Source organism: Alosa sapidissima, chromosome 2, assembly GCF_018492685.1.
Source record: "Alosa sapidissima isolate fAloSap1 chromosome 2, fAloSap1.pri, whole genome shotgun sequence".
NCBI classification, from domain to species: domain Eukaryota; kingdom Metazoa; phylum Chordata; class Actinopteri; order Clupeiformes; family Clupeidae; genus Alosa; species Alosa sapidissima.
In genome coordinates, this window is record NC_055958.1 from 33022463 (window position 1) to 33145617 (window position 123155).

The 123155-nt window shown below is 41.5% G+C and overlaps 1 protein-coding gene and 1 long non-coding RNA gene across 8 annotated transcripts; both read left to right on the forward strand.

Moving 5' to 3' along the window:
* The first annotated feature begins 5718 nt into the window (after positions 1 to 5718).
* LOC121687509 (inter-alpha-trypsin inhibitor heavy chain H3-like) lies at positions 5719 to 93758 on the forward strand. Of its 7 annotated transcripts, XM_042066924.1 has the most exons (27): positions 5720 to 6296; positions 8954 to 9120; positions 9291 to 9395; positions 9673 to 9835; positions 9984 to 10094; positions 10869 to 10997; positions 11290 to 11406; positions 11602 to 11770; positions 11885 to 11995; positions 12158 to 12339; positions 13271 to 13444; positions 13610 to 13743; positions 25675 to 25847; positions 26128 to 26160; positions 27213 to 27245; positions 27439 to 27468; positions 27640 to 27684; positions 29662 to 29688; positions 30066 to 30098; positions 30409 to 30510; positions 30628 to 30646; positions 31030 to 31055; positions 31142 to 31179; positions 38962 to 38998; positions 39489 to 39566; positions 52749 to 52844; positions 93603 to 93758. In XM_042066924.1, exons 1-27 carry the CDS (start codon positions 6234 to 6236, stop codon positions 93623 to 93625), a joined length of 2418 nt encoding a protein of 805 aa, XP_041922858.1. In that variant the 5' UTR covers positions 5720 to 6233; the 3' UTR covers positions 93626 to 93758. The 7 variants fall into 7 exon arrangements, 6 of the variants coding, with proteins under 6 accessions (XP_041922860.1, XP_041922863.1, XP_041922858.1 ...); XM_042066926.1 differs by lacking the exons at positions 52749 to 52844; positions 93603 to 93758 and adding an exon at positions 39801 to 40022 and having other exon boundaries at positions 5719 to 6296; positions 39492 to 39566; XM_042066929.1 differs by lacking the exons at positions 52749 to 52844; positions 93603 to 93758 and adding an exon at positions 39801 to 40022 and having other exon boundaries at positions 5719 to 6296; positions 39492 to 39554.
* A 17050-nt stretch (positions 93759 to 110808) lies between these two features.
* On the forward strand, positions 110809 to 111765 carry LOC121687958. Its single transcript, XR_006024461.1, has 3 exons — positions 110809 to 110938; positions 111025 to 111140; positions 111218 to 111765. It is a non-coding gene; the product is annotated as an uncharacterized LOC121687958 (long non-coding RNA).
* The last annotated feature ends 11390 nt before the right edge of the window (positions 111766 to 123155 follow it).

The following is a 123155-nucleotide window of genomic DNA, read 5'->3' on the forward strand; positions in this document are numbered from 1 at the left end:
CTTTGATCACAACACGTGATTGGCACGATGTCTTCACAACACACCATATGATTGGCTCAATGTATTCACATCACACCACATGATTGGCTCAATGTATTCACATGTCGACGTTTTGCCGAGGAAGGGGTGGGATATGTGTAGACAACAGCCATATTGGCGTGACAAACTAGCCCCATGCATTTCTATGGAGTATTTTTTGAGCGCTGTGTCTCCTCATTAGAAAGTCTCTGCTTACAACTAACTCCAGAGCAATCTGTTGAGCATCAAACCTACTACGGTTTTTCTGCAGTAAAGCGTTTCTGTTGCCTACTATAAGAGTTCGTCAAGTCCGAAGTAGCACCTCACAATCTGGAGGTAGACCTGGCATACGAGGCCTAGCACACCTCTTGATAATAATGCTAGCCGCCTGCCTCGTTTTGCTGAGCCTACCTTATGACCGACTGACAAACTCCCTTAAAACTTTGACCGCATTTGTTACAAACTTGAAACAAAATGTCTTCAAAAGTATGTTGAGTGTTGTTATTTATTTCCATCCACACACTACATTTCCGTTAGCACTTGTATGCTGCTTAAACTGACAGACTGATTGAGTGGGATTTGGCTAACTAGCGGTAGCTTGCTATATATAATAGTTATTTGTCTGTTGCCCACATTAGTTGCCATTGATTGATCTCACCTCGTTGCCCCATATATCAGGTACACTGGCTGTATTAACAAGGAATAGTGGACATAGAACATGTCTGTGTGGTGTAGGCTACCAACATACTTCAAGGAATACAGGAAAATAGCGTGCTCCAAGCATAGACTCCAGGTTTGGTTGCACCCATAGACATAATATACATAGACGCCGCATTGGCTGCTGGAAACAAGAAATGCGGCCGCCATCTTGGACCGGTCATACTCCTCGTTGCGTTGCAGCAGAAGACACAAGATGACAGCACTGTACAGCACTGTGCAGCATGTTCCTTCTCAAATCGGCGGACCATACTCGGGGGATTTACTTTTCACAAGTAAGATTTAACATAACCGTACTATTGGTTGTATTTTGTGAATAGAATATTACCAGAGAGCTGAGAAGGAGCAATCTTTGATATTACTGTATGAAAATCGTAGCCATCTAGCTAGGCTATGTTTACTCGGTGTTCACCCGGCTATGAACTGAGACTTGATAAGACATATTCCATAACACTGACTTAGATTACAACTGACACAAGAAGGCTATTGTAGAAATAAATCATACTAGATTTGGCCGGCAAATTTTACACAAGTGGCACAGACTAGCCTATTGGGCAATCGCTAGCTGCTACTTGTAGCATAAGTGTGTTGGTGGTAGCCTCACTATTTCCTGAATAAAGTAACTTTTCAATAGCTCAACTTCTTTATTTATCAAGTAGCTTAGCCAGACAAGCTACACTTTTCTTGTCATGTGAAATTAGCACAATTTAAAGTAGCTTCCTATGTAGTGAACTAGCCTACTGCTGTGTTTGTGTTAGGCTACTAATACATTTGACTGGGTGGTAGTTTTATGTAGTGTTTTATTCATGGCAGAGTAACTGATAGTTTAGCTCACTAAAATTTCGAAGTAGCTTGCCCAACACTGTATTATTCACATGTCATTTACCCTGACAAGAATAAGATGCCTCTCAAATTCCTTTTCATTCATTTATTTATTATTTTGAATCTCTCCAGAACAACTGCCTTGTTCAAGAAGACTGTGAATGAACTGAACGGTCTCCTCACACCCCTGGAACTGAGGAAGGTGCAGCTCTTCATTGCAGTACTGCAGGGCATCTGCTACACTGTGACTGAATGTTTGATTTATGAGCTCCACCTTCATCACCTGCATTCGCCACTCTGTGTCCCATTTTCCCATCGTCTGGTTGACTCAGTCCTCTTTTATGGAGTACCCAGTTTACTATGCCATCTTATTTGCCCACCTGCTGTCTGAAGCACTTTTGTTCTCAGCCAAAGTGTACCCAAGCAATTTTAGCAAGGTGGGAACATACAAAATGACATGTACCAGTTGTCGAAATCATAGAACCAACTGCATGACGGTAACTCTGTCTCACTGAGCCTGTGAAGACACTCCCTGATTCTTTACTGATTGCAATGAACGGGTTGATCTTAGCAGTTTCTAAAATGTTTCTTAATTCCTTTTTATTTAATCTCTTCATTGGGGCTGGAACCTTTCTGTGAACTGTAAATAACAGATGCTGTTGATGAACCCATTGACACTGTTCAAGTGACAAGTCACCTTTTTGTCTTGAATTGATGAACTGTTACACTTACTATGCCAAACCAATGTCTGTTTTTTAAGGATCAGAAACAAACCTACAAACTTGCACTTTACAATATTTATGGAACTTGTCTAACAAATGCTGTTGATTTTGAACCCAGTTACTCCATTTCCTTTATGCCACACCAATGTCTGTTCATCACTTTATTTTTGATGGCACTGAACTGAAAATGTTAATGGAATGAAATTTTTTTCTGTAAATTTAACTCATTAAAACTTGTATCAAACCAGTTTTTTTCTATGCTGTCAAACGTGGATTAGTTATGTTCCCAGTTTTTATATTGGATGTCATCACTTTATAATATATCATATATCAGAATATTCTATTGCTGTTAAGCCCACTATGAATATTAAAATATACACAACCATGTTTCCTGTATCATACAGCTTTTCTACTGGGAGGTTTACAACTTATTCTGAGTCAATTTACCCAAGTTTGTCACTAAACCACATAGGCCTACTTGGAATACCCCTCAGATGTCTGAATGGCACTGATCTCACTTAAATGTTTATGGAACCTTTCTGTGGACTGTGAATAATGCTGTTGATGGAACTTTTCTGTCAACTGTGAACTATTTAACTCATTAAACTTGTATCAAACTAGTTTTGTCTATGCTGTCAAACATGGATTATGTTCCCAGTTTTGATATCGGACGTCAGGTCACTTTATATCATATATCAGAATATTATATTACTGTTAAACCCACTATGAATATTAAAATACGCTAAATCATGTGTCCTGTATCATAGCTACATGTATGACCTTTGCAGCAAAAAAAAAACGCGTGAGAATCTGTTCGGTATTCAGTGAGATATGATTAATTAAGTGTGCTGACAGCTCATCTCACCGGCCAAACAGATTACACTGAGTGGAGTGGATGACCAGTCCAAGATGGCGGCTCCAAATCTCGTCAGCGCTAGTAAGGAGTAGCGGTCGATGCGGCGTCTATGTATATTATGTCTATGGTTGCACCCATAGACATAATATACATAGACGCCGCATTGGCTGCTGGAAACAAGAAATGCGGCCGCCATCTTGGACCTGTCATACTCCTCATTGCGTTGCAGCAGAAAACACAAGATGACAGCACTGTGCAGCATGTTCCTGCTCAAATCGGCGGACCATACTCGTGGGGATTTACTTTTCACAAGTAAGATTTAACATTACCGTACTATTGGTTGTATTTTCTATTTTCGAACAATGTGGCCTGTATCATAGCTACATGTATGACCTTTGCAGCAAAAAAAAACGCGTGAAAATCTGTTCGGTATTCAGTGAGATATGATTAATTAAGTGTGCTGACAGCTCATTGCACCGGCCAAACAGATTACACTGAGTGGAGTGGATGACCGGTCCAAGATGGCGGCTCCAAATCTCGTCAGCGCTAGTAGGGAGCAGCGGTCGATGCGGCGTCTATGTATATTATGTCTATGGTTGCACCCACAGACAACGACGGCGCTGCTCCTGTTCTGTGATTGGTTAGTGAACTGAGACTCATGGTTGGTAGCCAAACCTGAGGATCACCATTGGCTATTCAACAGGAAGCGCCAGAACAGTCTCAAAATGATTTGTATACTTGTAGAAAATACTTGTGCGAGCAGCAGAGATTTGTAATGGCAGAATAGTTTCGTAATTGAAAGACAGCAACTGTGGAATATTTCATACCTGTGGAATATATTTGTAAGTGAACGACATATGAGTAATACTTAAAATTGTTCGTGTTATTTTTTTGTTAAATCACAAATAGTTTTTACAGTTACAAATCCTGTTACACACACACACAATACATATGAGACACTTTTCATCCCTAAGGTGGTGCACAAGTCTGTACACCTGTAGAAAAGATTTGTAACTGTAGAGCAGCTTTTTGTGCGTAGAATGGTATTTGTGATATTGACAATTACTTGTACAGATCATTTTTACAGTTACAAATAATTTCTACAGTTTCAAAACGTGATACACACGTACAAAACTTTTGAGTCAAATATTCTTCCATAAGGGGGAAGGGTTATCTCACATGCACACTACAGTAGGCCTACACGCACGGAGAGTGACAAAGCACAGGCTACTGCGGGTGTGTCAACGACAACGGTAGGGCTGTCTGCCAATAGCCTATCCCAAAAAAGGCCAGAGTAAAACATTTTTGATATTCCCTTTGCCCTTCAGCATGTACATGTTTGCCCCTTTTTGTGATTTGTAGATAAGCTATGCCACCCACAAAAACGAAGCTTTTTCATTGCAGTCTAGGCAAAATAATTAGCCATACAATTTGGCAACCAGGCTTTCAAATGCGGACTTTACTGTGTAAAATAGCATTAGCTGTTAGGATATTACCCAGGATATTGTCACAGGTAACCTAGCTTCTGTAATCTTTCAACCAAAGTTAGGAGTCATGTTGAACAAGGGTGTGCTGCACGGACAGTCAGGCTATAAGTCACCATCACTGACTGTTAGGGCAGTCGCAATAAAAATGGATCCGAGACATTTTCCTGTTCCTATATTCTGTTTATGTAGGCTAATGTATTTGTGAATGTAGAAATAGAAATGAACATTGCGAGACACTTATCTATCTCATCCCAGAATCATCCCACACAAACCAAATCAATTTTTAAAAAATCGCAATACAGTAGTATCGAAATCGAGATTCTTCACTTGCTATTGGCATTGAAACAGGAGTTGTGGATGTGTCCCCACCAAAGCTGAGACCAAACCTACGCCCTTGGTTGAAAGGCTTCATAATCTGAAGGGAAATATCTACTGATTTATTTCATAAAAGACATAAGACATAATTCACCAAAGGATTCGACAATGGAGTCACCACAAGAAAATATAGAGAGACTATATTAAAGGGACACCAGGCAACGTTTTCGTGTTAATTACTCATCTTCGTAAGTCGGTATATCGTTAAATGACTCATTACAGGGCGAATGAAGACTCTCTCGCCCGCCCCTACTGCCTGTAGGAAGAATATCCCGCTTGCAAGTTCAGTGTATCGTACCCGGCGACCGAAGCAGTTTCAGTTTCCATCCTGCATCCACAGCACAGAGGGAGGCTAACGAAACGCTAGCGATTGTTGCAAACGTGTGTATAATGGCAGAGCCGGCGAAGAAGCAGCGAAAACCCTTGACGGAAGATGCAAAGAAAATAAAAGAGCTTCAGACCGAGCGAGGGGGGAGTTTCGTAGAGAAAAAGCTTCAGGCTTGCCTGGTGTCCCTTTAACTATAACTTATATAGTTATAAATCTGTGAAGAGTGACCGTTCATCTGCTGCTGCTTGGCTGGTGAATGCATGTCATCTCGGAAATGCGATCAACACTGCCCCCTGGCGGTAGAAAATTGCAACATTTAAGGTGGAATCGAAACTTAACATGACATTTGTATTCGGGTTCCAACTCCTGAAGTAAGAACACTATCGTTAAGAAAAGACCACACTGTTAATTAAACGCACGGGCAGATAGTAACTTGCTGCCGACACCGATGGTTCACGTAGGCTAGCTTTGTTCACACGCCACGACACACTTGTGCGTCGAAGCCAACTGGGACGTCAGTTTCGAGCGTCACATACAACTTCAGCCTCATCCCGTGAAGCAGAACCGACTGATAAAGCTAGACAATCTTTGGTTGAAGCGTTAGTTAGTTAGTTACTTAATCAAGGATCTTTGCTAGTTCGTCGGTTGATCTATATATCACCCGCGTTAAGACGAACCAGTCCCTATTCCCCTCGAAAATCCAGGCACCCCATGCAACTTTCGCACGACGTGGGAAAAGCATAAGCGCCTATCAGGAAGAGCCACCTCGCTCATAGTTGCGTTATCATGTGGAAACCTACATGATGAAATGTGTTGATGTCTTGTCATCACTACAGTAAAGGCATCAAGGCTATATATAAGATTTAGAAAAGAAGGGCACATTGTCTGTGCCATCTCAAAGGATCACCATGGGTAGACAAGCAACCGTTCTACTCATTTTTCTGCAAATCGCGACTATTCAACCGCAGACGGTAATGTGGTCCAATATTTTTACCGATTGATCGATAGTAAATTGGGGAGACTAATAAGTTATGTTATAGGCCTACTAAAAATTCTCGTTTTGGTTGATAAGTGATTAGCTTGTTCGATAGGGCTATGGGTTCAAGTTGGTTGAAACTACTCCCTTATGATTAAGTTTGATTTAGTAGCCTACTTTAAAAACTAGACGATGCTCCCTTGCTTTAGCCTACAATATACTTATTACAACAACAGATAGCTGCATAAAAACCTCAAGAAACAAATTTAGGTTATCAACATTTCTACATCAAAGAGGAAGAGATTTTGCGATTCTGAAATGTGAGATTATTGTGTTTACCATGAAAATATAATTTTGTCTGAAATTGCTAAAAAAATTCTGTTATTATTATTATTCTGTTCTGTTGTTCTGTTATAGAATTACCATTTTGATGTCTGAAAGTGCCAGAATTGAATTTAGCGTCCTCTAAAACCTCTTACACCAGGAGGAAATTAGAAACTGAATCACACAGTGCAAAATCTACACTGTAAGAAATGTCCCGTTAAAAACAGGAAACTGGCAGCAGAGCTTCCAGGAATTTCTGGTTATTTAAAGGTGCCCTGTTTTAACACTAATGTATGATGTTAGTATGACTATGTAAAATAATAACATTAACTTCCAGTGAACTAACAGAAAACAACTGGCAGGATTTCCAGGATCTTCCCGTTATTTAACAGTGGACTACAATATTCATTCCCTGTTAAAGGAATATCCCAGCATTTGGGGAAATACACTCATTTTCCACCTCCCATCGAGTTAAACAATTGAGTTTTACCTTTCCCCAGTTCATCCAGCCATTCTGAGTCTGACAGTAACACTTTTAGCTCCAGCTCATTGAATCAGATTAGACCGTTAGCTTATAGCAGAGATGCTGTAAGACAATGTTGTCAGGAACGAATATTTGCCATTTTTTTGGCCTTGTGCTAACTTTTTTGACTGATTTAGGTCTGGACTCTGGCTGGGCCACTCTAAAATGTTGACATTGTTCTCTGTTAACCCTTTCTTGCCTTATTTAGCTGTATGTTTTGGATCATTGTATGGTTTAATGGTCCAATGATGCCTATTGGGGCTCTCTTGGCACACTGACTGATCTTTTCCTCCAGAATCTCAGTGTAGCCTCTTGCTTTAGTGTTACCGTTTAATTTGAGAAGGTCACCGGGTCCCCCTGGTTGAAAAACATCTTTGTCCAGGTGTGCCCATATAAAGGTTAAGCTGAGTTGTGTACGTTTGGAGAAGAGTGATCCATGAACAGCATCCAAGATGACCAAGTGATCCATTTTGAGATGGAGTCAAAATTTCAACCCCAAAACACCATCCACAATGTGGAGAATAGCTATAGAAATGTATTAGTTTTGGGTGTTTTTTAGACAATGGAACCTGGTGAACCTAAACGGTTACACTAAAACAAGGGGCTACATTGAGATTTTTGGTGGAAAAGATCAGGCTGTCTGCCGAGATACCTGCCCCAATGGGCATCATTGGACCACTAAACCACACAATGATAAAACATGCAGCCAAACAAGGCACAAAATGGTTAACTAAGAACAATATCAACATTTTAGAGTGGCAGAGCCAGAGTCCAGACCTCAATCCGTCAAAGAAAAATGAGCACAAGGCCAGAGTGATGGCAAATAATCGTTCCTGACTGAAAACCCGGATTTCTGATAAAAAGGTGTGGTCTAGAATCATTGTGGAGACATAGAGAGGCTTCGTAGATATTATAAGAACAATTTTGAGAGTTGTTAATGCAAATAAAGATGTTTCCATTGATTATTTAAAAAGGGTATGAATAATTTTGGACTTGCCATTTTTCATAAAAATGCTAAAAAAAAAGATAAAAACGATTATTTTTTTGATTCCATGTTTCTACCACATTATCTTACAACCTTTTGGCATGTGGCAGTGTCATTTTCAGTCAGAACAAACATATTGGTCAAGTGAAAATCAACATTACATCAATATGTACAGTTCTTAACTGTATATTATAAAACATATTTTTTATTTTATATCACATAAAGCCTTACTTAAATTTGATTTTGAAATAAATAAAATACAACTAAGTGACAGTGGCACTAAAGGCTATACTGTTGTTGTCATGTTGTAATGTAATTGTTTATTGGTGTCACAAACCATCAAGTCGATGACCATCCACAACACAACATCTGCATCAGTAGATGATCATCCACAACATCTTAATCCTGTGCATAGAGCTTAACCCTTTTGTAGATCACATGCTCTAATGTCAGCACTCTGGTACTGATGATGTGTAGTCTGCACTGAATTAGTGTTGTTGGTAAAGGTCATTGTGAATGTAAACTTCCTTATTACAATTACTAGTCCAGTTACTACTGCTTTAAAATGGGGGGGTTAGTACTAAAGGCCCAACATTGACAGGGGGCTGCAGTTGAAGTTACACACTTGCCACAGGGTAGAAAACCTGTCCACAATTTCAGAGAATATAAATGGCATATGCTTATTTTTTACGATTATGAGGGGGTCCTTGGAATATTTTCTCCACAACAGGGGGTCAATGGAACCAAAATATTTGGTTCAATGCACTCCAGCCACTGATTATTTAATTTAAAACGGATTATTGCTGTTTCTGATACTCAGCAGAGGGGTGATTGGGATATCCAACGTTTCCACGTCAACACAACTGTTACCTGTCGCTATGCCATCACAGTCATCACCAGCCATGTGTTCAATCGCCATGACGACTCAACCGAGATCGACTTCCATGTCAAGATCCCGAAAAATGCCTTCATCAGCAAATTCAGAATGTGGGTGTGGTATAATACATTGCCAAGTAAATGGGTGGATGTATTATGATAAAGCAGTTGTTTGCATGGTCAGTATTGTAATATACTGTACACTAATTATAGGCCTGTACATTTTTTGTCTATTTTGTCATTTTGTCATTTTGTCATGTTTTCCCTTTGCCCTTCATTAGGACTATTGATGGGAAGATTTATGACGGAGTGGTCAAGCCAAAGGAAGAGGCCAGGCAGCAGTACATTACTGCTGTATCACGAGGCCAAAGTGGGGGACTGGTCAGGTATGCCCTTAAAACCAACACACCAACAATTATCTACGTATATCTGACATCTTAACACTTTTGTGGTGATGCTAAAATCACCATTTAAAACAAAAGGGGAGAAGATTGTGTGTGTGTGTGTGTGTGTGTGGAAAGAATAAACAGAGATCTATGTGAAAAATCACCAGAGTTTTCCATTAAAGCTATTCTTATATAGACTTTATTTCTTTAATTATCTTTGGTATTACAAGACATGTGGCTGTGATTATAAGGTTGTCACTGTCCCACTCACCCCCAGCGCTGTAGGCAGGACTTTAGAAGACTTCAAAACATCAGTGTCTGTCGCTGCTTACAGCAAGGTGACCTTTGAGCTCACCTATGAGGAACTGCTGCAGCGTCGTCTTGGCAAATATGAGCTTCTGATCAATGCCCAACCTGGCCAACCTGTAAAAGACTTTAAGGTGCGTGCGTGTGTGTGTGTGTGTGTGTGTGTGTGACCACTTGAAGTAGGTATTGTTCACAGACACACACACACTTGCATTTGTTAACTTTAGGTTTGTATATACTGTAAAATACACTGTTTTTTTCCTCTTTATGCCGTTTCACCAGATTGATGTCAGTTTGTACGAGAAGCCTGGAATAAGCTTTCTAAAGGTAGAGGGTTCTTTGGCTTCTAATGACCTGGCCAGTGCTATCACAAAATCACATGCAGATGAAAAGGTAATGCCATTTCCCATTCAAGCCTTCTCATGGCTTCACCACACATGCAACTGAACCGGAGAATTGCTCCTTCTTATTGTTGATTTGCTAAATTAGTGTTGAGATTTTCTAAGTATAGACCTACAGTTAGGGACAAAATTATTTATACCCCTGTCCAATATTAGTTAATGTTGCTTTTCTCTTGACCAATATGTTTGTTCTGACTGAAAATGACACTGCCACATGCCAACAGCATCACATTTTATTTTATGTTGTCAAAAGTTATGGGGTTAATATGGCAAAACCCTCAGCTATGCATGTCAAAGCTTTTGAAAATCATGCAGTCGTTCCCATATGTTAGGCTACTCCTCATGCCCAGTGTTGCACGTCACGCTTCATTTTGCTATTTGGTCCCGCCTCCTGGCTCTTCAATATGCTGACTTGTATGTAAACACTCGTGGTACAAAGTACCAGGCCGGCAATGTTTCGCCTCGTTTTTAGACACACGATGGGGCATAAAGACGTCTCCTCTTCCCGTAAATGTTGCGCGATCTCAATCAAAAAACAGCTAGTTGTCTTACCACCTTTTGGCATGTGGCAGATCCATTTTCAGTTTGAACAAACATATTGACCAAGAAAAAACCAACATTAAATTATTTGCCAGTTTATGAATAATGTTGTCCCTAACTGTATGAAGTCTTACGACCTTATTATTTATAAATATACATTTTCTGTAACAAAGTCACATGTGGATGAGAAGCTATACTGTATCAACAATTGTTTTTTTTTATGTAGGCATGGGTGAACTTCTACCCCACACACAACCAGCAGATCACATGTGATGGCTGTGCAGAGAATGGGCTTAGTGGTGACCTTAAAATTATCTTTGATGTTGAGAGGCCACATTCTAAGGGAGATATAAGAGTATGACAATCAACACATTTTATAATGCATGAAATCTGCTCTACTGTATATGCTATCATAGAATATACAGCACAGGTGTGGGCAAACTGCGGCCACGGTGTTGTTGTGCGGCCCGCCGGCCAATTTTCAAAACCCAATGTGGCCCTTGAGCCAAAAAGTTTGCCCACCCCTGATATAGCAGCATGGGCAGCAGTTACATCATAATCTTCATATTATAATGGTTTGAAGAATGGTAATACACTGCATTCTCATTGTTTGTTTGTTGATTGTTTGTTGTTTATCTCTCCTTAAGGAGTATGGTGGGTTTTTTGTCCATTATTTTGCCCCTACTGGTCTTCCACGCATTCCCAAAAATGTGGTCTTCATTATTGACCAAAGTGGATCTATGGCTGGCAAGAAAATAGAGCAGGTATATGAACTCAATGGCTGTGGCCGTTAATGTATGTGTGTGAAGGAGTTCCATCTGAAATTGTGAAAGTGCAATGCTACAGGCTTTTGAAGAGCAGACACACTCCTACAATAATATTATTTCCTCATGTTACTGCACATGCACATTGCCGTAAATTCTTTACTGTTGTACTTACGGATTTGGATATTATTATAGACTCGAACAGCTTTACTGAAGATTTTGGGAGATCTGGATGGAGATGACCATTTTGGCCTGATATGTTTTGATGATCAAATATCACCATGGAAACGAGAACTCCTCAGGGCAACCCAACAGAACCTGGACAACGCAAAAGAATTTGTCAGAACAATAACAGACCGAGGAGGTATGATGGGCTCCAACATGCAACAAAACATGGCAGAATAAATTAGTAAAACATTAGTATTTTCAGAGCGCAATTTCACATATCTAAAAGAGAGATATGTTCCATCCTCTTCAGGTACAGATATAAATGCTGCCGTGTTGGAAGGTGTGAATATGATCAAAAATTCTCACAAAGAAGGTTCAGCGTCCATCCTCATATTGCTAACAGATGGCGATCCCACTTCAGGTCTTGACACACAAACACCTCCTGAGGCCAATAAGTCAATGTATCATTAAATTGTGTTTAAAGCCATTATTTAAAGCTTAAAAAAACTACATAGTGTTGCTTTAAGGTCAACAACTGAAAATTGGAGCACCTTATGTTGATGGTGTATCTTTGTTATGACAGGTGAGACAAGACCAGAAAGAATCCAGTCCAATGTGAGGGAGGCCATTGGGAAGAGGTTTCCTCTGTACTGCCTGGGTTTTGGGTTTGATGTGAACTTTGAGTTCCTGCAGAAGATGGCCCAAGAGAACAGTGGAGTGGCACGTAGGATCTACCAAGACTCGGACGCGGCTCTTCAGCTGAAGGTACAAACAAGTCACACTGTAAATGTTAGACCAACGGACAAATAAAGGTAGATGATGTGCGGTGTATTCATATTCAAGGAGAATTCCGGCCATTTTTAACAGCTGAAGGCAGGCTTGGAATTTCACCATTTTAGGGGCAAGGCCACATGGCCTTCAGATGGGCATATATGGTGCGGGGCACAAAGGCCAAAGTTAACTATACAGTAGTAGGCTATAAAAATGATCAAAGTTGATACAATTCACAGCAGTAGACCTCATTTGGGAATGCGTGGATGACCCACATTCTACTATCCCCCATTTATGCAGTGATCGGGCTCCCTTTTTAACATTGAGGTCTATGGCAGAATCCAAGAATTTCCCAGAATTTGACAAAGCCTTATTTTTCTGAGCAATGGATGCACATTCTGGACACGGTATCATGATCTCCAAACCCTCCGTGCCAGTATGACCCTCCAGTCGGGAGAAAATCAACATTAATGAAGGTGTACACTCCGGCTTCTGTCTGGCGTGGAACCGAGGCGTTCAAACGTCAGTCATACGTCAGTGACTCGCCCCTGTGCAGGCGGAAACTGAACCAGAGCCGTCTCTGACTGAACTCTACTTTGCCCTCATAGACATGAACTAGAACGACCCATCTTGCTACGCATTAATTATCTTTGATTAAGGCGCTTCACAACTCTTAGTCAACTGTCCTCTGATTTTAATATATACCGATATCTAGGCGATATTTGTAACATTTATTTTGTATTTTGCCTCAAAGAGGCATCACGGTCAACGCAAGGGGCAATGCTGCCGTGAAATTCCTACCCTGGCTGAAGGTGTAGTGTATTATAGCATTAATATGAATTTGCACCATTCTATGCAATCACAGGCTGTATATGTTGATGCCTTAAGGACACATCCTCATACCACTAACCTGTTTCCTGAACAGGGTTTCTATGAAGAAGTCGCCGTTCCTCTGTTGACTAGTGTGCAGATGAATTACAGTGGTGCCGCAAACCTGACCCAAACCAGCTTTAGCTACTACTACAATGGCTCTGAGATCGTGGTGGCTGGACAGATCACTGACATCAACAACTTTAGTACAGAAGTCATAGGGAAATCGGTAAGCTTTCCAGCCTGCTTGATTTAGTCTCATGAAACTGATAGTTTTTCATCCATACTTTCCTTCTGAATTTTATCAAGTGACATGAGCTTTAAGCACCTAAAGAAGCATTCTCCGTTTACTGTCAGTGTTTCTAAATATAATCCCTAAATGTCTCAACGGCAGACCGACAGCAAGGTGACGTACAGTGACGTCAAGCCCATTGACGATGACAAACTGTCTGCAGAGATGAGTGGCTTTGAGAACTTCCTCCAGAGATTATGGGCCTGCCTCAAAGTCAAACAGCTTCTGGAGAAAGAGTGAGTGGATGGTGAACATGTGTCATTGTATCTGTGTGTACGCCGGGCCAACTTTTTCTGTATCAATTACGATACCAGACAAATCAAGTCAGCTTATTTAAGTATATATACTCTTTTGATCCCGTGAGGAAAATTTGGTCTCTGCATTTATCCCAATCCGCAAATTAGTGAAACATACACTGCACACAGTGTACACACAGTGAGGTGAAGCACACACTAATCCAGGCACAGTGAGCTGCCTGCATCAACAGCGGCGTTTGGGGAGCAGTGAGGGGTTAGGTGCCTTACTCAAGGGCACTTCAGCCGTGCCTACTGGTCGGGGTTCGAACCGGCAACCCTCCGGTTACAGGTCCGAAGTGCTAACCAGTAGGCCACGGCTGCCCCCTTTATAAAGCACTTTAAAAACAACATCAGTTGTTAAGCCACATATAAAGTGCCAATAAATATATTGCTGCCTATTTCTTTTTCAAGCCTATAGGCTACATGTTGCATAGGATTTAAACAACCTTGACGGGTTGACCTTGACCTTTTAATTTTTTTCCTAGAATTGCTTTAAAAAGCCTAAAATGTTTACCATGTTGTAAGTCGCTTTGGTTAAAAAGCATCAGCCAAATGTAATGTAAAAAGCAACATGTTGCGTTGCGTAGCCTTAAGCCACGTAAATTGCCAATAAATATGTTGCCGCAGAGATTAAATATCTAGTTTAAAGTTGAATGTAATATTTTTCATTAAAGTAATTTATTGAGGGATGTACACCGTGTGCACAATTATTAGGCAAGTGAGTATTTTTACCTTATCATAATTTTTATGCATATTTCCAACTCCAACCTATATAAACCTGACTGCTAATTGGATTTATGCATCATCAGTTGATGTGTATTTGTGTAATGAGGGAGGGTGTGGCCTAAAGTAATCAACACCCTACAATCAAGGTGTGCATAATTATTAGGCAGCTTCTTTACCTCAGACAAAATGGGCCAAAAAAGAGATTTAACAGACTCTGAAAAGCAAAAAAAACTAGACTGCATTTCCGGCGGGAACTGCGAAAGTGTGCTTGCCCTGGTCCGGTCAGCAACGTGAGCAGACAGTGGCATACACTATGCTGAACCTGGCTTGATCCAGGCATTGTAACGGTGCCTTTCAGTGTTGGAGCAGTGGCAATATCCCAAAAGCTCTAGGAGAGGGCTATTCAACTATTGGCTTGCGGGTTGAATGTGATTAGTTGGATTTTACCTTTGGCCTGCCTTCGAATTTAGCTTCTATGACTGAGATCAAATCAATAAAATAAAATGACAGCAGTGATTGGCTGCAAAAATAAATAATGTCACGTGTCTTGCGCCTCTCAAACTGGGCTATCAGGTAACCTACAGAGGAATTGAAATTATGAAATATGACCAAGGCATTAAAAAGCTACTTGTTTGTCAGGATACTTTTTCACTGATTTATTTAAAAAAAATATGAGCTATGAGTGTGAATGTTATATATTCCATCCCACAAATTATGTTTTACTGGTTTATTTGACAAATAATCTATATGGATTTGCTCTATAAAGACCGTATGTCTGTTTGGGATTGTTTTGTGAGCCTGGGGTTGTTTTGAGAGCCTATTGATGTAGCCTATCTCAGAATAAAGGAATACTTCATATTACTCTAAACCACCGTCTGTAAATCAACTGTATACTACTGTCTACATTGCACTATATTTCTTGACCTGTCTCTGTATGTTTCATCACCTTTCTATACTTTGCCTCACATTGCAACACAGCTCAGATCTTTGGTTGCTATGAAGGCCAGTCGTTCTAAATGGATGGTTGCTATGGCCAAAGGCCAGTTCTATCTCTGCCGTTGTCAAGCGGGCATATAGTAGAATTCTGATTAACCTTATCTTATTTAAAACATCTCTATTTTACTTATCCCACTTCCATACAGTGGGTCCCATTAAGAAGTGGCCACTTCATTCGCGCTTACCGTGATTCACACAGCAGCATTAATAAATTAATCTGTCACCATATGCCTATGCTTACGTTTGCAAAGAAAACATTTTAATTTGATCCACATGAAACGTTACATTTCATGTACATGTTGACAATGAGTAGGCTAGTTTTGGTTGTTGGTGGTGTTATTGCATGCCTACAATGCAAGTTCCCTCGCGATTGGAAGCTCCTGTAGACAATAGTAGACGCATTTCAAAACATCGCGTTAGGAGTCCTTGCCACTTCTTTTAAGCCGTCACAGACGTAGGTGCTACTTTTAGGGCTAAAGTGCTTCGTGAATTACTGTTAGTAAAAAAAAAATAGCAGTCCTAAAGTTACACGTGACGAAGTTACGAGTGCAAGCATCTCATATCAAATGACCATGGCATTACGCTAAACAACATAAATCCCAATTAGCAACATAGCACTATCTCCTCCTCCCTATAGCTAGCCACACAAGAAATTAATGATACTAAATCTCTGCTTAGCATGCTTCTCCGCTTAGCATTCTAATAACAGAAGGGGCACATTTATGTTGACCACTACAACATGACTCATTATGTCTGTAACGTTAACTGTATAAAACACTTACTTTCATAAAGGACGCACACCATCCAGCACATGGAAACCGATATTTTAGGTTCTTGGCCACAAACTCAAAACGTGTCTCTCTGACGCCCTGTTCTAGAATCTTTGCTCTGAAGGCTGTGTTGCTAAGGCAACATCAAATAAACGAAATGATAGTCTTTCAGTATTAAATGTGTACGTGTGATTCCGAATGGATGTGTGTGGTTTGCAATTAGAATAAACAAGAAATAACATTTCCAATAATTTCCCATGATAAATTACATAATATTTGCACCTTCCTTACTTGGGAATCTCACACCGTATTTCAAGTAGGCTACACTAGTGAAATGTAATACAACGTTGCCACCTAGCGTTCAGATAGTTCTAGGCTATTTAACATTAACGTGACATTGATTGTTTATTCTTTCATCAACTCCATGCTTTTAGGAAAACAATCTTTTTATCATAGTACCCTCTTCAATGAGCGATTACCAGCTCGTTTTTGTAACAGAGATAGCTGTTTATTATCCCTAGATTTACAGAAACACCTATTCATATTAATACGTAGCCTATGGAGTGCTGCCGACCACTGTTCATTACGGCCCAGAATGCCTTGCATGTCTTTACAACAAAACAACACAGTAAAACCTAAATGCCCGTAAACATATGCATTTGCATACTTGTAACATTTTTAATAATACTCTCCCATCATGATATTTAACAATAATGAAAAATTTAATTTGAATACCGTCAATGTGAAAACAACTCTATTATGTAAGCTATATACAGTGGGCAGTGCTTCGACTTGGCCAGCTTCACACGCGGTCAGCGCGTGGGATCACGCGGTATCACGCGACTTTAATTTGTATTTTTCCAGTGAGACGCTGCAACAACCCAAACAACCGGTAGATGGCTCAAGTGAGCAGGGTGTCTCATAAAAAGAAATGGAGCCTGGAAAACCCTACACAGACTTCACTACAGACTTTAGCAGACTGGTTTAGAAATAATGTAATAGCCAGAAATATGCCTGCCCTGCCCTAATAAAGAAATATTTGGTTAACTGCGAGTGAATCCCGTTTGCAGCCATAGAGACGCAGGACAAATTAAACATTCTGGTTTTCTCTGAGTGCAACGATGATAGACAGACATCATTTGGACAAAATATAGAGTATTAACCTCCGTTGCTCAGCCAAATGCCTTCCTGTTACGTCCTGTTATCACGGAGTTACAGGCGATAAACGATTTTTGATGGTCACAAGTTTACTTCATTAGGGACTGTTCGTTATTTATTTAAGGGGCTACCGGGGGAGTTTTGGGAGCATTAGTCCAAAAAGACGTGACCCTCCCTCGCCAGCAATACATTTTTCTATGACCCTCCAAAGTGATTATGAAAAAATCACTGTCAACTTTTTCCGGGTTTATCGCCTAATGTATTTTAACGTTTTCACATATTTGGCCATAAGCCGTTTATCATAGGCTATCACGAAACCAAACTACAAAGGCGAACACTTTAACAGGGGGAATTAATTGGGCATGAATCATGCTGAACGCTATTTCGCTACCTTAGAATAATAAGGTTCTATCTGCGTTTTGAGTAGGTACAACCGGGACGATTGAAACGGGGACGAATGAAACATTCCGGTTTTCTCCGAGTGCAACGATGATAGACAGTCATCATTTGGACAAAACATGGAGCATATTAACCTCCGTTGCTCAGCCAAATGCCTTCCTGTTACGTCCTGGTATCACTGAGTTACAAGCGATAAACGATTTTTGATGGTCACAAGTTTAGGCCCTACTTCATTAGCGGTTTATTTTTTTGGATTATTAAAGAGTGTTTTTCATTTAAAGGTTTGACTTTGTGCTTATTCAGTAGAGCATTTAGTGCTCTCCCCAATCCCAGACGTTCACATTGCATGTTTGTTTGTAATGGATGCAACCGCGAGATATGCGTTTGACAATGAGTTGTTAACAGAACCAAGACATATAGCCCAGCAGCAATCTAAATCTAGGGACTGATCGTTATTTATTGAAGGGGCCACCGGAGGAATGTTGAGTGCTTCAGTTGGAAGTTGCATGACCCTCTCTTGCCTGCTAGAAATTGTTCAATGACCCTCCGACAGAATTGTTAAAAAAGACATGACCCTCCCCTGCCAATTGTCTTCCGCCCGCGCCACAGCCACACACTTTGTGATAACGTTCTTAAATCAATCTTTCCCGTGAGCTTGCATGCTACCAGTCCTTCCTTTTCAAATGTGTTGCGCCTGTTTGCACAATTTCACAAATAATCATATGTGATCAATAGTATGACAAATAATCCCTGTGCACGGGGACCGAAACAATGCATGCCAACTTTTTCCGTGTTTATCACGTATTTTAACTTTCCCCGCTGTCTTGCCGTTTTAATGTTTTCCCGTAGAATATCCCATATTTTAATACTCTCATAACAGCCCTGCCATCGGGCCTGTCTCTGTGTTGCCCTGTTGCTACCCCTTGCCCTTCCAACGAAACAGATGTCTTCAAATCATCGTTTTCCTTGCTTGAAGGCGAACTTGTGATGTTAACCTATTTAAGTTTAACGGCGCGATTGTCGTGAAAGCACGATTCATTGGCGCTTGCATGTTCGGCCTTATGTCTACGTGCGCACCTGAGGCTACTCAGCTGCAAGATAAATAATTTCCCCTGTTTGTATGTTCACTGCAAGTTGGCCTACCATAACTTACCAACTCTGCACTGTAGACTGGCTATTTATATTTTTCTGTGAAATAAGCAAATGTATTTGTTCAACTTTATGAAGCAGAATTACGCATAGGGTACTTGGAACATAATACATTTGACAAAGGACAGATGTATGTTGCTAGTGACAAAATATTAACTTTCAGTGTTTTACGATGTCTTTGTCATGGGGAAGTGTTTTTCCCCATGCATTTATTCTAGGTTACTGTCAGTGACTGCCGTGAGAGAAGCGGGTTCTGTGTTTCGTTCATGTCAGTGACTGACGCGAGAGAAGCGGGGTCTGTGTTGGGTTGTGTTGCGTTGCGTTAATTTATTTTCATTGGGCATACCGTGCCGTGCCGTTCACAGCTCTTCAGTTCTGACAAAGCCAAAATTACTCCTTTTGAAACAATGAGTGCAGGAAGCGCGTTTGTATGGTTATATTGCTTGACGGGGGGGTGTCCCAAGCAGCTTTCAGCCATAAGGCTACTTTGAGAACATTTCAATTCACCCAACACTAATATTCAAAATGTTGAAAACTATTTTGGCATAGCCTATAAAGCAGTTTAATTAAATGGAATGTTAGTTGTAAACAAACGAGCTACTTGGTGAGGCTTGGCCTCACAGATGCGCTCGTGCCTTAGATGGCAGGAAAAATCTTCACGATAGGCCTATTAACTAACCACCCGATTCACGTTGGCTGGGGGGAAGGGGGGCCATCAGACAATTGTGCCCAGTTAATCCGGCCCTGCCCCCCAAAAATCCCACCTTCCCACCTCTGACAGCTTAAAAGAAGTCAAGAGGACTCCTTACTCACAGACCTATTCACAAACCTGCGATTTTGAAATCCTATGCAGCTACAGGAGCTTCCAATCGCGAGGAAGCAATTTTGCATTGTAGGCATAACTAACATGCAATAACGCCGCCAACAACAACCAAAACTAGGCTAATCATTGTTAACATAACATGTAAATTAAATGTAACATTATTGTGAATCAAATTAAAATGTTCTCTTTTGCAAACGTAGGGCATAGTAACAGAATAATTTAATAATGTTACAGTATAAGTATATATACTTTTTTGATCCCGTGAGGGAAATCTGGTCTCTGCATTTAACCCAATCGGTGAATTAGTGAAACACAAAGAGCACACACTAATCAAGGGCACTTCAGCCGCAGCCCACTGGTCGGGGCTCGAACCGGCAACCCTCCGGTTACAAGTCCAGAGTGCTAACCAGTGGGCCACGGCTGCCCCTGTTACAAAGATACTACATCAATCCGTATGTTTCATTAGGCTACTAGGCTATTTGTTTTGCCTTGATTCATTTAGGCTAGGCATTTTTATTCAGGGGCTGTATTCACAAAGAATTTTAAGGCTAAAAGTAGCTCTTAACTGGCGAATTTAGGAGCAACTCCTAAAAATAATGGGCGTGTCACTCCTAACTTTAGGACTCCTAATTTTTTCACAAAAAGTAATTCACAAAGCATTTTAGACCTAAAAGTAGCACCTAAGTCTGGGACAGCTTAAGTCGAGAGGACTCCTAACTCACTAAGACCTATTCATAAACAGCTTTTTTGTGGCATTTTACGTTGTGATGTTTTGAAATAGCCTATGCGCAACAGGAGCTTCCAATCGCGAGGGAACAATTTTGCATTCATAAAAGGGATGCAATAACGCTACCAACAACAACCAAAACTACTCATTGTTAACATGTAAATGAAATGTAACGTTTCATTGTGAATCAAATTAAAATGTTCTCCTCTTTGCAAACGTAGCCTAGGGATATGGTGACAGATTCATTTAATAATGTTGCAAAGGTAGGCTACTGCATCAATCCATAGGCCTATGTTTTATTAGGCTACTAAGCTATTTGTTTTGCCTTACTCTTTATTCATTTAGGCTAGGCCTTTTTATTCAGTTATTGATCATCTTCCGTCCTTCGCACTACTTGTGTAGCACACGCATTCTCCGACCTGTCACCTGTCAGTCATCATCGGAAGAGAGGTGTTTGGAATTCCCGCATTACAATCGTCAGAAAACTGTCATAGCCACGAAGACTCACTCCTAGTTTAGGAGTTGTCTGAAAGGCTTTGTGAATAACTTTTAAGAGAAAACTCCAATCTAAAATCTTTAAGTGCGATTTAGGAGTAGCCTACTCCTAGTAGTAAGATAAAAGCCTTTGTGAATAGCCTACGGCCCCAGTTATTCATCATCTTCCGTCCTTGTGTAGCGCACGCATTCTGAGACCTGTCACCTGTCACTCATCATCGTAAGGGAGGTGTTTGGAATCATGCCCGCGTTACAATCATCAGCCAATCAGCCAATCAAGGTGGTCACGCTTGCCCATTTACCCAAATTAATGGTCGAATATTACTGATGATCATTGTTATTTAAGAACATGCAGTGTGCGTAGGGTACCAAAAACATCTTGCTCGTAAAAAAGCATCATAACATTCTGTCGGGTCTGTTATTTACTGTAGGCTGCGCAAACCACATGCCTTTATTTTGGGCAAGCCTGCATTCATTCATTCATTCAACCTTTATTTATTCTCGGAGGGTCATTGAGGGAAGCCCTCATTTTCAATGAAGCCGAAATTACAGAAGCGAAGCAAAGCGCTCCACAAAGAAGACCACATTCGAGGCCTTCTGTTGAAGAATTTTATATAAAGCCTGCGCTGACAGTAATCCTCCTGCCCCTGATAGGCCTACCACAGCTGTGGATAGTGTGGAATGTTCAAGTAATAACACAATCCAATGTGTGTCTCAATTGTCCCCCGCTGACCACCTCACACATTTCTCTAGATTTTGCAACGAACTTACATGACACAATGCCATAACATATGCCAGTTTTAGGACACAGAATAATGTTTGTAATGATACCAGGTAGGCCAGGTATTGTCGAAGGTGCATGGTGAAGTGAAATTCTTACTTTGGAAAACAAACATTTGCCGATATCATCGCCGATCATCAGAATATTGCAACAGATTCTATGTTCTGGACTGTAGGTAACTTGTTAAGCCAGTGGTTCTCAAACTTTTATTTCATTCCCCACTTTGATCAAGGGGCATGACTGATGATAGTGGAGATAACGTGTTATCCCGACCCCAAGTTTTCGATGTCCCAAACGTAGAGCCATACTTTATTGTTTTAACGATCTCTATGCTACTCACAAAAATGTAGGCATGGGGACATGATGAAGTAGGTTATCCAACTGTCGTGTGTTAAATTATTGTGATTACGAGCCAGTGGTTTTCAAACATTATGCGTGACTCGGACATCTAACTAAATGCAACAGGCTCATATCGTACTCGCATTCGCAAAATGAGGACCAGTGTTTTGTCAAATTGCAAATAGCTATTCGTTTTAACTATTTTTTTATGATAGTAGCCTATACAAAAAGCACTTCATACTATCTTAATCTTGGAATATGGGGAGGGAAGTGGCGCGTCTGCAGACAGCCAAATATGAATGTAATTCTGCGGCATAAAGCAGATGTAATTGTTTATTGTACAGAAAAATAAAAATGACATGTCAAGCAGTCAATTGACTACATTGCAGTCAAGAAGTAGGGCAAATTAATTTACGAAACCAAAACGTGGGTCATAGTTGTCTAAGCCTCTATTGCGTAGCCTGTTAAAAACGTCGCCAGATAGTATTAAATCGGCAACAACATTGTTTTCTGCAGAAGCCTACCCAAGGCTACAGATTAATTCTGAACAGTTATTTCTCTACTGGCTCAATTATCACACCACTGTTTTGATTTGCGTAGTTGCGTTAACCCCAACACTGACAATAATGTAGACAGCAAATTTCGATTTTGATTTTCGTTACCACCGTGTAGTCAAGCCTTAAGCCATACCCAAGTAGCCTAAATCGAGGTAATGTTTAATTATGCATGATTTATTTTGTTATTGAATTCTTAGGCTGGGATTACTCTCGGCAACAATTATGTAAGGGACGGCAGGCAGAGCGATGTACAGTGGCAGAGCGACGCACAGTGGCTGAAAGTGGTACTAAAGCTTCACGCAGCTTCACGCCGCGTAATGCGCGAATGAAGTGGTCATTTGAAAGCGATGCCCACTGTATAGCTACTGTTCTCCTTGCTATTTCAGTTCGTAAGTCCATACTATTCCATGGCAGAGCAAGGATTTCATGATTGGGCAAGGTTGCCTGGAGACATTGTGTCTGCTCTGAGACATTGTGCATACATGGAAGGCATTGTGATAGAAGGTGAATGGTGAAAAGGTGAATGGTGTGAGTTACCAAATACCCGTGGGTGGTTTGCCAAATGATGGAAACTTTTGGAATATTTCTTTTTTTTTTTTTTTGCCTATGCACCCTCACACTGGAGTCCCCAGTTCATATACAAAATTTGGTATCGATATGTGACAGTGTTCCTGAGATATGGACGACTTCCTGTTTCGGGGCTTCGCCGCCGATTTCGTTTGGCTGTGACGGGCAAACGCTTTCGAAAATCAAAAATCCTTCCGCTAACATTTGTGAGGCTTGGTCCAAGGATAATGTACGTCAAGTTTCGTGGCGTTCGGACCAAATTTGTGACCTGTGAAAATTTAGTTTCGCTTTCTGTTCAATCCAATATGGCGGACGAACGGCACGCCCACCTGACGTCATCTTCGCGACCAACTTACACCGGTACTGACCGGACGTTTTAAAGTTGGAACGGTGTCTCTGTCTCAAAGGGCCTAGGCGCTAGGGCTGACAAAAAATTAGGGAGACGGGAAAAATAATAATAAAACTTAAGAAGAACAATAAGTGTGCTGCTTTGCAAGCACACTTAATTAAAATGCCTTTCACAGGGATGCAGCACTCTTGAAGAAGCAAAGATATTGAGGCGTGATCACCGAATAATCAAACGTTTTGTTGCAAATAGTCAAAAAGGTTGCAAGAAACATGTGGAGAAAAAAAGGCGCAGAATAACTGCTAGAGACGTGAGAATAATTAAACATGAAGTTACCAGGAACCCATTGACATCCAGTGCGGCCTTATTCCAGAAATGCAACCTACCTGGAGTGTCCAGAAGTACGTGTTGTTCAGTGCTCAGAGACATGGCCCAGGGTAAGGAAGGCTGAAACACGACCACCACTTAAGACTCATAAGTTTAACGTCAAGACTGGGCCAAGAAATATCTGAAGACAGATTTTTCAACGGTTTTATAGACAGATGAGATAAGAGTGATTCTTGACGGACAAGACGGATGGACCCGTGGCTGGATCACTAATGGGTACAGAGCTCCACTTAGTCAGACGCCAGCAACGTGGAGGTGGGGTACTGGTATGGGCTGCTATTGTTAAGGATGAGCTAGTTGGACCTTTTCGGGTTAAAGATGGACTTTAAATCAACTCCCAAAGCTACTGCCAGTTTTTAGAAGATACTTTCTTCAAGCAGTGGTACAGAAAAATCTACATCCTTCAAGAAGGCCATGATTTTTATGCAGGACAATGCTCCATCACATGCATCCAAGTACTCCACTGCATGGCTAGCCAGCAAAGGCTTTAAAGATGACAGAATAATGACATGGCCCCCTTCTTCACCTGACCTAAACCCATTGAGAACTTGTGGACCCTTCTTAAATGTGAGATTTACAGTGAGGGAAGACAATACACCCCTTTGAACAGCATTTGGGAGAAATTAACAAGAAATTAACAGACTCCATGGATGGAAGGCTCATGACAGTTATTGAAAAGAAGGGTGGCTATATTGGTCACTGAATATTTCATGAAGTGTTTATTTGTACATTTTGAGTTGTTTATTTTTTATTCTTACTCTAGGAAATGAAAATAAACAAGTGGAGTGGGAAAATTTTTGTTTTTTATTTAGTTGCATAATAATTCTGCACACCAGTAGTTGCCTAATAATTCTGCACACATAGATTTTCTCCTGAGAAAGCCAAAACTCACTTTCCCTTTCTTAAATATTCAGGTTTGAGGTTTATTAACATTTTTGATTGACTGAGATCATTGTATTTGTTCAAAAATACAATTAATTCTCAGATATACAACTTGCCTAATAATTTTGCACACAGTGTAATAGGGTTGCTCTGTGTATGTCATCATAATGCGTGTGGTGATGGGGGGCAGGCGGGTGATATCCGGGTTAAACGAATCATCGATTATTGTTCATTAAAGTTAGCGAAAGTCGACTAAGAAAAATGTGCAATATTTTGTAAATTTGCAACCCTAGTAGCAAGCGTGAAATCCCCAAACTGTGCTAAATGTATAGGTCTATTGGCACACTGCTGAGGCCTAATGTAGTACATGCACACATAGATGTAAACATGGAATTACATAGAAATGCATTGAATAGATTGGCTCACCACATTGTCATCCAATACCCAATCCAGTTATTTGAGCAATACCTGTGTCCATCTGGTGTTTGTAAGTAGCCTGGCAAAAAGCAAGACTCATTCATGAAGTGAATCACTGGTCACTCATGATTGGGTTTCGTTTGGCAAATTAGCATGGTAACTGGTGTAGATATACCGTTAACTTTGAAATCACTGGCCCAGATTAACCAATCACATTGATCAGAGATTCCTAACCTTATTGTCTGAGTGAAACACTAGTGAACTATCCTGTTCCAGACCAGTATCTCCCTGAATGAAGATCTAGGATGGGCGGGGCCAGGCTGAATTCACAATTTAGGTTGTATGTTTTTAGGTTGGTGCTGACCAGTGACGAGAAGGAGGCAGTGAAGAAGGAGGCCCTTGATCTCTCTCTCAAGTACAGTTTTGTGACCCCACTCACCTCGATGGTGGTCACCAGACCTGAGGGCGAGGACTCTCATGTGGCCAACAAACCCAAAGAGGGAGACACGTCTGGTGATGATGCTGGTGCTTGACTATTCATTGAAAGATTGTAGAGATCAGAGCTTTAGATTAATTGTATAATTACTGATGGATGCTTTGGTGTTTGTAGGCTATGCATAATTTATGGCATTTTTTAATTCTTGTTTTGTTTTGCTCTGGGACAAACACACACATACACACACACTGAACCCTATATCCAAATCCATTTGTAAGAATGTGGATTACATGCACTTTAACTTCTCACTTTCCTTGACCATTATTTAACCCCTGCCCCTCCTCTCACACCGTCTTCCTTTTTCTACAGGACATTCTCACGATTCAGGACACGTTTCTGATGGTAAATATGTTTTCCATCTGTTCAAATATATTCTGGGTTTATGATAATTAAAGTTTCACTGTCTTATATGACATGCAGGACAAGTATTTTTTATAGCAGTTTGGTGTGCCGTGATGTTGTGATACCTATTCATGATACATACAAGTTTTATGTACCTAGAATTACAGAGGAATTATGGTTTTGTCCAAAACAAGTGAGTTAAAAGGTACACAATACAAGATTTTCACCTTAATATAACCTTTATGAATCCATTTTGATGGTAAATTAACTTGCAATAGGGGAATCGTTCACCTAGCATTGCCATACAGCACAGCTGTAGAGAGTTGCTAACGAGAAAACCAGCCATGCAACTTGAAGTATAGAGGCCCGAAGACATCTGGCGAGAATCATGAAACATTATCTACTAGTGCACAGTCCTGTTGGAACAGGAAAGGGCCATCCCCAAACTGTTCCCACAAAGTTGGGAGCATGGAATGGACCAAAATCTCTTGGTCAATGCTGAAACATTCAGAGTTCCTTTCACTGGAACTAAGGGACCAAGCCTAGCTCGAGGATGGCCCCTTCCTGTTCCAACATGACTGTACACCAGTGCACAAAGCAAGGTCCATAAAGACATGGATGACAGAGTTTGGTGTGGATGAACTTGACTGGCCTGCACAGAGTCCTGACCTCAACCCAATAGAACACCTTTGGGATGAATTAGACCGGAGGCTGAGAGCCAGTCTCCTCGTCTAACATCAGCGTGTGACCTCACAAATGTGCTTCTGGAAGAATGGTCAAAAATTCCCATAAACGCACTCCTAAACCTTGTGGAAAGCTTTCGCAGAAGAGTTGAAGCTGCTATAGCTGCAAAGGGTGGACCGACGTCATATTAAACCCTATGGATTAAGAATGGCATGTCACTTAGGTTTATATGTGAGTCAAGGCAGGTGAACAAATACTTTTGGCAATATAGTGTGCGCATTGTCACAGTGTGAACATGTACTTTAAACTTTCTCTTTCCATGTGTTAATCCCACTGCCTCCTCTCAGATGTTCCCCTTTTTTTTCTAGATTGGGGCTTTTTAGAGCAGTTCGAAGATGATGGTAAAAAAACATTTTGTGCTTTCCATGTGTGGAGGTTTTTTCCAGGTCTATGTATGATTTTAATTGCCGGACTTTACAACACACAGGGAACCAGTGAAAGTCCTGGTAGCATTATTTGTTAAATTGTCATGATCTATGCATTGGTACTATCAGCTTTTTGTATATCTAAAGTTTGTCTATATTTTCCATACAGTATATGCAGTCGAAGCCTTTCAGAAACCAGGTCACGTCAACTACAGTGTCAAATGCACACAATAATTAATTAATGATTAATATATAATGGAAAAAAGGATGAGGTGTTATTATGCCAAATGAAAGTATTACCAATGAAAGGTTTTCATTTGGCATAATAATGGTATATCTAAAGTTTGTCTATATTTTCCTTTTTCTCCAGATGAGGCGGACATGGATGTGGAGGAAGAGGACGAAGAAGGTTATGGTAAAAAAGTGGGCCAGGCAGGAAAACTACTAGGTTTTCGTGGGTCACCCAAAATATGGTGTTGCTAAAATGACACTATTGTGGCTATAAGAAACATGCGTTCATGAATATCCAGCTACATTTAATAAGTTCAGTTAAATATACTCTTAAACACTGGATGTGGTGGACATTATTCTGAGATGCATCAATAGGCTTTCAAAACAATTCCAAACAGACATAAGGTGCTTATAGAGCAGGTCCAAATTATTTGTCAAATGAACCAGTAAAACAGTGTCATGGGACGGAATAACATTCATACCCAACTTCTGTCATAGATCATATTTTTAAAGGACACCAGTGAAACTGTATCCTGACAAATTAGCAGAATTTTAATGCCCAAATCAACTATCATTAACATCCAACTTGTATCATATTTAATATTTGTAAAACAAACCAAAGGAAAACGTACTGACAAACAATAAGCAGCATTGTAATGCCTCAATCAGGTGATAAAGGTGAAAAGAGCCTCTGTAAAAGGTCTCTTGCGTCGGGAGAGGGGCAGGCCAATGTCCAGGCTACGAAGGGATGTTATCATAGCTCTCTCTTGTTCCGTACAAAAGTGACCGAGGGCTAGGCTACTTTACTCCTTTGACTAGTAGTGCCATTTAACAGTAAATTCCTTCATTACCGAAATGCATTCATTGCACAGTTAATACTTCGGTTTATTACTTGATGTTGACAGCAATGCCTAAACAATAGGCTACTTGTCAGTCCACTCCGACTGGAACTGCTGGTTTTTATCATCAATTTTGTGTTTCAGAGACCGAGACATTTTTAACATTAGGCTTAACATTGGGATTACTGGTGCAGGAACTCCTGTGCAGGTTATTGGTGCGTTCATAAATGTCCACTCCGAGCACTCCGAGTAGCTTATATTGAAACTTTTTAACCGTGTGTTATTCTATTTTCAGAGTGTCAGGTTGAATTTACAAACGCACCCTGACAGGCGTGAGCCACGCAACATTTTTTACTTTTCGTAAGAGATAACTTATAACCATGATGGCGACTTGCTCTTCTAAGTTGAGTTTACTAAAAATCCTTTGGCAGCTGGTTGGCTTACATTTTTAAGTTGTTTTGACAAAAAAAATAAAAAATACAGGGCGGGTAAAGGGCATAAGCTCTCCGTACCGACATCTCCAGCTGAAGCCTCGTTGGCACTGCTGACATATTTTGGGTCGGTTCATTGGATAAAGGCATTCCCCATTCCCAGGAGGCTTTGCCCCATTCTACTTTAATTTAAGAACAAACAAATTAAATCATTGTTTTTTTATTTGTGACCTTGAAAGCTCTGTAACGCCTGAATAAGAAGAATTAAATTAAGATTGGCTACACAAAATCAGTAGATTGATGGGAGAGACGAGTGTGCAGGGTAACCATAACTGAGATATACAGTAGAGAGTGAGCGAGTGGTATAAATATTGGTTGGACTTATATTTAACCAATAATTAAATGTCAGTAATTTGCGATAAACCCAAAGGCTGGTCATAGCCTATGTCTCACAGCCACTCTGACTAATCTAGAGAGTCGTCGGCCGGCTGATGGGAAAACTGTAGCCATAACGTACTGTATGTTCTTGTCCATTGAGGTATATGATCTCATATAATTGTGTGAGATCAATATTTAATATAAGTATTAAATTCCATATATGGGAATATATTGCTTAATATATCACATGATATTTTCCAATATAAGGCAATATATTTTTGTTCCGTAAGGGATGGAAGACGTGTTTGAAGGTTATGGTAAAAAAAAACAATTTGTGCTTTCCATGTGTGGAGGTTTTTTCCAGGTCTATGTATGAATTTAATTGTCGGACTTTACAACACACAGGGAACCAGGAAAAGTCCTGGTAGCATTATTTGTAAACTTGTTATGATCTATGCATTGGTAATATTATCAGTTTTTTGTATATCTAAAGTTTGTCTATATTTTCCATAGATCCAGTCATATCCTTTCTGAAATCAAGTACGTCAACTACAGTGTCAAATGCACACAATAATTAATGAATGATTAATATATAATGGAAATAAGGATGAGGTATTATATTATGCCAAATGAAAACCATAACTATTCATTGAAGGATTGTAGAGATTAGTGCTTTAGATTAATTGTTGTAATTACTGATGGATGCTTTGATGTTTGCAGGCTATGTATGGCATTTTTGAATTATCTTTTTGTTTTGAGACAAACACACACTCACAAACACACACACACACAGACACTGAACCCTATATTCAAATCCATTTGTAAGAATGTGGATTACATGCACTTTAACTTCTCACTTTCCTTGACCATTATTTAACCCCTGCCCCTCCTCTCACACCGTCTTCCTTTTTCTACAGGACATTCTCACGATTCAGTACACGTTACGACAAGTAAAGGCCCATTCTGATTTTTTTGTGGTCCTTAGGGATGCTCAATCAATCAAATCTTTTGTGGACTGTGTGTGAAGTTTTCTATGTGTTATAAGTCTTCTTTAAGTCATGGCTCAGTAGATGTTTCTATGTCAAGTTTGCCATTTATAACATTTTAATGGCTTTGCTTCCATTGCACATAACATTGCCTTCATATTTGCTTTACATAGCAATTCATTTTCATGCAGATATTACAAAATTCTGCATAAATGGCATATACAATATATTAATGCCATTTAAATACATGCCTTAAACAACCTTTTCTTTGTAGGTGATACAATTGGCAGTGCTTATGGGCAGTTGTTGAGTGTTCTGTTGGGATTTGGAGTGTGTCTGTTCGTGGGACTCCTCATAGCCTCAATTCTTGGTTTCAGTAAGTTTGTCTAAGGGCAGCTTTACTTTCATTATGTTTTGCATAAATAATTGGTGAATGTGGTTAGTGAAGTGAATTTGAGTTTGTCAAATATTTATTTGTCACTCTTTCACACAGAGGGACGTAAACACTCAAGGTAAGACAAAGCAGCACCACACATATCAAACTCACCAGGGCAGCACCACACATATCAAACTCACCAAGAGGCACCACACATATCAAACTCACCAGGGCAGCACCACACATATCAAACTCACCAAGAGGCACCACACATATCAAACTCACCAGGGCAGCATCACATATATCAAACTCCCCAAGAGACAGCACCACACATATCAAACTCACCAGGGCAGCACCACACATATCAAACTCACCAGGGCAGCATCACATATATCAAACTCCCCAAGAGGCAGCACCACACATCAAACTCACCAAGAAGCAGCACCACACATATCACAAAGAGGCCCTGAAACTACTGCAAAATATCACATTATTTTTTTCTTTCCATATCTCGCTCAGACCATCACATGCCAACCATGATAACGGTTAGTACATTTTCAAACTCTCCTCTCAAATCCTTTTCACTCTTCATTTATAGCCGATTCACTCTCATCACTTGCTCCATTTACAGGTGACTCTCCCAGTATCAATCCTGGAAGTTGTAAAAATGTAAGTATTAATGAATAGATTCCATTCAAAAATTAAGTGCCAAATGATACGTCTCTTATTACATGGCTCTTAACAATGCTGCAGAAAGCTCCATTCACTTGAATGGGCCTTCCCAACTTTCCGAGGTCTGATATTTCTTGATAACAGACCGTTGTTAAGTAAAGTATAACACACCGCTGTCAAGGAAAATGGGTTTTATACTTCTTATTCACGTCTATCATGTCACTCCACAAGTAGTCCGGTCACACATGTCTTCTAAAGAATGTTTGATTCTTAGAGTATCAGACTCATATTCTGACTAGAATTGAGTATGACTACGTTAGGCTACCGATGCACCAGCTACTTGCCAAAATGAAAAAATAACACCACACGATATGACTCTTTACATTAATTTGTTACTGTTTCATAGCTGTCAACCCTCCCGTTTTTTCCGGGTTTCTCACATATTTTAACTTTTTTCCCCGCTGTCTTCCCGTTTCAATATTTTCCCATAAATATCCCGTATTTTAACAATCTCATAACATTAGCTCTACCATCGGACTTGTCAGTCTCTGTACTGTTGTCCTGTTGCTACCCCCTTGCCCTTGAGACTATTTAAGATGACAGCGTGGTTGTCGAGAGAGCACGATTCAGTGGCACCTGCATAGTGTACTGCCGCACGCACTGTGTGTATCGACCTACCAGGCTACTCAGCTGCGAGTAGAGAAAGAATTCCCCCTGTTTGTATATTCACTCCAAGTTGGCCTCCCACATCTCAACTTTGGCCAAAGTTTTCAGAAATAACCGTTTTCAGTAGAGATGCACCGACAGATTGGCTGGTGACCGGAATTGGCCGATTTTCACATGATCGGCCATGACCGGCACTCACACTCGTGCACCACAATTGTAACAACAGTCAGCTGAGTTTGCAAAGTTTGAAAAAGCTAGCAACCAGGCCAACACTCAGGGCTGGATGTTGGGCTCAGAGGCGCACCTTGTCAACTAGTCTGGTCAGTTTGGGGCAAAAATGGGGTCAAGGCTGCAAATTATGATTAACATTTGAGCCAGTGTTTTTCTGTTCATTTAGGGCCAAATAAAGAAAAAAATGCAAGGAGCCCAAAAAATTAGGTGGGGGAAGGCCCTGAAACGGCCACGCCCACTTTTTAGACCTGGAATTCTGTATCTCGGCTCCTGAAGGTCGCAGAGAGTTGGTTTTCGGCTTAAAAGATGCGGAAATGCCACATTTATATTAGTGTTATGAAGAATATAGGCCCTAAAACTTTTCATTTCTGAGATATTTGTGAAAAACCTTTTTATCACTGAATCAATCAGCGCCCAAGCCACCTTTTTCTGTAAATCTGCTCATAAAAGCCATGCAGTTTGTTTGGGAAAAAGCTCTAAATCTACTCATGGGGCATACTAGTGCTTAAGTTGATTAAGGCTCTTTGTTAGAAGATGAGGACCCCAACAACCTTCCACAACAATGTAAACAAAGTGAAATTCCAAAAATTATAGGTTTTTGTAAGGTGACCGCAGTTATCACATGTGATGGAGACCATGGAGCGCCTGGTCTTGTGCATACTAAGACCCCAGGTACGCCATGCACTAGACCCGCTACAGTTTGCATACTAGGAGAAAGTGGGCGTGGACGATGCCATCACATACAGTATCTCTTACACAGGACGCATTCTCACCTGGTCAAGGGGAAAAGTGCTGTGAGAATCATGTTCTTTGACGTCTCTAGTGTTTTTAACACCATCCAACCCCTCAGACTGGGTGACGAGCTCCTGCAGATGGGTGTGGATGCTAAACTAGTATCCTGGATTGACAGACTACCTGACCGAGCGGCCACAGTTCGTCAGACTGAAGAACTGCCTCTCTGACACTGTGATCAGCAGCACCGGAGCTCCACAGGGAACTGTGCTTTCTCCTGTCCGGTTCACCCTGTACACGTCTGACTTCTGCTACAACACAGAGTCATGCCACTTGCAGAAGTTTTTGGATAATACTGCAATTGTGGGGTGTATCAGGGATGGTCAAGAGGAGGAATACAGGAGCCTGGTGGAGGAATGGTGCAAACTTAACCACCTACAACTCAACACTGCTAAGACCAAGGAGATCGTGGTGGATTTCTGGAGGTCTAAGCCTGCTCTGCTGCCAGTCACCATTGAGGGGGTCAATGTGGAGGTGGTAAACACTTACAAATATCTACACCTGGACAATGAACTGGACTGGTCATTCAACACTGAAGCACTCTACAGAAAAGGGCAGAGCAGGCTGTACTTCCTGAGGAGGCTGTGGTCCTTCAATGTCTGCAGCAAGCTCCTCCTCTGGATGTCTTACCAGTCTGACTCTGTTGTTGCCATTGCCTCTGCTATGCTGTTGTATGGGGAGGAAGCACTAAGAAGAAGGATGCTGGGCGACTGGACAGGCTGGTAAGGAAAGCTGGCTCTGTTGTGGGAGCTGAACTGGAGTGCATCACTTCAATATCAGACAAAAGGACCCTGAACAAACTAATCTTAGACAATGACTGTCATCCACTCCACAGCACTATCATAAAGCAGAAGAGCTTGACCAGTTGGAGACTACGCTCACTGGCATGCACAACTAAATAATAATAATCATACATTTTATTTATAATGCACTTTTCATCAGAAGATCTCAAAGTGCTACAGCTTAAAAACACACACATAAAAAGGCGAGCAGTTTAAGAAAAAAAGAAAAGGTTTTAAAAAAACATCTAAAGGGGACCAAAAGCTTTGCTAAAAAGAAATGTCTTGTGGAAATGGATTGTGGTGCCCACAAGGTGTCAGGGACGTGACACCTTGCTGCTGCCCCACGTCTGTGGAATGCCTTCCCTGACACCTTGAGGGAAACTGACAGACTGAGGAACTCATTTGTCCCCAGGGACATACTACTCTTCAATGCTTCAAGAAAGGGAAGTGAAGAGATCGACTTCTCTGCTTAGTCTATCTGCCTCTCCAGCCTCTTCTACACTTTTATGGCCTCCTATAACAATGTTGTGTACGGACTGTCCACTCACCCACGTTACTGCTTACACTGTCTACACTGTTTACAGGCTATACTAGCCCACATGCACAACCCCTCCCTCCACTGTGGACTGTGGTCTAACTTCATACTTGACCAATGGCTGATATCCTATCACTTCAAACCTATCCTTGCACTGCTGCTATAATTCTTATATTACTATGCTTACATTTATCTCTGATATTGTCCATATTTAATGCTGGTCTCTTGACTATCCCTCCACTGTTGGACCTATTTGCACTATCACCATGACACACACCTCATAGAGCACCTTACCACTGAAACACAGGGTCAGTCCCTGCCCTGTTACGCAAGAGATTCATGCTTATACATCCTTCGTATATTCATGTGGATCCTTGATTTAGTATCTTTTACTGTCCTTATTAGTGGAGTTGTTATTTTATCATCCTGTTTATGTTGTATGTTGAACACTCTACCCACTCTCCCATCACTGACAGCCCCCCCCACCCACCAGCCAACCAGGAACCTAGGAAACTAGGATCCTGTCTACCAAACCCCCCCCCCCCCCCAACACCGCCATGTGGAACTGCACTGTGACTGCGCAGCCAAACGTGTTGCTGCTTCACATCAAGCCTGATATACTTGAATTACTGCATACTGCATATCAATGTAAATATACAGGTCACACAAGCACAAGTTTAAACTTCATGTAACTGTTAAGACTATAGAAATATACAACACAACTACCTCTATTTTTTTTTTTTATATATATGTCCTATATTTCTATTTTGATACATACATGTTCTATATTTCAGTCTTGCACTTTAATTTAATGTTTATTGTCTATGGCTATGTCCATAGTATGTCTATGTCTGTATTTAAAGCATGTCTATGTCTGCATGGGAAAGTAAGAAACGAAATTTCAATTCTTTGTATGACCAGTGCATGTAAAGAAATTGACAATAAAAGCCGACTTGACTTGACTTGACTGTAGTGTATGTTGTGATGTCTTAAGTTGGGACCTTGAATTTCCCCTTAGGGGATCAATAACGTATATCTATCAATCTATCTGTTAAGTTCCTGTGGTGGATTTAAAAATGAAAATGTTGCACACATTTACATGACATTTCCATGTCAAGCACATGCCAGTTCAGTCAAATGGAGATCATCAAATCAGGGAACAGCAGAACTTTGGGGGCCTCAGCAGAACACTGATTTTTTAGTACACAAGTTAAACACAAATATAGTCTGATAAACAATACAATACAGTTTCAAACAAAAATTCAACAGTAGAGGTCAACTACATTTCTTCTATCCCAGATTCATCTGATCCATCCAAGTTAGTTTGGTAACTCAGAATAAATTCCATAGATTTAGGTGGTTCTCAAAGCTAAAATACAGATTTTTGCGACAGTTCTTATTAATTTTTTGCATCAATATTTAAAATAAATTAAGGTCATTTAGGGAGTTTGGTGGTTCATAACATTGATATAAGATGAGATTCATACCTAATAAAAACTTAATATGATTCTCTACAACCTTCAGGAGCTGATACATGAAACGTGGCCTGTGCACCATGCAAAAAATAGTTTTTTTCGTGAATATCTCAAAAAGTAAAGGTTTTACGACTTATGGTTGTTCATAACACTAATATAAATGTGGTGTTTCTGCATCTTTTAAGCCCAAAACCAACTCTATGTGACCTTCAGGAGCCGAGATACAGAATTCTGGGTCTAAAAAGTGGGCGTCGCCATTTCAGGGCCTTCCCCCACTTAATTTTTTGGGCTCCTTGCATTTTTTTGTTTATTAGGCCCTAAATGAACAGAAAAACATTGGCTCAAATGTTAATCATTTTTTGCAGCCATTTGCCCTAAACTGACCAGACTAAACAGGCAAGGCAAGCAACTGCTTGGAGACCCGAGCCGCTAGGGGGCCCCCGACCTGGTCTCAGCGTGTTTGCGGTGGGTCAAGCAAGAATTTCGTCCATAGAGATTGAATGATGTATTTTGCGTGCTCCTGCCCTGTTGTACAAACAGTACATATGTAGGCCCTATATGGCCTCATGAACAGCGGATCTATGTTCAAAAAAGTTCAAAGAATCCGCACATATTTAGGCTACTATGGTAAATGTCAATCGAGGGTGCAGTGATGACGGATCAACATCGGATTTTAGCCTACTCAATGAAGTTATAGTAGGCTAATGTTAATTGGCAGAAAGATTGAACATGGTTTGCTACATCTATACGACAGTAAACTTCAGCTAGCTAGCGGCAGTTACAACTAGTTAAGCAAGGAGATGGTTAACGTTATGTTTGTAGGCTATTAGGGCTGTCAGCCATAACATGTTAATCGCGATTCAGTAAGGACCAAGCATACGCGTTAATTTGTTAGAACCCGATTGACGCAAAGTGCATCAAAAAACACGCCCTTTCTTCTTTGTTACATTGCTCCGGAACTGTTCATTGCAGCGAGATAAACTTTTATTGCGTGACAGAGCAGAAGTGGGGCTTTCCAACGATACTACGCACTTGTCTGTACGATCAAGTATGAAAAAAGAAAATCATGAAATTAAATCAAATTGCATCATATACTTCTCTGCGTTCACCTGCGCACCCATTACTCTCGTTTGAATTACTCGCGAACCCGTGATCGCATAGATATGGCAAGCATATCAGATGAAAGAGGAGACACAGGGCTATCCATTGGTACCATGAATATCGATCCTTCTGGCTTATAAAAACAGACGAAGTAACTGCAAAATAATAACGTCATGTACACAAACCAACGCTGCACACCCATTACTCTCGTTTGAATTACTCGCGGACCCGTGATCGGATAGATAGCCTATGCCACGCACGTCAGATGAAAGAGGAGACACAGAGCTATCATTTGATATCAAGTACATCCTTCTGGGTTATAAAACAGACGAAGTGACAGCAAAATAATAACTTCATATAGCTGGACTTACCCCACGTTTACACATTTTTGTCTGTTTTTGTGGCAAAGCATGTTTATAATCCAACGCTATCGTGTGTTTCTCTATGGCAAAGCATGTTCATAATGAATTCAAGGCTCACATTCAATCCCAATTTGTTCAACAAAGAAACCCCTTTTTTTCTACTTTGTTCATGGCAATGCAGTAAAAAGATGTTGTAGAGAATCATTATGAGTGCATACACCATGCACTCAAAATGATATTTTGTGAGATACATGTCAAAATATAAGAATTTTTATAATACGCTTTTTGTATTTTTATTATTTAAATTAATAACCTAATGGTGATATAACATAATGGTGATAACACTTGTCGGTAGGGCCCCCTTGGAATTTTTGCTTGGGGCCCCCACAGACTCTAGAATCGCCTCTGGTTGGGCTACAAAAGCGCTAATAGGCTACTGAGTTTTTTTCTATGCAGCTTTGCTTTGCCATACTGCGTGGAATTTACTAAGCTGTCACTTCATTAGGCTACGTAAACATCGCTCATCACCACCCGTCACTGCCACCAATTGCGTGCCCACAGCTGAACCACAAGCACTGCTGAACGGAGATAACCGATTGCGACATTAAAAATAATCAAAGTTTAGCGATCATAGGCTATATGATAATAAGATGTCAACACGCAGCGACATATACATTAGTAGCCCTAGTAGTTCTACTCCACTTAAAAAAATACTTGAACTATTTACTGCACATAGACTAGGGCTATGCCTTAAAATACCCTAATCTAGCTGATTGAGAAGTGGATGTCGTGAAAGTGAACAAAGGATAGCGCATTAGAAAGGCAAACAAACGTTAAAGTTGCTTTTGACATAGTAGCCTACAATGAAGAAAACTGATTCTCTGAATACTGAATCAACTGTCTTTTAAAGTTTCTATAGCCTAATTGATGAATTTAACCGGAATTTGGATTGAACTTTTTCACTGCAAAACAGAAGTGCACTGTTTTCATGCACTATTAGCACTTCTCCTCCGCTGTGTTTGCGTGATAGCCTACTCCCACTTAAGTATAAGTATAAGTATATATACTTTTTTGATCCCGTGAGGGAAATTTGGTCTCTGCATTTAACCCAATCGGTGAATTAGTGAAACACACTCAGCACACAGTGAGGTGAAGCACACACTAATCCCGGCGCAGTGAGCTGCCCGCTTCAACGGCGGCGCTCGGGGAGCAGTGAGGGGTTAGGTGCCCTGCTCAAGGGCACTTCAGCTGCGGCCCACTGGTCGGGGCTCGAACTGGCAACCCTCCGGTTACAAGTCCAGAGTGCTAACCGGTGGCTGCCCTATTTTTCGCTACTTTTCCCTCGCCCTCCCATAAATTCATCAATGCATATGAAAATATGTTCTATGGTAGCATGTTCAAATGTACTGTATCATGTCAGACCGAACTTCCCGACTTCAAATATTGTGGGCGGGACTAAGTTCGGACTGGCACCCAGGCTAGTGCATTGGGGTCCTGTTTGCCCTATCGGAAGGTATTTTCTGATAAAGACGGTAGTGGCGGCAGTTGCTGTGGCGCAACTGGCTGGGGCACCTGCACCGCACGCTGGCAACCTGGGTTCGATTCCGGCATTTGAGACTGGCATTCTTTACATTATCCCTTATATTTTTCATGATCTAAAGAAGTCAAAGTTACAGTACACAAAGGTTGCTTGTACAATCCTTTAACTACCTCAACTTGGTGATACCAAAGTTAACAAATACATGATCACAGAGCTCTCTCTCTTTCAGCCTTTGAAATGAAATATCTGATCAGTGATAGGAGAAAACGTGTGTGTGTGTGTGTCTTTCTTCTAGCTGGGCGCAGAGGGTGTCACATATATGGATAACTCAGGTGAGAATAGCCTCTTTGACTTTTTGTGTGGTTTAAATATAGACCCAAATTACTTTATTTTATGGATCGAAAATGCCTGCTGTCTAACACACTGGGTGCGAGTTTGACAGTGTATTTTGCCGACTGTGCATGTCCAGACTGTGCAAGTCAGATGCACAAAGTTAACTGAGTCAGGCCGAAGTAAAGTAATAAAAAATTGATGGATAGATCATAAGAGCAGACGTCTCACCTATTTCATAGTCCCTGCCTTGAAGTAGCTTCCTGTTACCTATATCACTGCCAAACTCGGGCCCATTGTCTACAATTTATATGATTTGTCATCTGTACGCAAGTTACGGGAACAGAGGTATCAAATAATAAGGACATTAAGAACTAGGTTAAGCTCTAACAGAAGAATCAATTCAAAAGGTTTGAGATCTAACAGAAACACAAGTGTCAAAGCAAAAGCACAAGGTTAAATTCCATCTCTTGTCATTTTCCTTCACACCAGCAGCCACTGTTGAAAGGACACACGGACAGCCGGATGCACAAGATATCAAAGAGATCGACAACCATGGTTGTTGCCAACGTAAAAAAGACAATTAACACCTTTCTGTGATGTATTTAGTCTGGAGAATTAGGCTCTTTGTGAACTACATTCACTTTTTTATAAATATATTCTTAGGCCCTGCTTGTTTCATAAAGTGTATGCAACTACTGTAATGTCTTTTAGGCCTGTGACAGACTCATTTTATTACAACGTCTGTGTGATGCCTGTGTGACCTGTATTGTGAAGAATAAAGTCTTCATCTTATGTTTTCAGTTGTTGGCTATTCCGTCGCACGCTACAGATTATGTAGCCTGGAAATATCCATATGGCAGCTCTTGATTGGGAAACATTTGCAACACTTGCATTGCGATGGGCACTAACTTTGAAATCATTGGTCCAGCCTTCCCAATCACATTGATCAGAGATTCCTAATGTTACTTCCTACTTCGCCTAAACTTTACAAACTGACAATAAACAGCATCAACAGTCAGGAAACAATGTACAGTGGGGTATACTACGAATCTCGATTAGTGGGTTAGCGAGGTATGTTGCGCTCAAAGCCAGGGTATGCTGTGACACGAAAGTGGATCTGTTTTAGCATCGCTATATCACCATGGTATCTTATGCTCGCAACTAAACCTGGTCGGGAGAAGGTTATGTGCTAAGTTATAGCTCAAATTGTGTAATCTACCGCCCACTGACCAATCAATTGTCTTGAAAAACAAAAAAGTTATCTCGTGTAGGATTCTGTCCTATATCTTACAGGTGGAGCTCGGCCTCTACAAACGTTTTTGATTTCAAATGCGCTTTAATAGTGTTGTGCGTGCAAATATGCCACTATGGGTGTGCATACCATACAACATCTGATGACAATCGATTTATTGTATGTTATAGGCTAGACACTAAAAATGACCGCAGTGTAGATTACACTATCGCTTATAAATGCGGAAGTAATTGTTTTTTTAATATAGGCGGTCTTGTGTGATTGGCAAACGTCATCCCAACACCGAGAACGTGCACAGATCTGAGCTGAAAGCCTAGTTTGACAAATATATCACATAACTGCTATCGTAGTATCACTTAACGTATACCCCTGAGTCAAGGCTTTGTGAAGCCTCGATATGTCTACATAGCCTAGATATGTCGAACGTGCTTCGTAGTATACTCCACAGGTGGTCATATATTTAGAATATCATGAAAAAGTTGATTTATTTCAGTAATTCCATTCAAAAAGTGAAACTTGTATAATTTATACATTCATTCCACACAGACTGATACATTTTCAAGTGTTTATTTCTTTTAACTTTGATGATTATAACTGACAACTACTGAAAATCCCAAATTCAGTATCTCAGAAAACTAGAATATTGTGAAAAGGTTCAATATTGAAGACACCTGGTGCCACACTCTATCAGCTAATTAACTCAAAACACCTGTCCTGCAAAGGACTTTAAATGGTCTCAGTCTAGTTCTGTAGGCTACACAATCATGGGGAAGACTGCTGACATGACAGTTGTCCAAAAGACGACCATTGACACCTTTCACAAGGAGGGCAAGACACTAAAAGTCATGACTAAAGAGGCTGGCTGTTCACAGAGCTCTGTGTCCAAGCACATTAGGCAAAGGGAAGGAAAAGATGTGGTAGAAAAAAGTGTAAATACAATAGGGATAATTTCACCCTGGAGAAGATTGTGAAACAAAGCTCATTCAAAAATGTGGGGGAGATTCACAAAGAGTGGACTGCAGCTGGAGTCTTCCAGTCTTGCTTCAAGAACCACCACGCACAGACGTATTCCTTGTGTCAAGCCACTCTTGAACAAGAGACAGCATCAGAAGCGTCTCGCCTGGGCTAAAGACAAAAAGGACTGGACTGCTGCTGAGTGGACCAAAGTTATGTTCTCTGATTAAAGTAAATTTTGTATTTCCTTTGGAAATCAAGGTCCCAGTCAAGAGAAGTCACTTTATTTATATAGCACATTTATAAAAAAAGTGACTTGACTTGAGAGTCTGGAGGAAGAGAGGAGAGGCACAGAATCCACGTTGCTTAAAGTCCAATATAAAGTTTCCACACAGTCAGTGATGGTTTGGGGTGCCATGTCATCTGCTGGTGTTGGTCAAGTGTGTTTTCTGAGGTCCAGGGTCAAACACAGCCATTTATACATTGTATGCTAATGCACTTTTTAACCCCTTCATGAATGGGTTGGCTGTAAACCGAATTGCCCCTTGGGGACTAATAAAGGTTAGTAAGAAAGAAAGACTCCAGGTGTCAGTTTCTTGGTTCTGAATGTAAGCTAACAACTGAAGTAGGCCTAGTCTGGTGCCCTCTTCCTCTGTCATGCTTTCGATTTTTGAGTTTTGACAATGAGCAGCAGGAACAAATTGAACCCACGTAAACGACAATATAGGCTATAGGCTATATAACCCCGTTTTTTATTGCTGCCTAAAAGAACATCCAGCTAAACTATAGTTATGAACAGTACTTTCATTTCCATATTTAATTTTACGCACATATTTAATTTGCGGGAGTGCAGTGAATCATATCGGTTTGTCCAGCACCCGCGAACGCACCTCTCTCATCCCGCCTGCTCCCGCAAAGAGCTTTCAAAAGTTGTCCTGCGCCGAACTCTTTTGCGTCGGGACCCACGGGTCCCGCGGGTTTACTGCGGGAGTGCAGACCTCTAACTTACTTCTGTCAATTTCTTTAACAACTTTTCCAAATAATTCCCATAGCCTATATCGCTTTTCCTGAAGGGGTGTCTTAATTATGACCGCCGCGCAGCGAGGTTTAGTCAGATTTTTTTTTTTTTTTTTTTCTTTTTCGCATGCCCAAATTTCCGTCAATGATTCCCGGGACACTGAAAGACCGGGGTACACGAAACTTGGTGGGCATGTAACCCCACATAGATAGCATGGAACCATCGTATTTCGTTTTGATCTGTAGCCCCCCCGCTGGACTGGACCCCCCGAAAGGAGGGTAGGGCAGACACAGTTTTCTGTGAATATCTCGAAAACCGTAGGGTTTAGGAGGACCATTTTTTTTTTGTATGTTGATCTCAAGGGGCCATGTCAACCTATTCCATAACCACTCATTTCATGTATAGCGCCACCTAGTTAAACACAAAAAAGTAAAAATGAGGTGTTGTAATTGAAGATATCTGTGACCTAACATAGTCAAAACTGCACGAAATTGGAAGTGTAGGATCATTATGACACCCTCTGTATGCACGCCAAGTTTTGTGGAATTCCGTTCATGGGGGGCCACACAATAAATTAATTTATGTTACTATACACCAACTGGCCTGTAGGTGGCCGGAGACAGTTTTCTGTGAATATCTCGAGAACCGTAGGGCCTAGGAGGTCCACCTTTTTTTTGTATGTTGGTCTTAAGGGGGCATGGCAACCTATCCCATTACCACATATTTCATGTATAGCGCCACCTAGTTAAAAATTAAAAAGCAAAAAATTAGGTGTTTTCATCACAATATCTCTGGCTGACAAGGTCAAAACTGCACGAAATTAAAAGTGTAGGATCATTATGACACCCTCCGAATGCATGCCAAGTTTTGTGTACTTTCGTTCATGGGGGGCCTTACAATAAAATAATGTATGTGTACATTTAGTGACGTACACCAACAAGGATTCCCGTGACACTGAAAGACCGGGGTACACAAAACTTGGTGGGCATGTACCCCCACATGGATAGCATGGAACCGTCATTCTTCGTTTTGATCTGTAGCCCCCCCCCCCCCCACTGGACTGGACCCCCCGAAAGGAGGGTAGGGCAGACACAGTTCTCTGTGAATATCTTGAGAACTGTAGGGCCTAGGATGACCAATTTTTTCCGTATGTTTGCCTCCAGGGGTCATGTTAACCCATTCCATGTGCACACATGTGCATAAACAGATACACACGCACACACATACATTTACAGTAATCATACGTATGACACATACTCACACAGTAGACATATGTACGCATGCATGCACATGCACAAACACACATACGCAGGCAAACACACAAACACGCACATACACACACACACACACACCCACACACAAACATAAATTTGTACACGCACACATGCACACAATTCAAGATTTTTTCCCGTCATCTACTCCCTGAATTTTTGGTCATTGATACCCGGGACACCGAACCACCGGGGTACATGAAATTTGGTGGGTATGTAGCCCCACTAGACTTTTACGGAAAAATTTCATTTCGTCCCCGGGGACCACCACCAACCCCCCCCCCCCCCCCCCCGTGCTGGGCACCCTGAACCGCAAAAAAAAACAGTTTTTCCTAAATAACTACCTGAACCGTGGCACTGAGGATGAAGAATCTTTTATGGTATGTTGGTCTCAAGGGCCCACATCAACCTGGCTCATAATCACTCATTTGTGATTTGCACCCCCACCCCCCGGTAAAAAATGAAAATGCAATATTATTCTGCTTTAATCGCCCCTATCTTCAGTTAAGATGTTCAGAACTGCACCAAATGTTATGTGTATGATTGACCTGGCATTTTCTGGGGGTATGCCAAGTTTCGTAGAATTTCATCCATGGGGGGGTCTAAAAAAATTAGGTTATGTGTACATTTAGTGACTGTACACTCATTGGCCTGTAAATGGCGGTGCACACATATACACATGCACACACACAGGCACCCACATACTATCGGTATTAGAACGGCCGATACATAATTACAAATTCAGTAGGATTAAAAGAAAGCCAAAATAAATATTCATCATCATCATCATGGCTGCATTTTCAGTATTGGCGAGAAGTAGTCGTTTGTCCACTAGATGGCGCATCGTTGCAGTGAGACGTAATTTTGTTGGAAGTTAAAAGTGGGTTGGAAAAAACAATGGACGCTTCCTACAAGGACTGTAATTTACCGCAGCGAACATCTAATAAGGATAGGACGATGTTCACATGAAGTGTAATTCCCATTTCTTCTTGAAGCCGAAATAAATCTGAGGATGTTTATCGGACATGCTTGGTTTTTACTGCAGGTACGTTAATCTTGTAATATCAATAAGGACCTAGGTAATGTTACCGTTAGCGTTGGTTGAGTGATGGAGGCATTTGATTGATTGCATTTGTAGAAAACTATAAATGCGGTTATACCAAGCAAATGTATAGCAGCACTGTTTGTATCTTTCGACTGTCATTTATTGCACGTGCTACAAAATCATTCTGTGCAATGGAAGATTTACCAACGTTACACCGGTCTGATACAGTTTTGCCTATACATGTGTGAGACTGAGACGCCTGTTTATTTTGTTTTAAGTGAGTGCAGGGTGTGCGAGGGAAATCGATGTGCTTTGATTACAGCTTGGTAGTTGTAGTCTGTGAAATTAAAAAGCACGTGTGTGTGAAGTATCCAAACAATGACGCCTTCATTTCATTATGGCTGCTTTAGCAAAACACCTTAAGCTACTGTGTAGTGGGTCCCATTTAGAAGTGGCTACTTCATTCGCGCTTTCCTTGACTCATGGAGCTGCGTGAATGTTATTACAACTTTTCGCCACGATATGACAATTTAAGTCCGCTTGATACTGTAAGGCGTAAGCCATTGGTTTCCAAAGGAGATTTTATTTGTGTCGCCAGCATAGCCTATTGACAATTTATGTTGTAAATAGGCCTACCTTATAATCCTACCTGTAGCTTAGGGAAGCTAACAGCTTTCTATTAGGATCTAGTTTGTTAGTTACCGTTTTGTCATAACTCCCTGATGCATTTTTGCATTTAGAATAGCCAGAGCGTGTATATCTCAATCGGAAAATTAAACAATATCGGGTGCCTATGGACTAGGCTGGGTGAACCCAGCCTGATCTGCCCGCTATTTATTTTTTGATTTCTTAAAAGATTGAGCTTGGTCTGATGAAAGCCAGACTAGCCATGGACCTCAGTTAAACAATGCAAGGGAACATGAACATGGGAACATCAGCCTATATTTGCACGAACAATAACGGACAAAAGCTCTTCAACTTTGGCCCGTTAAAATGTGTATGAACAGTCTAGCGACGCATTTCATCAAGGCCCATTTGGACATGTCAGTTATTTGCACCACTGGTTAGATGTAAAACAGCATTTCGTTTCAGACTAGGCTACTGTTACTTAATTTGTGCATTAACAATAACGTTTCAGACTACTGTTACTTAATTTGTGCATTGACAATAAAGTATTACATGAACTAAAGATGACTAAAATCTTATGTAGAAGAAGAAACATTCACAAAAAATCCATCCATCCAAAAATGACCTTTGTTTTTGATAGCTGTTGAAAACGGCATGGAACTGACAGAGATGTTTTTGTTTAAAAATACATAAAAAATAAATAAATAAATAACATTATGCTGATACCTTTTGCTTTTCCCAAATACAATGTAGCCTACAGGTGTAAGTGACCTTTCATCAATCCAGTTGCAATGGATGAACTGTGATGAACTGCCCTACTTGTGATTGTTTAGAGATTTTAAAGGTTTTATAACAATGCTACATCTTCTTTGGCTATTCTACAATCTATTCACCTTTTCAGCACCAGTAGGCTACTTTCTGTGCAGCCGCACACACACACTCAGGCATGCCAAACAAGCATACACAAAAGTTTCAAGAGTGGGGGATGGAGTAAAATATGGAGACAAATTGAAGTGTGATTTATTTTCGCGGAACGGATGTACAGGACTGAGCGGCGGTCATATTTTGTACCATTATGCGGTACATCTAGTTATTTTAACTTCTCGCGTCTTCAGCTTCTTTACTGTCTCATCTCTACCATCTCCACCAAGTGGCAAGTAGCCTGCTTCAACCAATGATATCTTTGAAAACCAATTATGAGTTAAATATTGATGCTAGCCTTCTCATGATACTTTAAGTATTTTTAGAAAATATATATTTAATTAATTTTAACTGACCCGTCCGCAAATGACCCGAATATCATTAAAATATTATTTATGACTCATAACCGCGGGCAACCGCTTAATTTCAGGCAGACCGCGCAACACTGTAACCTACCCCTTTAAAAAGATAATAATCCACTAACTATGTGACCTTGATAACCTACCCCTTTACTTTAAAAAGATAATGAGAATGTGCTGCCCTTCTCAATGACTGCACTGTAAAACATAATAGCTTTCCTTACTTAAAATGTTCTATTCAGTTTTTGTCTTTTGTTGAGATTACTTGCATAAAATAAGTGTTACTTAATTTTGAGGTAGAAAAGTAAACAAACAAATGAGTTCTTGAATTGCTGAAGTTTGTGCTACACTGTAAAATTTGTTTGTTAACCTTACTTAACCAGTTAAAGGATAATTCCGGCACTTTATTTAGCACTTTGAGTCCCTTTTTCTGGTTTGTTTTGGATGAACTAGAGTGGTTTTTGACTCGTTTAGAATTGCCTCTGACTGCTTCAGAGTGGCCCATGTCCTTAAATCAACCCTTAACGTTTGTTTTCAAAACTGCAACTGAACCTTACTCTACTAAAGCTTCAATTACAGAAACATATTCTTGATATCAAACCATGGTCTACCTGTGTACTGTCTTCTGCATACTGTCATATCTGGGAAAACTTGCCTGCTGCAACCAATGATTAGTGTGCCAGTTTTACACACGTGGACACCAGCAATCTTCACCAGGACTTTCTTCCATTGGTTTTGTACATTAATGTCTTAAACATTATCATAGGACTGTTTGTTGCATAAAGCATTTGTAATGATTGTTTTATTCTGTTATGTAGGCCTTTGCCAGACAATGTGCATTGCAATCTCTTTGTGACCTTTGTGCAAGTTCTGTAAATATACAACCTCTGTGACTGCGACCTCTGCTTTGTGGCTGTACAACCTCTGTATTTTGGCAACAACCTCATAATTTTATGGTACTTTGTTGAATTTCCCCCTTGGGGATCAATAAAGTATCGATCTATATCTATATCTATCTATCTATCTATCTATCTATCTATCTATCTATCTATCTATCTAATCGTTGTGCCTTCTAGACATTACTTTGGAGACCAATATGATTTTTTTTATAGTTACCACAGGTTACTCTACACAACCATAGGTGGCACTGTGGTAACTCTATATAAAACATATTGAATATACAAAGATTTTTTTATATTTTTCTTTATTCTCCATGATCCCTTCTTTTTAAAAACCCCAATGTGACTTGTCTTACGCAAATCTTTATTTTCCACCCTGAACATGGGCAAAATGCACCATTGAGATCAATGTTTTACACAGAGTTACCACAGTGCCACCTGTGGTTGTGTAGAACCTGTGGTAACTCTATACAATACATATTGATCTCAATGGTGCATTTTGCCCATGTTCAGGGTGGAAAATAAAAAAAAGATATATTTGCATAAGACAAGTCAAATTGGGGTTTTTAAAAAGAAGGGATCATGGGATAGATGGGATAATGGAGCATAAAGAAAAAAATATATAAAACAAATCTTTGTATATTTCCACAAGGTGTTTGGGTGCTCTGAAAATGAGAACCAAAATGATTTTTCAGACTTGTGTGGCTGCTGTTCAGACCCTGAAGGAATCTATTTCCTGTTCATTGCTTTTTGTGAGAGTGTTTCTACTTATCTCAATAAAGAACATAAATCAAGAGCCTATGTTGAGTAAAAATATGTCTTCTGAAGGCTTAAACAGAGCCCAGCCAAAAACTCCAATAAAATTTTGATCAACTTTGAGGGACAGCTATGACCATGCAGTTTTTGTGTTTTGCTATATTTCCTATTTATGTACCAGCATGTAAAATGTAAGCCTCCTACATGGTTTAGTTCTTGCGCTGTGGGCTTGTGAACTTAGACAAAAAAAGAAAGTATTGGTCTTACATAAAAATAATTTTACAGTGTGTCTCCTGGGTAACATAGGTACACCTGATAATTATTTCAGATTTTTTTGAGACCTAAGTGTGTGGGCCCTGGTTGAATTGACGTGGAATGACCCACATGCATTTGTGGATTTTGTGAAATTCCTAGTGTCTTGCCTGGATTGGCATGATGAAAATCTGAACGTCACCCCTAGTGTCTGGGTCTTATTGTGTGGTGAGCTGGATAACTAAGACATGCCATGAGGCCAGTACACAGACTGCAAAGAACTGTACCATGAACAATAAACTGAAGGACTGGAGCAGATGGAGATAACTAGCGCAGAGATGCTGAAGGTAGCACCTAATCTTTTAGATTCTTTTTTGTGCTTTTAGTTCCCGCATTGACAGGAGAGTAGAGAATAGACCCGAAATGAGAGGGACAGAGATTGGGTGTGTGGAGTGGAGAATGACCTCAGACCAGACTGGGGCTCCTTGGGCACTGGCCCTTTACTGAATACATCTTGAATTTCCCCTTGAGGATCAATAAAGTATCTATCTATCTATCTACTGTGGTGGAGGATGCTGCTGCTTGGGACTCCTCCCAGAAGGTAACACTTTTGATCCTATTTTGAGCTCAAATCTCCCCAATCAGTTGGGATAAGACATCAAGAACCTTTAAATGTTCTTCAGTGGTTGCGGGAGAACATTTGGTGTAGTGTCTGGGCCTACTCTTAGTGTGATGCTGTCCAGGGCAATTTTTTTAATCACAGTTTGAAAAGCTGCAATTAATCATTAATCAAACAGCTCGCAATTCTTTCCCACAATTAAGACTAGTATCTCGTAATTATGAGGTTGTATCCCATCATTTTGACTTCATATCTGCAGTTTTTTTTTTTCCAAGTGGCGGAAACGGACATCCATACAATGAAGCCTTAGAGCTGGCTGAGATCTGATAAACGGGTCTGTACCACACATAATAAGCAGACCCATATTGCATAATGATAAGCAGATCCAGACCACGACTGTAATACAGAGTATCTTAAGGAGCTGGGCCAGTGTTAGCCTACCCTGGAAATCCAGAGTTCTCGCGAGACCACAATGGAATTGTCTCTGCCAGATACTCTGGCAAAGAGCAATGATGCACGTTACTTTTCCCCCTTGCATTCCGGGGAACCAGCTAAACTGAAGAAGACATCGCTACAGTACACATTAGTTGTAGTGTTATCCGAAATCATTCAGAGTAAACATGGTCTAATGTTACCCAATTGCGTGCAGTCAGATTTCGAAATGCATGTTTGTTGCCATCCCTCGAGTTAGGCCATTACATTGCTCTTTGCCAGACCCTTAATCTTTCTGGATTATCAGGGTCTGGATTTTCCTGGCTAGTGTTAGCCCCTATTGGCACCAGATCCATCAGTCGGTCCATTAGGCAGATCTGTGCCAGATTATGTGGGCCCAGTTCCATTCCAGTGTCCAGTGTGAAATCTGGGATGTTATCATGTAAACCGTATTTAAACCAAAACAACTACTAATCCACTTCAAATTAATTTGTATTTTATACCACTCAATGCAGGCACTTTGGCTACAGCCTTGAGTAATAGCTGAGTGAGCTGACTTGAGTTAACAAGTCAAGTGCTCATTTAGGATTTATAATGGTAACTATAATGGTACTGTACTAATAGTATGATGGTTCTAGTACTATTAAAAATCCTAAATGAGCTCTTGTTAATACGAGTCAGCTCACTCAGCTATCACTCAAGGTTGAGGACCAAAGTTCTGGACAGGATTTTTTTTTGCTTGTTCTTCCCTCATTTCATTGGCCTTCACTTTTTAACCTTTTACCTGACGCAATAGCTATCATGTGCATCATGTTGCCTACCCAGGAATCCTGATGAACCTGATTTTCATATTAACCCTAGAGCAACCTTAGGGGTGACTGAGCGAAATTTAATTCAAATTTATATTAATGTAATTTCTGTTTTATTATTTATCTATTTAATTACTTGTTTAGAGGGGTTACTTTTTAGTGTCAAGTAGTGGGAAGGCTTCTAATATAATAAAATACAGCTTTATCAACTTCTGACTTGCTGTACAATGTTCCTTTAACGTGCAGTAACAGGAAGTTACAGTACATTCCTTCCTTCCCACATACTGTATTTCAAGCTCCAGTTAAAAACAAATATTGTCACTCTCCTTATAGTCTTGTGTATGTGTGTGTCTGTATACCTGATGGAAAAATGGCCAGTGCTTCTGTATTTTACGATGAGTTCAGCTGTTCTATATGTCTGGATCCGCTGAAGGACCCTGTGACCGTTGCCTGTGGACACAGTTTCTGTTTGAACTGCATTACAGGCTGCTGGGATCAAGAAGACCAGAAGGGTGTTTACAGCTGCCCCCAGTGCAGGGAGACCTTCACTCCAAGACCTGTTCTACGCAGAAACACAATGCTGACTGATATGCTGGAGAAGCTGAAGAAGACTGAATTCCGATCTGATGTCACAGTTTCTTCTGATGTCAAACCAGGCGATGTGGAGTGTGATTTCTGCACTGGGAGGAAACATAAAGCCATCAAGTCATGTCTATCATGCCTGGTTTCCTATTGTGAAGTTCATATTCAGCCTCACTATGAGGTGCCTCGCTTTAGCAAGCACAAGCTGGTGAATGCTACCTCACAGCTACAGGAGAAGATCTGCTCTCAGCACAACAGGATCATTGAGGTGTTTTGTCGCAAAGATCAGAAGTTAATCTGTATGCTCTGTTCCATGGATGACCATAATGGACATGACACTGTTTCAGCTGTAGCAGAACGGGCCGAGAAGAAGGTTAGCCTCTCTTTCTGTCTCTAAAGATGATGATGATGATGATGATGATTATTATGACCGCCGCGCCGCTTTATTTCTTTTTTTTTCTCTTCTTTTTCGCGTGTCCAAATTTCCGTCAAGGATTCCCGGGACACTGTAAGACCGGGGTACACAAAACTTGGTGGGCATGTAACCCCACATGGATAGCATGGAACCTCCTTTTTTCGTTTTGATCTGTAGCCGGACTGGACCCCCCGAAAGGAGGGTAGGGCAGACACAGTTTTCTGTGAATATCTCGAAAACCGTAGGGTTTAGGAGGACCATTTTTTTTGTATGTTGATCTCAAAGGGCCATGTCAACCCATTCCATAACCACTCATTTCATGTATAGCGCCACCTAGTTAAACACAAAAAGTAAAAATGAGGTGTTGTAATTGCAGGTATCTGTGACCTAACATAGTCAAAACTGCACGAAATTGGAAGTGTAGGATCATTATGACTCCCTCTGTATGCACGCCAAGTTTTGTGGAATTCCGTTCATGGGGGGCCACACAATAAATTAATTTATGTTACTATACACCAACTGGCCTGTAGGTGGCCGGAGACAGTTTTCTGTGAATATCTCCAGAACCGTAGGGCCTAGGAGGTCCACCTTTTTTTGTATGTTGGTCTTAAGGGGGCATGTCAACCTATCCCATTACCACTTATTTCATGTATAGCGCCACCTAGTTAAGAATTAAAAAGCAAAACATTAGGTGTTTTCATCACAATATCTCTGGCTGACATGGTCAAAACTGCACGAAATTGAAAGTGTAGGATCATTATGACACCCTCCGAATGCATGCCAAGTTTTGTGGACTTTCGTTCATGGGGGGCCTTACAATAAAATAATTTATGTAAACACATTCCATATGCACACATGTGCATAAACAGATACACACGCACACACATACATTCACAGTAATCCTACGTATGACACATACTCACACAGTAGACATACTGTATATACGCATGCATGCACATGCACACACACAGGCATATAAACAGGCAAACACACAAGCACATGCACGCACACACACCCACCCACACACACATAAACATAAACATGTACACGCACACATGCACACAATTCAAGAATTTCTCAGAATTATGAACAGGCAAGATAGGGGTGGGGTTGTATAAAATGTATATTACATGTGAAATCTATGAACTAATCATGTTTTGGTACTTGTTGTCTAGCAGATACCAAAGAATTGAGAATTGAGTGTGCATAATGCAATTCAGTGAGACAGTTAGAATCATATATGCCTTTCAGCGTGACTTATTTTTGTGGAAAACATGTGCTGAACTGGGCGGCGGTCATATTTTGTACCGCTCTGCGGTACATCTAGTTATTTTAGTGTTATATATGCCCAAATGATAAACCAATATAACCAGATATGCAGTGCACTTGACACTAGCAACAACATATTGTTCATTTGATTCTGTGTTTTCTATACATATGGAACTTTATGGTTGATGTCTCCAGACAGTTAACCATGACTCGAATGCTCACAATAGAATAAGCTACATTGTTATTGGTCTGTACACATCTGTCCATAGAACAAGTTGGCAGAGATGAAGGTGGAGAACCAGACACAGATCCAGCAGAGAGAGAAGGAGCTGCAAGAGGTCAACCAGGCCCTGCAAACTCTAAAGGTCATTACTGTTCAACATGGCTCATGCTTATTTACTGTTCAACATGGCTCATGTTTATTTACTGTTCAACATGGCTCATGTTTATTTACATGGATTTACTGTTTGTTTATTTGTGGGTTAACAAGTTTAGTCATTTTACTTGGTTAATGCAATTAGATATGGACAAATAAAAACCAAATCAAGCCTTTATCCTCCCAAAGATAAGAGGTTGGCTGGTATTGACCTTTATATCTCCCATCAGGCCTCTGCACAGGAAGCTGTTGATGACGCTGAGAGGATCTTCACTGAGCTGATCAGCTTCATGGAGCAAAAGCGCTCTGAGGTGACCGAGTCGATCAGAGCCCAGGAGAGGGCAGAGGTGAGTCGAGCTGAAGGACTCCTGGAGCAGCTGGAGTTGGAGATCACTAAACTGAAAAGCAGAGATGCTGAGATGGAGAAACTTCTACTGAAAGAGGATCCTGTTGATTTCCTCCAGGTAAAGTCACCAACCCTGAAGTCATTTTGTAGGCGTTTCTGGGTAACATTACAATGTTAGGCTTGTCAAGCTTAGCCTGGAAAAATCCAGACTCTTTCACAAAGTGAATAGTCTGGTGACTCTCGATTGGGAAACGTTTGCAACACTTGCATCGCAACAGGCACTAACTTTGAAATCAGATTCCTAACGTTACTTCCTACTTCGCCTAAACTTTACAAACTGACAATAAACAGCATCAACAGTCAGGAAACAATGTACGTGGGTCTACCTTTGCTGTAAATTAATTTCTGCATTTTTCCAACTGCATTTTTTGACATTTGCAGGTGTTGCTGCTTCTGTTTATCACAATTTTCAGTTTTGTCTTGCCCTCTTGTCGCTGATTGGCCTTACATTCTTCTTGTCTGAGGGAAACGGTTATGATCTATGGTGTTCCAGACTAGATCCCCCTGAAAGAAGATCTAGGTGGGCGGGGCCAGGCTAGGTCGAGCTAGCTAGCTGCAGGAAATCATAATGATAAACTCTGTGACTGTAACATTACAATGAAATTACTCAGTGTTCAAGTGTGACCATGTCCTGTATGGTCAGACAATTCAATACAAAATAATTAGTATGGTCTTGTGTGTAGTGCAGGGGAAAAAAGATTTATGGTAATCTCCCTCTTTAATATGGGCTATTTAATAGAACCCCTAGACTCCTTGTATAAATTGTCTTAATTAGAGAGTATGTAAACCTTTATAGAAACTGTGTGCATTAGTATGTTGTTGATGTGTCTGTGTGTCTCCAATAGAGCTTTGATGCCTGTTGCACTTCACCTGCGTCAAAGGATCTGTCCAGTATAACTTTCACTCCACATCTCCCGTCATCTGATATTAAGAGGCCGGCCCTTAAAGAAATAGAACAAATGGTGTTAAGGTTAAATTCAGGTGAGGTGTCTCCAGGTGGTCACTGTGTAAAACAGTTTTGTACTTCATATTTTAATACCTCAGCATTTTACAGTTTTGTCTTTTTTATTTTTTATTATGTTGGCAGTCTTTTAATGCCTACAAATCGAGAACACTTGTCATCGAGACATGCCCCTTGTTGCATTACTGAATGTAAATAGATTTTTTTTTCAATATAGTCATATATTTTCTCTTATTATTTACAGACCACAAAGCTACAAGCCATGACTCCCATCAGTCTTGTGAAAGCACACGTCCCCATCCAAAATGTGTTGTCCCAGAGAGAGGTTTGTACACCGTACAGCACTAAGGTAGTGACCTCCACAACTCTCCTTTACTACACCCACTGCCCTGAGCTGGACGCCCAGCCTGGCTCCAAGGTGTGCTGGTGTTGTCCAATCAGAGCACTGAGTCTGAGTCTAGAATAGATAACAAAATTACGTTAATTGGAGCAGTTTTGAGCTAGACCGTTGTTTGCTTTAGCAACAAAATGGTTTATAGCATATTGCAACGGGCATACCCCATACAACAAACTAAATCGCTAGTTTCTAATCACTGACATAATTGAAAATAGCCTTACACATTGCCTTACTTCTGTTCTGGTAGTGTAAAATCAGTGGGCGCATTGATTTGCACATCAGATCAGACACCTTGCAGTGCTGCGCATATCTGGCTGAACGTAATGCATGTTTGTATCGTAAGAGTCGGCCAGATCTGCGCAGCACTGCAGGTTTCGAACATGCTCACTGATTGGACCCTACCGGAACAGAAGTACATTTTCTCTGTTCTCTGTACATTTTCAAAGTTTGTGATACTTCAGTTTATCTGTAAGAACCATATGGACACTACCACCAAAGTGTAAGGCTATTTTGAACTTTGTCGGTGCCAGTGGTTTGAAAATAGTCATTTATTTTGACGTGTGTGTGTATACCGGCTAAACCATTCCATTGCTAAATCAAACAAAGGTTGAGCTCAAAACTCTCTGATGAACATAATTTTGCTCCCAAACAAAAAATTGAACTGGTTATCAACCACAAATAGACCCCGGAATTTCCCTTTTATAATTAAAAAAGAAATGTCTGTTTGACTGTTTTCTAATAATCCACTTTAATAATCATATTCTATAAAATCAACATGTGTACCAATTCTCCTTTACTACGTTTAACCATGGTAAATTGATAAATAATGAAGGATGATCATGTTTATCGATCAGCAGTTAAGCAGATATGTTTCTCTGAGCTGGCAGTGGTAACATATGCTCCTTCTCCTGTCACAGGCTTCAAGGTGGGGGACAAAGTCCGAGTGAAGGCTTCTGTTAAAAGTCCAACATATGGCTGGAGAAAAATCACTTACAGTAGTGTGGGTGTGATAAAAAGTGAGGCCCTCATGGTGTTTAGATTTTAATACAGTAGATCTCAAGCATGACTGAGTATACTGTATGGCAGGGGTGGGCAAACTGCGGCCCGCCAAGCACTTTCATCCGGCCTGCTGAGCATTTCATTTGGTTATCAGGCTGCTCGCTATTTTTTTCCTGCGAGAGACGACGTTGGTTAGCTTTACTGCAAACTGCTTTTCACTCTCCTTAGAAAACGTTTACAATGTCAATGTCAAAACATTATGTTAAATAGAGATAACATCATGTTAAACTAAGTTAACTCTTAGTTATCTCCTTTGCAGCAGATCTAACGTGAACATGCGATCCATTTAATTGGGAACGCGTCTGCACTCACGAGAGGGAGAGAGAGCCGCAGGTTCCAGCTGGCTTGTCATTGTTGATAATTGGTATCTCCTTCTTATAAGAAACTTTTAAAAGGAAATCATGAAGGCAGAAGGGTTGTTGTGCGGCCTGCCGGCCAATTTTCAAAACCCAGTGTGGCCCTTGAGCCAAAAAGTTTGCCCACCCCTGCTGTATGGTCATTATGAACTACATATGATGATGTTTATGACTTAGTGTTCTCTCCTGTTCCCTTAGGGCTCAACGGTCCGTTTAATTGCATGTTAGCTGACTTTCCTGAGTGCACTTCCTGGTGGGCAAAACCCTCAGATATGGAGCTGGTCCTCTGATGCATCACCTGGCCTGAGTTAGAGGTCATGACCTGACCTCTATGCCCTGACTTTATGAAGGTTGTGAACTTCAAGAGCAAAATGCTGCACGCACAATGGCCAACATGATGCAGTTTATTACTGTTTTTAAACACCCATCATTTACATTAGCTGTCAAGGCTCTCGACTCAATAGCTAAGGAAGGAAACCACATTGTGGGAACATAACATCACATACCATTCCCAGTCCACATCAGCTCATTGGTGTTTCCAGCTTACTAATCTCCAGCACCTGTTGGTTCACCTGCTGAAGTAGGTCCCCACCTTCATGTCTGTGTGCAGGTAGCCTTGGTGCTGTTGATGCGGTTCTAATTGCCTTTGTATTAAACTGTACCTCTAAAGGTTTCAGTTTGAAAGCAATTTGTAACTCAATAAACTGTCAATAAACAAAAGCTGCACTTGCATACAAGGTCGGTTAAATACAGATATTATTTCTCTCTTATTGTGTCATCTATCTTCAAGTGATCTTGAATAATATAAGGCTTGAGATCAATATCTACAGGAAAATGGGTGATCTGCAGAAAGATTTATACTCGAGGAACAGATGACCACTTTTGTTCTTTTTATCATTCATCAATTTATGCATTAAAGGTTTATGAAGACCCATATGCATTCATTCCCACATATTTCTAAACATCTGTATCACACACTGGCACACATCATTTACATATTGATGTATGTGTCTTGCCTACTTGTGCAGCATCAGGGTGTCTCATCATGTCTGTCATAGGGGCTAAACTGGGCCGGGCACATCATATATATATATATATTATATATATATATATATAATAATAAAATAATAATCGTACAGCTCGCAAGTCTTTCCCAGTGGTTAATGAAACTTTTCCCAGTGGTTAATGAAACTCTTTCACAGTGGTTAATGCAACTCTTTCACAGTAGTTAATCTTGTCACATCTATGCTTATGTTTATGTCATCCCCCATGTGTGACAGACAGTGAGCAGCGACGGTGAACAGTGAGCTCACCTAACAGGAGTGCTGTGCTTCTAATGCACTAGGCATACTCACCAATGGCCCAATTAAGTGGCCCAACTTAAAGCAACATTCGGATTACTGAACGGAAGCTTGACTTTCAGAAATTATGTCACAAATCAAATTGCAATTGCAATATCTGTCAGGAAAATCAAATTTCCCCAAATTGTGCCACCCTAATGCTGTCCCCTGTAAGGTCATGGGTCAAGCCTAATGCTGTCCCATGTAGGGTTATGGATCAAGCCTAATGCTGTCCCTAGGGTTATGGATCAAGCCTAATGCTGTCCCCTGTAGGGTTATAGATCAATCCTAATGCTGTCCCTAGGGTTATGGATCAAGCCTAATTAGGGCTGTCACTTTACGTTTGAAAATCGATTGGACCAAACAACACAAGTTTCGAAAACTAAAATAGGGAATCGATTTTAACCAAATATGTACACTATTAATTTTAAACGAATTAAACAAATAAAAAGGATAGATGTAACAAAATTCACAAACAAGAATATAAGAATATAAAATAATTCCGAAGTGCAGTAAGCATTGCGAAAGCTAAAAAGTTCCCACCAATTTTACGCACCGGAAACAGCTGTTTCAATCAGCTGCTGTGCTGCTCGTGTTTTGCCAAAAAATGGAGGACAACGTGATCAACCTGTTCGATATGAGAAATAGGCCCTAATAACTTGAGTTCGATGTGGAAGTAGGCCTACTTCGGATTTTTGGTACATCAAACTATGGAGAAGAACAAAGCGGTAGGCTATGCAAACTGTGCAATCGAGTTCTACGTAAGCGAAATTTGTTTGACATTTCTAATCGTAAACACAGACACAGGTACGTTGAAGCCTGCATCCACGAAACGTCATGCCAATAAATCATCAGCAATATTGCTGGTTTCCGTCTACAAGCGCCCTCTTTACGTTCGTCCTAATGCCTGTTAGTTGTTTGTGGATTGGCCTATATTTGCCGTTGAAAATGGAAACGTCGACATAAAAAATCGATTTTACAATCGATTCAGTTCACACTTATGTCTCAAAAATCGAACAGGATTTTATTTACAAAAGTGACAGCCCTAAGCCTAATGCTGTCCCCTGTAGGGTTATGGATCAATCCTAATGCTGTCCCTAGGGTTATGGATCAAGCCTAATGCTGTCCCCTGTAGGGTTATAGGTCAAGCCTAATGCTGCCCCATGTAGGGTTATGGGTCAAGCCTAACCAATCACATCTGATGACCCATCAGGCCCTATACAGGAACATCAGGGTCTGCTATGTGTCTGTCGTGGGGTTGCTGCTGCTGAGGAGAGTTCATTCATGGCACCAAGGAGTTAGAGATATTAATAAGTGGAAATTATTGTTCTTATATTCCTGTTCCTGCTGTTCTTCCCCTCTTCATGTGTGACTATCTAATGCCATTGATTAGGGATGAATGGATTAGGGGTAAATAAATGCAACCATAACTACAATAAAATGAACATAAATCTATGCATTGTGTTAAAAAAATAAGCCCAGATATTGTGGCCAAAGTTGATCAAATTGTACTTTCTATTTGATGGCTCTGCTTTTTTTAGTCCCTTTTGTGGCTAGATTGTACCTGTGTGTGGCTAGATTACCATGGTAACTTGTGCTGTCAAAACAACTGCACCCTAGACTAATCTCGGACCCTTCAAATTAATTTGTATATAGGACATTTGGTACCCCAGATAGCAAGGGGCTGGCAGACCACTGTCGGCCCACTGGGGGCAGATCTGGCGGTTCGCTAGTGTTTTGCACATCAGTTTCCAGGCAGTCCTCTGGTGGGTTGCTGACAAATGCCCCAATATTTTGCCACTATTGGTCTAAACTGTTTTTCATTCATTCAGTTACACTTCATCCATCAGTTGTCTTTATATTTATAGTTCAAGTTAAATGTTAAAGTGATGGTGGTCCAATGGCGGACGAGAAATGGCACGCCACCAGAGGCATGCCACCAGTGGTCCGCGCTATCTTCAGATCTGATTTGCTATCTGGGCCCCCTCAATGTTGACTCTATGGCTACGGCCTTGAGTGATAGCTGAGTGATTTGACTTGAGTGAGCAAGTGCTCATTTAGGATTTATAACAATTCTATAAGTATAATTGTACTGTAACTAATAGTATGATGGTTTAACTGTGAGAGCAAAGTTCTTTACAGGAAAGACGCCTTACTTTTTTCCCCGTATTGGCCTTCACTTTTGTACCTTGATTCTGGAACAATATGTGCATACACAGGAATCCTGATAAACCTGATTTTCATATTACGGTAACTCTAGAGCGAGTGAGCAGTCATTTTGAAAGTGACTTAGAGCAATATTTACGAATGTAATTTCTGTTGTATTATTATTATTTCTTTAATGGGATTGCTTTTTATTTTGTGGTAGAGGGAAGATATTATATTATGACAGTTGAAGTACTGTACAGTTTTCTGAAGTTGATTAGTACATTGCTAGAGCTCTGACACTGTACACTGTTCTTTTAACATGCAGAAACAGGAAGTTATATTCCTACATTCCCACACATTTCAAGCTCCAGTCAAATCAAATGCTATAGCTCTCCTTATACTCTGGTGTATGTGTCTGTGTGAGGGGATGAAATGGGCAGCGCTTCTGTATTTCACGATAAGTTCATCTGTCCAATCTAATTGGATCTTCTGAGGGACCCGGTGGCGCTGTGGACACAGTTTCGGACACTTTATTCAGACAAAATCGCTTTGTATGTGAAGTATTATTTTCATGTTATTATTATTAATATTAGTGTTATATACCCAAGTGACAAACCAATTTAAGCTTTCTTCAGGCACGCTTCCACGGAAATTAAATTTCTTATACATTTATAAAAGAAAGTCTGAAATCTATTGAAGCCGTGACAAGGGCCTATTGAAGGCTGAAACTGGCCAGCATTTTTTTGTACTTATAATATGCCCCAACTTTAAATAATGGGCGTTTAATAACAATTAATCCTCGTCTCTGTGGAAGTGGGAGTGAAGACAGCCTTGTACACTTGACACTAGCAACAACATGATACTCAAATTTACCTTAATTACCCCTGAAAACATAACAAATCCTTAATTTTACCTTAGAATGCCATTTTGTGACACCTTAATCTACTTGACAGGGGTTCCAATTATTTCTTGTGATTAAGGGGGTAATTAAGGTCAATTTAAGTATATCTTAATTTTATTTTAAGGTGTTAATTCAGCTAACCATAAGTCAGATAATGCCCAGAATAGAATAAGCTACATTGTGTTGGTGTGTGTGCTGCATAGAACATAGCCGTGGCCCACTGGTTAGCACTCTGGACTTGTAACCGGAGGGTCGCCGGTTCGAGCCCTGACCAGTGGGTCGCGGCTGAAGTGCCCTTGAGCAAGGCACCTAACCTCACTGCTCCCCGAGCGCCGCCGTTGTAGCAGGCAGCTCACGGCGCCGGGATTAGTGTGTGCTTCACTTCACTGTGTGCTGTTTGTGTTTCACTAATTCACTGATTGGGTTAAATGCAGAGACCAAATTTCCCTCACGGGATCAAAAAAGTATATATACTTATATACTATAAGTTGTCAGAGACAAAGGTGGAGAACCAGACACAGATCCAGCAGAGAGAGAAGGAGCTGCAAGCGGTCAACCAGGCCCTGCAAACTCTAAAGGTCATCACTGTTCAACATGGCTCATGTTTATTTACTGTTCAACATGGCTCATGTTTATTTACATGGATTTACTGTTTGTTTATTTGTTTGCTAGCACTGCTTATTTAACTTGGGTAATGTAATGAGATATGGACAAAAAATATATCAAGCATTCATTATCCCAAAGATGAACTATGAGGTTGGAAATGTTGGAAATGAGCTAGTATTATCTTCATATCTCCTATCAGGCCTCTGCACAGAAAGCTGTTGAGGACACTGAGAGGATCTTCACTGAGCTGGTCAGCTTCATGGAGCAAAAGCACTATGAGGTGACCGAGTCGATCAGAGCCCAGGAGATGGCAGAGGTGAGTCGAGCTGAAGGACTCCTGGAGCAGCTGGAGTTGGAGATCACTAAACTGCTCATCCAGCTACACTGGCTACCTATGGCGGCCCGCATCAAATTCAAGGCTCTAACGCTTGCCTACAAAGTAGTCTCCGGTTCTGCTCCCACCTACTTGAATGCCCTCATACAGACATACGCTACCTCCAGACTGCTGCGCTCCTCAGACGAACGACGTCTAGCTCTACCACCGGTACGCTCAAGCCAATCCAAACTTTTCTCATCTGTTGTTCCTCGTTGGTGGAACACACTGCCAGCTCCTACAAGGGCAGAGACATCCTTCTCCATTTTCAGAAAACTCCTGAAGACCCAGCTCTTTAGAGAACATCTCCTCTCATAGCAACACTTACAACAAGTCTTACTGATCCTAGCACTCACCAGTCGTCTCAAACTGACAAGTAACTGTTAAAAACAGCACTCACTGATGCACTTATTCTTACTGTACTCTAATGTTTTTAAATTGTCCTAAAATTGTTGAGAACTGCTCTAAAACTTAAACTGTTTACTATGTTGTTAGTCGCTTTGGCTAAAAAGCGTCAGCCAAATGTAATGTAATGTAATGTAATGTAATGTAAACTGAAGAGCATAGATGCTGAGATGGAGAAACTTCTACAGAACAAGGATCATATTGATTTCCTCCAGGTAATGCCACCAACACTGAAGTCATCTGTAGGCGTTTGTAGATAACATTACATTGCTTCACTGGTCGAGCTTACTAGCTGCAAGAAATCACAATGATAAACTCTGTAACTGTAACATTACATTGAAATGACTCCGTGTTCAAGTCTGACCACGTCCAATAAAACTCACTACAAGTACACTCTCCGCAAAGAAAGTACTGAATTGTACCTTTAGAGGTGCAAAGGCAAGTACACTCTCCGCAAAGAAAGTACTGAATTGCACCTTTAGAGGTACAAAGGCAAGTACACTCTCCGCAAAGAAAGTACTGAATTGTACCTTTAGAGGTACAAAGGCAAGTACACTCTCCGCAAAGAAAGTACTGAATTGCACCTTTAGAGGTACAAAGGCAAGTACACTCTCCGCAAAGAAAGTACTGAATTGCACCTTTAGAGGGACAAAGGCTTGCTTCAGGGGCAGTACCCTCAAGGGGTACGTTTTAAACAGGATACTGTATATATTTTTACCTCAGAATGTGCAGCTAGCACTTGTAATGACATCATTTCTAAATGTGACAAAAAATGTCGGGGGTTTTGAAATTGCGTACAATCGCTGACTGCACCTTTAATTCCTAATAGCATTAGGATAGAAGATGTACACTTTTATCAAAACAAAGTGCATTAGCATGTTGATGATATCTATGTGTCCCCAACAGAGCTTTGATGCCTGCTACACTTCACCTGTGTCAACGATCCGTTTCAGTATAATTTTCACTCCACACCTCTCCTCAACTGATAATAAGAGGCCGGCCCTTAAAGAAATAGAACAAATGGTGTTGAGGTTAAATGTTCATGACGCCTCTGATAATGTATTTGCTATTTTAATATTTTTATTTCAGTTTAGATTGACATAATTAGTACAGATAAAATTGAATTTAATAAATTGAACAATGTTGTATTATTGTATTTCTCTAATAATCCACTTTAATAATCATATTCTATCAAATCAACTTGTGTGGTATACCAATTATCCTTAATTTTAGAATAATATAATTTATAAGTTTAAACATGGTCAAATGATAAGTAATGAGTAGATAATCATGTTTATCGATCAGCATTTGAGCAGAGATAACAACTTCTGCTTCTCTTCCTGTTACAAAGTTCAGGGTGGGGGACAGAGTCCGAGTGAAAGCTTCTGTTGAAAATCCAAAGGAGAACTGGGGAAGCGTCACTCACAGTAGTGTGGGTGTGAAAATAGGTGAGGCCCTCATGGTGTTTAGATTTGTCTCTGAAGTCCTGCATGATTGAGTGTAATGCTTGTTGAATCCTGGTATTTATTGGTTGCTATACGTTACTATGAACTAATGATGTTAAAACTGACTCGGTGTTCTCTCCTGTTTCCATAGGGCTCAAGAGTGCAGGGGATTGGATGTTAGTTGACTTTCCTGAGCACATTTGCTGGATGGCAGAACCCACAGAAATGTAGCTGGTCCTCTGATGCATCACGTGGCCTGATTTAGAGCATGAGTAGTAAGTATAAGTATATATACTTTTTTGATCCCGTGAGGGAAATTTGGTCTCTGCATTTAACCCAATCGGTGAATTAGTGAACCACAAACAGCACACAGTGAACACACAGTGAGGTGAAGCACACACTAATCACGGCGCAGTGAGTTGCCTGCTACAACCCACAGAATGAACTTACAACTGCGGTGCTCGGGGAGCAGTGAGGGGTAAGGGCACTTCAGCCGCGGCCCACTGGTCGGGGCTCGAACCGGCAACCCTCCGGTTACAAGTCCAGAGTGCTAACCAGTGGGCCACGGCTGCCCACACGCTGCCCACGCATGACCTGTCCTACTGGCTTTATGAAGGTCGTGAAGTGCAAGGGCAAAGTGCTGCATGCTGATTAAGCAACATAATGGAGGTTCATTACTGTTTTTGACACACCCATCGTTTACATTAGCCGCCCAGGCTCTCCAATCAGCAGATTTGTCCTGAGAAAGGAAACCAAAATGTGGGAACATGTGTTGTTTTTTGTAAGCAAGTCTAAACAGTACAGTTTTTGACCTTTTTAAAGATATTTATTAAGCTGTTTTCTGATAATATCATCACCTTTATATCCCCTACCTGTGTGCAGAGACTTATGACCTCACCTTTATATCCCCTACCTGAGATACTTATGACCTCACCTTTATATCCCCTACCTGAGAGACTTATGACCTCACCTTTATATCCCCTACCTGAGAGACTCATGACCTCACCTTTATATCCCCTACCTGAGAGACTCATGACCTCACCTTTATATCCCCTACCTGAGAGACTCATGACCTCACCTTTATATCTTTATATCCCCTACCTGTGTACACCACTCAGGCGTGCGGGAACCTATTTTTGACCAGGGGTGCTGAATTACAAAAATAATGGATGTCCGACGATTTCTCCCCTCCTGGACATGTTTCGGATTTTGACTGCTAAATACATCATTTTAGTGCGATGTGCGGGTGATAGAGAGAAGTTTTAGGGATCAATAAAGTATATCTATCTATCTATCTATCTATCTACGTCCTGGGCAGCCACAAATTCCAATGTTCCGCGACAGCACTCCGACTCCACTGCACCCACCCTAACCCCACAGAAGTGCACTTGACATCATTAGCCTATTTCAGTATAGCTAAGGAAAATTACTTTTCTGATCGTCAAAACCACACCAGAGATGTTTGGCTTTAAATATAGGCTAATAATCAGGCTGCAATGATCTCGCAAATAATTCCTGAATAGCCTAAAGTGTGTCGTCTCCACAGCAAGAATGTGTCCTAATAATTTCTATCTGTGACTAGTGAAATGATTTCACTAGCTATAATTTATTAATTTAGCAAAACTGTACAACACAATTAAAGTTTCTTTCAGCTTATCCATGCTTTTTTGAACGTGTAAATCGCATAGAATATGTAGGCCTATATCAATCGTAGGCCTACACACTTGATCGCTATCACCAGAGCCCGTTTACAGATTAGACATTCTCTGGCTATCACATAGCTGAAACCACGCTACGGTTCTTACAGTAACTGACTCACGTTCACGTTGATCTCTATAACTGTTAATTTTTTGTAGCCTATATTCCAACCAATCCATAACCCCTTTTTGCTATTTGACTCATCATTTCACATACACAAATATAAATAATGACAGACAGCGAATTAGTAATTATTTAAAAATATAGTCTATATAACAAAATTTTAAAATCTATCTCCTGCCAGCAGGGGGTGCTGCAGCACCCTCAGCACCCCCCTTCCCGCGCCCTTGGCACCACTGATGGTTTTAGTTTCAAAGGCATATCTTTGACTCCATTTCTTCGGGTCTCTTTTTGGGTGTTCTCGATTAATACAAGATTTAAGATATCAATATTTACAGGACAATGTGTGGATGGGTACTATGTGGTCAAAATAATGTGTCATGTTATTTATGAGGTGAATGTGATCTGGTGATGATATGTTTGGATTGCAGATAATTAAAGATTTATACTCGAGGAACAGGTGGCCACTTTCGTTCTTTTTAATGTTAATACATTAATGGGTAAGGCTTGTAACACACTGGCTCGGAGTATGTACATTCAGGGGAGACCAACGCAGTGTTGAAATAATAATAAATGAATTTATTAAAGAAAGTTAAACATAAACTAATATTTCGGAATAACGATAAGGGTGAGGTGCAAATCAGTGTAGTGTTAGTTACGCAAAAGTGAAGTGTAAGTCAGTACAGAGAAGAAGGTAACGCAACAAAATGAATGCCAAGCCGGGAGGAGGAGAACCGCCTGGAGTGCAGACTGAGCCGATCTTAAATATCACTCCCAATCAGGCACACCTGGGCACACAGGGGAAACAAGCACCCAGGCACGTCAGTGCCAATGGGCGGAGTTAGGACACAGCGGCCTGGGCCGTAACATATCCCCCCCCCTTAAAACAGAGGCCCACAACTGTGGGCCTCTGTCACTAATCAAACCCAAAATCCCCCTGTGACGATAAAATATACATAAATGAGTATATGCAATAACATTTCTGACTCATCCCATTTATCGCCCAACACATCAGCATCCACCACCAACATACACTCTACCTTCCACCATACACTCTCCCAGGGGTCAGATGGAGACCCCACACTCACACCCATCACCACGTCTCACTATCTAGCCCCTCGGCCACCTGGCCCTCGATTGTTCTGGAGCCTGAAAAAGTACTCTAAGAGGGACAGGGGTAGACAGACAGGACATAAGAAAAGTGAAACAGGCAAGCCTCACACAATCGGGGCACGCGACAGTGCATCCGCCATAACATTTTCTATGCCACGAATATGCCGTATCTGCAAATCGTACGGCTGTAAGAATAACACCCACCGCATGAGGCTGTGAGCGACCGGGCGGTCACCCCACGTGTTGGATTGTGAGTTTTAGGTGGAGATGGAGAAAACGGCACTTGCAGGAGAGGTTGGATGTAGCTTCTGTTAATTTCAATTATTTATTTTTTCACCATATTCAAAAATAGCAACACTAATAAACAAAATACTTTTCCCTACCAAAAACAAACAAAGATAGCACAAACAATGCATAGTCCAAAGTATCAGCATAACACATAACTTACTCTGCCTCACAACAGGAGAGTCCTTCACCTACTACGCACCCTTTGGGAACTGAGCTACCCCATTAAATAGCCCCAGCTATTACTGTCAAATGGGGATAATTGAGGCACACCATTGAGCTAGAGAAGTACTCAGAATAGGGCTCACTAATACATAACAAATCAACATAACAATGATATAGAAAACAACCGAAAAGTATATAATGAACAAAACATATGTCTGTCATAAATATGTACCTAACTACAAGGCATAAAGAAACAAAACAACCAAAAGAATATCCTAAACACCCCTGTAGCATAATGCCCTGCTCCCTACCCCTGCAGAATGTTTTAAAATAACCTGTCCCGGCGCGGAGCGCGCTTCCGCAATGGGACAGTGACAGAGGTCGGAGCGTCAGGAAGTGTTGTGAGTAGATGTATGCGTTAACCAGATTATGGGCACTATACAGACGATATGACATGGCAAATGGATGACAAGCTAGTGGGTACCACACTATGTAATTGTTATTGACAAGAATGAAGTTGGTAATGACATTGTAATGAGTGAATGAATGAATGAGCGGAATCGCCGCAAACCAAACAATTGGTTTACAGCGTGAACGAATGCCAAACCGGCGGCAAACACCCGACACCAACAATAAAAACCCCCGTACATCTCTTGTATAACCCAAAGCCCACCAAACATGCAACAACACTTAACATCACAAACAAAACATTTTACATTCAACGAGGGACGCAGTGGGGAACTGTGTGCGTGTGTGTACGAACAAATGAGTCTCTTTCTCTCGTGTCTGCGCTTGCAGGGCAACGCGGATGAGGTAGTGAGAACGATAAAGTTCAGTTTCTCACAGAGGCGTTGATTAGGGTTTTGCAGAGAGTGTAAAAATGTCAATGGATTATGATCTGAATACACAACAATGGGATGGACTCCACCGCCTACATACACATTAAAGTGCTGTAGAGCCCATACCAAGGCAAGAGCTTCTTTTTCAATCGTTGAGTAGTTAAGCTGATATTTGTTAAACTTTCTAGAAAAATAACAAACAGGGCGGTCAATCTCCGTCTCATCCGATTGTAAAAGAACAGCACCGGCCCCCACCTGGCTGGCATCAACCTGGATCTTAAATGGCTTGTCTAGCATGGGGGCAGCCAAGACGGGGGCAGTACTGAGCAGCAACTTAGCATTCTCAAATGCCTGCTGGCCTTCCGGGGTCCAGGCAAACTTTGCCTTACCCTTGAGCAAATTGGTGAGGGGTGCAACGGCAGTAGAAAAATTAAAACAAAAACTCCGGTAGTAACCGATCATGCCTAAAAACCGCATTAACTCCTTTTTCGTTGTAGGAGGTGGAAAATTATCAATGGCCGTCACCTTAGCGTGCACAGGCCGCACTTCCCCCTGACCCACTACCTTCCCCAGATAGACTACGGTCGCCTGCGCAAATTCACATTTTGCTAAATTGATAGTCAAATTAGCCTCGACAAGCCTCTCAAACAAAGCTTTAAGCCTGGAGAGATGTTCCTGCCAATCACCACTACATGTCACCAGATCGTCTAAGTAAACTGCGCATCCCTCAAGACCCGAAATCACGCGATTCATAAGGCGTTGAAAACTGCAGGGGGCGTTACGCAATCCAAAAGACATGACGTTGTAAGAAAACAGTCCAGACTGGGTGACGAATGCAGAGATCTCCTGAGCTCTTGCAGTTAAAGGAATTTGATAGTAACCCTTCAAAAGATCGCATTTGGTTACATACCTCGCTGCGCCCACACGGTCTATACAGTCCTCCATACGAGGAAGGGGAAAGGAGTCCGGTTTAGTGACCAGGTTTACCTTTCGGTAGTCTGTACAGAAGCGAAAAGTAGAATCCGGTTTAGCGACCAATAGACAGGGCGACGCCCAACTGGAGTATGACGGCTTAGCCAACCCATTACTAAGCAAATACTGGACTTCGTCATCTAAAACCTTCTGTTTAACTGCCGGCACACGGTAAAACCGCTGTCTAATTGGATTAGCCTCACCAACCTCTATATCATGTTCCATTAAGTTTGTGCATGACGGTACATCGGAGAACAAACTAGGAAAAGCCAAAATTAAAGACTTAAGATCACCCCTCTGATCAGCAGGCATATGACCTAACAGGCCATCAAGATTTTCCAACATCTCTGAATTTCTTAACCGCGGCAACAGGATGCAGTCGTCTGGGCCGACCTCATCCTCCCCCTCAGCTGCCACCCTCTGAAGAGAAGAGGTCGCACCCCCTACAGCCAGCGCAACCGAACTAACCGGATCACCAGGCTCCTCCGTCCTGGGTGACTGAGAATAGTAGGGTTTTAATAAATTCACGTGACAAAGTTGAGAGGACTTTTTCCTATTTGGTGTCGCAATCAAATAATCCAGCTCATTTACTTGACGGACCACTGTAAATGGACCGGAGAATCTTGCCCGAAAGGGAGAACCAGGCATTGGCAACAGCGCCAATACCTGATCCCCTGCACTAAACACTCTAGACTCGGCCTTGCAATCAAACACCTTTTTCATACGTGCCTGCGACTTGCAGAGATTTTTTGCAGCACATTGCCACGCCAAAAACAACCTACGCCTAAAACCATCAATGAAATCAATAAGGTTGACTGGCGGCTCTGACTCTTGTAGGCCATCTTTTAGCACAGACAGAGGACCACGGACTTTATGTGCGAAAACTAAATCGTTTGGACTAAAACCCAAACTATCCTGCGATACCCCGCGAGCAGCCAGCATCAACCACGGAAGACCCTCCTCCCAGTCGCGCTGGAGTTCCGAACAGTACGCGCGCAGCAAGGACTTGAGTGTAAGATGAAATCGCTCAAGAGCGCCTTGGCTCTGCGGATGATAGGCACTACTCAGATTATGTTTTATTCGAAGATGTTTCAAAACTTCAGCAAACCTTTTAGATGTAAAGTTACTGCCCCTATCGGATTGAACAACCCTGGGTATCCCGAACACTGAAATGAACTGCGAGAGCGCCTTTACGATAGACTTCGTATTGATACTTCTCAAAGGAAATGCCGCTGGGTAACGCGTTGCTTGACACATAACCGTTAACAAATAAAGAGAACCGGACTTTGAAGGAGGCAATGGGCCAACGCAGTCAATCAACAACCGCTCAAAAGGCTGGCCCACTGCTGGGATGGGACGCAGAGGCGCAGGTTTAATCGCTTGGTTCGGTTTGCCAGCAAGTTGACAAATATGGCAAGTCTTAATGTAAGCTGCCACCTCACGTTTCAACCTCGGCCAGAAAAAGTGCTGTAACAACCGATCGTAAGTCTTCTTCACCCCGAAATGGCCCGCTCCCTCCCCATGTGCTGTTTGTAAAACCAGTTCTCTATATTTACTCGGTACGACGCACTGAACCAATGTGTCACACATACCATTGTTAACAAGAATAAATTTTCGCACAAGTAAGCCGTCAATAATAAAATACCCCTTATCTACGTTCGGTAGCTCCTCTTCAGGCAAGGCCGAAGCAATCAACTCAGCCAAGCACTCATCACGTTTCTGAGCCTGAATAAAATCGTCACGATCAAAGGATATAGGTAAAACAGGCAACTGAGGAAGAGAACGTTTACCTTGAGACTCCGTCGAGCCATTCACTACCTGCGCGCGACTCTTTGCGCGAGTCACCGCGCAAGCAGTGAAAACCTCGGGAAATGCTACGCCACACTCATCTGATCTTAAAGCCTGGACAGGCTCAGTGGTCACTACCAGAGATGCTGGCCCACTAGCCCACACTTTGTCTTTAGCAAGTAAGTTTCCCAAAATCACGTCAACGCCAGGCACTGGTAATGCTGGCCGAACCGCAACAATCACCTCCCCCTCCACCAGATCGGAACTCAATACAATCCTGTGAAGGGGAACGGACATGGATGTCATCCCAATGCCCCGAATTAGAACACTTTTCCCCGTGCTTGATTCACCAGAAAAGGGTAGAACCGATTCAGATACGAACGTTTCCGTAGCACCGGTGTCACGCAAGATTTTTACGGGTTTTCGCTCAGATGAACCCCCTAATGAGACGAAACCATCCGTGATGAATGGGCCGTAGCTCTCACCCACAGACTCATCCACAACAGTGACCTCAGCTCTAGACGGCTCCGCTACAGGTGCTGCCGACCCCGAAGCACCTGCCGGGATAGCATCACCTGCTGGACAAAATGCCTTTCCCTCTATTACATTTTTAAGTTTATACGGTCGGACAGGAACTGCGCACAAACTCCACTTGGCCGGTTTCACTTTGTTCTTATTTTTTGATTTCAACACTTCACAGTCCGCTTTCCAATGCCCAACCTCCCAGCAGTAATTACAGCGATCAGGATCAGACTTATTGCGCTCAGACGAATCTTTAACTTCTGATTTCGAATTCCAATTGTCATGAAAACGAGGCGGCCCATGTTCTTCTCGAGCAGAGAAATGAGTATTAAAGTGATCTCTAGATTTAGCTTTATGAGTTAAAACATACTCATCGGCCAGCACTGCTGCTTCAGTAACCGTCTTTATTTTGTGCTCATTAATGAATGTAGCTAAGCGGTCGGGAACGATATTCTTAAACTGTTCCAATATCATTAAATCTACTAACTCCTCACGTGTGTTAATGTTAACTGAGGAACACCAACGGTTAAAAAACCCAACTAGGTCTCTAGCGACTGTGGTGTTATGTATGTTAACGAGAGCTGCATGATGACATCATCGGCAGGGTCAGAGGTGAGAGGAGTTACCGCCAGAGTTGGGGAAGGTTCACAATAAAGAGACACGTTAACTTACAGTCGGACTCACGGGTTATTTCATAACACGACATGGTGTCAGAAGTCCTGTGAGTACGTGGAGAGAATAGACACTGTTTTGGACGTTTGGGCATCACGAGTTTTCGGTCTGAAAGTTTTCTTTATCGCGTTAAAGTGTTGAAAAAAAATCACCGGAATGGAGGATGAGCAGGATGTGCAGGATGTTGGCAATAGAGCGGCGGCGGCGGTTGCACAGAGAACAGTTTGGCCGAGTGCAACATTCAACATACAACCACCGGAGAGTTTCGACTTTTCAAGACCGCAAGAGTGGGCCAAATGGATCCGAAGGTTCGAAAGATTTCGCTTGGCAAGTAATCTGAATGCTAGCTCCGAGGAGAATCAGATTAACACTATGATATATTGTATGGGAGATGAGGCGGATGATGTCTTACGTGGATTGACGTTCACACACGGAGCAAGGGGAACATACAGAGGCGTTCGCGATGCCTTCCAGAACTTTTTTATTGTTAAGAAGAACGTGATATATGAGCGGGCAAAATTCAACATGCGTGTACAAGGCGAAAACGAAACTGTAGACTCGTTTGTCACGGCCCTCTATGCACTAGCTGAACACTGTGACTATGGACTTCTACATGATGAACTTATCCGAGACAGGATTGTCGTGGGGCTGCGCGACATGCGGCTGTCGGAGAGAATGCAGTTGGATAAGGATTTGACGCTGGAGTCAGCGATCACAAGAGCGCGACAGAGCGAGGAGGTGAAACGCCAGCAAGTCACGCTGAGAGGCTCTGGGTCAGATGCCAGTGACAGCAAAGCCATCGACAGAGTGTTCAAAGGCAGTGACAAGGCAAAAGATAGAGGTAAACCTGAACATTCTAAAGCACAATTTAGGCCTAAGCAGCATGGCGCTCAGTACAGCAAGGCAAAGAACATCCAGTGTAGTAAATGTGGTGGTTCCTCATCCCATTCAATACGTGACTGTCCTGCCAATGATGTAAAGTGCCACTCATGCGGTAAAAGGGGACACTATCAGAGAGTGTGCACAGCACCAAAGACTGTTAACGGAATAGAAGAGGAGGATGACAATGGAGTGTTTCTCGGCAGTGTCATAGCAAATGGTGAGCCATGGATGGTTAACATAGACATAAACAAAAGACAGGTGCCATTTAAAATTGACACAGGTGCCGATGTTACAGTTTTGCCACACACTGTATTCAAAGAGCTTTTTGATAACTCTCATGCACCTATCCTTGCTGCTGCATCCAAGCCTCTAATGGGACCTGGGAGGAATTCATTGGATGTTGTGGGTGTCACAGACATGCAGCTACGGAGAGGCGACAAAGCGGCTATGGAGGAGGTGTACATCATCAAGCACCTGCACACGGCATTGCTGGGGAGGCCAGCTATCAGCAAACTCAAGCTTGTTGCACGCCTGGACAGCATCAGCATAGAGACACTGAAAACGAGCTATCCAAAGCTGTGCAGTGGTCTGGGAGAGATGCGTCAGCCATACGCCATCCGTCTGAAACCAGGCGCGGAGCCATTTTCTCTCAAGACGCCCAGGCGGATTCCACTGCCTTTAATGGACAAAGTGAAGCAAGAGCTGTCACGAATGGAAAGCCTTGGGGTGATCAGCAGGGTGGAGGACCCGACAGACTGGTGCGCCGGCATCGTAGTGGTGCCGAAGAAGACGGGTGCAGTGCGTATATGTGTCGACCTCACAAAGCTTAACGAGTCGGTGTGTAGAGAGAAGTACATCCTTCCTTCTGTGGAAGAAACATTAGGAAAGCTGGCAGGCGCAGAAATCTTCAGCAAACTGGACGCAAACATGGGGTTCTGGCAAATACCTCTAACTGAAGATTCAGCGAAGTACACCACGTTCATAACACCTTTTGGGCGCTATCACTTCAATAGACTCCCATTCGGAATAGCCTCAGCCCCTGAGCACTTCCAGAACAGAATGGTGATGGAGGTCACAGACGGTCTTCAGGGGGTTGTCTGCCACATGGACGACGTTCTCGTGTGGGGCCGGTCTCAAGAAGAACATGATTGCCGACTGCATACTGTACTGGAGAGGATCCAGAGGGCAGGTATCACATTGAACATCGATAAATGCGACCTGTCGAAGCAAGTGGTGACCTTTTTGGGCCATACAATCTCCAGCAGCGGCATCAGCCCAGATCCGAGGAAGACAGAGGCTGTAATGAAAATGGAGCAGCCCACAAACGTGAGTGAGCTGAGGAGTTTTCTCGGCATCGTCAACCAACTGGGGAAGTTCATCCCACAGCTGGCAGAGAGAGACAAACCTCTGCGAGATCTCCTCTCAAAGAAGAACTGCTGGGTGTGGGGAGTTGATCAAGCCCATGCTTTTCAGAATTTGAAAGAGGCACTCACTAGCCCACCAGTGTTGGCGATTTATGACCCCAACAGGGAGGTTAAAGTTTCGGCAGACGCTTCTTCCTATGGCCTGGGAGGAGTTCTCCTTCAACTGTGGGAGGATATGTGGAAGCCAGTAGCCTATGTGTCACGATCGCTCACACAGACTGAGCAGAGGTACGCGCAGGTGGAAAAGGAGGCATTGGGACTGACCTGGGCCTGTGAGAGGTTCAGAAATTTCCTCATTGGCAAACACTTCACGCTAGAAACTGACCACAAACCATTGCTGAGCCTTTTGGGGTCACAAGCATTAGATGCCCTCCCCCCGCGAATCCAGCGATTTCGCATGCGGCTGATGCGCTACTCCTATTCCATTGCTCATGTGCCAGGGAAGTGTCTGGGGACAGCCGACGCACTGTCAAGGGCTCCAGTCAAGAGGGGTGCGACACCAGAGGAAAGAGATTTCCTAGAGGACTCTAACATATATGCTGATTCCATCACCGAGAACTTACCTGCAAGGTCGGAGTATCTGGACGAATTGAGAGAGCAGCTGAGGACAGACAGTGTATGTGCAAAGGTGATGCGGCTGTGTGAAGAAGGCTGGCCAGAGCACAGCATTAAGGAATCTCTACTCAAAGCATACTGGGCGGAACGTGCATTTCTTACCATTCATAAGGGACTCTTATTGAAGGGAACCAGGCTGGTAATCCCCTCAGCTATGAGAAATGATGTTCTGGCCAGACTGCATGTAGGCCACCAGGGCGTGGAAAAGTGCAGAGAGCGTGCTAGACAGTCAGTGTGGTGGCCTGGCCTGAGCCAGCAGCTGAAGGAGCTGGTCCTCAACTGCCGTGCATGCTGCAAAGAAAGGCAGAACAGCAAAGAGCCACTAATTCCATCAAGCTATCCTGACAGACCGTGGCAGAAGCTGGGAACTGATCTTTTCATGCTGGGAAGCAAGACCTACCTGCTTGTGGTGGATTACGCATCCAGGTTCGTGGAGATTGCTCAGCTCACCCCTTCCAGATCGACGGATGTCATTGTCCATCTAAAGTCTATCTTCGCACGTCACGGCATTCCCGAGACGCTGGTGACCGACAACGGGCCGCAGTTCTCAGGTATGGCTTTTGCAGCATTTGCAGAGTCATATGGCTTCTGCCATATCACCAGTAGTCCAAAATTCCCACAGAGTAACGGTGAAGCTGAGCGGGCGGTCAAGACCATCAAGGAGCTTCTCAAAAAGGCAGCAGACCCCTACCTTGCTCTGCTGTCATACAGGGCCACGCCACTGCAGAACGGGTACAGCCCAGCCCAACTCTTGATGGGGAGGCGCCTTCGCACAACTGTGCCAACACTTCCGGCATTGCTTGACCCTGCTCTTCCCGACAGCGGAACTGTGGCAGTGAGAGAAAGGGTGAAAAGAACAATAGACGCTCAACACTACAACAGGCGTCATCGCACGCGCAACCTCAATGATCTCCCACCAGGACAAGAGGTGTGGGTAACAGACCAAAGAACACCTGGAATAGTGATCAGCAGCCACAACACCCCACGTTCCTACCTTGTGGATGCACCTCACGGAACAGTGAGACGCAATCGCCATCACCTGATTCCCATGGGGGCATCCCCAGAGCAGAACAGCGGAGCAACGCAACAGCCGCCACCATCAGATGGCATTCCTGAGCAGACACCTGCAGAATCACAGACTGTTCGTAATCTGCCATCTACTCCTAGAACGAGGTCTGGGAGAGCTGTGGTGAAACCAACAAGGTTGGACTTGTAAAGATATAGGTTTCTGAAAAGAAAACACACATGCATGTTCTCAATGATCTGTGTTTATAAAAAAAAAATGGGAAAGATTTTTCAGTTATGTCTACTTGTTAATAGGGTAAATGCATATTTTGATATTTTGGTATTTGTGTTCAGAAACTGAAATATACCATGTGGAAAAAGGAAAATACAGTTTACAGTATGAGGTTACAGCAGTGATAAGTTTACATAAAGTAAGACAGAGATATAGGTTGAATGTATTTGTGATGTTCAAGGAAAAAAAAAAAGGGAACTGGTTGGTGTTCAGCTAGGAACAGACCTTCCAACAAAAGAGGCAGAATAATCCTCTAAGGTCTGAGGAATCAACTGGTAGTCCACCCAGTGATTCTAGAAAGGGAGGTGTGGTGTTATGTATGTTAACGAGAGCTGCATGATGACATCATCGGCAGGGTCAGAGGTGAGAGGAGTTACCGCCAGAGTTGGGGAAGGTTCACAATAAAGAGACACGTTAACTTACAGTCGGACTCACGGGTTATTTCATAACACGACAGCGACCTCAGCATACGTTTGACGGTCACCTTTCCTCCAGTTCCTAAACCGTTGTCTATAGTACTCTGGAACTTGTTCATACGCTCTTAATACCGCTTCTTTTACGCTCTGATAATTTTTACGCTCGGACCCCGACAGCGCCACAAACGCATCTTGAGCACGCCCAGTAAAAGTGGTCTGAAGCAGCAGTGTACGGTCTGAGTCACTCCACTCATGTTCGTCAGCAATACCTTCAAAAAGAGAGAAAAAAATATCAGGCTCACGGTCATTAAACTTCGGCAAAAACCTAATCATATGGGACAGGTTTTCCTCCGTGCCAATTGACGACCCAGAGGAATCCCCGTCACCCCGCATTTTCCCTTCAGCAATTAATTTTAACCTCTCTCTCTGAAGATCGCTGTCTCGCTCAGTCTCTACTTGACGTTGTTTAAGTTTTTCCAATTCTAAATCATGTTCAATTCGTCTTTGTTCTAAGTCACACTGTTTTTCATATTCTTGCTTCTTTATTTCTGCTTCTATACGCTTAAGTTCTAATTCATTTTCTTTTTCGCGTCTCTTTTCGTCGGCCTCTAAGCGTCGGAGTTCCAGTGCATGTTTTAATTCACGTTCTTTCACATGTGCCACATTCTCCTTTTCGCGTCTTCTTTCCTCTGCCTCTAGGCGTTTTAGTTCTAATGCACGCTCCTGCTCACGTTCCGCTCTCTCTTTCTCTCGTTCCGCTGCCTCGAACCGTTTCTGTTCCATTTGTAATTTTAAAAGTTCAGCCTGTTGCTCAAAACTGAAAACCTGTTCACCATTAGGAGTGGAGGTCGCTGCTGGGCCATAACCACCGGGTGCTGGATTTATCGACATAATCATCAATTCAACTAGTTTAGATTTTATACGTTCTTTCAGTTCTTGCTTTTTAAGATCTTTTGGAATATGTTCGAATCCATAATGATCAATCACTTGACATTATTGATCCTTCGTTAAACTTTCCAACAAAACCTCCGATGGAGACTCAAAAAATTCTTCAACCTTCACTGTAAGCATCTCCTTTTCGTTAACGTTGATGTAACTAAGTGCGTTAACGTTAACGTTGATGTAACTGAATGCGACTCACTAATCAAAAACAATTTTACAAAGATAGACGCTATAAACAGGCAAACAATCAGGCACAGGTATTACAGCCACCCCATTTCCCCGATACAAGAGCTGCCCCGTATCTATCTCCCAAACATTTCCCTAAATATTTCCACCTCTAGTCTTCAGTATGCCCCCATACAATTGAGTTGCTCCCGCAACCCCAGCGCGTTCGACACACCAAAAACAATAAGTTAAAATAAAAAAGGCAAAGAAATAAACAGCGGTAAGCGCTTGTACCTGCAACGGGGGTTCACGTTAGCTCGGTAGGTCTAACCTACCTTCCACCCACTTAACAAAAGGCACCTGTACCCAATCGACCTGTAAACTGCGCGTCAACCTTGCAGCCAAAGAAACGCACAGGCTGCCAGGCTCCAATGGCTCCCCTCCTCCACGGCAACCCAAAACAAAGCAAAACACAAACCAATCAAGAAATTACCAAGCAATCAATTTAAGTCACTAATCCAAACTAACCACTTAGCTAAACAAACAATTACTGCGTGGTACTCCCCAATTTCGAAAACACGTTTTTGCTACAACAGGTAATTTACACCCGTGAGCACAAATAGGCTACCAGAGGCAATATTTAACTTGACCAACAAATTAACTTATTTTGTAACCACCAGACGAGTTAGCTAAAAAATATTACGTACCAATTCCGGAACACTCACGGCTCGAGCCCCCACATGTAACACACTGGCTCGGAGTATGTACATTCAGGGGAGACCAACGCAGTGTTGAAATAATAATAAATTCATTTATTAAAGAAAGTTAAACATAAACTAATATTTCGGAATAACGATAAGGGTGAGGTGCAAATCAGTGTAGTGTTAGTTACGCAAAAGTGAAGTGTAAGTCAGTACAGAGAAGAAGGTGGGGGGAGCCGGGAGGAGGAGAACCGCCTGGAGTGCAGACTGAGCCGATCTTAAATATCACTCCCAATCAGGCACACCTGGGCACACAGGGGAAACAAGCACCCAGGCACGTCAGTGCCAATGGGCGGAGTTAGGACACAGCGGCCTGGGCCGTAACAGGCTACATGTATTTTCACCCCTGGTGCAATTAGCAGTGTATGCTATTCGTACCCTGGTGCAATAAGAAGTGAATTCTATTCGTACCCCGGTGCACACAGCAATGTGTCCTATTAGTACCATGTCTGGTACAAATATCAATGTATGCTATTCGTACCCTGGTGCACACAGCAATGTGTTCTATTAGTACCTCGTCTGGTACAAATATCAATGTATGCTATTCGTACCCCGGTGCACATAGCAATGTGTCCTATTAGTACCCCGTCTGGTACAAATATCAGTGTATGCTATTTGCACCCCTGTGCATTTAATCTGGCATATTAATCACACAATGTAATAATATATATATATTTTTTTTAAAACAAGCAACATGTTTTTTTGTTGTTGTTACATAACAGAGTGTGAATAGCTCAGCTGTGTAGAAACTCTGAATAAGGTATGCTGTTTGCATCAATGTACAGTTAGAAGTGGATGCTATCGTAGCCTGGTGTTTATAGTACTGCATGCTATTTACACCCTGGTGCAAGAACTAGCTAATTGTTGCAATCAAAACTTCCGTTTGAGAACCGATTTCTTGTTCAAATTGCGCGCCTTTTCTCTAGAGACGTTGGTACACATGCACACTCACTCTGCCAAAACACATCACATGGGTTTCGAACCCAGGACTCCCGCATGCCAGCCCTTACCTGTGACCACTGCACTATCTGCTTCCACAAAGAGGTGTGGTTTGCAGGTAAACTTATAGTTTATAGGCCTGAACGTCATATTCACAAAATTTCTGTTAGCTAACAAACTGACGGTTGTATGTGTTCACTGAACAAAGATTATGAAAATAAAACACAACTTTTCCATTTCATATTTAATTTGAACAGATATTAGTGCTGAAACCGTTCAGAATTCTTCACTTTCTAATGACGAAAAAACGAATGTCGGCCATGTTTTTTGGGCACGCGAGCAACATGTTTTTGTTGTTATGTAACAGGGTGTGAATAGCCCAGTTGTGTGGCCAAGGGTACGAACCAGGGGTACGAATAGACACTCCGTACATTTATACATTAAAGGTTTATGCAGACCCAGGAAGTTGCATTCCTATATTCCCACAGACTTCTAAGCCTCCATACATCACACACTGGCACATGTCAATTCATATTTGGCATAAAAAAAAAAATCTTGGGTTCCGGTTTCCGACCGACCCTGTCAATTTATGTGCAACCCAATTTTATTGTATGAGCTGGGGGAAGAAATAACACTAAATAGTCTAGGCTACATTAAATAAATCCACAAATAAAAGGCGAACTATAATTACATTAATTACCCCTTGCGTTATGTATAGGGATGAGCGTATTCTCTCTTTTACAAAGTAGCCTATGCACAGCTGTTCACGAAGACGATTGTTTTCGTCACTTACCAAGACACTCGCAATTTTGTCCAAACACCGCAACTTTTTCGCAAATTTGACCAATCATCGTAGTTTCACCGTGAAATTTCACCTACCACAACAGTCCCTCGTGCAGAATATTGAGCCAGATGGCACACTTACTTCTGCACCTTCTGCATATGACACCAAAGACTGCCCTAACGTGTTCGTTCCTCTGCAGTTTTGATGACAATAAATAGAAGGCTAACGTTAATGATCTGCTTACTTGCATCTCTCAACCTGGTGTTGCTAACCTACCTAGGCTATGAAAGTAAGTTAATTAAAGGAGAATTCCGGTGTGATATTGACCTAAAGTGTATTGAAACATGATACCGAGTGTGAACGTATGTCTCATAGCCCATCTCGGCTTGTCCCCTGCACTCCAAAATCTGGCGCTAGTTAGCCGATGCTACCAACAGCTTTTTCAATAGTGGTGCTTCGGCATCGGGCTAGCCATGCAAATAAATCACTGTTTTACACCCATTTACGAGGCTCAATGTATCTCCACACTTCATTGGTAGACTTCCGAGGGGCCCTGACATTTAAAACGAGACATTGAGAACTTTGAAAAAGCACTGATAGTTTACTTACAAGACGATTTATACATCCTCTTCTATGATTCAAGAATGATTTCATTCGAGTTGTTTTTTTTACATTTATGTTAACTGATGACATAGAAGACATTCCCAATTGCATCCACATATCGTAATGCACTATGCAAAAAGTGATTTACACTTGTAGCCGAACACAGTGAGATGCAAGCCTTCCAATCCACTCAGAAATGTAATTAGGCTATCACGTCCTTAAAGGGACAGGCAGTCAATTAGACGTACACCACCAATGTTACTGTACGTACACACCGCCACCGACTTGAGCTTCCATAGAAGCTCTGGTCGCTCTGTCAAGGACGCTTGTCAAAACAGTACAGGGAAGCTTTGGACGCTTTGGCTGCTCTGACGTGACAGCATTTTACGTTCCATCATGTTCTATCTTATTACTTCCGTCTATTCGATTGGTTGCTGGTCGTTGGATGCTGAACCGCATCATAGCTCATTACCATAAAGTTGACTGACTTTCAACTTTCTGCTTGACGCTCAAGTCGCTCAAGACGCCCAAAACGCGACGCCGACGGATTTGACGCTTCTGGCAGCTGAGAGAAGCTGGCTTCCATTGAAAATGAATGACTTCCTGACTCTTTGGAAGCTCAAGTCGGTGGCGGTGTGTACGTACAGTAATGACATTAAACAGAAGTGTAGTCAAATAGTTTACATCAATATGAAATTACTTGATACTTACTTGGCTATTAGTAATTATGCAGGCCACAGACTATGAATTATTAAAAAGATATGAATTACAAAATATATGAATGTATTGAAACATATGACATGATGCCATCTCTTTAGGTGACTGTCTTTTTTGAACAGTTCTACGAAATGTTACTGCTTTGTGAATTACCTCAGTCAAAGCATTTTCACAAATAAAGTAGGCCTACCTTGATTTTCTGTAATCCTTACTGTTTACCTTTGATTATCCTTTTTTAATAAGCATCAAGATTATCAGTGTGATTTTGGTCTTACTAACCTTAATTGCCCTAAATTAAAAAAAAAACTTCCTCTTCCACTTCCTCCCGCAATTTCTCCACAAGAAACAGCTAAAAACACCGCAACTTCCATCCAGGCATTTTAGGTCGAAACAGTTTCAAAAAACCTCGTGAAATCCTGGAGGGACTGATTTTCTACCTATCCCTTACTGCCACTGGGGGAAAAAAAAAAAAAATCCCTACCGACCCATGGCCTCAACTGACAACCAACAGGAACCAAACCTTTTTTTTAATGCCTTTGGCTGTTTCAAATTAAGCCTACATTCATTTTGCATTTTAATATAGCTGTCAAATGATTAAAAAACATAACTATAAAATAACTATAATTATGAAATTAATTAATATAGATTAATCGTGATAGACTAAGGACTAAGGACCCTATCATGACAGTCTAAAGCGCATCGTCACTAGTCAAAAGCTTATTCAAGTTTAGTAGGATGTCCAGTCCACATTGGGTGTTTTTGTTATCAAACCTTGAGCACATGGCGCAACATCTGTCATTCCCTTTAACAGCGCAAAGTGCAACGTCAAAGAACGCATCGGTATTTTGACAGTCAACGGCGCATTTGAAGGGGTCTGCTTGCAAGACAGTAGCTTATAGAACAGTCATTCCACTAAACTTTTTTTGCTTTACTAAAACCAAGCATAGCCTTTACACGCTTGCACTAGTCTATTATTTGAACTCATTGGCAAAGTTAAATTAACTTTACCATGGTGTCAGTCAACGACAAGCCAGTTATACGCAGTAAGTTACTTTCACTATTGACTGACTTTGGGTTACCATACAGTAGGTAAAACATACAGTAGGCTGGAAAAAGCATCACTTACCCTAATATTTTTCGAATGACTGAATAAATCAACGTTTAAAACAACGTTTAGTTGCTTATATCTTGTGATAGTTCGTAATTATAATTACATCCGAAGCGCCACGTAAGCTTGTCCGTGTCGTTGTTTTCAGGTCAAATGGCCTTTAGAATGGGAATTGTAGGGGCACTACTATTTTGATACATGATCGTGTCAAAATCGTTATTTTTAAAACACTAAGAAGGCTCGAAACAACATGAAACTTTGATTGAAGTATCATCAGTGTCTCTACACAGCAGAGGTGCTCCTACTGTATCTGGGCCTCTCTCCCCTGTAGAGGTGCTCCTATCTGGGCCTCTCTCCCCAGCAGAGGTGCTCCTATCTGGGCCTCTCTCTGCAGCTCTGTTCCCTGGTATGGATGAGGAGCCTCTGCTGGGCCTGAGAGGATTGTATGTGTGAAAGAGAGATTAAAAAAAATCAAACTCATAAAGTTGCATCATTGTATTTCTTCAAAACATGTATGTTGTATTATGGTATTCTGTTCTTGTGATGTCTGGCAGAGGGATCAACACACACAAACACCAGAGGCGGTTAGTGGGAAGAGAGTTATGTGGTTTTAAATGGAAGAGGAAGTCTCTTTAGTGAGAGGATGTGAGCCTTGTGGTTGACTGAATGGGTCAAACGTACCATGCAAACATGATAACATGCCAAGCAATATTGAAATGGGGTCAGAGAAACAGAAAACACACACACACACACTTTATAATCTGATGAATAACACTTATGTCCAAAATCATGACTTTTCAGGAAAAACATGTTTCAAAACAATTGCACATTGTGTCATAGAAATCGCTACAGTGTATTCACCTGCTTGTGTCATAGTATTATTCACATTTTACCAAAATTAAGTTTAAATGGACTATAACCACCTACATATAAGGTGGAATGGCCACGTCACATCACATTCTAGCCTATGTATGCGGTCAGAATTTCCTGATACATTTTGGCAAAATGTCTTGTTATAAAAGATGTAAATAGCTTACGATGACTTTCTGAACTGCACTTCATACCTACCCTTGCCTGTTTAGTATCCCTGCACTCCCACATTAGCCTGTATGCTAACCAGGCTACTCCTACGTCTCATGCCTCCGAAAAAATATCCCTTCATGAAGTTAATGAATCTGGAGTAAATAAAATGCTGTATGCTTACTTCTTTAACCAATCGTTTATTTAGCATTGCAGAGGTTTCAAACAACGTTGTAGCTCTCCAAATTATGTAGTTAAGTCCGTAACCTCAGGAAACTCTGGCAGCAGCCTAGTGGAGGGTACATGTTAAATACATTATGTGATTAAACATATTTTCATTAGTCATTTTGATACCCAAAGCTAACTGTAGACAGAGGAGAAGGTGAACATTCTATTTATAGTAAAAAATCAAGGCCTAAATCATCAGAAGTGGATAGTAGCCTATATATGTTGTTTTCAGCTGACAGTGACAATATACTGTACTGTAATAATAATGTGATGTAAAGATGAAGTCAGAAAAAAAACAGAATGGCAGATTTATCAATCTCAATTTTGTTACCTTAAAGAATTGATGTGGATGCTGAAATCGACATGCTTACACAGACAAACACACACACACCATCACATATAACACAACCCGTTAGTTTAGTTTAGTTTATTAGTTTAGTTGACAGGGACCATGTACAGAACTAGTTCTATACCAAAGTTAGCTAGTTAGCTAATTTGCTTCTTGAATTTCCCCTGGGGATCAATAAAGTATCTATCTATCTATCTATCTATCTATCTATCTATCTATCTATCTATCTATCTATCTATCTGTGCTCCCTGGGCAGGAGTATCAGACCATTGCATAATACATTGTCTAATTTGCTGCTTGAATGTCTAAATAAAACAAACTTAAAAAGGAAAGTTGATAGTATGGTGTATGGAGTGCTAACTGTCAGTGTTATCTCTACATTAGATCTGGTAGGGTGAAGGCTTCGGAGGTAACACATGCACGCACACACACACATGCACACACACACACACACACACACACACACACACACACACACACACAGACCAGTTCTGGTTGATAGAAAGGCAGGATGAGCCTGGCAGAGCTCTCAGGCAGCCTGGTAGCAGTAGAGTGACACAAGCAGACTAGACTTCAACACAAGCACAGAACTCAGAATGGAGACTGCAGTGTGTGTGAGTGCATTTCTCCTGCTGATTTTCATCACTGGCGCCCACCTCAGTCCAGATCCTGGAGTTGTGTTTGGGTATGAGGGAGGGGATGTTGAATTTAATCCCAGGTTCTCCAGAGTGGATGACTATGTGCTCTACAGGGTTTGTGAAGATGGAGACGTGCTTCTGGTTAACTGCTCACAGCCAGAGAGACCACAGCCAGACGGATACAAAGTGAAGTGTTGGAACTCTTCTAAATTCTATTTCAAAATGTACAACCTCAATATGTCCCAGAGTCTAGACTACAGGGCTGAAGGCTGGAAAGGAGGAAACATCACAGAACACAGAAGCTTCCGTCTCACCGTCTGTGTAAAAGGTGATAAAAATACATTTGTGGAAAAAGTCAGGTATGGTGACAGTGTTAAACTGTGTATGCCGAATTCCTGTCTGGGTAACGGCAGCAGCCTAAAGCTATACCAAGATTACAAAGACTGGTATGGATATGACTGGTCTGAATATGACTGGTTTGACTTGACTTTGGTCCTGGACACCAACTTCTCACTAGAGCCACTTGTGGAGGATCTGAGGGGCAGACTGCAGGTGGATCTCAACTCGTCTCTGGTCATGCTGTCGGGGGTTACAGCATATTACTCTAAGTTTTGTTTTACAGTATGGAGAGGAGCTCAATGTCAAAGTTATAGCTACAGGGTTCTACATGCACTTCCTAAAGATATCTTTGCTTATGAAGAGCAGAATATGATTCTTCCTTGCATTCTGAAAGGAGAGCTTCCCAGCCAAGTGCACTGGACCATTTACAATGGGTCTGTCCAGGTCAGCTTTAATCAGACCCACCAACAGGAAGTGATGCACATGCTAAACGGCAGCCAGTCTGGGAACTACTCCCTCATCATTCCCTCTGTGTCAGTACAACACTCTGGGAGGTATAAATGTAAGTGGAATGATGCCCATACTGTAGGATTTGATATCTTTGTTTGCCTTAAATTCCCTCTCTTGGACGTGATGTTTTCTCACGGTGAAAGTGTCCTTCTGGATATTACTGAACACTTGAATGAGTCTTGGACTTTCTATAGGATCCAGATGTACCGTCAGAAAGTTCTCCAACCACAGGTTCTGATTGTAGACTTCCGCAGTCTATACGAAAAAGAACCCGTGCCTCTGCCTGAAGATCTGAGGGGCAGAGTGACTGTGTCCAAATCTCATTTGAATTCCTCTCTGATCATCTTCAACCTCACAGCAGAGGACAGTGGGCTGTACACATGGAGAGTCTATGGAAAGGTTCAGGGGACATTAGTGAAAACAAGGTATGTTTGTTCTGACAGCACCTTCCGCCTTGTCTACAGGGATCCGTTTGGGGTGCACTCACCTTTCTACAGGGCGTACACTCCCCTGTTAGGCTGTCTGCTGCTGGGTCAGGTCGCTGCTGTGATCTGGTTCAACCTGAGGAGCAGAAGAGGAGAGCAGACCTCTGGACGTCAGAGAAGAGAGGGGCAGCAGAGTGGAGAAGAAGACCTCTATGATGGAGTGGCGATGGCTGAACACAGCACCTGAACTCAAGACGCTTCTCTCTCCCAGGGGCGGTTTCTCATACGTACTGTATGGGCAGCCGCTCAGGATGGCATTATTCTCGGGGGCGGCACAAGCTATTTTTCAGCTTTCATTTGCGCTAATCAGTTTCCTGTCGTTCATTTGCACGTGAAGTTAATCATATGTCACCGTGTGGGGAGTGGGCGCCCTAGATAGTTTGCAGGCACCTGTGCTTGCTGCTGAGAAGGTCACACACACAGAAGTTGAGAAGGGAAAGGAGGAGGGGCGGGCAGAGGATTCACCTCTGATAATAATAATAATACTACACCAAAATGAATTGTTTTTTATCTTGACAATTGGTTAATGATTTTAATTCTTGAGTGCCAAATAAACAAGGATAAGAAAGGGTCAAGACATCAGTTAGGAAAAAGAGCAAAGTAGAGGAGAAACGAGCAAAAGATTAATGCAGCTGTTTATGAGTAGCCTATTAGCCTACACATGTAATGAATTAGGCTAACATTAGGTAACAACAACTGGGGGATTGCTGAGGGGAGTGGTTGCCCAGGGTGTCATACAAGTTTGGATCACTACTCTCTCCTGTGTCTGCTGTATAGCTGCTGATTACAGCATCTGAACTCAACACACTTCTCTCTCCTGCAGCTGCATAAGATACAGCTAATGTCCATTTATGGCAACTCAGCTGCCTTGTTCATAATAAATAGTGTATGTTATTGTTGCTGTTTGTTTGAGAAAGATAAGGTCTCACATTAAAGTTTTTTTTTAACCAAATACCAGCATTGTTTTCTGCATACTATAAATGTATTTTTTATTTGAAAATTATGATTTGTAACTTTTAAAGGGGAACTTGGCAACTATTTCAACGTAATAAACCTGTTTAGAAATCATTTGGATGGTTAAATGACCTGTTCCGGTGAAAATGGGGACTTTTCCCACGGCCCCTAGCGTCCCCAGGCGGAAAACCAACCTTGCAACATTGAGACTACCGTCCCGGAAAGAGAAGTGAGAAACAAGAAACTTGTTTTAAATCGTGTTTCTTACCTTGTAAGATCCACATTGTTCTGCCGAACTTATGCTAACCGTTTCGCTAACTTGTAAACAAATCCATGTGCTTTATCGTTACCTTTTTCCACAGTTTGAAATAGCCTAATGCACAATTTCTCCAGCAGAGGGGGAAATATAGCTAATCCTGCCAAGTGTCCCTTTAAACACATATAAATAAAACCAATTTAACCTGCGCTTGGCTACCACAGTGCCCAACGGTGGTGGCGGCGCATTGCTGTCACCCCAGAAAAAACAAAATGAATCATGTTATAACATAATAAGTTAATTGTTTGAACATTATGTTTTTCATATTTTAACAATATATGTACATGTTATAACTTAAGGCCTTTTTTTCACATTATTGAAACATAATTATCATGTTATTACATGATATATTGACCCTTTTACTGCCAACATTTTTGCCATCCACTGGTGAATGCATATAGAACACAACAATCCTATGTTTTGTGTACCCTGTAGCCTCGTTTTGGTTTACAATAGCTGCCGCATGAATAAGGCAAATTATTCAGCACCATGCTCCCCGAAGATTCTGCATCAGCATCCTCTGTCTCATTAGGCCTACTGTTACCAGATCTTAACTCAAATAATGGCAAATACTGGTCAGATTAATTAAACTGTTTTATTTGCTCATAATAGGTTTAGGTTAATCACTTTTGGTTTAAATTAGAAAAATGTTGACACAGACACATGGCTGTGGCAGAGAATTTCTGGGTGGGGTATGACACATGTTGTCACTGTCTCCACCAATGAAATATATCACTGCATCATCAATACTACAGTGTTCGAATGCCAGAAGTAGCGAATTGCCACACCGGTGCACATCATTTTATTAAATGGTGTACAGACAATTTCCTTGTGGTTAATTTCTTTGAGGTTAATGCGAAGAAAACAAAGGAGATGACCATAGACTTTAATAAAAAAGGGAATTATAGTTCCACCCTCAAATATAAATGGTGTAGTGGTAGGGCGGGTCCCAACATACACATATTTGGGTGTTGAAATAGACAATAAACTGACTTTTAACGAATGTGCACAAAATAAGTCCAAAAAGTTGCAGAAGAGGATGTTTTTTCTAAGGAAATGTAATCATTTTAGAATAGACAGCTGTACCCTCTCCTTTGATTCCCATGTCAGCTCCATCATCAAGACCTCATACTTCCACCTCCGCCGCATCGCCAAGATCCAACACTGCCTCTCCCCCTCTGCTGCCGAATCCCTCATCCATGACTTCATCTCCTCACGTCTGGACTATTGCAACTCCATCCTCTCTGGCATCACTTCACACTCCCTCCATAGACTCCAAATGGTTCAAAACTCTGCTGCTCGCTTCCTCACCCACACCCGGTCCCGTGAACACATCACTCCTGTCCTCTGCGCTCTCCACTGGCTCCCCATCAAACAACGCATCACCTTCAAAATACTCCTCCTGACTTTTAATCTGACTCCATCACTTGGCCCCGTCCTACCTGTCCGATCTCCTCACCCCCAATTGACCCTCCCGAGCCCTCCGATCCTCCTCCACACTCACTCTGATCACTAAACCATCAAGACTCAAAACCTTCGGCGACAGAGCCTTCTCCTCAGCAGCACCCTGACTCTGGAACTCACTCCCCCAATCTGTCCGTGACTCCCCCTCACTTTCCACATTCAAATCCTGTTTAAAAACATACCTCTTCTCACAGCCTACGACCTCCCCTACCCACAACCATAACCATCCCCACCCTTGCACTCTCCCCTCCTCATACCCCGTCACCCCCTGCCCCTACCCCGCCACCCTCCCCCGCAACTTGACCCCCATTGTGACTGTTATTGCTCCTGTCTTGTCTTGGATGTCTGTACTATTATTATTCATTCCTCATTCCACTATTGCTCATGTCTTCGATGTTTGTACCATTATGAATTTTTATTCATCAATTCATTGCTGCTCTTGTGTATGTATGTATGTGTGTGTGTGTGTGTGTGTGTGTGTGTGTGTCTGTGTGTGTGTGTGTGTGTGTGGTACTGTTGTCCTTCTTTGTTTCCCCATTCTGTAAGTGACTTTGGGTCTTTGAAAAGCGCTATACAAATAAAATGAATTATTATTTATTATTGTATTCAGATGTTTTACAAAGCTCTCTTGCAGAGTGTCTTATCATTTGCCCTTATTTGTGTCTTTGGTAACATGTATATTAAGGACCATAATAAACTGCAATGAATAGTCAAAAAAGCCAGAAAGATCATTGGAGTTGATCAGGTATCTGTAGCTCAGTTGTACAATGACGTAATCTAAAAATGACAGAACAAATTCTAAATGACTCAACCCATCCTCTTCAGCAGAATTTCTTAAGAAGCAACAGGTCAAGTGGCAGACTCCTGCATAGGAAAATTAGGACCACAAGGTACAGCAAGTATTTTGTGCCTATACAGCAATTAGACTATACAACAATAGATTTAAGAAGTCTTAGGCATTTTAAACTATGAGCATACTGTAAACACCAGCACTTAACTAGTTTACTTATTCACACATGCTTGTCATGTTTCTTCAATGTTTACTGCTTTGTCTGTCTTGTCCTTGTTCTTTTATGTTTTAATGTTTAAATGTTTTAATGTTTTGTATTTATGTTTTTATTGTATGCAGTAGGCTGTATAACAATGGAGCGTGTATTGGAGATCACATGAATTTCCTACTTGTGGATTATAAAGTTTACCTTGACCTTGATGCTTTATAGAAACAGTTGTTTGAGCGCAAGTTACTTACATCGTACGATTGTGGTTCAGCAACATCATTGCTAACTTGTGTAAAAACGCACCCAAGTCTGGTTCTATTTTAAATAAATCACGGCTCTTTCATAAAGCTACCTTGATTTCGAACTTGGAATGGGTGAATGCACATAACTGAAAAGTGCGTAACTAGAAGCGCCTAAAATAGGACTTAGAATTCAGAAACTGAATGCCATTGCGCCACAGTCAGAAGTTAGCCTGAAGTTAGCATCTTTGCCTATATAAAGCCTGTTACATACTCACCACCATAGATATACATAATAATGGCTAGATGTCTCGCCCGCGCTACTGGCCAATGGAAGTTGATGTCCGCACCTCATGGCCATCTTGCCACAGTCAGCTCGCTAACTCATAACATTGTGTCAATGGTGCATAATTTTGAAATAACCATAACTTGCTGAATTTTCTACCGATTTTCAAACAGTTTGGTTAGTTATAAACGTCAGAGATGTAGTTATGACACTGCATACTTATGAAAATTATAACTGAAAAATGTTCAAACATCCAGATTATAGCTACGTTAATAATGTTTGTAAGAAACCAAACCGTTTGTAAATCCGTTAAGATTTTAGCGAGATAAGAGTATTTGTTTTCGTGCAGATCACTCACCTTACATCAGGTACCACAGAACCCACCAGATAGTTTGCCTGTGACAAGATGGCCGCCGGTGATGCTGTTAGAGACTCCGCCACAAGACATCTAGCCTTTATTATGTATCTATGCTTGCCACTCCTGACCGGTAGCGCGACAATATGACGTCATGGGAGCGCTGTAACCATTTATACTCGCACCGTGATGAGCTGTCAGTAGCATTGGCCTCAATGGCAGTAAAAACTACCCTGTGATGATACTTCAGACTTCGGTTGCTGCTATTCATAACTACCACCATTACTAGTTTCCAAGGTGTGTGCAGCTAGATAGATACTTTATTCATCCCAAGGGAAATTTTAGCTAGCTGGCTGGTGCTGAGAGATGAGTTATTGTGTAATTTCCTAAGGTGGAAAGAGATTTTTTTTCAGGTCTTAGCAGATATCTTTTGGTTGAAAATAAATATCTTCGTTACCTTTTGCTGGATTATTGGCATGTCCCTGGGCCCTAGTTCTTTCATCTTAATTCCCTGTGTTGAATTTCCTTGAATTTCTTGAATCTTGAATTTCCCCTTGGGGATCAATAAATTATCTATCTATCTATCTATCTATCTATCTATCTAGTTCTTTCATCTTAATTCCCTGTGTTACATCTCTCTCTGGTAGCTTCATTAACTTATCCAGCAAACTATTAAAAAATCACGAAGTCTCGCTGGTAATTTCCCTCTCTTCTCAGACTGACTATTCAAACATCATGTTTATTTAAGATGTGGGCTACGTGTATATGAATAAGAATAAGGCTATAAGATGTGGGCTAGGGCTATATGAATAAGAATAAGGCTATAAGATGTGGGCTAGGCTATATGAATAAGAATAAGGCTATAAGATGTGGGCTAGGGCTATATGAAATGCCTGAACGTGGTTGATGTCTGTATAGAGGCACGCATGCTCCCTGATCTTGGCTTCAAGCTCATCCTGCTTGTCGCGCGCATCTGAAATAAAAAATCTCCTGTGCAAGACCTGCCTGCGCGAGGCTGAAACTTCTCAGCCTTACGATATAAGCCTTTTTATTGTCAGTATGCAATTTGGGGAACCAAAAGTCCCACGAGGAGTCTCTTTAAGGCATTTTGCAAAACGCATGGACATACCTTTACAAATAATTGTGTAAACTAACTCATCTTTTCTTCTATATCGATCTACTTTTACACACAGCTTCACAAGACCTGGTGCTAGGGCACAGTTGTATGTCTCAAGTGACTTAGAGGGCTGAAAAGTGGTAAGTTCAAAGATGTTTGTAACCTGTCAGAAAGAAAAAAAAACTATATTCTATAGACTCTGTACCTCTGTGCCACACAATCATTCTGATTGTTTCAGCTTTCTAAAGAGGTCAAGCATTTAATGGTAGGCCACAGTGTCCTCTGAAGTAGACAAAGTGCAATGCTGGGGTGAAAAGCCTAGAAGTGGCACATCCCAGATGAGGTTAAACTCTTGCAAGGACATCTAGAATGCAACCTTTTGCTCTACAAACTTCCGTCCACTGCCTTTGAGTGGGTACTGTGATCTTTGGTATGATTAGGTGGCAAATTTTGATTTTTGTTACTCCAGAACTATCTTGCAATGCAACTTGCCTTAGGAAGTTAGCTTCAATTATCACCAGAACTCCCTATATGGGCAAAGATGGCAGCTTTGGGTCCTTTTGTAGGCAAACTTCAGAGATCTATTGTCTTGATTGTTCCTTGTGTGTTCCTCCTGTAATAATTAACCATACTGACTCTGAAGTCGGGAACAAACCTCCACACCACCCACACCCAGGAGTCATCAGATTGGTTTATAAGCCTGTTCACTGGAATTAACCCTTTATGTTGTCATAGGCTATAGTTGCCTTAAGGCAAGATGAGATGTATTTTATATTATTGATCTTTAACTTGTTTAATGCGTTTACTGAACTTTTCTCTTCATGACGCTATAGATTCCTGAAATAGATCAAGATGGAATAGATTAGAGCTTCTGTAATAATTATTGTGCTCTGTGCCTTTAAGATGCCTGTCCACACAGAACAAGGAAGTCACACTCCACAATTTTACAAGTATATAGTTCATGTGTGTGTCTGTGTGATAAGGTAAAATGGCCTTTATTCCTGTGTCTCAGGATGAGTTCAGCTGTTGTGTTTGTCTGGATCTACTGAAGGATCCAGTGACTGTTTCCTGTGGACACAGTTTCTGTTTGACCTGCATTACAGGCTGCTGGAATCAGGAAGACCAGAAGGGTGTTTACAGCTGCCCCCAGTGCAGGGAGACCTTCACTCCAAGACCTGTTCTACGCAGAAACACAATTCTGACTGAAGTTATAGAGAAGCTGAAGAAGACCGAACTGCAGTCTGATGCTAAGGCTCCTTCCTATGCCGGACCAGGTAATGTGGAGTGTGACTTCTGCACTGGGAGAAAACATAAAGCCATCAAATTGTGTCTAACATATCTGATTTCATATTGTGAAGTTCATATTCAGCCTCACTATGAAGTGCCTCGCTTTAGCAAGCACAAGCTGATGAATATCACCTCACAGCTTCAAGAAAGGATCTGCTCAGCACAGCAGGATCATTGAATTGTTTTGTTGCACAGATCAGAAGTTAATCTGTATGCTCTGTTCCATAGATTACCACAATGGACATAAAACTGTCTCAACTATAGCGAAACGGACCGAAAAGAAGGTTAGTGTGTGTTTGCTTCTGTACGTTTATATGCTCGCTCATGAGTGTGTGCGTGTTCATCTGTGTGTTTGTGTGCGGTTTATGAATGTGTGTGTGTGTGTGTGTGTGTGTGTGTGGTGGGCAGTGTGTGTGTGTGGTGGGTGCACCTGTGTATGTATCCACATCCTAATGTCCCCTATACCGGCAACCCTTTACACAACACCACCATCTACAACAGGCCGTTGGGTGTACACTTGACACTAGCAACATATTGTTTATTTGATTCTGTGTTTTCCTTAACCTTTATGGTTGTTTCCAGACAGTTAACCATGATAAAATTAGATACAATGTGTTGGTCTATGTGCATCTGTCCATAGAAAAAGTTGTCAGAGATGAAGGTGAAGAACCAGACACAGATCCAGCAGAGAATGAAGGAGCTGCAAGAGGTCCATCAGGCCCTGCAAGCTCTAAAGGTCATTACTGTTAAAACATGGCTCATATTTATTTACTGTTCAACATGGCTCATGTTTATTTACTATTACAGATGGATTTACTGTTTGTTTATTTGTTTGTTGACAAGTGCTGTTTAGTCATTTTACTTGGGTAATGCAATAACTAAATAAACTAAAAGGTTGACTGGATATGAGATGGTATGACCTTTATATCTTCCATCAGGCCTCTGCACAGGCAGCTGTTGAGGACGCTGAGAGGATGTTCACTGAGCTGATCAGCTTCATGGAGCAAAAGCGCTCTGAGGTGACCGAGTCGATCAGAGCTCAGGAGAGGGCAGAGGTGAGTCGAGCTGAAGGACTCCTGGAGCAGCTGCAGCTGGAGATCACTAAACTGAAGAGCAGAGATGCTGAGATGGAGAAACTTCTACAGAAAGAGGATCACATTGATTTCCTCCAGGTAAAACTATCAACCCTGAAGTCATTTGTATGTGTTTGTACATAGCAATGTTACTGTACGCTTGTTGTGCTAACTAGCTGCAGGAAATCATAATGTTAAACTCTATAACTCTGTAACAAGTGTAAGTTGAAATTAGTCTGCATTCAAGTGTGACCATGACCTAATATGACAGATAATTTAGTACAATTGATATGGGTTTTTGGTGATCTCTCTCTTTAATATGGGCTATTTGCTAAAACCCATATACTCTTTGTATGATTACATAAATTATCTTAGTTCTAGATAGCACTAGGATGGAATATTCTAGACAGCATGTACACTTTAATAGAAACTGAGTACATTAGTATGTTGTTGATGTGTCTCTGTGTCCACATAGAGCTTTGATGCCTGCTGCACTTCACCTGTGTCATGGATGCATTCCAGTATAACTTTCACTCCACATCTCTCCTCAACTGATATTAAGAGGACGGCCCTTAAAGAAATAGAACACATGGTGTTGAGGTTAAATTTAGGTGAGGTGTCCCCAGGTGGTCAAACGATCTGTGTGAAACAGTTTTCTACTACGTATTTTAATGCCTACAAGTCAAGAACACTTGCCACTGAGGAATGCCCTTTGTTGTTCTAAGACATGCATTACTGTATGTAAAAACAGAAAGTCTTCATTATAATCACATATTTTCTCTTATTACACACAGACCATAAAGCTACAAGCCATGACTCCCATCAGCCTAGTGAAAGGACACGTCCCCATCCAAAATGTGTTGTCCCAGAGAGAGGTTTGTACACAATACAGCACTAAGGTAGTGACCTCCACTACTCTCCATTATCACCCGGAGAGTCGGGCTTGTGTAAAATTCTGAATTCTGGCCTCCATTCATTTCATGAATTGTAATTTGAATTGGAATGACAGGAAGCGGAATTAAATTCAGGGGAATTCAAAGCAATACAGTCACACAACAGAGATAATGTGTTGAATCTCACATTCACTGTAAGAAAGAAAAAGTCAGGGTTGTGCAATTTATCAAACCATATTACGTTACTTATTGCATAAAACAGTTTAGTTTTGAATGAAACACAATGGTCCGTGTATTATCATTATTCTATTTTGGAAGTGAAATGGAAAATGGAAAAACAAGTGGTATGACTTTTTGAAGTGTTATAGTCACTTGCTAAGTGAAAATTATGTTGTCTATTTCTGGATAACACACTGTCAAGGAAAATGGGCTTTGTGCTTCTAATTCACGTCTTTCATATAACTACGCAAAGACTGGAACTTTATTCAAAACTGAAAGCAGACGGTTGATCAGCTGTGTTCTAAAGAATGTTTGATTCAAGTTCAGCGTGTGTTGTTGCGAACTATTTGTTTCTCATCAAAAGCCACAATGAAACGGTAACAAATAGGCTATAGCCTAGGCTATGTAGGATAAAGAGTCATATCGTGGGGAGTTTATTGTTTCGTTTTGGCAAGTAGCCGTGTAATAAGCGGGATAATGTATAGAATGCCGCGTCGGGGTCTGGTTCGCCCTGTTGGGACTTATTTTCCCAATACTGACCGGCGTTCTATACATTATCCCTTACTTATTACGGCACTTCACAAGGCAAGTTGAACGCTCCATTGACTTGAATGGGATTTCCCAAAGTTCTATTGGTCATCATTTCCAAGGAAAGGAACCTCTGAAAAAAATAATGACCGCAGTCAATGGCAACGGAGTTTGTGCTTCTAATTCAATTCAATACTACGCAAGGACTGGAACTTCATTCAAAAGTTAAAGCAGACGGTTGATCCGCTGTGTTCTAAAGAATATTTGATTCAAGTTCAGCGTGTGTTGTTGCAAAATATTTGTTTCAGCAAATTCCACGATGGACGGTAACAAATAGGCTAGGCTATGTAGACTAAAGTCATATCTTGGGTAGTTTATTATTTTGTTTTGGCAAGTAGCCGTGTAATAAGCGGGATAATGTATAGAACGCCGGTCATTATTGGGAAAATAAGTCCCTTCAGGGCGGAACAAGACCCCTCCACTGCTGAACCTGAGGCTGTGGGCCCACAAACCACAACACTGGGAGACATGACAGCTGGTCATGTGACCTGTACATCCATGTGCAGCACGGGGAGGATGAGTTACAGAGTGTCCTCCACACTCATGATTCTATTTTGTTGATAATACCATGACGCCTCTGAAAATGTCTTTGCTATTTTAGTCTGTTTTAGTCTTTTAATATGTGTTTACATTAACGTTAACTAGTGGTAAAACAAAACAAATGGTAAAATGATAAATAATGAAGGATGATAAGATATTGCTCTGAGCTGGTCAGCAGTAACAACGTCTGCTCCTTCTCCTGTCACAGGCTTCAGGGTTGGGGACAAAGTCCGAGTGAAGGCTTCTGTTAAAAGTCCAAAGTACGGCTGGAGAAACGTCACTCACAGTAGTGTGGGTGTGATAAAAAGTGAGGCCCTCATGGTGTTTAGATTTGTCTCAGAAGTCCTCATGCATGAATGAGTGTATCACATGTTGAACACAGGTATTTATTGGTTATTATTCGTTACTATGAACTAATGATTTTAAAACTGACTCCGTGTTCTCTCCTGTTACCATAGAGATCGGTCGTCCATGGAGTCCCATGGTCGTTGACTTTCCGGAGTTCACGTCCTGGCCGGCAGCACCCTCTGAGATGGAGCTGATCCTTTGATGCATCACACGCTCTGATTTAGAGGTCATGACCTGACCTCTATGACCTGACCTTTGGGTTTTATGAAGGTTGTTAAGTGCAAGGGCAAAGTGCTGCATGCTGATTAAGCAACAATAACCGCCCAGGGTCTCCACTCGGTAGCTTTAAAGGTCTCATCTCATCGTTTTTTCATTAATTTTGCAGTGGTCTGTAGTATTGATGAATGCCCTGTGAGCCGGTTTTGGTGAAAAAAATGCTGTCCTGCGTCTGTTTCATGCTGTTCTAGTTTGGTGGGGAAGGTGGGCGGGGAGGAACGACTGGATTTCGCCTCTAGTCATGAATATTAATGACATGCTAATGAATTCACCTCTGATTGGCTAACAGTACTGTGACGCTTCCTCCAGTGCATCCTCATCCGATTCTGCCTGTGCTATGCTCCGTATTCAACTTTACAGTGCTAAAACCTGGCTAAAACTCGAGTCAAAACTGTTGCACAAAATGTCTTCGGAGATAACTTCATGTGTTTGATCCTAATATTCGAGTAGGAAGAAGAACCGCTTCCTGATCGTTTGTCGGTGAACGTTGGATTAATAGAATGGTAACAATTGCCTGTAAGCTTAAAATTTCCCCTAAAAGAGGTAAACGTTTGTGACAATCGTCATCTTGCTTTCAAGTAATAAACAGTTGGAAACGTTTTAAAATAAAGACCTATTTCTTTACACAGTCAAAAGTCTTTGCAATCTTCTTAGTAGATATTTTACTTCACAACACAGGTAAGCACCCTAAATGCAGTTCAGCCACTGACCTAGCCTGCTAATGCTATCGGAATAGCTAGATAGTTATGGTTTGAATTCCATGATACTATCATTGAAAGACCACTTGGTCATAGCCCAATATATATATAGATCTAAATGCAAACACGCCTACCTAGCTATATTTTGCTGGAATTGTACCAGAATGCCTACAGAAGCAGAGAATGTGTGCTGCAAGACTTCTCCGGTAATGAGAACTATGGCTTTGATAGCCTGACAATGGCAGAGGTTAGCCTACTCAAGTTGTTTTCTGTCACGTATGACAGAAAAAGTAGCCTATTATAGTATTTTGGGACTAAATATTACAGTAATCTTATAGGAATACTATAGTATTTGGACATACTATAGGTACTATAAGACTACTATAGAAAAACTATAGCGGTTACAGGATATTATAGTTATTAGTAGTACTTTTACAGTATGTCCCAATTATTCCTATAAGATTACTATAATATTTTGTCCCAAATACTATAAGATTCCTATACTACTTTTTCGTAAGGGGATTGCTCATGTGGTTAGAAAAATGGGCAACACCAGTACCCCTGTTGTCTGTATGACCCTGTACCCAGGATTAGAACCAGTCTGCCTTAGCATAATGTACTCCCTTCAAAATGCACGAAACATTCGACTATGACAACTATGGCCCTCTGTGAGACAGAAGATATGAAGGGCAAGATAAACCTTTAGCTTAAAAGGGACAAAAACTGATGAAACTCCTAAAACAAATATACAAAACAGGTCAATTTTCAATAAATAGCTTAATTATATTTACATACAGCAGTACTCAAAGTGTGGTCCGCAAGCTATCTCAAGTGTTCCACAAGTAGATGTGGTAAAATATAATAGAGGAGTTGTTTGCAATATTGAACCAACTTGTATGTAAATCCAAACAGTTCTGCAACACGGATGTAACCTATGCCAGTTTAAATCATATGAATCCTCTGACACCATAAGCAAGGTGCAAAGACAACAAGCAAGGTGGTTCCGTGAGAAGGCCTATTGTGTAATATACTGTTGAAGTAGGTCTACTGTTTTTTTTTTTTGCTAGGTGGTCCGTGAAACACTGACAAATAGTAATATTGCAGTCTATTAAAATAATGCAAACACAAAACAAGAACATCCAAACTATGCACAGAATTAACAATGTCCTCTTTTTGCCAGACGATGCATCTGACGACATCTGGCCTACAGATCCTTTGTAAGATGGTGCTGGGATTATTTAGGGAAAAAGGTCTGAGTTGCTGTTTCGGCTTGTATTGTCCTGGGGATCCGAAGGGACAACACACAAAACACATTCGTTGGCTGTGATGATTCTATTACATTGCTCTTTGATTGCGCTGGGCCATAGGTGGAGCCATCAGGTGTTATTGTGGAGATGTCGCTTTCATCCTCTTCTTGATCAACCCGAGGTCTTCTAGCTGGCCTTGGATGAACAGGCTTGATGGCAGTAGAGGTAGCAGGCCCCCATGCCCATGGTGTATCCGAAGTGCTTGTATCAATACTCATACTTTTCATGAAGTATTCTGTTTGGGTACCTAAAGTAAATAAATGTGTATTACTGTCAAGTTACAAGATACTAATAGTACACAGGACATTCACCATCACACAAAACTGTACTGGCACAATGGAAACAAAAATATTTTAGTGACTGTGGTAAGGTGTATGATTTACTAAGTAGCACACCCACAAGAAGACATTCGGTAATATCAATTCTATCTGTTATGCAATTCATGGGTTTCATCAGGTCCATTTACACAGGTGTATTAATCAAGCACCGATGTTATACACCTGTGGAAAGTGACCTGAAGAAATCCATGAATTGACTTTCCCAAACATTGACGAGCACATAAGAACCTGTATTAGCCTACTAGAAAAAGACTTCTAGAAACTAACACAACAATAAAAGTTAGATCACAAACCTTTGCTTCTAACGTGATGACCTAATGTAGGCTAGAAAGCTGTGTAGCCTGACATGAGGATGTGCTCTGGAAGACATACAAAACACTAAGTAAACAGCAAGTAATCAAACAAAACATCATTGTAGGCCTACAAAGGTCAATGTAATAATGGCAAGAAGACATAAATTAGACTGAAGTGTAAATACCTGAGCTCTAGTGATAGCAACTTAGCCTAATAGTGCACGGGTATTGTGTTTTTGATTTTCCCTGTTTAGACTAGAACAATACCCGTACTTAGTTGAGCATAAGATATTGTTGCTAATATTATTATTTGTGGTTTAACACTTAGGTTAGAAGATTACAGGTTCAACAAGCTAAATCTCTGGGTAGTGTGGTCAGTTTCTTATGAGTGTAGCTACACCAGGCACGTAACTGAAGCATTCCGTTCGCGTTATGTAACGTTACTGCAACAATTAGCTTCCAATAGGCCTAATCAATGGAAGTAGCTACACCTGGCGTGTTAGTGGCCTGTAGGCTACGTTCGGGAAAATAGACCATTCCTCTAATGGATTTTACCAGAGCCCTTCCTATTAGACATTCTCTTATTTTACACGTCGCAAACAGAACACTTCAGTTACGTGCCTGGTGTAGCTTCCTGTAATATAGGCTAGCCTAAGCCTAGCTTGTACCCTTTTCATGCATGCTAACGTGAAGAATATGAACATGCTATTTTGTAACAGACGTTAGGTGGAAAAGTTTGTTTGTACTTACAGCCTGAGCTGGTGGTCGATCATGACGGTACAGAACCAGGTTTTCAGAACATCGATGCAAAACCACTTTCTAACTGTAGGCAGTGACTGTGGTCGAAATTATTGGAACACAGAACTAATGTTGCACTACTTCGGTGGTGGTGTTCCAACGAATAATAATATCCAATAAATCCGAACCATTTCTTCCTCAACTCATGTTTCTAAGGCAAGACATGCAACATTGATGTGTTATTGCCACAAATAACACAGGCACGATTTTTTTCCGCCATGTTAGCAACTTGCTGTTAACTCCTACTAGCTGCAGAGAGACAATCCCCTAGACGCAAAATCTTCCAGTCTTCCTGTAGGCGGTCACAAGCCAAGGTGGGCGAGGCCAGGAATAATCAGTTTCCCTTCGGCCTCATTGGGAAGGGCTCTTTCTGATTTGCTTGTTTTTCCGTGTATTTTCTTTCATTGGCTAATGCGGGCAATGGGGGTAGAAGATCATTTTCACGTGTAGCATGCATATGCAACTTGGAGTGAGCTATAGTATTTCGAAAGTAACAAGTATTAAACGGTTTCTCAGTGAATGAGACCTTTCACTGGGTATGTTAACCCAGAGTTAGCGGTAAACCTGGGATTTCAGTTCCAGAAAGCTCAAAAATGATCAGGCTATGTAAGTAACTATGGTAACATAGGCTCTGAACTTAACCTGGTAGGGGGTAGGTTTTGTTCAGGTTATGTTCAGTTATTTCAGTGCATGTTCAATCAGGCCGCTATTTTTACACTTGTCACACAATGGCGTTTCATTTTGACTAAGGTCCGATTGACAAAGAAGCACAAAATCATGTAATATTCATCCGTGCAATTTACCGTGAGAGGGCGATAAGACCACGACATCACATGAAAGCCTATCCATTCTTTTCCAAACGAGTGTTTCAAGAGCGCTAGAGTTTTTCAGCTGAATCCTAAATATAGGCTACTTGAAAAGCATTCTCCATCCCTACATTACGCATGGTGGATTAGAATAGAATAAAATAAATCTTTAATGTAGCTAGCCTACACCATAGTGGACATTTGTGTTTGGCTTACCAGACAGATGGACAAACAACATCTCAGACACATTGAAGATATAATTAAAACAAGTACAGTACAAAAAAGAGGAAACATAGCCTATAGAAAATTAATAAATAAGATTAAATATAGCTGTACAGCTCAGCCGGGTAGGCTATGCATGTTGTCACTAAGTTTGGTTAAGAATGCTGATGGCACTTGGGATAAAATATTTTTTTAATAGGCTACACACGCTCTCCGACTGGGAGTTTTTGTAGTGTTGGAGACGCAGAGCATATCGGCAAGCTGTCAGTCGGTGCGTAAAGTTTGCCTTGCGCTAAAGCAGTTCCTGCGCAACTTCACTCGTTTTCCTGGACACAAACCCACGAGGATCATTAAAGTGTAGTTTCACCAACTGGCAGGTCAGCATCACTTATAAAATGTTCCAAATGTGCACCGAAATGTGTCCAATAGGCTACCCATGCCTTCCTACATTCACCCTTCCGATGATGGAGCGCAAAAGTGTAACTTGGCCCACAGCTGCAGAACCCGCGTTAAAATAGAAAATTACATTTGGGATTCTCAAAGAATTCTATGGCCCGCTCAATCTGTGACAAGGTAGGCTAGTTTAAGAAAGCATCATTCAAAGCAGTCAATAGGCCTACACGTGATGTCCAGTGAATTATTTAACTGTGCTTTTGACATTAAATAGGCCATCTTAAACATACGCATTTACACGGTCAGTTAGGCTATTCTCTGCCAAGCAAGGTCTCGGACGCAGGCGCTTAAGTATTACTCTTTTTTTTGTTATTACAGTTCTCTCCTCCTCGTAAGCCTCGACTACTCCGACTCTAAAAAATACGGTGCTCTTCCTTTCGCCGGTTTCACTCATGGTTTCGACTCTCAATAGATGATGCCTTTATAAGTTCGCCGTGAACGCGCACAACTCTAGGTTATCTAACACAGGGTTGATTGAACTAACTGGTAACCGGTGTTTTGGAACCGACAGCTCGGGTTTAGTCGCCACAGGTTCAGACAACCCAGAGGTTGTTTTATCTCAGAGAGAGTTTTATCTCAGTGTTTGTTAAACCTCCTTTCTGGAATACCCCTCTGCTGTGTGGCCAAGGCTATTCGTACCAGGGGTGTAAATAGACACTCCGCATTTTATTTCTATAATGACCCATTTTATAGTAGATACTGTTCTTCCATCCATCCCATCCAGATGAGTAACCGTTTTCTTTAAGGCACAGGTGTGTTTGCACCAAGGCTTTAGCAACTGCTTCATAATCTTCTGGTTCTGGGAATGCTTTGAATGCATATATGGTCTCAGCCAGTTATTCTCGAGGATGTCATGTTTCAGTTCTTTAGTTACTTCGAGATAGGTTGCATCCCTCAGATAAAGCAGGTCACCTTGGCGATTCTATACTTAACATCTACTGAAAATTTCAGAATTTCAAATTCCTCTGGCCACTGAGAACTTCTCTTAGGAGGTATGAGGGGCAGTATCACGGTGTCTGCCTGGCTGCTTCTGTCACTTCGTAATTCAGGTTGTGCTGTGACCGGTACAAGCTCAATCAAAGGGTTGAGATTTTGATGGATGGTTGGTTTCTCGGGGAGCTCAGAGACATCTTTGAGGTTACACAATTCGTTGGTAAATTCGGGATCTTGGTATTGTAAGGCAAAGTTGTAGTTTGCTTGAAGAGCATCTTTGAGCCAACCAATCAAGTCTTCAAGTATGTTTGGTCGAGTAGTCATCATCATCTTTCTTATATCTCCCTCGCAGACAAACCATTCTATTTCATCAGAAACAATCTGAAAACAGGGCTTTAAGTATAAAATACCGAACTTGTCCTTTAACCAGACATTCATGTAGTCTAACATGACGCCTCAGCTTTGCCTTGCCGTGAAGCGTTACGCCTCTTCCTCCCCCTGCCTGTATGGGGCTCTTGGGCACTAGGCATATTGTTGCTGTTTAGTCGTGTCTCTTGTCTATTGCATTTCGACCATCAGGAAGACCTGGAGAGTTCCGGTGGTCTGTCGCTAATGAGGGGCGTGGCTCAGTGTTATAATGGCCTCCGGAAAATAGCCTGTGTCACGTGGCCTCATTCGGCCTTTCTGTTCTGCTCTGACGCTGTTGAGGGCTGGCTGCAGCTACTCTCTATTGGCTTTATTGTATGCACTACACATACACTTTGCTGATGTGCATGACACTTTATTTTACCTTTTCTTGCTTTCCACTCACTGACTTTATATATATATATAAATATGGAAATAAAATATTATTGTTTAAAATGTTACCCAAAGGTGTTAGTCTCCCTATGTCCTTTTAATGTCCCCTTTTAACCAAGGTGTTCTGTGACGTATGGGGGCTCTCGTCTGAATTTTGTTAAGGTAACCTGACTCTCGCCAGATGAATTTCGTTCCGCCTAGCTCCACTCATCCATCTGGGATCAATCCATTGGAGTGTTGCTTCAGAAGGCTGGGCCTAATCAAAACAATGCTTGCATATGATTGAATAAGCCACTTGTCCGTCATCTATTGACGTGCTACTTCAACCACTCACATCGAAGCCAACCCGTGACGCTGATAACAGTCTCACAGTCGCTTCTACGCTATATCACATCTATGAAACTCCCACCCTGCGTCCTGATTGGCTCTACCATAAAATCTGGTGCAGAAATCACTCTCAACGGTAGAGGTCCTAGATGGATGTGAGTGAAGCTAGGCGGAACGAAATTCATCTGGCGAGAGTCAGGTTAGTGTTAAGGCCCATGTTGGCTGTGATAGCGACGTGTGGTGAATTAGTCCAGACTACTTTAATTCCCAGGGGTCGGTTGTGACATGAGGTGAGTAGGTCTAGTGGTAACTGGCGAGGTTTTTTTTTTTGTGAATGAAGTTGTAGTAGTAGGTGTGGTTTGGCCCTGCTGGTTACTCGCCTGGTTGTTTGGGGACATCTGCACTGTCTTGTTAAGTGGTAATGTTAATGTAAGGCAAGTCTGGGGAATTGTACCCTTAGATCTCAACACAGTTATCCAATCAGTTTTGTTTTGTGGTTTTCATAGTAGGGCAGCTAGTTACAAAAGCAAACACGGTTTTAGGTTCCGGCGACGGGAGTCTGGACCGGTGGGCACCGTTGCGGAGTAAGGCTGCATCGACTTCGGTCGGGATGGCTCGCATCTGACGGTATTGGTGAGTGTGCATTTCTTTTGTTTATTGATCCCTGGTTCTTGGACTCCGTCAGAAGCTAGGTCAGTTTAGTCGGGGGGTAAATCTGTAGGGGGATGCTCCGTGATTGGTTTGCCCTGCTGTGATAGCCGCACCTTGCTTATTTGTTTGATTAGATTTTTGTTGTTGATTGGGAGATCGAGTTTGGTTGTGAGTGCACTGTTGGCCGTGAACAGGGGTAACTGCATTTGTGATTTGCACTCATTGGTCATGACACCAACGCATAGAAGTGCATTGGATAATGTTTTTGTATGCTCAATCGAATAGCTTGTAGCCTTGTCTAAAACAGCCTAGGCTATGTTAAACTGCCTATTACAATGGTAAACATCTGGACTTAAAAGTAGCCTATGCAACCCTTCATCCTTGCTCTCTCTCTCCCCCTCCCTCACACACACAGGTGCGCACCCACACTGAAGCACATGCCTTAACATCTCTTACCTCAACTCTCTGTTGTAAACTTGTGCAAAGCAGCAATCCAATATTACTCTTCTTGATGACCATTATATAAGTTTTGATTAGGGGTGTCACAAATTGATTCTCCTCATGATTCAGAGGTGTCCAGCTCACATTTTTGTTCCAACCATTCACTTAATTAGCTGATTCTAATTAGCACAACATTTAAGCCAGGTGGATCAGCTAATTAATGAAATCACCTGTACTACTTTCTACTTTGACTCCTCTGATTACACTTCATTGTATTGTCATGGTATTCAATGATAATACAATGTAATGCAATATCTATATTGCCCATTATCAGCAACCAGAATGTTCCAAAGAAACATTCTGTTCACTAATCTGATATCATTGTAAAAGGCTAACTCTGAAAACTGCTGCCCTGATTAAAAAAACAATGCAACTGATCTCAGCTGGTATTCTGTCTACAATGGAATGAAATGGGTTGGTTATGCGTTAGCCAAATGTAATGTAATGAAATGGATATTTCTAAGTGACCCCAAACTATTGACCAGTAGTTTATATTTGAGTTAAGAAATACACATTTGAATTATCACTAGTCTGAATTCTTCTTGATGCAATTGTACACATTAACCCATTTGTTTGTTATATCGCAATCGTTAATCACAATATTGTCCACAATAATGGAAATATGACTTTTTCACCAAATCGTGCAGCCCTAGTTTGGTTGTGAAAGCTGTTATTGGAGATGGAGCTGTTACTGCAATTTCATGAACTTTGGCTGCTACTGGAGAAGCGTGTGGCAGAGCTGCAGAGGAAAAACTGGACGATGAATGAGGGCTGTCCAGTTCATCTTCATCATCCTCATTTTCGTCACTTAAGTCATCACACTGTTCTGATTGGAGAAAAAAATTATAATATATATAAATAAAAATTAGCAATATTTTAGCTAAAAAACATTAATTAAATCATTAATGAAACAACCTAGATACATTTCTAACCTTTTGGGTATACTTCAATTTCATCTAATGATTTCCATTTCATCTAATGATTTTATTGCTAGCTGCAATGTGCCTTGAGGAAGGCGCTAGTAATGTAGGTGGACACGTAGATCATGTCCCAAAAAGTCAGCAAGCTGATCAGCTTCATTTTCCTCCACGTTCAAGATTTGGGACATGGTTGCAATGTGTTTCCGAAGCCTTGTAGCGGTTAGCATCTCAGGATGTTGAGCACTACATTCACCAACATGCACCAAATTCTGGGAGGTAGATAGCCATGTCTTCATGTAGTGGAGTCTTATATTGTGACGCAAAGGCAATCAGATCCATTCTCAAAACCTCTCCTTCTCTCCATCTGTTGAAAAGCATGAAGTAATGTGTTTAAATGTGATACTTTCGTAAATATTGTAGTAGGCAAATAACCATCTTCATAGTTGTAGATTTCAGAGTCAAGAAAAGGAATTTTAAGCACGTCATACATTGGGATTAGCTATATTTAAATAACCGTGGAAATACTTTATATATATATATATATATATATATATATATATATATATATATATATATATATATATATATATATATATATATATAATGCTCTTCCTACCTTTTCACCACAATAACTCTGGATTTCCAGGGTATCATCAATGTACCTTGCCCACCAAATTATCTTATCTCTAAACACAATCTAACAATTGAAACTAACAAAGTCCTCATCCCATTTGGCCATAATATGGCCTACATATTAGACAAAAGTGTGTCAGACATATGTGCACAGTGGGGACGTAGTATGATGCCACCATGGCTACAAACACGCTCCACAGGAGCACTGGAGGCAGGAACAGCTAAGACCCTCATGGCCACAGGGAACAAGAATGGAGGAGTATTCTTATTCATTGCCCAAAAGAGGAGGGCATTCTGTCCTTCACATTTATCGAGGTAGTGTCTTAGCTGAAGTGCTGGACTGTCCGCAAAATCCTGTTTTGGTCTTCTGCAGTACGTTGCAAACAGCCCCTCTTCCTGGCCAGTGATATGGTCGTCTTGATTTTCTTCTACAGAAGTTCCAGCCCGGTTAAACTCTACTGCAGCATCCCTTAGGATCAGCTTTGAAAAATAATTGGAGAAGGCAGTGGAGAAGAGCGGCTAGACCTGCAATTAAATTTTTATCCACCTGATTACATTTAAAACTAGTGTAATTACATCAGTTACAGTACAACTAACATTGAATTCCAAGTTTACTTTTACTTTCCAGCCACCTCCTCCTTAACATCTGGTGTGACCATCAAAGGGGCATCCACCCACTGAATGGGAAAAGACTGGGTCCAAAGCAGCTGCTTTGAGATGCACTGGATCTGAAAAGGGTGCTGAGATTTCAGCTGAATTAACTTCCATTTATTTGAGGAAGATTCCAAGAAAGAAAGGAGGTCAGGTGATCTAGCCTAATTTAGTGTTTTGATCAGTATCACTAAACATCATTAACAGAAATGGAAATGAAGCATCATCATAACCTACCTAGATAAATTACATTTGCAAAGTGGCGAGCAGTCCAAGTTTGCTTTGCCACATTATTAGCATGTAGAACAATCCCCCTTACATGAACATCTGATAAGCTCTCTGCAGGCTCTGGAAGCCTAAACCAAACTGGCACCCATGACCCTGATTCATTTGTCCATGCCTTTGGAGAAGGAATAGCTTGCTGTGTTTGTGTGCTGGTCGCCCAGATTCCAGTTTGATATACTGGCCGTCTAATATGCTGAAGTGCATCCTGAGTGGGTGGCAGTCTCTCCATTGTCCTATTCTCCTGGCAGAAAAGTTATTTTCTCTTCTGGTTGATGGAGCTCAAATGACTGGATTTGTCATACATGATAACAGTCAGTCTCTCCAGCTTCTGAAACTGTGGAGAGTCAACATCCAATTGCTGGAAGGGACGCTTGACAAGATCAACCAATACTTCAGTAACATCACCATAGGCTTGCCAGGCCTGCCATGCTGACCTTGTTCCCTTACCATTGATCTTTCAAATTGGGACCATTCAATATCATTGAGAGTTTGAGACAAGAGACTTTAAGCTTGAAGGCAGTGAATTTTCTTGGTATTTTGCTGGAAAGGAACCAGTGAATTTGAAACCTGGATGGATGAATATGTCATATCTGATCTTTGCAGCTTTTGCCAGGATAAGTGCATCTTCATCAAAATATCTCTCTTTAAGAGCATTCTTTAACATATTTCCCTTGAAAATGAGAACTGTGTTTCTTCCATCAAACTGGGCTTGTGCCTCTGGCATGTGTTGAAGCAAATAATTTTTCAACCTGGTTTTGTTGACTTGTTTCTTGATACCCAACTTCTCAAGTCGATTCATATATAGATAATGGATCTCTGACATCTTAAATAAATGAACTCCAGATTTAATGGATTTTTCAATGTAGATTTTAAGTTCAACAAAAGCTCGAGATTCATTCATTTTTTCATCTTTGTCTTCTGCAAATTGGTCTGTAATACGAGTAAGACTGTGGTGGCGATTTCTCAGCTTTGTGAGGCATAGTAGATGGTATTTTGCCTCAGTTGCAATTAAATCTCCTCCGACGATCCTAGTCATAAGTTTTGTATCATTAAGTTCAGTAATCATGGTTCGGATATTTCTGTCAGCATCAAATGTTGACACTTCATGGAGAACACCTTCATCTGTTCAATTCTCATGGAGAACACCTTCATCTGTTCAATTCTCACAGAAGAAGCACTTTTGATCATCCACTTTTGATCACCCCCCCTATAGAGTCAACAGGATTTTTGTTGCTTTGGCATGTTTTGAATTGGTAAACCTGAGATGGCAAAATTTGTGCCAAGAAGCAGAATGTGAAGCAAAATTGCTAGCTATTTCAGCATCTGAAAAATAAAGTTCAGTTGGAATAGCATCAATGGCCCTGAATTGCTCTACATCAGCAAGAAATGATCTGTAGCATCACTTTTATCACCACTTGTTCCAGGAGTCTTCAAGGGGCATCTCAAGGATTCAATTGTGTCTTTCTGTCAAATGATCCATAGATCCCAATTCAACGCTATGATGAAGCCTCACAAACTTAAGTCACAATAAGAGAACAAACTAGCCTGCAAGAAAACATGACCAGCAGCACCTCTACTTTAAGTACTGACAGTTGCCATGGCAACACTACACTAGCCTACAACAGCCTAGCCTACATGTCAGAGAGATGACTAGCATGTACAGCTTTATGTCAAGTTGAAGGACTGAGGACACATAGACTAACAGATTAGATGTTTAAAACAGATCAGATCAGATTTTTACTCAATTTAAAGGAAAAAAATCTGCCTATTGTCACATTATTGTCCTGTTGTTAAGTTTTATTAGATAGGCCTACCAGGTGTGTTTGCATATAATTAGCCTATGTCAAAGAGTTGACTGTAAGCTTTTACAGAAAGTTTCAAACCATCAAAGGTTGGCAGAATTAACACAAAACCAGATTTTTTCTCCAGTTCCATCCAATTATTGTTCTGCATTTAATGAAGTTTTTCAGGTACCAGGTGTCAGGCTACTCTACATTCATTATTTCAAATATACTGGCCTGAGCACAAATTCATTTAATTTAAGATTAATTTAAGCTCATTCAGCGGCCTTAAAATAACATTCATCAGCATTCCCCTTATAGATTGAAAACAATATATACGTTTTTCATGGATTTTGATTTATGTGCTCTGCATAGAAATTTTCAAGATTTCAGTTGGGCTCCTAGGCTAAAACCATTCAGGAGGCCCTAAGGGAGCTCCATGTAAAATTTGACGCTTTTGTCCGCTCGGTAATGGCAACTCAAAATGTGTGCAGTAAGCCACTAGACTAGATCAAAAGTGCATTGGTTTTGTAATTATGGCCATCTTGAAAAGATTTGGGCTGTAAAGAAAGCTGAGCTGTGATCAAAGACCATTTTGTCCAAAACGTCTGCACTAGACAACAGGCTGTTAAGGGTTTCATGAATAGAAACATAAATGAAAGAGTTCTTACGAGTTCTTTCAAAAAGATATTGCCTGTACTGTGTGGATAAACTACCCCGTTCTAAAGTGGTTTGAATGATAGGATAGGTTACATTCAAACAGAGCATCAGTGACTTCCTGAGGGATTGCTGAATCTGTATCTATGCCATGCTTCCTGAAAATATCTGTTATTTTCTTAACAGTAAGTTCATTTGCCAGTTTCTCCATATCATTGTGCTCTAAAATTATTTTTGAGTGGAATTCTTGGTGACCTATAGAACTGTTTGCATTGACTAAAAAAAGATGCTAGCTTGTGTCCCAGTGCATCAGTATAAAAACTTTCAACAAATGGTTCATCTGCCTCTGAATCTATGGTTGCATGAGTAGAGGGTCCTTTCTTCCCCATCATCAAAACCATAAACATGACAGTCTACCTCAGAGTCAGCACTATCCCATGTATCTATAGACAGCTGCGGATTTTATGTCTACTCTTGTGAATGTTGAAATTAGCAGTCTTGATTTTATGTTCACAGGCAACAAATGGGCGTATTATTACTTTACCACTCCTCCAAATGCAAAATATTCACATGCAGTACAAGCACTTTCGATTAAGCAATACTCACACTTGAATGTTGATGTAATGTCTTTTTTGCATGGTAGCCTGCAACATTTTAAAGTACCTGATGTCCTAAAGGTACAGACACAATCAAGATAGGGGCAGGGCCAAGTTCTTCCTTGATGACCTTCAGCGTGTATAAGACGGTAGTGATTCAGTAGGGTTGTCACATCTGAGTGAGCAAATTTACAGTTCTTGCATTGCATCGCAATTTTGAGGGAGTTGTATCTGAGGGGACGACACAATAGAGAATAAAAAAAGAGATTACAGTATCTTAAATGGCATTCTTAAAAATGCATTACATGCATTGAAATACCTTAAACTAGAGCAATACCTTTAACTTTGGGCAATTAACAGATAATCTAAAGATCACCGAATATTTATTAGTTGCCACAACGTTTGACTGTACAGCTGTCACCTTAGTACTAGTACTAGCTTGTTAATTCGGGTCACAGCAAGGTCAACGTGTTGGTGGAGATTAATATTTTTTCACTGATTGTGGTTTGATTCCAGACTTAGCTACATGTAGCAGAATTAAGGGGTGGAGCGCCCCATAATCACTCCCTAATTGATTGGCCAATAAGTTTACCTGGCTACCATATAAAATGGTAGGTAGCGTTGCCCAGATGGACACCTGGAAACCTGCCTCTGTCACTTCCCAACGCACGCCTTCCTGCCGGCCGCCGGTATGAGATCTCTGTGTTTTTCTCCCTCTTGCGCTACCGTTGTTACTTGTTTCGGGAGGTTAATATCTGCAATCCTGGTTTTATAGCACCATCCATGCTTGCCTCACTGGCCTCCATGCTGTCTTGGTGCATGGCTTGTTCCACCACGGTGCACTCTCAGGAACATACACCCTGCCTCAAGTGATGAGCCGCTGCTACACCGGTATGTAGCCTATTGAGGTATTTAACTTGTTTCTCATGTTTGTCCGGTTTTAATCTTATTTTTGTCGTGTATTGTAGGTGTTGTGGGCCTAAGTCATCTGGACGTGCATGGTGCTCACTGCTGCTTTGCTGAGTTTTGGTCCGTGTATTATCCATTGTCAAGACATTGTTTCCTGCTTCACCGTTCGCGTGCTGTGGCACTGAAGCTAGTGGCAGTGGCGCAGACACCTGCTTTTAGTGTTGGTCTGGCGTGATCGTGAATGAATGTAATCGTGTATTAATGTGTATGACTGTAACCATGTGTTAATGTGTATGTTCATTGTTTGTTATTTGTGTGTGCTGTGTTCACGTATGCTCGCTGCAGTGGATCTTTCTTGCAGTGTGTGTGTGTGTGTGTGTGTGGCTTCCTGGGATCCCCCCGGCCTATGGTGATCTGCCTCCCCCAGTAAGCCTCAGCCTTGGTATCCTTCTATCTGTTAGTCGTTTTGTAGTAACTATTTGTTAATAAATATACTTTTATGGATGGAACCACGTCTCTTGCATTCTGAGTAGACGAACTTGTGTGCCATTACTTAATCTTGTTACAATTGAATCAATACTTCTCTGGGTGAAATTCCCAGAGTGGCGTAGTCAAGCTATCTAAAATACCGCTCTTGCCACATTCAGTTATGCAGCACAACAATAAGCAGCAAATACTTTCAAGTACCCAGGCATCTTTGGGCTTTCTTACAATTGTAAAATCGTGAAAAACTTCAGTAGGACTTTGTAACGTAGCTAGCTTAACCCTCTACTGCATACCGTGGCTTTGAGGCAACAAAATACATTTTTAATCCCCACACTGGCCCTTTAAAAGAATATGTCAGATTTTTTTCATGTAGTAACACTAGACACCTCTCTGTCCAATAAAATTATGATTTGAAGTGGGTGTGAGCTTTTGTTTGGGGGAAGAGCAGTCCTTTCAGGAAGTCAAGCCGCAGCAAGCCTCTCCACCTGACGGTTGATGAATTGGAACAGTTCCTAGGCACTGTGGTATATATGTCCGTGTTTGGTTTGCCAGCAAGTCGGATGTATTGGAATAAAGCTACCAGAGTTTCCCAAGTGGCTGATACGATGACGCTAAATAGATGGGAAGCCATCAAGCACGCCTTGCACTTCAACGATAATCAGCAACAAGAGGATGATGACCCACTTTATAAAATCTGTCCTTTGGTCAGTCACCTGACATCCAAGCTGGCATCAATCCCCATGACCGATAAGCTATCCATTGATGAGCAGATGGTGCCCTTCAAAGGAAGGCACAGGTTGAAGATGTACCTGCCATCAAAACCCAAGAAATGGGGTTACAAGATCCTCATCTTGGCTGGGTCAGATGGAGTGCCATACAACATGGAGATCTACACAGGGAGAGTAGACCAACCACCTGAGCTCAAAGATGTTGGAGCTAGTGGGAATGTAGTTCTACGCCTGGCCCAGCCAATTCCCAAGAAGGAGAACTACAAGCTCTACTTCGACAACTGGTTTACCGGTGTCCCCCTTGTCCTCACACTGGCAGAGCAGGGTATCTGTTGCACTGGCACAGTTCGTGCGAACCGTTTACCAGGGGTAGGCCTTAAAAGTGACAAAGACCTGCAGAAAGAGGGACGAGGATCATTTGTGGAGAAGGTGGCCCATGTCGGAGGCACCACCTTGCACGCCGTAAAGTGGTACGACAACAGGTCTGTGACCCTTCTCAGCGACCATGTTGGAGCTCACCCGGTCACGGAGGTTCAAAGGTATACTATGGATTTCTATTGTCATATCATGTCAAATGAATAAATACACATATGAATAAGTAAATAGATAAATAAATAAATATGTAAATAAATAAATAGTTTTTTTTAGGTGGGATCGCAAGCTTAAAAAATACATTAGTGTGCCCCGTCCTGCCATAGTGCAGAAATACAATAAGAGCATGGGTGGGGTGGACCTGCTGGATTCACTGATCGCCCTCTACCGCACCAAGGTCACGGCCAAAAAGTGGTACCTCCGGCTGGTTTTCCACTTCCTGGACATGGTGGCAGCTACCGCCTGGCTACTCTACCGGAGGGATTGTGTGGCCAGTGGTCTGACCAAAAAAGACCAAATGAAGCTTTACACCTTCAAATCTTACATTGCAGAGGGTCTCTGCAAAACTGGAAAAAGTGGGGAGAGGAAAAGAGGCCGCCCGTCCATTACTGGAGCAGATGAGGAGATGAGGAAGAGAGGACGCCCAGCTCCCCATTCCTGTGCCAGATGTCCGCCTGGATCAAACTGCTCACTGGCTCATTATGACCGGAGAAAAGGGGTAGGGTACCAGGGTGTAATGGTACACCAAAAGCTATGTGCCGGAAATGCAATGTCCATCTATGCTTTACTACCAATCGCAACTGCTTCCTGAAGTTCCACACAGAATAAACAAATCAGATCTCTGAATCAGGTGCGTAAGATACTTGAAAGTTCAGGGGTCAATTGTATGTTCATATACTGTACGTATGTGTGTATAAAAGCAAATATAACTGTTTGTATCAATGTAAGTGGTTAAAATTATGTTTCCTTATTCCTCTGTTTAGGAAAGGGTGTATGACTGAAGTGCGAGCAGGCGAAAAGGGACCAGATGAAATGTCACCTCATAAATAGATTTATTATGGCTATTTTTAATGTTGGCCAGTTGTTCTCTAATAGTCAATATGTTTGTAATGTGTTATTTGTTCACTGGATTGATTAAAGTAGTTAAAAAAATGATTAACATTGTGTAGTTTCCTTGTTTGACTAATATTACTTATTCTAGAAAACCTTGACATTTCTTTACCTTTTAACGCACAGTGTTGCCTCAAAGCAACATACCAATATCGGGGGGGGGGGGGGCAAATTTTATTGTTGATCTATAATCAGGGACCCCAAAGCTCCCCTAAAATAGGGTTTAATTTTTTTCTCTCCCAAAAACAAAGTCATGCAGTAGAGGGTTAACCGGCTTTGGTTAGGCTGCTAAAAACAACGCTGCTAGCTAGGCTATATAGGCTAAACGTCTACATATTGGCCTGTGGCTCTAATGAAACAGAGCTTTTAAAGCTTTATATTGCTCAGCATTTAATGCACAGGTTCTGCATTAAGTTAGAGGATGAAGACCACGTTAATTTTAGGCTATGACTGATTCAGTTTGGCGAACAACGCAATAGTTTTTCAATGATGTTTCAAATGATAAAATATTTGCGTGGTTGGTCCAAAAACGTACGGTAGCCTGTCATATTATTTCTAAAGTCGAGTAATAGACTGCATGGTCCGAATGGAGTGAAATATATCACGTTGCAGGTGCGAAAGCGTGGATGAGACTCGCTGGATCAGACTCATATAGAGCATCACAGTCCCGCCCCTCCTCCAAGAGAGCTTAGTTTCCGGAAGTAAATTTCCCATTCATTTCACCTATTGACGTTTTGGAAAAATCCGTATCTAAAGAGTTTTAGAGCATGTCTTAGGCTAATCAGCTACGGAGTAACTCATAAGCATACAACATTTCATTTCGAGTGAAAAAACGAAGACAAAGTCCAAAAAAAGTCAAAGGTACAAGACTGTATACATATTTTAATTTCCGAGCAAAGGTAAACCACCGCACCTCACTGAATAATATATAAGCAATGCACGAACCAGCGCGAAATCATTTCCAACCGGCGACAGCATGCGAACCCTTTCCTCCAAAAAGTGATTTTTATATAGTGAATGTGCAGTTAATAGCAGTTATTTCAGGAGTAATCGTGCAAATAATAGTGTTTTGGTATTGAATGTTATATTTACCATCGTGTATTTTATATCGTGTGTGTGAAAGCAGTTAACGTTAACGTTAGCAACATTGTGCAGTGCTTAGTATCTGACTGCCATCCTGATGCATGGACCGGTGCATGGTCTGCTCTTGGACCACCATATTCAGTTTGCTGTGAATTATTACACAAAATGTTCATTAAATGTACGAAGAAGTATTTCTAGTTTAATGATTGATGATATGACACTCGTACAGTATGAAGGCTACAGTAGCCTAGCTAATGTTAACTAGCATTACCAACCTCCCTGCAAAACTCACCACACAACTTTGTAGGTCTTGTCCCTCATGCTGGCCCTTACAAAACCCACAAGCTAACCCTCGGACACACAACAGTCAATAATGTGACCCGATTTTAAGTGGTTTTCACCCCTTTGGACACTCTTGATTTCGTCCTTGAAACTGAAATATTCACGGGGGCATGGACGGTTTGCTAACCATTTTACTGCAGTGTCTAGTTGCTAGCCGGTGGTAGCATCCAGCTTGCATGTGCTATCAGCTAGCTAGCTAGTTCAAAAGTTTAAGTACTTAATGAGGATATACAGGGCTTTTTATGCCTTAACTAAGTTGATGTTTCCTATAAACAACAATTCATGTTCATAGAAACAACAAGGTCACTAAAACATTATATTTCATACCTGTGTTGCAGCATGTAGGCTAGTTAGCAGCATTATAACAGAGCCTTGCCACTCCGTATTAAGTCCCATTGTACTGAATTTTGGATGCAGTTCCACCAGAGTTCCACTGGGGGCGATCGCCATGAGCATAGACTGTATATATAGAACCCCTTTGGACACTCTTGATTTCGTCCTTGAAACAGTGAAATATTCACGGGGGCATGGACGGTTTTCTAACCATTTTACTGCAGTGTCTAGTTGCTAGCCGGTGGTAGCATCCAGCTTGCATGTCTATGGCCATGAGTGCAGAATGAATGGGAGTCAATGGAGCTAGAAGTCTAAATTCGTCTCTTTCACCTGATTGTCGTTGACAAATCTCAGATTTGATTGTAGTTTGTAAAACTTCAACATGGGTTATAGGTCAAAAGTTGAATGAACGAGTACTTATGTCCTTTTGATTTCTTACAGGTTGGGTCGTTGTTGTACATAACACGCTAGCATTGTGCTAATGAATGATGTCATTGACACATTTGAAAGGCTTTTTAGAACATTTAAGTGACTTTAAAAAATATAATAGGGTAGACTGAGTACAGTTGAGACATGTGTACATTTGAGACACCTTAAATATCTTGCTTGCACAGCAACCCCAAGTTGTGATTTTTGCTATGCACATGCGTATTAGTGCCCTCTTTGATCATGGCAAATTTGAACGACAAAAGTATCTCCCATCCAAGGATATCGGCACATGTTTTTCACTTCACTTCACCATGCACCTTCGACAATGAATAGCTCATTACACTTATGTTACTGTTAAACGTAATTGGTATCATTACAAACATTATTCTGTGTCCTAAAAACTGGCATATTTTATGGCATTGTGTCATGTAAGGTTGTTGCAAAATCTAGAGAAATCTGTGAGGTGGTCAGCGGGGTACAATTGAGACACACATTGGATTGTGTTAGGCTACTTGAACATTCCATTTGTAGGCTACTGTTCGCTATCTGTTCCTGTGTCACATTTTGTTCATGATGTATTTCTTTTAACCAACGCTAATTTAAATGAAATGAATGAATTTGAACTACAAACACTTTGCAATTGCTATGTTTTTATTTATTAAACTTTCCAACTAACGGTTAGTTAACTATACATAATTAAAGATGGGTGTCTCAACTGTACCAGGTGGGTGTCTCAACTGTACTCTATAGGGTACAGTTGAGACACAGTCAAGATAAAAAATGCACCTTATGTTTATGAGCTAATGGTGGAAAATATAAACTACTTATGGGTATTATTGATTTATAATATTTTAGTCTACAAGCTAGGAAATGGCATGTGGAATGTTGTGTGGAAAATCACTTCTTTTCAGTATCTATTTTTTGTTTGATTTTGTGTGGGCAAAAAGTGTCTCAACTGTATACAATACTCAAATTACTTGAAAAAAAATGATATCCCAAGAAAAGTGGATTTTGAGGGGTACAGCTCCATAGACCTCCATGCATTCTGCACTCGTGGACGAGCGCCCTCATGTGGAACCACAGAAGGAACTGCAACCAGTTCAGAAACCGGAAGTTTTCCGAGAGTGGCAGTTCTCCCCTTATTAGACATTCTCTGATTATAATGACATTCTAATGTCTGAAAGGCTAATGATTAGCAGCTAGCCTATCGGCTACCTGAAAAGTTAAGTGTTTAAACTAGCATTTACAGTGTTCTATTTGATGGTGTATTGGCCCTAAGTTCGTGTGATATATAAACCACAATCCTTGTTGATACAAGTACCAATGTTCGTCTAGAAAGTTTTTATTCACATTAAGATTTTCGCCATAGGCAGTAAAAGACTCCGCCATATTTCGCGATTAAAATACATTTATTTCAAAACAAGGTTAGTGCCCCTTGAATTTTCGCCCTCTATATGACCATATACAATCGCTCAGTACAGCCGTAGCTGGTTTTGAGTCTACCGTGTGCAGTTAAGTTTTTATGGCTTATACCCGAATTGTCAATGGAGAAACTGCATTGAATTCTTACTTCCGGAAACCCTGTGGGCGGGACTGTGGGATTTTCTATTCTTCAGACCCTTCATTCCTCCAGTGGAATCCCCATAGTTGATGAAAATGTGCATGCTTGAACTTCAAGAATCTTGCTCTGGCCCAGATACTTGACCATTTAAATGTTGTCAACTGAGCTATTCCACTTTGCAATGTTAAATCGCAGAAATGTTTAGGATTAATGTTAATATCAAGTTTGGAAAGCCAAGTGAGGGATTTGAGTTTTGTCTGCTGAAAATCTTTTGTTAGCATAACAAATGCCTGTATGAGGGCATTCAAATAAGTGGGTGCAGAACCAGAGAGTAATTTAATGCGGGCAGCTACAAGTATCCAGTGGAGCTTGATGAGCAGCGTGGTAAAATGCCTTTTTGGGGTGATTGAAGACCAGGCACGCCACCACATTCTTCATAGCACTGAAACAGCCCTGCTTAAAGTAACCAATGATCTGCTTCTCACACTAGATTCAGGTGAAAATGGCATCCTCATATTACTGGATCTTAGTGCCGCCTACGACACCGTTGATCACAACACCCGCCTTGATCAGCAGGTGGGCATTAGAGAGACTGCACTACTCTGGTTCCGCTCCTATTTTAATCATAGGACTTCCTCTGTGCCTATTGGCCAGTTCTCCTCATCATCTGCTCCTGTCTCATATGGGGTCCCTCAGGGGTCCATCTTGGGTCCTATGCTCTTCAGCCTGTATATGCTCCCGTTGGGCGACATTATAAGAAAGCATAACATCTCTTTTCACCTCTATGCGGATGACTCACAGCTGTACTTGCCTCTAAAATCGAGGGACTCCATACAATCTCTCCTGGTCTGTCTTGAAGACATCAGAATTTGGATGGCTAACAACTTCCTCTAGCTAAATAGTGACAAGACAGAAGTCATGATTTTGTTCCTCCCAAGGCAAGATGCACTGTAGTGCAAAATTTAGGTCACCTCACCCCATCTGTCAAACCCTATGCCAGAAACCTGGGTGTCATCCTCGACTCCGAACTCTGCTTTGACAAACAGATTAGCTCTGTTGTCAAAAATAGTTTTTATCAGCTCAGAATAATCTCCCGCCTCAAATCTTTACTATCTCACAATGATCTTGAGAAAGTTATCCATGCATTACATCACGGCTGGATTATTGCAATTCCCTCTACCTTGGCCTCCCCCAGTCCTCCCTCAGACATTTACAGCTGGTCCAAAATGCAGCTGCGCGTCTTCCAACTGGCACCAGGAGGCGTCAACATATCACCCCCATTCTGGCCTCCTTGCACTGGCTCCTAGTTGTTTTTAGGATTCAGTTTAAAGTTTTATCATTTGTTTTTAAGGCACTTAATGGGTAGGCCCCAACCTTGTACAGCCCTACTCAGTCCAAGCTCACGGCTCAAACAGAGGGGTGATAGAGCCTTTGCAGTTGCTGCTCCACTTCTGTGGAACCAACTCCCCCTGGATATTAGATCTGCCCCCATCCATTTCTACCTTCAAATCCATGCCAAAAACCCATCTTTACTCCATGGCCTTCCTTGTTCCCTAACCCTGTACACCTGCTCACCCTATGTATGTCTGTGTTGTTTGCCCTGATATTGAAGGTTATTTATGTTTGTATGTTCTTATGACTATTGGTCCAATGTGTTTTTCTGTATTATTTGTCTAAGTCTTTAGTTATCCGCCGTACAGCGCCAAGCTTTATAAATTAAATTTACTTACTTACTAATTCACTTACATTCTGGATCAACTGGAAGGGTTTGGATGCTGTGGAAAACGTGCTGGAGGTTAGCGGATCATTTATCACATGCAAGATAGCTTAGAGATTTGGATATCTCAGAGAGGTGTGCCATCAACCGGGAAAGGTTGCGGAAGTGCAGTACCATAGGCACCAGAATGAGGTTCAAAGTGCTGGGGCCAGATTAGTCTGAGCAAGTTAAGGTTGAAAGTGGAAGTAAATATAGTCCATTTATACTGCATGTCACTTAGGTGCTGTATCCTGGAACTTTTACAAACTTTCCAACGATGTGTGGGACTGAAAAAAACTATTTATATAGAGAGTACTTAGACTTAGCTGGTAGACCACAGGTCTGCAAAATGCCTGCTTTCGCACCCCAGTCAGTTAGTGGTCTTGATTAGCCTGGAAAATCCAGACCCTGATAATCTAAAAAGATTAAGGGTCTGGCAAAGAGCAATGTAATGGCCCGATTCGAGGGGCGGCAACAAGCATGCATTTAAAAATCTCACTGCACGCAATTGGATAACACTAGACCATGTTTACTCTGAATGATTTCGGACTTCGACGCAATCGGATAACACTACAACCAATGTGTACTGTCCTTCAACTTTGCAGCGTTATCTTCATCAGTTTAGCTGGTTCCCCGGAATGCAAGGGAAAAAAGTAACGAGCATCATTGCTCTTTGCCAGAGTGTCTCGCAGAGACAATTCCATTGTGCTCTCGCGAAACTCTGGAATTCCAGAGTAGGTCTTGATTGCAACTAGATGTACCGCAGAGCGGTACAAAATATGACCGCCGCCCAGTCCAGCACATGTTTTCCACAAAAATAAGTCACGCTGAAAGGCATATATGATTCTAACTGTCTCACTGAATTGCATTATGAACACTCAATTCTCACTGGTATCTGCTAGACAACAAGTACCAAAACATGATTAGTTCATAGATTTCACATGTAATATACATTTTATACAACCCCACCCCCATCTTGCCTGTTCATAATTCTGAGAAATTCTTGAATTGTGTGCATATGTGCGTGTACATGTTTATGTGTGTGTGGGTGGGTGTGTGTGCGTGCATGTGCTTGTGTGTTTGCCTGTTTATGTGCCTGTGTGTGTGCATGTGCATGCATGCATATATATGTCTACTGTGTGAGTAAGTGTCATATGTAGGATTACTGTGAATGTATGTGTGTGCCTGTGTATCTGTTTATGCACATGTGTGCATATGGAATGGATTTACATGACCCCTGGAGGCAAACATACGCAAAAAAATGGTCATCCTAGGCCCTACGGTTCTCAAGATATTCACAGTGTCTGCCCTACCCTCCTTTGGGGGGTCCAGTCCAGCGGGGGGGCTACAGATCAAAACGAAAATCGATGGTTCCATGCCAAGCCCTGCAGCGCATAGTGAACACAGCTGGAAGGATTATTGGTGCTTCACTCCCCTCCCTGAAGGACATTTACACCACCCACCTCACCCGCAAGGCGACCAAAATTGTGAGTGATGCAAGTCACCCCGCTCACAATCTGTTTGATCTACTGCCCTCTGGGAAGAGGTACAGAAGCCTGCGCTCCCGCACTACCAGACTCACCAACAGCTTCATACACCAAGCTGTAAGGATGCTGAACTCTCTCCCTCCTCTCCCCCCTCCACCCTCAGCTACATAACATCCTGGACATTGGACCCAAAATGGCCGCCTGCACTACTCCACTTGCACACTTGCACACTTGTACACTTTACAACTTGGTGTTGTTGTCCTGAAAACACAACACTTCTGCTGCTCTTACATAACTTGCACCACTATGCCACTTTCTTTCTTATTTAGGTCAAACAGAACTACCCAAGCCTTTTATTGGCCTGACTTTGCACTAGTATTTTATTGACTGTCTATGCACAATTTCAACCAAATTTTGCTGCTCTTATTTTTTCATTATTATATGTGCCCTCTTATTTACTTATTTACTTACTTTTTTGTTTACTTGAATGTTATGTTTGTCTGTGGACCTAAATTGGCAAAATATGTCTTGTCTTCACCGTGGGATAGTGAGAAACGTAATTTCGATCTCTTTGTATGTCTGGAACATGTGAAGAAATTGACAATAAAGCTGACTTTGACTTTGACTTTGAAATGCTATTCATGTGGGGTTACATGCCCACCAAGTTTCGTGTACCCAGGTCTTTCAGTGTCCCGGGAATCCTTGTTGGTGTACGGTCACTAAATGTACACATAAATTATTTTATTGTAAGGCCCCCCCATGAACGAAAGTCCTCGAAACTTGGCATGCATTCGGAGGGTGTCATAATGATCCTACACTTTCAATTTCGTGCAGACCATGTCAGCCAGAGATATTGTGATGAAAACACCTAATGTTTTGCTTTTTAATTTTTAACTAGGTGGCGCTATACATGAAATAAGTGGTAATGGGATACGTTGACATGCAACCTTAAGACCAACACACAAAAAAAAAGGTGGACCTCCTAGGCCCTACGGTTCTCGAGATATTCACAGAAAACTGTCTCCGGCCACCTACAGGCGAGTTGGTGTATAGTAACATAAATTAATTTATTGTGTGGCCCCCCATGAACGGAATTCCACGAAACTTGGCGTGCATTCAGAGGGTGTCATAATGATCCTACGCTTCCAATTTCGTGCAGTTTTGACTATGTTAGGTCACAGATACCTGCGATTACAACACCTCATTTTTACTTTTTTGTGTTTAACTAGGTGGCGCTATACATGAAATGAGTGGTTATGGAATAGGTTGACATGGCCCCTTGAGATCAACATACAAAAAAAAAAGGTCCTCCTAAACCCTTCTCGAGATATTCACAGAAAACTGTGTCTGCCCTATACCCTCCTTTCGGGGGGTCCAGTCCAGCGGGGGGGGGCTACAGATCAAAACGAAAAAAAGAGGTTCCATGCTATCCATGTGGGGTTACATGCACACCAAGTTTCGTGTACCCCGGTCTTACAGTGTCCCGGGAATCCTTGACGGAAATTTGGACATGCGAAAAAGAAAAAAATAAATCTGACTAAACCTATATGACCACCGCTTCGCTGCGTGGCGGTCATAATAATAACTAACCATGTTGACTTTGAACTCTGGAACAAACTAAGCCTGTTCACTGGAATTAACCCTTGACGGTCCAGGACATGTTGTCCTGGCTATAGGGGCCTTAAGGGAGGATTAGATGTGTTTATATTATTATGACCGCTGCGCAGCGAAGCGGCGGTCATATAGGTTTAGTCAGATTTTTTTTTCTTTTTTTTTTGCATGGAACCATCGTTTTTCGTTTTGATCTGTAGCCCCCCCGCTGGACTGGACCCCCCGAAAGGAGGGTAGGGCAGACACAGTTTTCTGTGAATATCTCGAGAACCGTAGGGTTTAGGAGGACCATTTCTTTTGTATGTTGATCTCAAAGGGCTATGTCAACCCATTCCATAACCACTCATTTCATGTATAGCGCCACCTAGTTAAACACAAAAAAGTAAAAATGAGGTGTTGTAATCGCAGGTATCAGTGACCTAACATAGTCAAAACTGCACGAATTTGGAAGTGTAGGATCATTATGACACCCTCTGAATGCACGCCAAGTTTCGTGGAATTCCGTTCATGGGGGGCCACACAATAAATTAATTTATGTTACTATACACCAACTGGCCTGTAGGTGGCCGGAGACAGTTTTCTGTGAATATCTCGAGAACCGTAGGGCCTAGGAGGTCCACCTTTTTTTTGTATGTTGGTCTTAAGGGGGCATGTCAACCTATCCCATTACCACATATTTCATGTATAGCGCCACCTAGT

Bases quoted from the DNA above. Each gene is read 5' to 3' on its own strand.
- LOC121687509 (XM_042066924.1), top strand. From the start codon at position 6,234: ATGGGTAGACAAGCAACCGTTCTACTCATTTTTCTGCAAATCGCGACT. The intron at 9,121-9,290 runs GTGGGTGTGGTA...GCCCTTCATTAG, and splicing joins TTCATCAGCAAATTCAGAAT to GACTATTGATGGGAAGATTT. The intron at 13,445-13,609 runs GTAAGCTTTCCA...TCTCAACGGCAG, and splicing joins CAGAAGTCATAGGGAAATCG to ACCGACAGCAAGGTGACGTA.